Here is a 144179-nt window from a genome sequence, read left to right on the forward strand (position 1 = left end):
AGATAATTTTGGGACAACATTTTAGAGACTAGGCCCGAAGCAGCTGAAGAAACCCAACAGTGGAATATGGAAACTGGGGATGCTTGAAAGTATTTGAGAAGCACAGTAATTTCTGAGGGTTACTTGGATGCAGAGTTTACACAAATCAAGAGATATACATGGTCTGGAGGGGATTACAGTTCTAGAAAAGAGTGTAGGGCAAGTCGAGGTGACTGAGATTAAGGAGTGGGAGATATACAGTGTTTGCATAGATAGTGATGGGGTGGGGAGGTTTAAGGAGGTTACAGACATAGAGAGGGTAGAGAGGCTAGAGAAGGTTAAAGAGACAGAAACAGGTGTAGGCAATAGAGGAGGTTAGATATAGGGAGGGGTGGAGGGGCTTGAGGAGGTGTAAGACATAGGGGAGTAGTCTATCGGCTGGAGGAGTTTGCATAGAGGCCTTGAGGCACTGGTGGAGTTTAAAGAGTTGAGACTGGAGTATAGGCTAGAGAAGGTTAGGGAGGGACATGCCTTTGCAAGGGGCTACCAAGAGGGGTGGTTTGAGGGGCTGGAGGAGTTTGAGTGAGTTGGGTTTAGTGTAGAGGCTAGAGGTGATTAGGCAGATGCAGGGAATAGGGCTGGAGATGGTTTGAGAAATAGGGAGGGGCTTGAGGAGATTATAAATTCCCTCTCCTTGTAAAGGCTAGAAGGATTTCCAGAGATAGGGAGGTCTTGAGGAAATTAAGGAGTTGGGATTGGTGTAGAGGCTAGAGGAGGTTCGAGAGATTCAGGGTTGGACTTAGAACATAGAACATAGAAAAGTATAGCACAGAACAGGCCCTTTGGCTCACGATATTGTGCAGAGGCTTAATCCTAATGTAAAATATAGTAACTTAACCGACGCACCCCATGTGCATGTCCAGCAGTTGCTTAAATGTCCCAATGACTCTGCTTCCACCACCACAGCTAGCGATGCATTCCATGCATTCACAACACTCTGTGTAAATAACCTGCCTCTGATGTCTCCTTTATACTTTCCTCCTAATATCTGCAAACTATGACTCCTTGTACCAGTCAATCCTGCCCTGGGGAAAGGTCCCTGGCTATTAACTCTATCAATTCCACTCATTATTTTGTATACCTCGATCAGGTCTCCTCTCTTCCTCCTTCTCTTTAGAGAGAAAAGTCTGAGCTGATTCAACTTTTCTTCACAAGGCAAGACCTTCAGTCCAGGCAGCAACCTGGTAAACCTTCTTTGCACCATCTCCAAAGCCTCTGTATCTTTCCTATATTCGGGTGACCAGAACTGGACACAATATTCCAAGTGTCATCTCACCAGGGACTTGTAGAGCTGCAGCAAAACCTCACAGCTCTTAAACTCAATCCCCCTGTTAATGAAAGCCAAAACACCATATGCTTTCTTAACAACCCTATCCACTTGGGTGGTAACTTTGAGGGATCTATGTATTTGCACACTTAGATCCCTCTGTTCCTCCACACTATCAAGAATCCTGTCTTTAATCCTATGTTCAGCATTTGACATTGACCTTCCACAATGCATCACTTCACATTTATCCAGGTTGAATTCCATCTGCCATTTCTCAGCCCAGCTCTGCATCCTGTCCAAGTCGCGCTGCAGCCTGCAGTAGCTCTCTATACTATCAATGACATCTCCAACCTTTGTGTCATCTGCAAATTTACTTACCCACCCCTCAACCTCCTCATCCAAATCATTTATAAAAACTACAAAGAGCCCAGGCCCAAGAACAGAGCCCTGCAGGACCCCACTCAATATTGACCTCCAGGCAGAATACTTTCCATCTTCAACCACTCTCTGTCAGCCAGTCAATTCTGAATCCAGATAGCCAAACCTCCCCGTATCCCATACGTCCTTACTTTATGAATGAGCCTACCTTGGGGAACCTTATCAAATGCCTTGCTGAAGTCCATATACACCACATCCACTGCTCAACTGTCATTGACCTGTCTTGACACCTCCCCAAAGAACACAATAAGATTTGTGAGGCATGACCTGTCCCTCACAAAGCCATGCTGACTGCCTTTAATCACACTATGCTTTGCCAAATATTCATAAATCCTATCCCTCAGAATTCTTTCCAAAACTTTGCTGACCACAGACATAAGAATGACTGGTAAAGAGGAACAACATTCACCTCCTTCCAATCCTCTGGTACGACTCCTGTGAGAGTGAGGAGGCAAATATCCTCGCCAGCAGCTTAGCAACCTCCTTTCTCACTTCCCGGAGGAGCCTAGGATAAATCTGGTGTGGCCCTGTGGACTTATCAATCTTAATGTTTTCCAAAATTTCCAGCACATCATCTTCATCAATCTTGATCTGTTCATGACTGTATCCCTGCTCATGTAAGTTTTCATTTATAACAAGTTCCCTTTCCTTGGTGAAAACTGAAGCAAAAAACTCATTCAGGGCTTCCCCTATCTGATCAGAGTCCACGCATCAGTTCCCTCCGCTATCCCTGATCGGCCCTACCTTCTCCCTGATCATTCTCTTATTCCTCACGTATGAGTAAAATGCCTTTGGGTTCTCCCTAATCCTTCTTGCCAAGCATTTTTTGTGTCCCCTCCTGACTCTCCTCAGTCCAATTCTGAGCTCCTTTCTAACAAGCCTGTAATCCTCTAAAGCTGTGCTAGATCCTTGCTTCCTCCACCCTACGTAAGCTGCCTTCTTCCTTTTGACGAGAAGGTTCTCATCATCCAAGATTCCTTAATCTTACTCCTTCTTACCTGTCTCAGAGGAACAAATTCGTGCATCACTCGCAAAACTGCTCCTTTAATAGTCTCCACATATCTGCTGTGCTCTTTCGTGGAACAATTGCTCCCAGTCTGTACTTCTCAACTATTGTCTGATAGCATCATAATTTCCTTTTCCACAATTAAATATCTTCCCTCGGTAACTGCTCCTTTCACTCTCCAAGGCTATGCTACATGTGAGGCAGTTGTGATCACTTTTACCAAAGTGTTTTCCCACTGCGCGATCTGGCACCTGTCCTGGTTCATTGCCAAGCACCAGATCCAAAATGGCCTCTCCCCTTGTCGGTCTGTCTATATACTGAGTAAGGAAACCATCCTGAACACACCTGACAAAAACAGCTCCATCCAAATCATCTCCACTTAGGAGGTTCCAGTCGACATTGGGAAAGTTGAAATCACCCATAACAACAACCCTGCTACTTCTGCATTTTTCCAGAATGTGCCTGCCTATGAGATCTTCAATCTCTCTACTGCTATTAGGTGATGTGTAGAAACTCCCTAATGCAGTGGCTGTTCCCTTGCTGTTCCTAACTTCCATCCATACTGACTCAGTAGACAAACCTTCCTCAACAACCTTTGTTTCTGTACCTGTAATGCACTCTCTGATTAGCAATGCTGCACCCCCTCGTCTTTTTCCACCCTCCCTGTCTTTTTAAACATTCTAAACCCTGGAACATCAATCAACAATTCCTGCCCCAGTGAAACCCACGTCTCCGTTATGGCCACAACATTGTAGCCCCACGTACTGATCCATGCTTGTAGTTTGTCACTTATTTTGGACACTCCTTGAATTAAAGCAGACACACTTTAACTGACCCCTTTCTTTCATCACATGAGAGACTTTCCTGATAGATTCAATACTGCCCGATCTGCAACAGACCTCCTCTCAGACACATGGTTCCTGCCAAACTAGTTTAAACACTCCCGAATTACATGAGCTAATCTCCCACCTAGGACATTTGAGCCCCTTCAGTTCAGGTGCAACCCGTCCTTCATGTACAGATCCCACCTTCCCCAGAAGGTATCCCAATGGTCTAGGTATCTAAAGCCCTCCCTCCTGCACCAGCCTCGCAGCCACATGTTAAGCTGCATTCGCTGACTGTTCCTCATCTCACTATCTTGTGGCACTGGTAGCAAACCTGAGATCACTACTCTACTCATCCAGCTCTTCAGCTTCCAACCTAACTCTCTGTAGTCACTTTTCAGATCCTGAATCCCTTTCCTGGCTATATTCATTGGTGCCAATGTGTACCACTTATTTAGAGGAATAGGGAGGGTTTTAGGGGCGAGAGGAATTTACAAAGACACAGCAGCAGATTGGTGAAGAGGATTCTGAACTCTTGAACGAGCATTTCAAAATTAAGGTATTGCTGGACTGAGAGCCAAAGACAGAGTGTTGTGTGACTAGAATGTGCTTCTGCGTTTGGAGACTTCAAACCCTGTTATGTAAACCCACTAAGTACACGCAGACTTTCAAATCCAACAACCAAAGGGAAACAATTTCCCACAAACAATGATTCCAGTCCCAGTCAATGTGGGTTATTGCACTCGAAATGGAAAATCATTTGTTCTGAGCAGTAACCAAATGCTAAATCAGTCTAATAAATCTTTAAGGAATCTTTTAACCAAGTGTGGAAGGTTAAATTGTGATAAAGGTGCTTGGCGGAGAGTCTCAGAATCTGCTGAGTGATTTTACAAAATGTAATCATCCGAAGTATCAGATAAATGAGCTTTGATGGTAATTCTTTGAAACCAGAAAATATTTGACAGGAGTTCCAACAACAGGTAAGGAGGAGATGCTCTTGAGCAAGAAATAAATGATGATTAATGTCCCTGTCTAAGTCACAATCGACTGGAATATTTTCAGATCAATGTTTTTTTTCTATTTATTGCAGTAAAAGCTTTAAACTCTCAGTGGAAAATAAACTCAGCGCAACGCGACGGCGGATGGAGAAGTGGTTCACAAGCCATTAAATACTTAACAAGTGTAGGCGCTGTTATAATGTGGGAAACATTGCAGCCAGATTGAACAAACCAGGATCCCATGAATAGCAATGATTCATTAATGTTATTTGCCCCAGCACTCATACAAACTTCTGCTGTTCAGAAGTACGGAAAGCGAGATGGTCAACAAATTCTTCTCCGCCACGTGAAACTGTCGGAAAAACCTTTCATGGTCTCCTAGAATGTGCAAATTGGCCAGAAACCTCCCCCTTTTACCCCCATGGGAAAAGCCTCCAAGTACTGCAGAAGCCCTGTGCAGATTCTTCCCAAACACTGTCCTTCTCCTTGGGTTTCCAGGCAGGCATTGTCCACAGCAAGGGAAAGACAAGGTATTAGCGAGACAGGGAGAGGGAAGAGCAATAGGTGGAGCAAGGGGGGGAAAGAGATAGATAGAGAGAGGCAAGACTATTGAAGGCAATGAGTGCTGCATCACGTGATCTTTTGTTTTCAGACGAGACATTGAAGCCCTCTCGACTGGATATCAACTATTGTCACTCTGTCAACAATGAATTGGGGACTTCACCCCAGACATTCTGAGCAATATTTATGCTTCAAACAACAACAACACAAAGCAGGTTTTCTGGTCATTGTCACATTTTTGCTGCTTGTTCCAAAGGTCTTTCAATGTCGACAAATGCACTTTGCAAATGTCCTGAGGTGGCCAAATCTCAGTCCTTTTTCTTTGTCCCAAACTACAAACCTGGAATAATCGGCTGACAATAGAGAGGATGAATTATGAGGTGCTGCCCGAGTCCCGTGAGGAGACACAGAGTCCAATTTCCCCACTGACTGTCCATTCCTTTCTATGATCCAAATAAACCTGTTGGACTATCACCTGGTGTTGTATGATTTTTTAACTTTGTACACCCCAGTCCAAAACCGACACCTCAGTCGGCCTGGGTGACTGGGCGCGGGCTCAGACCTCAGCTGCAGTTTTCCTTCCCGGGAGATGGGGTGGGGTGGGGGGTTGGGGGATGGGATGGGGTGGGGTGGGGGGTTGGGGGATGGGGTGGGGTGGAGGGGAGGGGGGAGAGGGAGGGTTGGAGCGGCGCCGCAGTAAACGCTGCATCTGTCCTGCCGCTCTCCTCAGCTTTCCGGTGGCGCTGGAAGCGGCTCAGAGCAGCGGGCGGCCGTGGGCAGCGGTGAGCAGCGCGGTCAGCGAGAGCAGCGCCCGGTGCAAGGAGGGCTCCCGGGCCGATTGGGAGACGCAGCCTTCCGCTCCCTTCCTGCACTGGACTTTCTCACACAGGAGCCCGGTGTAGGGAGCGGGGCACCGGCACCTCCCGTTCTCCTCACACACACCTCCGTTCTCACACCGTGTTAGCAAGTTATCGCACACTCCCCCTGCGAGAGAGAGAAAACAAAACAAAATACACAATAAGGTCAGGCCGTTGAAAACTTGCCCACATTAAAGACTTACACTTTTACGGCAAGATTGTTATTAACGAGAACACACTGATGAATATAATAAAGAATAAGCAGTAAACTCCAGAAAATAAGAGAAAGGTCAGAAAGAAGTGGATTGACAAAGTTTTAAAGGTTTGGAAAAAGGTGGAATTCTTAAAATACGTCCAGGAGTGTTTTTCTTAAACGCCTACATGGTGAAAGGCCGATAAGAGATGCGTTAACACTGAACATAACAGTTTTAAGTTAGATTCCCTACGGTGTGGAAGCAGGCCCTTCGGCCCAACAAGTCCACACCGATCCTCCAAAGAGTAGCCCACCGCCTTCTGACAAATGCACCTAACAACTATGGACAATATAGCATGGCCAATTCACCTGGCCTGCATATCTTTGGAATGTGGCAAGAAAGGGCTGAAAATGTGTTGCTGGAAAAGCGCAGCAGGTCAGGCAGCATCCAAGGAACAGGAGAATCGATTTTTCGGGCATCAGCCCTTCTTCAGGAATGAGGAAAGTGTGTCCAGCAGGCTAAGATAAAGGTAGGGAGGAGGGACTTGGGGGAGGGGCGTTGGGAATGCGATAGGTGGAGGGAGGTCAAGGTGAGGGTGATAGGCCGGAGTGGGGTGGGGGCGGAGAGGTCAGGAAGAAAATTGCAGGTTAGGAAGGCGGTGCTGAGTTCGAGGGATTTGACTGAGACAAGGTGGGGGGAGGGGTAATGAGGAAACTGGAGAAATCTGAGTTCATCCTTTGTGGTTGGAGGGTTCCCAGGCGGAAGATGAGGCGCTCTTCCTCCAACCGTCGTGTTGCCATGGTCTGGCGATGGAGGAGTCCAAGGACCTGCATGTCTTTGGTGGAGTGGGAGGGGAAGTTGAAGTGTTGGGCTACGGGGTGGTTGAGTTGGTTGGTCCAGGTGTCCCAGAGGTGTTCTCCGAAACGTTCCGCAAGTAGGCGACCTGTCTCCCCAATATAGAGGAGGCCACATCGGGTGCAGCGGATGCAATAGACAATGTGTGTGGAGGTGCAGGTGAATTTGTGGTGGATATGGAAGTGTCCCTTGGGGCCTTGGAGGGAAGTAAGGGGGGAGGTGTGGCCGCAAATTTTGCATTTCTTGCGGTTGCAGGGGAAGGTGCCGGGAGTGGAGGTTGGGTTGGTGGGGGGTGTGGACCTGACGAGGGAGTCACGGAGGGAGTGGTCTTTTCGGAAACCAGAGTACCCAGAGTAAACCCACACAGACAAGGGGAGAATGTGCAAACTCCACACAGCCAGCCAGCAAGCCAGCCACCCTAGGGTGGGATTGAACCTATGATTCTGAGGTAGCCACTGGTAGAAGTGTCAGCAGGCGAGCATTTTGGAGATAGTGATCATAACTCGTTATGATGTAAGGTCGTGATGGAAGTGGTGAAACATGGACCAGAAGTAAATCTTTTGAATTGAGGGGAGGCTGATTTAATACAATAAAGGAGAATCTCGCCAAAGTGAAATGGGAGCAACAACTTGCAGGAAAATCTACACTGGACCAGTGGGAATCCTTCCAAAATGAAAATATTGAAAGTGCAGGGCCAATTGTGAAGATGAAAAGTGGGACCAAAAACTCCAGAGAATCCCTGTAGATGCTGAGGGCTCAGAAAATGGGGAGAGGTTACCCACAACGAAACATTGAAAGTGAAGAAGGAGTGTGAGAAAACATTGGTGGGTAATATTAAAAATGGCAAAACACCAGGTTTTAGTCCAACAGGTTTATTTTGAGGCACTAGCTTTCGGAGCACTGCTGCTCTGTTAGGTGGTTGTGGCAAACACGTTATGATGGAGCAGTACTCTGAAAACTAGTGCTTCCAAATAAAACTGTTGGACTATAACCTGGTGTTGTGTGATTTTTAAAATATGCCCACCCCAGTCCAACAGCAGCACCTCCAAGTCTTGGTGGGTAATATAAAGGAAAATATTTCATAAGTATATTGGGTAATAACCTGGGAAAGAATAGTGCCCATTAGGGGCCTAAGTGCCAGACAGTGGGTGGAGTAGGTGAGATTTTTAAATGGTTACATCTGTGTTCATCCGATAGAGAAGAATGATGTAGATATAGAAATCAGAGAAGAGGACTGTGATATGCTTGATCAACTGGATGCAAGTTTGCTCGCTGGGCTGGAAGGTACATTTTTAGATATTTCATCACCCTACGAGGTAACACCTTCAGTGGGCCTCCGGACAAAGCACTGCTGCTGATTCCTACTTTCTACTTATATGTTTGGGTTTCTTTAGGTTGGTGATGTCATTTCCTGTTCTTTGTCTCAGGGGGTGGTAGATGGGGTCTAAATCAATGTGCTTGTTGATAGAGTTCCGGTTGGAATGCCATGCTTTTAGGAATTTTCGTGTGTATCTCTGTATGGCTTGTCCTCGGATGGATGTGTTGTCCCAGTCGAAGTGGTGTCCTTCCTTATCTGTATGTAAGGATACTAGTGAGAGAGGATCATGTCATTTTGTGGCTAGTTGAAGCTTTTGTATCCTGCTAGATAGTTTTCTGCCTGTTTGTCCAATGTAGTGTTTGTTATAGTCCTTGCACGGTAATTTGTGTTTGTTCTTCTCAAAACTCGCTATGCTTGAACAAATTGCAATTGATAGGAAGGAGGTTATAGCTAGTTTAAGATTGTATAAATTGCCAGGCCCAGATGAAATGTATCCAGGCTGCTGTGGGAGGCAAGGGAAGAATCATATTAGTTTTCAGATCCTCTCGGGGCATAGGAGAGACACCACAGAACTGGAGGACACCTAATGTGATACCATTGTAGATAAGCAGAAGGCTGGAAGAACACAGCAAGCCAGACAGCATCAGGAGAAGTCAATGTTTCAGGTGTAACCCTTCTTCAGGACTCCTAAGGAAAGGCTTAGATGACAGTGTGTTAGTGATAGGCTGGTTATAAAAAAAAAATGACTTGTAGATTTAATCCTGAAAAAAAAGAGATGATGCACCTTGAGAGGACTAAAAGCGCAAACACACAATGAATGGCAGGACTCCGGGAAGTACAGAGAATTAGCTGTAATTCTCCATGAGCCAGTTTATTCAGGCAGTGAGACAACTGAAGGAAATGTTTATGACGCAAGTGAGATGAAACATTTGTGGTGGTGTCAGTGCAGGAGAGGGCCAATCAGTGGTTTTCAGTGAGTGAGTGGGAAGTGCAGGAATAATAAGTCATTCTGGAGGATGAGGTAAGGTGAGCTGTTGCATTAACATGGCGCATACAGTACAGTACTGAGAACTGCAGTTTGGGTGAGCCTTGATGACTTGGAAATGCAAAGGCAGAGGTAGTGCTGGCAAGTATGAGGCAGGTTGTGGATATAGGTGTGGATCTTTGTCGTGGTGGCCTGGGAAAAGGACAGGTTCCTTCTCCCTCCATGCCTTAGAGTCATAGAGTCACAAAGTCATGTAACAGACCCTTCATCTCAATTTATCCATTCCGACCACATTTCCTAAACTGGAACCATCCCATTTGCTGCATTTGGCTCACATCCCTCTAAACCCTTCCTAACCATGTGTCTATCCAATGTCTTTCAAATGTCATAATTGTACCTGCCACTACCACTTCTTCTAGCTGCTCATTCCATAAATGTACAACCATCTGTATGAAAAAGTTGCCACTCAAAGTCCCCCTTGAATCTTTTCCCTCTCACTTTAAAACCGTGCCCTGCGGAAAAGACCTTGTCTATTCCAGCTACCATCACCATTGTCCATGAAGCAGTCAGACAAACTTTCCCTTCCTCTGGGCCACTAGTCAAAGATTGAAATCGCAATACCCCAGTGCAAGGGGTATAGCTCCTGACTTGCAGTCTCTGAAGTGGTGTTGTTGTTGGGCTTGAAATATAGCACGGAGTAGGGGAAGCCAAAGGTTATGCGCAGTGGTGAGCATTTCCACCCTCTCTGGCTGTGCGATTCACAGTGAAAGGTGCCCAAAAGTACAATTGCATAATTAACGCTGTGATGGGCTGAGGATTGCAACAGAGATGCTGTTTTGAATCATGATGGACTGGGTGCCAGGAAGCTCACTGGGCAAACTGCTTTATCGGAAAATGAGAGAACTCTGCCAATATTTCTAGACTGAATTATGGCACTGCCCACCAGCTGAAAGAAATCTTTGTTTGATTTGTTGTCATGTATCATATGTGCACTACCTTTAAAGCAAATGTTTCAGAAGAAAATGTGCACTATATGTGGAAAATGTTGGCACTTAGAATGCGTTTGGACTTTCCAATTATGTTTGATGAATTACTACTTGGTGGACTCACGACTAAACAGAGTGAAGATTCTGAGGACAGGTCAGACAGAAAGCTACTGCAAGGAGACAATAAGATTGGTGACCAAAAAAACCTGGGTTTGAAGGAGCTGAGGTACAAACTGGATGTTTGAATGCATTCTCTTTCTTCTGAAAACTCCATCAAATTGTTTGAGAGATCTTACCTTGCTCTGAATTGGTGCCCTCAAGTGATGAAATACTTGGCCTTGTGTGAGTCAGCTTTGGGTCTGCTGCATGTATCAGGAGAGATCAGCAATATCAGTCACAGATGGAATACAATGCCTGACCTCAGTACAGCGTCTCTCACAGGGACACGCATACCCAAACATACAAGATAGACAGACATATTCATGGACAAACATATTCACTTACAGACACAAGGACAAAGATGTGCTCACACAGACAAACACAGGCACAGAAAAACAGGCAATGATCAATCAATCAATGAATCAAACTTGACACTGAGAAATCAGTGGCAATATTAGGGCAGATGATCAAAGCTCTGTGAGTGAAATTTGAAGGAATTTCTTTGAGCAGCTGAAACAGGTGAAGAGATTGTGAAGGTGACGGAGGGAATTTAAAGGTTTTGTGGCCAGGCCACACAGTCTCTAGATGTATTTCTGATCCCATGTCATACACTTTGTTGGTGTGATGAGTTAAGGTCATTTGCAGCTATAATTGTTCTCTGTCAGTATGTGAAGTCAGAGCCATCCTCAGTTATTGTGGCTCCTTCATGGTCAGTGTGTGGAGTTATGGTCACTTTGGGTATGAGTGGAGAGATATAGTCACTCCAATCAGTATTGGGGAATCAAGGCTAGTGCGGTGAGCTATGGTCACCCTGTCAGTATGTAGTGTTATGGGTCATTCTCAGAGTGGGTGTTGGTTTGAATGTTGAAGTGATGGATGGTTGCAAACAGGTGAAGCCTGGAAAACTCTTGGAAAAAATGTGAACAGAATTGATCAATTTTGCAGCCCTGAAGCTGGGATTGTAACAGGCTCCTTTTGGTCCTGGTGTCCAACTTTCTACAAAAGCTCCCCGACTTCATTTTCACTGTTATCACTACGATGGTTAAGAAGTCCTTTCTTCTGAGCAGAGACATACATCACATATCACAAATTCACTGCTCCATTACTCGAAGAAATTATATCAGATACAGGGTGGTCTCGTGGCTCAGTGGTTAGCAGTGCTGCCTCACAGTACCAGAGTCCTGGGTTTGATTCCAGCCTCAGGCAACTGTCTGTGTGGAGTTTGCACATTCTCCCCCTATATCTGCATGGGGGTTAGATGAATTCGCCATGCTAAAGTGTCCAAGTGCTCAGGGATGTGTGGATTAGGTGCATTGGTTAGGGTAAACATAGAATAATAGAGTAGGGGAATGGATCTGCGTGGGTTACTCTTTGGAGGGTTGGTGTGGATTTGTTGGGTCAAATAGCCTGTTTCCATACTATAGGGATTCTATGATTGAGATACATCAAATAAAGAGATTTCTGATCCCAGTGTCTATTAAGCTTCTTCTGTTCATCACAATCCCTGTCCACTCCTATACCTGTGACATAGTCACTCCCTGTTTATGCCTGTACCCAAAAGTGGAGGTGTAGTGGACAGTGAAGAAGGTTACCTCAGAGTACAACAGGATCTTGATCAAATGGGCCAATGGGCTGAGGAGTAGGAAATGGTGTTTTATTTGGATAAAAGTGAGGTGCTGTAGTTTGGAAAGGCAACCCAGGGCAGAACTAATGCACTTAATGGTAAAGTAATGATGTTGCCAGGGTTGAAGGGTTAGTAGGCTGGTGCTGTTTTCCCTGGAGCATCGGAGGCTGAGGGGTTACCTTGTAGAGGCATGGATCGGAAAAATAGACAATTTTCTCTGTGACAGGGGACTCCAGGAATAGAGGGCATAGGTTTAGAGTTAGAAGGGGAAAGATTTAAAAGGGTCCTAAGGGGCAACTTCTTCATGCAGAGAATGATGCATGTATGGAATGAGTTGCCAAAGGAAGTGGTAGAGCCTGGTACAATTACAACATTTAAAAGTCATCTGGATGGTTATATGAACAGGAAGAGGTTGGAGGCACATGGACCAAGTGCTGACAGATGGGATTAGATTAGGTCAGGATATATGGTCAGCATGGATGTGTTGGACCATAGGATCTGTTTCTGTGCTGTACATCTCTATGACTCTATGTCACACAGTCAATCTCTGTTCACCTGTACATTTGTCACAGTGTCACTCCCTGTTCACCTCTACACCTGTTACAGAGCCACTTTCTCTTCACTCTTACACCTAGAATCAGAGAATTTTGCAGGACAGGAGGCCATTAAACCCATTGTGTCTATACTGATTGCCAAAAGAGCTATCCACCTTGACCTACTCTCCAGTCCTATCTCTGTAATCCTCTAAATCCATTATATAACCAGCTGTCTTGTGGAATCCACCTCTGTCACTTTCCCAGGCAGTGCTCTCCAAAGGGAGAAAGTGAGGACTGCAAATGCTGAAGATGAGACAGTGTGGTGCTGAAAAAACACAGCCAGTCAGGCAGCATCCGAGGACCAGGAGAATCGATGTTTTGGGAACCTTCCTGATGAAGAGTTTATGCCAGAAATGTCGATTCTCCTGCTCCTTAGATGCTGCCTGACTGGCTGTGCTTTTCCAGCACCACACACTCGACAGTGCTCTCCAAATCTCACAACTCTGAGTAAAGAAGTTCCTCCATATCTCACTCCTAGCTCTCTTGCTGACAGTGTTGAAATTGTGACCCCTAGTCACTGACATACCAATTAGTGGAAACAGAATATCCTTCTTTACTCTGACAAAATTGTTCAAAATTCTGAACACCTCAATAAGGTCACCTCTTAGTCTTCTTTGCTCCAAGGCAAATAAGTTTGATTTCTCTAATCTTTTCTTGTATCAAAATCCCTCACTCATGCTGTCATTCTGGTAAATCTCCTTTGCAGTCACTCCTTTGCAGTGCCCACAACTGAACACAATACTGAAAATATGGTCTGACCAATGATTTGTGGGACTATAGTATCACTGTGCTTCTACTTACAAAGTATCACTATGACTCTATAAAACTTCTTAACTGTTTCAGCTTGACTGGTTACCTTCAGAGAATATGCACGTGAATCTTTCTACTCCTGTACTTCCCTCAAAGTTATACCAGTGAGCGTGTATTTTCTCTAAATGTTTCTTCTGTCAAAATGTATTATCTCGCATTGAATTTCATCTGCTGGGTGTCTGCACATTTGGACAACTTGTCAATGTTTCTTTGAAGTCGCCCAGTGTCATTCTCACTATGCTCCCTCACTTAGCTTCATCTGCAAATTTAAAGATTTTGCCCTCAACCCCCATTTATAAACTTATCATAAAATCAGATTAAGGATGGGTCTCAACCTGGGTCCCTGGAGAACATCACTTTCAATTTGTCTCCAATCTGAGAAATGCCCAGCTAAAGCAACATGGTTTCCCATCATTTAGCTAACTTCTAATCCATGTTGCCAATGACCCATCAATCCCAAACATTTCCAACTTGCTTATCAACCTGCCAAGTAGCACTGTATCAAATTCTTTCTGTAAATCCAAATGTACAACACCCACAGCATTAGCTTCATCCATGACCTGTGTCACCTTACCAAATAACTCATTTAAGTTTGTCTGACTTGACCTGCACTTGACAAAGCAATGTTGACTGTCTAGTATGAACTGATTTTTCTTGAACTGTATATTTATCTTATCCTGTATAATGACATCCATCAGATTTCCCATTACGGATGCCAAGTTGATTGATCTGTAGTGTCCTGGGTTAACCTTTGTCTCTTTCTTAAACAACAATCAGACCTTGGGTGCACAGTTCCCTGAATGTAGTGCCACAGGTAGACAGGGTGGTGAAGAAGGTGTTTGGCACACTTAACTTCACTGGTCAAACATTGAGTTGTAGGGGTTCAGATATCATGTTATAATTGTGCAGAACGTTGTTTAGGCCATATTTAGAATACTGTGTTCAATTCTGTTGCAAAGATGCTGTTAAACTTGAGAAGGTGCATGAAAAATTAACAAGGATGTTGTGGTTCTGTTCGCCGAGCTGGGATTTGTGTTGCAGATGTTTTGTCCCCTGTCTAGGTGCCATCCTAAGTGCTTGGGAGCCTCCTGTGAAGTGCTTCTGTGATGTTTCCTCCGGCATTTATAGTGGCTTGTCTCTGCCGCTTCCGGTTGTCAGTTCCAGCTGTCTGCTGCAGTGGCCAGTATATTGGGTACAGGTCGATGTGTTTGTTGATAGAATCTGTGGATGAGTGCCATGCCTCTAGGAATTCCCTGGCTGTTCTCTGTTTGGCTTGTCCTATAATAGTAGTGTTGTCCCAGTTGAACTCATGTTGCTTGTCACCTGTGTGTGTGGCTACTAAGGATAGCTGGTCGTGTCGTTTCGTGGCTAGTTGGTGTTCATGGATACGGATCATTAGCTGTCTGTTAGTTCGACTGGGACAACACTACTATTATAGGACAAGCCAAACAGAGAACAGCCAGGGAATTCCTAGAGGCATGGCACTCATCCACAGATTCTATCAACAAACACATTGACCTGGACCCAATATACCGGCCACTGCAGCAGACAGCTGGAACTGACAACCGGAAGCGGCAGAGACAAACCAGTATAAATGCCGGTGGAAACATCACAGAAGTGCTTCACAGGAGGCTCCCAAGCACTAAGGATGTCACCGAGACAGAGGATGAAACGTCTGCAACACAAGTTCCCAGCTCGGCGAACACAACCTCAACAACGAGCACCCAAGCTACAAACTTCTCACAAACTTTGATTAACAAGGATGTTGCCTTGACTGGAGGGTTTGAGTTACAGAAAGAGGCTGAATATAGACTGGGGAGTTTTTTCCCTGGAGTATCGGAGGCTGAGCGATGACCATAAAGAGGTTACAAAATCATGAGGGGCATGGATAGGGTGAATAGCCAAGGTTCTTTTCCTAGCATTGACACATGCAGAACTAGAGGGGATAGGTTTAAGGTAGAGGAGAAAGACTTATAAAAGGACTTGAGATGTAAGTTTTTAATGCAAAGGATGGTGCATGTCTGGAACAAGGTACCAGAGAAAGTGGTGGAGGTGGGTACAATTACAATCTGCATGGGGGTATGAATAGGAAGAGTTTAGAGGGATATGAGCCAAATGTTGGCAAATGGGACGAAGTCAGATTGGTACTCAGTCTTGTCAGTACGGATGACTTGAAGTGCAGAGTCTGTTTCCATGCTGTATGACTCTAGGACTCTATAGGGGTGTCACATTTGCAATTCTCAAGTCCTTAGGCACTATTCCTGTGTTACACCTGTCAGAGTCACTCCCTGTTCACTTCTATGCCTCTTACACAGTCACTTCCTATTCACTCCTACAACTGTGATACAGTCACTCCCTGCTCACTCCTATACTTCTTACACAATCACACCCTCTTCAATCCTCCACCTATTTCTCAGTCAGTAAGGGATGTGGGAAGTTTGAGGGCATCAGTTTGTTCCTGATATGGAAATGGGCTCGAGATCCAAGTCATATTTACAACTTACAGCCACTGATGTCATTGTCAGGGATACCTGGAGAGTGAAACAGAAACAAAAATAATTAGAAAGTTGAATGGTTAAGAATCTTTATTGATAAACCAAACAAATATAGCCAATATTGTAGAGTGTATATGAGGTTGAAGTTGACCTCTCAAATGCCCTGACAACCTCAGAGGGATCCATGAGGACAGCATGATCACTTTGGGCCTGTACTGGTTAGAGTATTGAAGAACGAGAGGTGACCTTTTCGAAACATAAACATTCTTAGAGGCCTTGACAGAAGAGATGTGGAGAGGTTGTTTCCCCTTGTGGGAGAGTCTGGAAGCAGAGGGCATTAACTCAGAGTGAGGGGTTGCATATTTAAGAAGTGTGGCAGATTTCATTCTCTGGCAGATGAGTGAATCTGTTGAATTCTTTACTGCAGAGGGGTGTTGAGGCCAGGGGTCATTGACTATATACAATGGTGAGATAGTTATTTTTGTGGGGAAATCAAGAGTAATGTGGAAAAGTGGGAAAGTAGTATCAAGGATGATCAGATCAGCCATGACCTCACTGAATGGTGGAACGTACTCAATGGGCTGAATGGCCTACCTTTGTCTGATGGCCACTGGTATTCACATGTGAAGCAGCATGCCCTCGGTGAGATGAGGTTGATTATAAGTGTGAGGTTAGTGGGTAAGCACATTATCATGAGATATGAATGATGCGTAAGTGCATTAGGTTAGCATTTCAGAGTGTCACAAAGAATGCTTGGCTGTTTAGTTGTGTCATTAGCTTTTTTTACAGATCTCTATGTATGTTATAAACAGCTGTCTCTCTGCTCTCTTTGTGTGTGTGTGTGTGTGTGTGTGTGTGTGTGTGTGTGTGTGTGTCTTCTCCGTAAGATTTCATCCCATTTAACCCATGCAACAATTTTGATCTCACCCTCATAATTTCACTTTGGTCACTATCTCTACATTACACTGACAGAGGGCTTTAAAATCAGGAAGATTCTGAATGAATAAATCAGGCTAAAATGTTTCCAGTGACAGGAATGGTCATTGGATAAACATATGGATGATAATGGAATAGTGTAAGTTAGATGGGCTTCAGATTGGTTTCACAGGTCGGCGCAATGTCGAGGGCCAAAGGGCCTGTACTTTTCTATGTTCTGTGAGAGTCGATAACCAGAGAAGCCAGATTAATTGTAGTTCATTACATAGACATCAGAATGAAGATTTATTTTGACACAGTGAGTTATGATTGATCTACAGTAAAAATGTTTGAAAGGGTGTGGAAGGAAATTGGATAATAGCTTTCAGAAGGGATTTAGAAAAATACTTGACAAAGGAAGCAATTGCAAGGCTGTCATGAAAGACCTTATTGAAGTTTATAACATAATAAGGAGTAGGGCTAGACCTAATGGCAGTTGTCTTTTCCCAAGGATGGGGGATCACAAGACTAGGGGGCATATTTTTAAGGTGAGAGGAGAGAGATTTTAAAAAAGACATGTGGGGCAACTTTTTCACACAGAGGATGGTTCTGGTGTGGAGTGCACTTCCTGAGGAAGTCATGGAGATGGGGACAATTACAACATTTAAAAGACATTTGGGTAAATACATAAATAGGAAAGATTTGGAGGGATATGGGCCAGGGGCAGGCAGGTGGGAATAGTTTAGTTTGGAATTATGTTCAGCATGGACTGGTTGGACCAAAGGGTCAGTTTCCATGCTGACACAATGAGGGGACGAGGACTTATTGCTGCCTCACAGCACCAGGGATCCAGATTCGATTCCAGCCTTGGGTCACTGTCTGTGTGGAGTTTGCAATTTATCCCTGTGTCTGCATGGGTTTCCTCCAGGTGCTCTGGTTTCCTCCCACAATCCAAAGATGTGCAGGTCAGGTGAATTGGTAATGCTAAATTGCCTGTAATGTTAGATGCATTAGAGTCAAAAATAGAGTGGTGCTGGAAAAGCACAGCAGGTCAGGCAGCATTCGAAGAGCAGGAAAATTGATGTTTCGAGCAAAAGCCCTTCATCAGGAATGAGGCTGGGAGCCTTGAGGCTGGAGACATAAATGGGGGGATAGGGCTGGGGAGAAGGTAGCTGAGAGTGCAATAAGTGTATGGAGGTGGGGTAAAGGTGATAGGTCAGAGGGAAGGGTTGAGTGGATGGGTGGGAAGGAAGATTGACAGGTGGGACAGGTCATGAAAATGGTGCTGAGCTGGAAAGTTGGAATTGAGGTAAGGGAAATGAGGAAACTGGTGAAGTCTACAGTGATGCCATGGGGTTGGAAGGTCCTAAGGCAGAAGATGAGGCGTTCTTCCTCTAGGCGTTGGATGGTGAGGGAGTGGCGATGGAGGAGGCCCAGGACCTGCTTGTCCTCAGCAGAGTGGGAGGGGGACTTGAAATGTTCGGCCATGGAGCGGTAGGGTTGATTGGTGTGGGTATCCTGGAAACGTTCTCTGAAGCGCTCTGCGAGAAAGTATCCAGTCTGCCCAATGTAGAGTAGATTGCATCGGGAGCAATGGATACAATAAATGACATGTATGGAAGTGCAGGTGAAACCTTGTTGGATGTGGAAGGCTCTTTTGGTGTTTTGGACAAAAGTGAGGGGGGAGGTGTGGGCGCAGGTTTTGCTATTCCTGCAGTGGCAGGAGAAGGTGCCAGGAGGGGAGGGTGGGTTGTTTGGGGGCGTGGACCTGACCAGGTAGTCACGGACGGAATGGTCTTTACGGAAAGTGGGTAAGGGTGATGACCGAAATACATGTCTGGTGGTGGGGTCTGTTTGGAGGTGGAGGAATTGTCGGCTAATGATGCGATTTATGCGAGGTTCGTGGGGTGGAAGGTGAGTAATAGGGGGTTTCTGTCCTTGTTGCAGTTGGAGGGGTGGGGTGCGATGGCGGAGGTGCGAGACACGGATGAGATGAGCTGGAGGGCATCTTCAACCACATGGAAGGGGAAATTGGGGTCTTTAAAGAAGGAGGCCATCTGGTGTGTTCTTGGTGGAACTGCTCCTCATAGGAGCAAATGCGGCGGAGCCGGTGGAATTGGGAATACGGGATGGCATTTTTGCAGGAGGTAGGATGGTTGGAGGTGTAATCCAGGGAGCTGTGGGAGTCAGTGGGTTTGTAAAAAATGTCAGTGTTAAGTTGGTCATCATTGATGGAGATGGAGAGGTTCAGGAAGGGGAGGTAGGTGTCAGAGATGATCCACGTGAATTTAAGGTCCGGGTGGAATGTGTTGGTGAAGTTGATGAACTGCTCAGCCTCCTCACAGGAGCATGAGGTGGCGCCAATGCAGTCATCAATGTAGCGGAGGAAGAGGTGAGGAGTGGTGCCGGTGTAACTACGGAAGATGGACTGTTCTACGTAGCCGACAAAGAGACAGGCATAGCTGGGGCCCATACGGGGGCCCATGGCTACCCCTTTGGTCTGGAGGAAGTCGGAGGATTCGAAGGAGATCTGGATTGTTAGGTGCACTCGTCAGGGGTAAATATAGGATGGGGGGAATGGGTCTGGGTGGGTTACTCTTCGGAGGGTTGGTTATGGACTTGTTGAGCGGAAGGTCCAGTTTCTGTACTGCAGGGAATCTAATCAACTATCAGAATCATGATGGGCTGAATGGTCTCTGACTGAGCTTTCTGATTCTGTAATTGTGAAAGTGCACACTCTAAGTCTCTGTTTACACATTAACATAATTACAAATGCCCACCGCATTGTGTTTGGAATTGATGCATTGCCGGAGGGAAAGGGCTGACAACGCGAAATATGAAGTGAAACTCTCCCTCCCCCACAGGTGCTAGACTGAGCCGGAGAGATGGTCATTACTCACAGACATTGGCCGTCCCTTTGGGGATGGGGAGGTACGAGCCCGCTCTCCACCGTCGGCCATGAAAACCTTTCTTGCATCGACCACAGTCCGGCCCCGTGGTGTTGTGCTCACACTCACAGCTCAGCTTCCCCTTCTTCATGACACAGTTGTTGGCGTGAAGGTTACACTTGCACCTGACAACACACAACAGCAAAGCTCCGGTCAGCTCTGTTTAAAAAAATAACCCAGAAGTCCGCTCCTCCTTCATCAACTTCACTCTGCAAACAGTCACATTTTTCATCCTGGGTAGTGTGTGTGTGAAATTCGCAGCTTTTGGTTGTCAAAGAGCAGCAGCAGCAAGGACAGGTTGGTTGAGAGCGAGAGATAGAGTTTACAATCAGCTCAGCCATCCTCAGACCTTTAAAGCAAGGACCTGTATTTATACAGGGCCTGCAACATCCGCACTTCATTGTTCGATGCCTGGCCAAAACTTTGGGATACCCTCAGGTTTCTGGAACTGCCAGGTTATTGTGTTTTTCCCTTAAAAATCATCATCACGCTTTGCATTTGTCTAGCACCTTTGATCAGTAATCCATAGCTTACTGTGAGAGTACAGAACAAGCTCTCATGGAATCCCTACAGTGTGGAAGAGACCATTCAGCCCATCACATCCACTGTCCAAGAGAGCATGGCACCCAGACCCATCCCACATTTCCCATCGCCTGCACACCTTTGGACTGTGGGGGGAAACCGAAGCACACGAAGGAAACCTACGTGGAGAACGTGCAAACTCCACACAGTCATCCCGAGGCTGGAATCAAATCCGGGTTCCTGGTGCCTGAAGCAGTGTTGCTAATCACTGAGCCACCACACCACCCATTAGTGGTCATGTCTTCAGCAATCTGGACCCTAAGATTTGGAATTACCTCTCTAATTCCAAGGCTCCCTCTTCTTTCCTTCGACTATCAAGACTTCCTTCTTTTGGCCAAGCTTTCAGACAATGCCCAATTCTGTGTCTAGGTATCACATTTTGCCTGGTTAAGATTCCCATGAAGCACTTCAGCCCATTTCACCACTGCAGGGGTGGTAAGGGCATTATCTAAATGCTGTTCAGTAAATTTGGAAAGGGTGAACCTTCTGCACAAACTCTCTGCAATGAAATAGGGTTACACAGGTGAAGCATGTATCCCCTGTTGGGGAGTTCACAAACCAGGGGTCATAGATTCAAGCCATATGGCAGAGGAATTAGAGGGGCATGAGGAAAAACATTACTACACAGAGATATTTGGAATTTGCAGCCTCACAGCACCAGGGACCCGAGTTCGATTCCCGCCTTGTGCGACTGTTTGTGTGGAGTTTGCACATTCTCCCCGTGTCTGCGTGGGTTTCCTTTCGGTATTCCAGTTTCCTCCCACAATCCAAAGATGTGCAGATCAGGTAGATTGGCCATGCTAAATTGCCCATAGTGTTAGGTGCATTAGTCAGAGGGAAATGGGTCTGTGTGAGTTACTCTTCAGAGGGTCAGCGTGGACTTGTTGGACCGAAGGGCCTGTTTCCACACTGTAGGGAATCTAATATAATCTAATCTCCTTTTGGTTGTAGAGGCAATGACCCTAAACTCTTTAAAACAAAACACCAGATCTGCACTTTACATCGCAATAAGCTGCAGGACTATGGGCTGTATGCAGATGATGGAATGAGAAAGGGCATCTGGATATCTTTGGGTTGGCATTGCTGAGATGAGCTGAATGGATCCATTCTGTGCTGTATCATTTCTTTTGTTCTGTGGCGCTAAATGTAGGAAAGCTGCCCATGAGTAACTCCAAGTTAGCAGAATCTAGCGAACAATCAAGTCAAGATATTAAAGAAAAAGCTGAAGGCTCTGTATCTGAACGTAAATAGCAACCATAACAAAGTAAATCAACTGATAGTGTACATTGAAGTAAATGAATATGATCTGATAGTTATGGAGGCAAGAGACCATAAGACATAGGAGTAAATGTATGGGCCATTTTACACATTGAGTCTTCTCAGCCATTGCTGATAAATTGCTCTATCCCATTCTCCCACCTTCTCCCCATAATCTTTGATCCCCTTAACAATCCCCTTATCTATCTCTGTTTTAAATATACTCAATGACCTGGCCTCCATGGCCTTCTGTGCCAATAAGTTCCAAAGATTCACCACTCTCTGGCTGATGGAGTTTCTCCTCATCTCCATTCTATAGGGTCTTCCCTTTACTCTAAGGCTGTGCCCTTGGGTCCTAGACTCTTATGCAAATAGAAATATTTTCCCAACATTCACTCTATCCAGACCATTCAGTATTCTGTAAGTTTCAATCAGATACCCCCCATCCTTCTAAATTCCATTGAGCATAGACCCAAAGTCCTCACATATTCCTGATGAAAGGCTCCTGCCGAAACGACAATTTTCCTGCTCCTCGGATGCCTCCTGACCTGCTGTGTATTTCCAGCACCACTCTAATCTCGACTCCTCACATGTTAAGCCTTGAATTCCTGGGATCACTCTCGTGAACCTTATCTGGACCCGCTCCTGGGCATGTACATCCTTCCTGACATATAGGACCCAAAATTGCTCATAACATCCTAAATGTGGTCTGACTGGAGCCTTAAAAAGCCTCAGAAGTACATCCCTGCTTTTACACTTTCATCCTCTCAAAATAAATGCCAACATTGTATTTGCTTTCCTAACTACTGACTCAACCTGCAAGTTAACCTTCAGAGAATCCTGCACGAGGTCAGCCAAGTCTTATTGCACTTCAGACATGGTTTTGGAAGATGGGAATTGGTTCTTGTTACATTACAGAGAAAGTAGAGCACTGTTTAATGAATCTCTGGTAAATGTTAAGTTTTGTTCTTACGTTTTTGCACACTGTACAAATTGGTGTTAAAGTTAATTAAATATGTAAAATGCAAGTAAGTAAATAATTGAATAATTAAAACCAATTAAAGATGGCAGGACAGCAGATGCAATAAGGCTGAAGCATTTGGGAGCTGCAGGTTGCCATTGTGATCCACGGCAAGAACATCTGCAGTAAATGCTTGAAATCCAAGCAGCTTGGCTCAGTGTTTATAATCTGGAGGCTGAACTATGGACATTACAGAGTATCAGGAAGAGGGAATGTCACCTGGATTTTTGCACTGGGAGGTAGTCACACCACTGGGGATAAGGTCTCCCGATTTGGTCAGGAATAGGAAGGTGTGACCGTGAGTGAGGCAAGTAACAAGAGAGAGGGCAGAGGTACAATCTCTGCAATTGCCCAATAGGTTTGAGATTCTCTCGCACCCCGCACTGCCCGGTTCTACCTCCTTCCCAAACACTGACCTCTACACCGCTGAAGCCAAATGCCAACTCGAGGACACCTCTTCCTACCGCCCCCTCGACCATGACCCCACCCTCCATCACCAAACCATCATCTCCCAGACCATACAGAACCTCATCACCTCAGGAGATCTCCTGCCCACAGCTTCAACCTCATAGTCCGGGAACCCCGCACTGCCTGGTTCTACCTCCTTCCCAAGATCCACAAGCCTGACCACCCTGGCCGACCCATTGTCTCAGCATGGTTGTGCCCCACTGAACTAATTTCTACCTACCTCGACACTGTCCTATCCCCCCTAGTCCAGGAACTCCCCACAGACGTTCGAGACACCACCCACGCCCTCCACCTCCTCCAAGACTTCCGTTTACCCGGCCCCCAACGCCTCATCTTCACCATGGATATCCAATCCCTCTACACCTCCATCCGCCATGACCAGGGCCTCCAAGCCCTCCATTTCTTCCTCTCCCGATGTCCTCAACAGTACCCTTCCACCAACACTCGTATTCATTTGGCCGAACTGGTCCTCAATCTTAACAATTTCTCCTTCGAATCCTCCCACTTCCTCCAGACCAAAGGAGTAGCCATGGGCACCCGTATGGGCCCCAGCTATGTCTGTCTCTTTGTTGGCTACGTAGAACAGTCGATCTTCCGTAATTACACCGGCACCACTGCCCACATCTTCCTCCGCTACATTGATGACCACATTGGCACCACCTCGTGCTCCTGCACGGAGGTTGAGCAATTCATCAACTTCACCAACACATTCCACCCTGACCTTAAGTTTACTAGACCATCTCTGACACCTCCCTCCCCTTACTGGACCTCTCCATTTCCATTAATGACGACCGACTTGACACCAACATTTTTTACAAACCCACCGATTCCCACAGATACCTGGATTACACCTCTTCCCACCTTACCTCCTGCAAAAATGCCATCCCATATTCCCAATTCCTCCACCTCCGCCGTATCTGCTCCCAGGAGGACCAGTTCCACCACAGAACACACCAGATGGCCTCCTTCTTTAGAGACCGCAATTTCCCTTCCTACGTGGTTAAAGATGCCCTCCAACGCATCTCGTCCACATCCCTCACCTCCACCCTCAGACCCTATCCCTCCAACCGTAACAAGGACAGAACTCCCCTGGTGCTCACCTTCCACCCCACCAATCTTCGCGTAAACCAAATCATCCGCCGACATTTCCGCCACCTCCAGGGACATATTTCCCTCCCCACCCCTTTCCACCTTCCGCAAAGACCGTTCCCTCCGTGACTACCTGGTCAGGTCCAGGCCCCCCTACAACCCACTCTCCCATCCTGGCACATTCCCCTGCCACCGCAGGAATTGCAAAACCTGCGCCCACACCTCCTCCCTCACCTCTATCCAAGGCCCTAAAGGAGCCTTCCACATCCATCAAAGTTTTACCTGCATATCCACCAATATCATTTATTGTATCCGTTGCTCCCAATGCGGTTTCCTCTACATTGGGGAGACTGGATGCCTCCTAGCAGATCACTTTAGGGAACATTCTGGGACACCCGCACCAACCAGCCACACCACCCTGTGGCCAAACATTTCAACTCCCCCTCCCACTCTGCTGAGGACATGGAGTCCTGGGCCTCCTTCACCGCTGCTCCCTCACCACCAGACGCCTGGAGGAAGAATGCCTCATCTTCCGCCTTGGAACACTACAACCCCAGGGCATCAATGTGGACTTCAACAGTTTCCTCATTTCCCCTTCCCCCACCTCACCCCAGTTCCAAACTTCCAGCTCAGCATGGCTTGTCCTACCTGCCTATCTTGTTTTCCACCTATCCACTCCACCCTCCCCCCGCCCGACCTATCACCTTCATCCCCTCCCCCACTCACCTATTGTACTCTATACTACTGTCTCCCCACCCTTCACCCTCCGCTCACTTATCTCTCCATGCTTCAGGCTCTCTGCCTGTCTTCCTGATGAAGGGTTTTTGCCCGAAATATCGATTTTACTGCTCCTCGGGTGCTGCCTGAACTGCTGTGCTCTTCCAGCACCACTCTCATCTAGACTCTGGTTTCCAGCATCTGCAGTCATTGTTTTTACCTTTGAGATTCTCTCAGCCTGTTGACTGAGAGTGGGGGTTGTCGTGAATGTGCAAACCGACTATCATGCTGTGGAACAGGATGACATTCAAGTGGAGGAATCAACCAGACCTGTAGTAGATGAGGTAATAACATAGTGAGGAACTTGACACCTTTCTATGCAGAGAGAGGGGGGTCATGATCCATGCAAATACCAGCAACACAGGTAGAATCAGGAAAGCGTTTCTGTATGGAAAGTATGAGGAGTGAGACACAAAGGAGACCATCAAAGGTTGTAATCCCTGAAGTATTGCCTGAGCTACTGCAAATTGGATTGGGGTCCCTAAAAGTAGGGAGATGAATATGTGGCTCAAAGACCTGTGCTGGAAAAATGGGTTCCAGTTTGTAGGCATCTGACACAGTACCAGGGAATCTGGGGGCTTAATCTTTAGATAGGCCAAACCTGCTGGGGCCAATATCACTGTGAACGACATAACTGGAGAAAGGGAGACAATTTCAGATTAAAAAGTATGGGCATGGCATAAAATGCAGAAAGATATTAAAGGTTAGAACCAAAACAGAAGTTGCTGGAAAAGCTCAGCAGGCCTGGCAGCATCTGTGGAGAGAAATCAGGGTCAACATTTCACATTGAGAGACCCTTCTTCAGAACTGGAGGGATGGAGTGAAGTTATGCAAGGAAAATAGTAATATGGGAAATCAGGATCGGAAAGTGGCAGGAATGGGCACAGAAGAAAAAGCTAAGGAATGCACCTCCAATAATCAAAAAAGATATTGCAAAGATGTTACAAGCTCTGCATCTGAATATAATTAGCAATCATAACAAAGTAAATATATTGTAAGTACATGCTGAAGTAAATGATTACTATCTGACAGGGGTGGAGACATGGCTTCTGGATGATGGGAATTGTGTCCTGAATATTGAGAGGTATGTAATATTCAAGGAATCAGGAAGCTAGGTGAAGCTGGACATGCAGCACTGCAGATGGAGATACCATTAATGGAGATGACCTTGGTTCAGGAGATCATGGTGGAGGATTGGTGTGAGTGGAGATGAGAAAGGGTTGGTGAAAGAATTTGGAGTGGGAGTGATCTACAGGCCACCTAACAGTAACCACAATGTGTGACACAATTCCCAAGAAGAAATAAATGTGAAGCCGCAGGTAGATAGGATAGTGAAGAAGTTGTTGGAATGCTTTCCTTTATTGGTCAGAGCACTGAGTATAGGAGTTGGGCGGTCATGTTGCAGCTTTACAGAACATTGGTTAGGACACTTTTGCAATAGTTTGTGCAATTACAGTCTCCTTCCCATCAGAAGGATGTTGTGAAACTTGAAAGGATTCAGAAAAGATTTAGAACATAGAACATAGAAAAGTACAGCACAGAACAGGCCCTTTGGCCCACAATGTTGTGCCGAGATTTAATCCTAATGTAAAATATAGCAACTTAACCTACGCACCCCTCAATTCACTGCTATCCATGTGCACGTGCAGCAGTCACTTAAATGTCCCCAAGGACATTTACAAGTACTTTGCGAGGGTTGAAGAATTCAAGATACAAGGAGAGGCTGAATAGGCTAGGGCTGTTTTCCCTGGAGCATTGGAGACTGGGGGGTGACTTTATAGAAGTTTATAAAATTATGAGGGCCATGGATATTACAAGATATTTTCCCTCGGGTGGGGGAGTCCAGAACTAGAGGGCATAGGTTTAGGGTGAGAGGGGAAAGATATAAAAGAGACCTCAGGGGCAACCTTTTTCACGCAGAGGGTGGTAAATGTATGGAATGAGCTGCCAGAGGAAGTGGTAGAGGCTCGTACAATTGCAACATTTAAAAGGCATCCGGATGGATATATGAATAGGAAGGGTTTGGAGGGATATGGGCCGGTTGCTGGCAGGTGGGACTAGATTGGGTTGGAATATCTGGTTGGCATGGACGAGTTGGACTGAATGGTCTGTTTCCGTGCTGTACATCTCTATAACTCTGACTATGTGGATAAGAAAGCTTAACATTTGGAAATGAACTGGCATTCTATGCTAGAGGGCAGATCAATAGAGGAAAGAGTGAGGACTGCAGATGCTGGAGATCAGAGCTGAAAAATGTGTTGCTGGAAAAGCGCAGCAGGTCAGGCAGCATCCAAGGAGCAGGAGAATCGATGTTTCGGGCATAAGCCCTTCTTCAGGATTCCTTCAGGCTTATGCCCGAAACGTCGATTCTCCTGCTCCTTGGATGCTGCCTGACCTGCTGTGCTTTTCCAGCAACACATTTTTCAGGCAGATCAATACAGACAGAGTTCAGAGTACTGTTTCAGAAAACTCAGTAAATTCCCACAGTGAAGTAAAGTTCTTCAGATAGGACCCAACATCCTTGGCTGACTAAACAAGTTAAGGAAAGCATCAATCATAGGAAAAAGCATACGAGAAGTCAGTTATGGTCAGCTGAATTGTCAGAAAATGAAGAGAAGCAGAGAATAGTTGAAGGGTTAATTGGATGGAAGAAATTCGTGTGTGAGAGTAAGTTAGCCAGGAGTGTCAAAATGGACACAAAAATGGAAAAAGATACATAAAGTCTCCTACAGTGTGAAAATAGGATTAATAGTAGATAATAAGGAAATTTGAGTAAAATTAATAAGTATGTGGTGAACAAGGCAGAATTAAATTACAAATGGATATGGATGAGTTAAGTGAATGGGCACGTATCTGACATATGGTATATAAAGTGGAAAAATATGAAGCTGTTGTCTTTGGCAGGTAGAATAAAATACCAGAGTATCACTTAAATGGAGAACGACTGCAGAATTCTGAGATGCAAAGGGATCTGGGTGTTCTGGTGCATGAATCAGAGAACATTAAGATGTCAGGACAACACATAACAAAGTATGGTAATGGGATGCAGTCCTATATTATGAGAGGAATTAACAAACAAGTCAGGACATATGCTCCATGGTACAGGAAATTGGTGTGACCACATCTGAAATGCTGTGTGCAGCTTTGGTCTTCGCGTTTAAGGAATGATATAAAATATTCAGCCCTGGAGCTTGGTGACCAGTCGTGTTCCACAGGGACCTGTTCTGGGACGAAAGTGTGTACTGCAGATGCTGGAGATCAGAGTCAAGATTAGAGTGGTGCTGGAAAAGCACAGAAGGTGAGGCAGCATCCGAGGAGCAGGAAAATCGACGTTTCGGGTAAAAGCCCTTCATCATTCCATGGCCTGATTCTTGATGAAGGGCTTTTGCCCAAAACATCAATTTTCCTGCTCGTCAGATACTGCCTGACCGACTATGCTTTTCCAGCACCACTCTAATCTTGAATATGTTCTGAGACCTCTGCTCTTTGTGGTTTTTATAAATGACTTGGATGAGGAAGTGGAAAGGTGGGTTTGTAAGTTTGCTAATGACATGAAGGTTGGTGGAGTTGTGGATAGTGTGGAGAGCTATTGTAGGTTGCAATGGGACATTGACAGGGTGCAGAGCTGGGCTGAGAAATGGCAGATGAAGTTCAGCTTTGAAAAGTGTGAGGTGTTTCATTTTGGAAGGTCAAATCTGAATGCAGATTACAGGGTTAATGGCAGGATTCATGGCAGTGTGGAGGAATAAAGGGATCTTGGGGTTAACGTCCATAGATCCCTCAAATTTGCCACCCAGGTTGATAGGATTGTTAAGAAGGCATATAGTGTGTTGGCTTTCATTATCGGGGGGACTGAGTTTAAGAGCAGCGAGGTTATGCTGCAGCTCTATAATACCCTGGTTAGACTATACTTGGTCAGTTCTGGTTGCCTCATTATAGGAAGGATATGGAAGTTTTAGACAGGGTGCAGAGGAAATTTACGAGGATGCTGCCTGGACTGGAGGGCATGTCTTATGAAGAGTGGTTGAGGGAGCTAGTGCTTTTCTCATTGGAGTGAAGGAAGCCAAGAGGTGACTTGATCGAGGTGTACAAGATGATGAGAGGCATGGATAGAGTGGACAGCCAAAAACTTTTTCCCAAAGCAAGAATGGCTATCATGAGGGGACATAATTTTAAGGTATTTGGAAGAAGGTATAGGGGAGATGGCAGAGGTAGATTCTTTACACAGAGAGTGCTGGATTCATTGAATGCACTGCCAGTGGTGGTAGTAGAGTCTGATACATTAGGGACATTTAAGTGACTCTTGGATATGCATAAGGACGATTGTAATATGTAGGGTATGTAGGTTAGTTTGATTTTAGAGTCGGATAAAGGGTTGGTACAACATCGAAGGCCGAAGGGTCTATACTGTGCTGTAATGTTCTATGTTCTAAATGGAGGTGGTTCAGAGGAGGTTACCAGATTATACCTGGAATGTTCAAATTGTTCTTGGTGGATAGGTTGGATAGGCTGGATTTGTTTCCACTGGAATTTAGAAGAAGGAAAGGTGACTTGATTGAATTGTACTAGATCATGAATGGGTCTTAAAATGGTGGATGTGGAAAGGTTGTTTTCTCTTGTGGGTCAATTCAGAACTGGGGGCAGGTGTCCATTTGAAAATCAGAGGTAGCTCTTTTAGGAAACAGAACAGAGAATTTTGTTTTTTTCCTCTCACCTAGTGCAACTTTAGCACTCTGCCTCAGAAGGCAGTGAAGGTGGGATTAGATTACTTACAGTGTGGAAACAGGCCCTTCGGTCCAACAAATCCACATCGACCCTCTGAAGAGCAACCCACTTATTTACCTAACACTACGGGCAATTTAGCATGGCCAATTCACCTAACCTGAACATTTTTTGGACTGTGGGAGGAAACCAGATCACCCGGAGGAAACCTATGCAGACACGGGGTGAATATGCAAACTCTACACAGACAGTTGCCGGAGGCGGGAATTGAACCCGGGTCTCTGGCGCTGGGAGGCAGCAGTGCTAACCCCTGTGCCACTGTGTTGCCCTTTAATTGTGTATTTTTAATGCAGAGTGGTAGATTTTTGTTGGGCAGGGAAATCATGGGTTATCGTGGATAGATGGGAACGTGGAATTCAAAACGGATAAACATAATCTTACTGAATGGTGAAGCAGTCTTGAGGGGCCCGAATGGCCTATTTCTACTCCTAATTTATTGTTTTGTATGTTCTTGTTAGAGATGGTCATTACCTGGCACTTATGTGCACAAACATTACTTGCTGCTTATCAGCCTCTGCCTGGATGTTGTGCAGGTATATCTTCATATGTAAGCAGACTACATCAGTATCTGAGCAGTCACAAACAGTGCTGAACATTGTGCAATCATCAGCGAACATCCCCACCTCTGACATTATCTTCGTGTATTCACTTTAAGTTATTGTCAAGGGAAAGCTTCAAATTCTGCAGATTTTACTATGCACATTTCACAATTCCCAGTTCTCCTAACGTTTTACTAAAGTAAGCAAAACCCAGACAGTTCCTTGGAGACACGTGAATGGCAGCGTAAACATTTTCCTGCTCCTGTTCTCTAATTAGTGTCTGAAGATTTGCTTGGACTGATAGCTCATGTGAGTCTCCCAAAAGCTGAGTGTAGAATAATCAGGCAACGCCTCCGAGTTATGGAGATTACGTGATGGGTGAATATGACCTCGCTGCATGACAGTGAATAGAGATTGAACAGAAAGGAAGTTTTCAGTCAGAACAGTGCACAACACCATGAATAGTTTTGACAGGGTAAAAAGGAGAAAAATGTTTCAAGTGGTACGAGGGTCAACCAATCAAGGACACGTGTTGAATTTGAATACAAAAGATCCGAGGGAAGATGAGGATTATTGTTTTCATTTGCTTTGAATATGCTGCCTGTCAGGGTGCTGGAAGTGAAGTCAATGGCACTTTTCAAATGGGTAAGTCAGATATTGGCTGGGCTGTGGTGAAAGAGAGCAGGGCAGTCGGATGAAATGGATAGATTTTTCAAGAGGTCAGCATTTGACATGATGAACTGAATGGTCCCATTTCTGTGCTGTCTGATTTTTCTTTAATCATGATGAGAACTGGGGGTGACTGTGTTGAGAGGAGAGGGACAGATCTGTTCACTCCATGTTGGTCAATTGACCGAACACAGGGGAAATTCACTTCGTCATGGTGAACCAGTCAACAGGAGTCTGATCACTCGCTGATTGTTTAGCATGCGAGTTGATGCCACATTGTGAATTTGGGTGTACGACAAACTGATTGTTGAGAATGCAAAGTTAAGAACTAAGTTCCGGCTTGGGTGTCAATGTAACACCATTTATTATTTGTTCATACTAAACACTGCTATGCATGGTTACCAGGCTCTGAACTTATAATTACATAATGTAAGAATAATTTACCTTTGTGTTGTCATGTCTATATGCTGTCAACACTCCTCATTCTATAGTCTTCTACCTTTGCATACATTGTAATATTTATATCCAGTGATGCATAGTTTGGCTTTTATTAGTCATGGGGTAGATTATAAGAGCAGAGATGTTGTGTTCTCTGCAGAGATTTAGATCAGATTCCGTGCAGTGTGGAAACAGGTTCTTCGGCCCAACAAGTCCACACCGACCCTCCGAAGAGTAAACCACCCAGTCCCATTTCCCTCTCACTAATGCACCTAACACTACGGGCAATTTAGTATGGCCAATTCACCTGACCTGCACATCTTTGGACTGTGGGAGGAAACCAGAGCACCCGGAGGCAACCCACGCAGACATGGGAAGAATGTGCAATCTCCACACAGACAGTTACCCGAGGCTGGAATCAAACCTGGGACCCTGGTGCTGTGAGGCAGCAGTGCTAACCACTGGGCCACTGTGCCATCATTAAGTTAGGCCACAGCTGTGTGTAGTCTGATCGCCAAATTATACAAAGGATGTGATTGCATTACAGGAGATGCAAAGGAAAATTCAGCAGGATATTAAAACAAAACAATGAACTGAGGTTGATGGAGATCTAAAACAAAAACAGAAATTGCTGGAGAAACTCAGCAGGTCTGGCAGCATATAGAGGATTAATGTTTGAGTCTAGTGGTTTTTCATCAGAACTGGGGGAGGTGATGGTCTACTGGTATTATCACTGGAGTGTTTATCCAGAGATGAAAAGTGTGGCACTGGAAAAGCACAACAGGACAGGCAGCATCCAAGGAGCCGTACAGATGATGTTTTGGACATAAGTCCTTCAATCAGCGACCCAGGTAATGTTCTGGAGACCTTGTGTTTGAATCCTGTTATGGCAGGTGGGGAAGTTTGAACTCAATAAAAATCAGGAATTAAGAGTTTAGTGATGACCATGAAACTATTATCGATTGTCTTTTAGGGAAGGAAACAGCCTTCCTTACCTGATCTGGCCTACATGTGGCTCCAGACCTACAGCAATTTGGTTGACTCTCAACTACCCTCTGGGCAATTAGGGACGTTCAATAAATGTTGACACAGGCAGTGACACCCTCAACCCGCGAATGAATAAAAAAGTGTTAGAAGGCTAGGAGCAATTGCCATTAGAATGGAAATGGAGCCCAGGGCAGAGAGTTATAAAAGGGAGATGAAAACAAGGATAATGAATAGCAGGCCAGGAAAGAAGAAAAGGGATAATCAGACCTAACAATGAGAGATTGGGTTAGCTGTGCTGAATGCAATCCATGCAATGTGATAATGGACCGAGGAGTACATGAGAATGGGTGACTCTGCTTAAAGCAACTCATGTCATAACAGGGCCAGGTATGGGGTGGGTAAAATACATGGAGGGATGGAATCTATCGCTATAGTTATTGAACTCGATGCTGAGTCCTAGAGGCTGCAGGGTTCCTGAGTGGAAAATGAGATATTGATCTTTGAACTCATGCTGAGGTTCGCTGGAACACTGCAGCAGAACTGAGACAGAGACGTTGGCCATGGCGGTGTGTTGAAGTGGCAGGCAACTGGTCATTTTTACAGACAGAGTGTAGGTGTTCCACAAAGCAGTATCCCAGCCTCTGTTTCATCTCCCCAATGTAGAGGAGAACCATGTTGTAAATTGGGTGAATAGAAAGCAGCTGTTCCCCTTCGGCGAAGGGTCAATAACAAGGGGACAGTAGGTGTAAGTGAAAGGCGGGAGATCAGAGGGGATTTGAGGAAAACCTTTTTCACCCAGAGGGTACAGGGGGTCTGGAAGGCACTGCCTAGGAGGCTAGCTGAGATCGGAAACCTCACTATCTTTAATATTCCTGGGTGAGAACTGGAAATGTCATAACATTCAAGGCAATGGATCTTGTTCAGGAAAGTGGATCTCGTGTTGGTCAAACGATATTGGTATGGGTGTAGATATGGTGGGCACTGTATTATATGGTTCTATTATTCTATGATTCTACGATAATTGCAAAGTTGCTTCAGTTTCCTGAATCTCTTGCACGCTAACACACAAACTCATCACCAAGGACAGGGGGAGCTCTCACAGGGCTGGTCTACACACATGGTTATGTAGCCTTTCAGGGAAGGTTTCTCAACTTGAGCAGGAGCAGCTGACAGTATTGAGCTGGTCAGGTGGAGGGATCCTCATCTATTGCTGTTGAACTGCTGCGTCACCGAGTGTTCACATCAATGTGTCAAGGAAGTACCGAGGGATGGGAGGCACAGTGGCTTAGTGCTTAGCACTGCTGCATCATAGCACCAGGGACGCAGGTTCGATTCCACCCTTGGGCAACTGTCTGTGTGGAGTTTGCACATTGTCTGCGTGTGATTCCTCCCACAGTCCAAAGATATGCAGGTTAGGTAGAATGGCCGTGTGAAGTTGGCCACAGTATCCAGGGGTATTCAGGCTAGGTGGATTAGCTTTGGGGATGCAGAGTTATAGGGATTGGTTAGGTGGGTGAGTCTGGGTGGGATGCTGTTCAGAGGGTCAATGGTGCAAGTAGCCTGCTTCTGCATGGTAGCATTTCCATAACCATCAGTGTCCAGCTATCTCCTGAGAGATGAGCAGGCAACTTGACCCCAGATGGCAAAATGTTTGTTTGCATGGAAAAAGTTAGCCCCAGTGCTTTACTTTACTATTTGTTAATGGGATGTGGGTATCACTGGCTGGGCCAGCATTTATTGCCCATCTCTAAATGCCCAAAGGGCAGTTAAGAGTCAACTACATTGCTGTGGGTCCGGAGTCACATGTGGGTCAGACCAAGTAAAGTCAGCAGATTTCCTTCCTTAAAGGGCCTCAGTAAACCCAGATGGATTTTTACAACAATTGAAGGGGGTTACATGTTCAACATGTGACATGCTATTAGTTAGAGATTCTTAATTTATAAATCATTTGCCTGGGTAGGATTTGGACCCATGTCCCAAGACCATGAGATCCGGGATTGGGATTACGAGGCCCGCAATATTGTTATTACATTACCGCCTCCTCCTAAAGGTGTTCCCCAGATGCCTTCCTTGCTAGTTCACCTCTAGATGTTGGCACCTTGGCAGCTCCCCAGATGTGGACCCTGACCCCGTGCTCCCTGGATGTGAACGTGGGCTGTGACCTTGCCCAGGAAGGACTGTGGAGCTCTCACCGGCCACGGATGTCCAGGTTGGAGATGGCATAGAAGTACTTGGAGAGATTGTGGGGGTCGACGCTGGTGGGTCCAGTGGCCGGCCGCAGCAGCCGGAGCCGCAGGTCAGTCAGGGTGAAGAAATCTCTCAGCTCCTTGGTGGTGTCCAGTTGGCCGTACAGTGAGGCCATGTCCCCAAAGCGGGGACCCCCGAACAGGGCCAGACGCTCCTGGATCTCGAAGCGAACCATCTTGTCCACCTTCCACACGTAGCCCCTGGAGTACTCCTCAGTGCAGATGATGTCCAGGACTGAGGCGGCCCTCAGATCCCGGGCCCTTCTCGGCTCCATCCCGAAGGAGTTGAGGCAGTCGGCTGCATAGAACTGATAGGGCTGCCAGCTCCGCCCATGGTCCAGGGACTTCTCCAGGACCATCTGCTCCGGCCGGCCAGACTCAAAGGTGATGATGATGTCTTCGGTCAGCTCGACGCTCTTCCCCCAGGACAGTGTGATGTTGACCAACAGGGGCTTGGGAAAGCTCCTCCAGGACACACTTTGCCAAAAGCTGGTGGGAATCCTGCCTTCGTCATCCAGCATCAGCTCGGGAGGGTGGGCCAGCTCAGGCGTGTGAGCATCACACTCATTGTTGCACATGTATGGGTTCTCCTGGAACAGAGAGGGGAACAGCATGGGTTAGACACAGAGTAAAGCTCCTCTACATTGTTCCTATTAAATACTCCCAGGACAGTTACAGTCCAGGATTAGGTACAGAGTAAAGCTCCCTCTACATTGTCCCTATCAAATGCACCCAGAGCAGTTACAGTCCAGGGTGACAGAAAGAGTAAAGTTCTCTTGACATTGTCCTATTAAATACACGTGGGCAGTTACAGTCCAGAAATGGAGTAAAGCTGTCTCTGCATTGTTCCTATCAAATACTCTGGGATAGACACAGCACGGGGTCAAATATAGAGTAATGCTTTATCTACATTGTTCCTATCCAATACTGCTGGGACAGGTATACACAGGGTTAGATGTAGAGCAAAGCTCCCTCTATACTCTCCCTATCAAATACTCCCAGAGCAGGTACAGCACAGGGCTAGATACAGAGTAGGCCTTCCTCCACATTGTCCCCATCAGGCACAGGGTTAGATAAACAGTAAAGGTCCCTTTACACTGTTCAGAACAGGTGCAGCATGGTTAGATACAGAGTAAAGCTTTCTCTATTCTTTAGAACTGAAAATAAAACTCCCTGAACACTGCCCCTATTTTGAAATAAGGAATATCCACAAACTTTAATAATCTCTGGGAGAAGTTTTTAATAAATCTGTCAGCGCTCAATCACACTGCACTCTGTGCAGGCCAGTCAGACAGCTGGATAATTATATCACTGTTGTGCTGAAGAATGATGTTCACTGTCTAACTAAAAATAGCTTCACATCACTAAAATATTTAAAGACATGAGTTATAAAACAGCACAAGATTTGGGAAACACATGATACTTGCTGAGAAGGCTGCAGGCAGCTGGAGAAATAGCAGGAATAATCGGACTAATGCGATAGGTCTTTTAAAAAGCGCATGAATTGTGGACTGAGTGATCTTGGGATCCCCACAGTGTGGACACAGGCTATTCAGTCCATTGCATCCAACTGACACTCCAAAGAGCATCACACCAGATCGACCCTATCCCTGGGACCCTACATTTCCTATGGCTAACCCACCTAGCCTGAGGGGCAGCATGGTGGCTCAGTGGGCGGCACTGCTGCCTCATAGCACCACGGGCCCGGGTTCGAGTCCTAACTTGGGTGACTGTCTGTGTGGAGTTTGCACGTTCTCACCGTGTCTGTGTGGGTTTCCTCCGGGTGCTCTGGTTTCCTCCCACAATCCAAAGATGTGCAGTTCAGGTGAATTGGCCATGTTAAATTGCCCATAGTCAGGGGTAAATATAGGGTAGGGGCATGGATCTGGGTGGGTTACTCTTCAGAGGGTCAGTGTGGACTTGTTGGGCTGAAGGGCTTGTTTCCATACTGTAGGGAATCTAATCTTACAATGGGGCAATTAAGCATGGCCAATCTACCTAACTCGCATATCTTTGGACTGTGGAGGGAAATTGAAGCACCTAACGGAAACACGTGCAGTTATGTGCAAACTCCACGCAAATAATCGCCCAAGGAATTGAACCCATGTCCCTGGCACGGGGAGGCAGCAGTGTTAACTATAGAGTCACCATGCCGTCCACTGTATTGTCTCATTCTTTGATTATGTGAGTATAATTTAGGATAGTTTATGACTCAGAAGGGAACTTGCACCTGCTCCTCTTGTAGTTTCAGGTTCAGAAGGGAGTACATTTGGGACGTCCTGTTGAAGGTTAGTTGTTGTTGTGAATCCCTGTAGATGGAACACACTGCAATCACAGTGCGCTGGCAATAGGAGTGGATTAGGAGGGAGTCTGTTGTACAGGGTACTTGTAGAATTGCTGCATGGATCCTGGTGACTGAAGACACAGCTGCTCTCCCGCACATCAGCAAAATTGAATAGGAATAACAACTCATTGCCACTTGTATTGATGAAAATACAGCGGGATGTGCACGAGTAGCCACAATTGGTTGGCATTTTAATTGCAAATATTGTAATAAGGCGTAATTTAGACCAAGTTAGGAGATAGTTCATCTTTTGTTCCCTCCATGGCTCCTGGGTTTCTGGCGTGGCTATGGGATGTCACCACTGAGGTTGCTCCTGAGGATGCCAGGGCAAGGATTTCTGGACTGGATCCACCGCACTGCTGCAGGCAGGCTCTTGCAACCACCTTCCTTCACCACAGTAAAGAAGAAAAGGTGAACTTTGATTAAAAAAAAGATAAATAAAGAAATAAACCAAAACATAAATAATGCGGCCGGTCAGGTGAGTGGATGTGTACCTGCACAGAGCCCGAATACCTCCTGCCCAGCCACCACCGCCATCTTAGAATTCCAAATCATCCCCACCTCCGTTGGCAAAGGATCACACAACTCGTGCTGTTCAGGTGGAATCATAGAATCCTTACAGTGTTGAAACACGCCATTTGGTCCAACAAGGAATGTGTATAAAGTGGATGTTTCTAGGCAATCACAGTTCCAGGTTTGCTGAGGTGCCTTAATGGCAAACCTGGTCAAATACTGCTTTGATATCAGGACAAGTCACTCTTACTGGTGTGTCACGAAAGGCGGGAATTGTCCGCAGTTTTGAGCCCCATATCTCAGGAAAGATGCACTGCCCCTGAAGCATGTTCAGTGGAGATTCACGAGAATGGTCCCAGGAATGAAAAGCTTAACATATGAGGAATGTTTGAGGGTTCTGGGTCTATAGTGTAATGGAAAATTAAGAAATTTTACATTTACTGTGAAATTTGAAAGAGAATGCCTTTCTAAAATTTAATGCTGTGCAGAGCTTTGTAAACAATACTTTGATGAGGTTTGCAGCCAGCTTGTCTCTGTTTGAACTTTGTAAACATTCAACTCGACCTCGCGACAGTCGAACTCAGCGAAAGCTGAAGAACTGTTATGTCCAAGACCAGGGGCTGAGAGAATAACGACTTGAGTTTTCCCAGTGTTTGCCCTTGAGAGCATGATAAGAAACAGTATATGACAAGTATCTGAACAATGCTCAGGTACCCCTTACACTGAGACATCTAGCTGAATGTAGTGGGTCAATTCTGCAGAATTTAAATAAAACTCCTTTATTTGCTCTTGCTAACAGTTGTGTCAAGTTGATTTAATTTCCATGACAATAGTCAATGGAGTTTAGAAGGTTGAGGGGTGTCTAATTGAAATCTACAGAATACTGAATGGCCTCGACAGAGTGGATGTCAGGAAGATGTTTCCATTGGTAGGATAGATGAGAACCTGAGGGCACAGCCTTAGAATAAAGATACATTAGAATAGTGATAAGGAGAAATTTCATCAGCCTGAGAGTGGTGAATCTATGGAATTTGTTGCCACAGAAAGCTGTAGAGGTCATGTCACTGATATAGACAGATTCTTGATTGTCAAGGGGATCAAGGGTTACAGGGAGAAAGTGGGAGAACGGGGTTGAGAAACTTATCAGCCAACATTGAATAGCAGAGCAGGACTCGATGGGCAGAATGGCCTATAACTGCACCTATATCTTATGGTCTTTTGGTATAAATATGGCAATGAACAGAGAGAGAAAATCAAGATGAATGAATCTACAATTGTCAGTGCATTGATTGAAGGCATTAACAAAAGCTGCTTAATGAGATCGGTTCCTGTTAATTCACTATGCTGATCGAATCGTGTGAATTGTAGTCACCTAATCCTTGAGCTGTGTAAGGTATGACAGAAGACTTGAACAGTACTGCTGTTATTTGCTCCAAAATTGCTGTCTTCTTGGTACATCATTAACAGCACTGTGCCCCAGCTCCAAGACTGCAGTTTCTAGATAATGATGCTTTTTAAGCAGTGCAGAATATTGAGGGCCAATCACTGGTGCGATGTCAGTGTGAAACTGCAGCGGGGGTGAAGTGAGACAGAGAGTGCTTCACTCTAACAACCCCTTGAGATTTTTCTTATTTCCAACCATATCGAGACACATTTCTCTGTGAGATTTCTTGTTTCTGGCTGCCTTATCACTGAACATCTGTCTTGGTACCTCCAGAATCAACCATTCCAGCACTCTGCTGGAGATATTCAGGGCCATTTATCACCTCAATGGTCTGTATTCTCTCTTTTCAAATCCTGTACCTCAACACCTCTTGTACTCACTGACCTACACTGGATCTCAGTCTGGCAACACTTCAACTTTGAATTTTTTTGTGCTTGTTTCTCAAATCCTTCCATAGCCTTACCTCACTCTCTCTTTCATCTCCTTCAGCCTACAACCCTCCGAGAATTTTATGGCCTCTACTTTAGGGTCTGCAGATTTCCCTGATTTAATTCGCTCCATCTCTAGTGGCTCTGCCCTCAGTTGTCTCAGGCCGAAGCTCTGAAAGTTCCACCTTAGATCTCTCACTCCCAATGTTGCATGGAAAAGTGTGGGGTCATGTCCTTTGGTAGGCAGCATAGAAGCATGGACTGTTTTCTAAATGGGGAGAAAATTCAGAAGTCTGAAGTGCAAAGAGACTTGGGAGTTCTAGTCCAGGATTCCCTCAACTTGCAGGTTGAGTCATTTGTTAGGAAGGCAAATATAATGTTGGCGTTTGTAATGACAGGACTTGAGTATAAAAGTTGGGATGTACTTCTGAGGCTCTATAAGGCTCTAGTCAAGCCACATTTGGAATAGGGCTCCATATCTCAGGAAGGATGTACTGTTCCTGGAGGTTCACAAGAATTGTCCCAGGAATCAAAAGCTTAACATATGAGGAACATTTGAGGACTCTGAATCTATACTTGTTGTCAATTAGAAGGATGAGGGGTGACCTAATTGAAACTTACAAAATACTGAATGGCCTGGACAGAGTAGACACTGGGAAGATGTTTCCATTGGTAGGTGAGATGAGGACCAGATGGCACAGTCTTCAAGTAAAAGGAAGACCTTTTAGAACGGAGATAAGGAGAAACTTCTTCGGCCAGAGAGTGGGGAATCTATGGAATTCAATGCCACAGAAGGCAGTGGAGGCCAAGTTATTGAGTGTATTTAAGATGGCGACAGATAAGTTCTTGATTATCAAGGAAATCAAAGGTTAAGGGGAGAAAGCGGGTGAATGAGGTTAAGAAAATTATCAGCCATGATTGAATGGCTGAGAATACTCAATGGGCTGAATGGCCTAATTTCTGCTCCTATGTCTTATGGTCTCTCCCTCCATCTCTTGCCTTCAGACACTTCCTAATGACCGTGCCTGAGACAGATTTTTGAGCACTGTCCTAAATTCGCCTTGTGCGATTCGGCATCAAAGGTTCATTGGATTTATTGACCAACGTAGCCCCTTGGGGTGCTTCATTAGGTTAAACGTGGAATAGAAATGTATGTTGTTGTTGCAACTTTAACCAAAGATTACAACACAGCATAGGGAGAGAGACACAATAGGTACCTGCTTTGTGTGAGACTTTATCAACTTGGGAATGGATGACACATAGTAATAGATCACACATTCCAGAGGCTGCTCCTGTCACTTTGAAGTCTTTAGCACAACATTTTGTCTCCCCCATCTTTGTTACCATCCACTCAGTCCTTGATGTTTATTTCAAAACTTTTAAGTGCTGTTATCTTGGATTTACAATATGTTGCCTCACTGAGATTCTGTCGAGGTTCTCAAGAAGTCAACATTGCTGTCAGCATGGTTCATTCCCCCGGCTAACAATATTCACCAACAGATTATTCGGGACAGATGAGAGAGCTTGCATAAAATTCAATCCCCCACGGAAACCTTTCACTTCCCAGCAGCAGGGAATCTAGCCCTTTGTCTGAGTTAGCTCACGTAAATGCCTCGGATAAGTCCCAAGCCACTTCACAGGAAACAGCCGGTAATGAGCCACTTGATATTAGGACGGCTGACCCAAAGGAGGGGATTACGAAGGAGGTTTTACGAGGGTCGGGTCAGGAGGGGGAAAGGCTAGAGTTGGTGGAGCTGGGGCTTGGTGGGGTGGATGGTGATGCAAAGCTGGAATCAGCTTTGCCTCATCCTGGGCTGGGAAGGCAACAATTTTCTTCCTGACCTTGCGTGAAATTTAAACTTTTAACTGAAAAACTTATTGCTTGAAGGTAAACAATAAACAGCCTCCTCATGAGACATTTGGACTCAGATTTCTGTCATGGCTAGACGCTTTCTGACCTGGCAAGAATAACAGAATCGAGTCAAAGTTTAAAGTCAAGCATAATGCTTCCCACCTTTGCAGAGGTGGGGGGATTCTATAGGTTCAGGCATGCTTGGGATGTCAAGCAGCTTTTAGAATAGAATTCCTACAGTTCAAGAACAGGCCTTTCGGCCCATCAAGTCTACACTGGCCCTTTGAAGAGCAGTCCACCCAGATCCATCCCATTCCAGTAACCTTGCCATTTTCCATGACCAATTCACCTAGCCTGCACAATCCTAGACATTTTAGAATGGCCAATCCACCTTAACCTGCACATCTTCAGATTGTGGGAGCAAACCAGAACAAGCCATCCAAGCAAACACAGGGAGAACCTGCAAACTCCACACAAACAGTTGCCCAAGTGTGGAATTGAACCCAGGTCCCTGGCGCTGTGCCACAGTCATGCTAACCACTGAGCCACTGTTCCACATTTCTCATGGAATTACTCAGCAGCTTTGACAGCAATAGTGGAGAGAAAGCAGAGTTAATATCTTGGGTATCAAGGACCCTTCTTTATGTTCTGAAGAAGAGTCACGGGATCTGAACCATTAACTCTGCTTTCTCTCCACAGGTGCTGCCAGACCTTCTGACTTTATTTTTCAGCAATTTCTGTTTTGGTTTCTGGTTTCCAGCATCCACAATTCTTTGTTTTTGTTTGGTTACCGTTTCTCATGAGCTGCTCAACAATCAAGTCTGTGCTTGTGAAAAGTTCAACATAGTGTCCAGTATGAGGACTGATTATGCAATTGGATAGCATTGGATAGATAATCCTGATTGTGACACTGGTAACTAGTTTTTGGATTCATTTCCCAGGGGACTGACCTGATCAACAAGACTCAACACTCTGATTTAAAATTTCAACAAACCACAGTGTTAAATGTCAGTGGTCATTAATTGGCAATTCCATACTAATCAAAGCTTTCTTTTCAATCCTCTCATGCAGTATAATTGCTGGTTTGCTTTTGGAATGTTTTTCTCACAAAATGTCCTGATGCATGCAATGCAAAATCAAAATAAAAAGCTTCTTTTTTCTCTCAACAATATTCAAAGTTTATTCTGCGATTTTATTTATTGAACAGACTGGTGAAGCCCTGAAGCATGCTTTCTTGTCAGCATTCCTCAGTAACTAGTAAACTTCCTCAGCCCTTCCCATGTGAACTCACTCGCTTCCCAATCTGGCCTGAGCACCGGACTGAAAATGGGGAGTTTGTGGTGTCATTTTTAAAGGAGCTATCTGGGCATTCCACTGTGAATGGAAATCAAGACCTTGTTACTTCTGAAATCTACGTTGAATGACATTGAGTTTACAACACAGAAATAGACCATTTGGCCCAACTGGTCCATGCTAGTATTCATGATCCACACAAGGGTGGCACGGTAGCTCAGTGGTTTAGTCAATGCTGCTTCACAACGCCAGGGACCCGAGCTAGATTCCAGCCGCGGGTGACTGCCCGTGTGGAGTTTGCATACTCTCCCCGTGTCTGGGTGGGCTTCCTCTGGGTGCTCCAGTTTCCTTCCACAGTCCAAAGATGTGCAGGTTTAGGTGGATTAGCCATGCTAAATTGCCCATAGTGTTCAAGGATGTGTCGGTTAGATGCATTAGTTAGGGGAATGTCGAGTAATATGGGAATGGGTCTGGGAGTGATACTTTTTGGGGGGTTGGTCTGGACTGGTTGGGCTAAATGGCCAGTTTCCACACTATCGGGATTCTCTTCCATGAAGTCTCCCCCAAACAGACCTCTGATCATATCAGTAAATCCTACTCTTTGTTTCTCCTCCATGTCTTTAGCTACATGCTTATTAATTGTATTTCTATTGCTGTCTCTATCACTTGCTCTGATAAAGAGTTTCATGTTATCATCACTCTCCGGGAAAATAATCTTGTTCTAATTTTCTGTTGCTTTAATGAGTGGCTATCTTATAATATCCTAGCTTTGGCCTTGCCCACAAATGGGAATTCTACATCTACCTAATCAAACTCTTTCATAACATTTTAACCTTCAATTTATTACACCACCTCAGCCTCTCCAGTCTGTATTTGTCAAACCTTCCCTGAGCTGATTTCAAGTCAGGGTAAGCCAGTCAGATACAGCAGCAGAGTATGCGTAAGATTGTTGCTGAATCAATCAGCCAGAAATCCATAGTTCAAATGCTGTTTGGGGAAGTTTTGCAATTCCATCTTGGATTTAAAAGTCTGTAAACGCCTATCGATTCCCAAATGGTTCACTCATGTCCTTTAGGAATGGAAACTTTTTGAAGGCTTTTGTTTTGTCAGGCGAAAGGCAAGCCTATCAGTCTGACATTTTCTCTGGTCTGACTCTCAGTGATAGAAATGTGATCTAATCCCTTTACATTTTGACAGGTCCCTTGCATAGGTCAGTGATGATTAACTACTGTCATCTTTCAATTGACACTGAGCTTGAAAGTTCACATTGGAATTTATCTCTCATTTTTTTATATGAGAGTATAAGTATATAGGAGGCACGGTTAGTGAGTTTGTCTCTGACACCAAAATTGGTAAAATGGACAGTGAAGAATGGTATCTATGATGATCAATTGGGTCAATGGGCTGAGAAGGGGCAGATGGAGTTTAATTTGGATAAATGTAAGGTTTTCGCATTTTGGTAAGATAAACAAGGACAAGACTGATGCAATTAATAGTCGGGATCTGAGTAATGTTGTAGAACAGAGACATCTCAGAGTTCAGGCACATAATTCTTTGAAATTTGCATCACAGGTAGACAGGATGGTTAAGAGGTTATTTAGCACACTTCCCTTCATTGCTCAGATCTTTGAGAAGAGAAGTTGGGACGTCATGTTGAGGTTGTACAGAATGTTGGTGAGGCCTCTTCTGGAATGCTGTGTGCATTTCTGGTCACCCTGTTAGAGGAAGGGTAATATTAAACTGGGGAGGGTTCAGACAAGATTTACCAGGATGTTGCTGGGATTGGAGGGTTTGAGATATGAAAATAAACTGGAAAGACTGACATTTTCTTTTCACTGGAGACTAAGGGGTAACCTTATTTATGAAATCATGAAGGGCAAAAAATAAGGTGAATGAAAAGGATCGTTTCCCTCTGATGGGGGAGTTCAAAACTGTGGGGCATATTTCTAAAGTGAGAGGGGAAAGATTTAAAAAGGACATGAGAGGCAACCTTTTTTCACAGAGCGTGGCTCATGTGTGGAATGAACTGCAAGAAATAATAGTGGATGCAGATACATTTAACAGCCATTTGGATAAGTACATGAACTTGAAAGGTTTAAAGGAGTACAGGCAGATAAGTACAGGGACTAGTTTAGTTTGGGATTGTGGATTAGTGGTGCTGGAAGAGCACAGCAGTTCAGGCAGCATCCAAGTAGCTTCGAAATCGACGTTTCGGGCAAAAGCCCTTCATAAGGAATAAAAGGGCTTTTGCCCGAAACGTCGATTTCGAAGCTACTTGAATGCTGCCTGAACTGCTGTGCTCTTCCAGCACCACTAATCCAGAATCTGGTTTCCAGCATCTGCAGTCATTGTTTTTACCTAGTTTGGGATTATGTTCAGTGTGGACTGGTTGGACCAAAGGATCTGTTTCTATGCTGTCTGACTCTATAACTCTATGTACATGTCTCCACCTTCCATCAATACCATTGATCCTTAATTCCCTTTTGAGGTGATCCACCAAGAGATTCCATTGTATGAAACCAGTGTTTCAAGGCAAAATTCTCGCAACACCTTCTCAGGATAACTGTGGACACAGGAATAAATGCCACTGAGAGCTCATGTCCTGAGAATGATTTTATTATTGGTAAGAGGCTTTATGTCAACATCTTGTAAGGGAGCTTGATGAGATTCTCTGTGCTGGAATTTAATTAGAAGGAAAATGAGCTGACAGATATGAATGCTTGTTTGAGTTAATGAAACCCAGAGCTCTGCACCTGATATTTATGTCTAAACATTTCAGGAATGAGAAGACCAGAGGGATATTTCAAATCCAAGAGCAGACTGGAGAAAGAATGAGAATATCCAGTACATCCCCACTCCCCCTGCAAGTCTTAAATCCTACGTTATTATCTGGACTCCATGTAAGATCAGTTCCAATAGGCCTTTCATTAAACACTGAACTCACCAATTTATTGCTTCCCCAATGGGTGACCTCTTGTAATTAAATGGCTCCAAGAAAGGGCATCCTTCCCAAACTAATCTCCCCCGTAGATCAGTCCCACTGATATTCACAGCTGTGAGCAGGGACTCAGATAGCCTGAAACTAGATTGAAACAAACACTAATCTCAATATCATTTCTGCTCCATCGCTAAGGTGTTTGGGAGCGTTTGGGATGTGTGGGTGGTAAATAAAAAGGAAGCTCATAATGAGAAATAAAATCCATCAATGATAGAACACAAGGAGTGTTTCTGAGGAATGAGAGTGAACGACACGTCTAGGAAAAAGAAAGAAGGAAAGAAAGAAAGAGAAACCAAAGAGGAAGATAAGAGAGAGACAGAGTGAGAAAGGAAATGGCAGATGGAAAGACGAATAGGAGTCATGAGGAGATAAAAGAATGGGAGGAATGGTTGACTTTTCTTGCATCTTTCAGTGCCTCACCATGTCTCAAAATGCTTCACAGCCTGTGCAGTATTTTTCAATACAGTCACGATGTCAAAAACACGCCAGCGAGTTTCCGCACAGCAAACCAACTTGATAATATTCAAATCATCCATTTTAGAAACTCAGAAAATAGGAGCAGAAGGAGGCCATTGGGCCCACTCTGCAATTCAACAAGGTCATGGCTGATCATCCATCTCAGTGCTGTCCTTTCTCTCCCTGTACTCTCGATGTCTTTTGCCTCTAGAAATCCACCTAATTTCTTTCCTAAATGTAGTAAGTGACTTGGCCTCCAATGTCATCTATAGTAGAGAATTCCATAAGGTTCATCAACCTCTGAGTGAAGAAATCTCTCTTTATCTCAGTCTGAAACGGCCCATCTCATATGCTGAGACTGTGATCACCTGGCCTCAGGAAACATCAGACTGCATCCAGTCTGTCCAACCTTAACACAACTTTATACAATCCAATGCGGTCCCTTCTGATTGTGCTGAACTCTATTGAATGCAGGGAGAATGTGAGGACTGCAGATGCTGGAGATCAGAGCTTAAAAATGTATTGCTGGAAAAGCGCAGCAAGTCAGGCAGCGTCAAAGGAGAAGGAGAATCGATGTTTCGGGCATAAGCCCTTCTTCAGGAATCCTTCTCCTTCTCCTTTGATTTTTAAGCTCTATTGAATGCAGGTTTAGTCAATCCAATCTCTCTTCATATGACATCCCTGCCATTCCAGCTATCAGTCTATTGAACCATCACTGAACTCCTTCAATGACAAAAATATATTTTCTTGGACCAAAATTGCACACAACATTTTGGTAACCAAGAACAGAAATTCCTGGAAAAGCTTAGCAAGTCTGGTGAGAAATCAGTTTGGATTTTGGCTGGAGTGCACCTTCCACAGAACTGGATGCAAAATGTTAACTCTGTCAGTGTGGCACTTCCCCAGTACTGATCCTCTGACAGTGCAGCACTTCCTAAGAACTGACCCTCTGACAGCGTTGCATTCTCTCTGTACTGATCGCCTGACAGTGCGGCACTCCCTCAGTACTGACCCTCTGACAGTGTGGCACTCCCTCTGTACTGACCCTCTGACAGTGCGGCACTCCCTCAGTACTGCCCCTCTGACAGTGCAGCACTCTCTCAGTACTGACCCTCTTACAGTGTGGCAATCCCTCAGTACTGACCCTCTGATAGCGCAGCATTCCCTCAGTGTTGACCCTCTGACAGTGCGGCACCCCTCAGTACTGACCCTATGAGAGTGCAGCACTCACTTAGAACTGACCCTCTGACAGTGCGGCACTCCTTCTGTACTGACCCTTTGACAGTACAGCACTCCTTTATTAGTGACAGTCTGATTGTATCGAACTCCTGTTGATTGTTACGAGGTCAGCCAAGTGAACCTCATAGAATATGAGGTCCATGATTGGGACTGTTAATCTGGTCTGATCAGGGAGCTCTGGCTGACAGGTAAGAATAGAGGTGTAACACATCATGTTCACTCTGAGAGGCTCTGATGGAGCTTGATCAGAGATATTCAGCTTCCAATTTAAATGAAGTGTGACTTGTTGACATGATACCGACGTCTGTGGAGTTATTTCAATAGCGGTGTGAGAAAAAACATGCTCCCAAAGAAATCACATGCAACATTGGTGGTTGAATTGAGGTAAGCATTTCTAGCATCCTGCCGTTATTTTGAAAGTTTGACTTGTTTAATCCTGCCATTAAGACTGCGTCTGGTATGTGGAAAGAGTGTATTATTTTCCCTGGGCAAATGACATTAGAGCAGATGAAAAATCAATGAGGAATCCCCCTGGCAGTTTGTATACCTGCAGCTTTTTTGGTTATTCGGAACCTAACTTTCTCTGAGGTATCAGGTAATAAAACCTTTCAAGAGTTGACCATTCAGTTAAGGAATACTATTATACCCATACCCCCAAGCGTCCTCTAATTCTGAGAAGTTGTCAGTTTTACTCGGCAATTTGAGAAACAGGGAAATCCCTCCTGGTATTTTTTATTAGGTTCAGATGATGGGTAGTGGGATGTGACTTTGGTTTAACCCTTAATGAGATGCCGAGAGACCATTTGGTCTGCGGGATTAAAGATGTACCATTATCTGAAGTCCAACTGTACGCCAAACTGTACTCCAAAGAGGCATTATCATGGAAAATGCAGCAAGTGGAGCGTATGAGTTGCAGGGTCTCCCTAAGGAAGTGGTCACCCTTGCCAGGCTGATGGAACTTGGGGAACACCACTGAGTGAAGGTAATTTGCGTAGCCTCACTCAGGACATACCTTGAATAGGAGGACTCTCAGTCTGCCCACAGCAAAACCTCAAAACAAAACCGAATCTCAGCCAAACAGTAAAAAATTTCTTCAGGATATGGGCTGGTAAGCCAGCGTAGTTGCTGCCGGTGTGCAGACTCAAGACAGCAACTGAGTCCCGTGAGATGAAATTGAATAAGAGCGTTCATAGACAGGTATCCGGGAAAGTGCACACTCTGGAAAGTCCACCAATGTCTTTACGGAAGTGAATTTGTAATAATAGTGGACAACAAGCCCCTGCTAGGTCAACTTAAAGAGGAGAAGGCAGTGCCAAAGCTTCAGACCAAATTCAGTGGTGCACTGTTATTCTAAGTACGTATAATTATAAGTTGGAACACCGCCTAGGAGCTGAAAAAGTGTTGCTAGAAAAGCGCAGCAGGAGGCCTAGGAGGCCAAGTGGCAAATGCGGATACATTGTGCCACCTCTTGCTGGAACAGTCCACAGTGGTTTTAAATTTTCTGGACATCCTTCCAGTCACAGCTGACAGATCCAGTCCTTGTAAAACTGAAACAGCTGCTGGTGATGGGAAAACCAAACAGCGTCACCACCAGAATTGAAACCTTTCTGGACCTGGCGAGGCCAGAGCACCATAGAGGACAGAATTTTATTATGGGGACAATGAGTGTTTGTCCCGAGCACAGGTCACTGCAGGCACTGGCTGAACTCCACCAGGGACATCCACGGGCTTTCAAAGTGAAAATGTTGAGGAGTTGCATCTGGTGGCCAGGACTGGATGGAGACATAGTGCAAAAGTACCCAGAGGACCAACAAGGAGAAAAATTACCACTGCCAGCTCCTCCATATTTGTGAGAACGATCGACTATGCAGGTGCTTTTATGGCTCAATGTTCTTAGTCATTGTGGAGCCCACTATAGCATTCATTCATCAAACACGGGGATGATGATGGAAAAACTGTACACATCTTTTGCAATACACAGACTCCTGGAAGTGTTGCTCACAGATAATGGGCCATCATTTACTAGCAGAGAATTTCCTGAAGCCAAATGGTATTTAATATATAAGGACAGCTCCATACCATGCATCATCCAATGGTCTGGCAGAAAGAGCCTTCCAAACTTTGAAGGTAGGCTCGAAGAAACAGGCTACACTTCACTCGATACCAAACTGTCCCAGTTCCTACTTGATTATAGGACTGTCCCTCACCCAACTACAGGCATAGTTCCAGCTGATTTACAAATGGGGAGAAGACTCTGCATCAGGTTAAAACTGATCTTCCCATACCTGGTGGGGGGTGGGGGGGGGTGGGTGGGGGGGGGGGGGGGGTGGTGGTGGGGGATGGTGGGGAGCGGCATGGGCACATGACAGTGAAATGGCTTCAGGACCATCAATGCTGGACACAAGACTCTGCGAAGCGAGAGAGACAGTCAACTTTGGGGGACAAAGTATATTGTAGGGCCCACAGGAATGGCCCTGTGGTTCCTACAATATACTTTGTAGGTAAAAGGTGTTTTCGATGCAGGGTCAGATCCAGTGATGTATAAAGTTCAGATCAGTGCGATGCTACTGATCAAGCACATGGACCATGTGAAAACTGCAAACTAGCAAAACATACCTGGCTCCTGGACAGCCTTTCTGACTATTCAGAAACCTGTGGAGTCTACCTCTCTGTCAAGCACTGAAGAAACTTCAGAATCTGAGGTGGACACAGCAGAATGCCGCTGCCTGAAGAAGAGAATAAGTTTCTTCGGAGACACATCCAAGAGGAGAGATACTTTGCCTTACACACCATTTGTATCAGAGGCAGAATTGGTGCTAAACACCCCACGAGGAGCTACAAAACAAAACACTGGTGTGTGTCCTCAGGCTCAGAGGGGGAGGGATGCAATGTTTGTTATGAGGTCAGCCTGATTTGATCTCATAGAATATGAGTTCCCTGATTGGGCCATTAATCTGGTCTAATCAGGGCAACGTGGCTAATAGATACGAAGAGAAATAAACAAGAGGTGTGTCTTTCACTGTGTTTCACACCTGCGCACACACACCATGGGTGCTGGGGAAAAATAAGCACTACCGCAGTTAGGCGGTAGTGTGGGGGAAATAAAAAGGAAAAAAAAAGGAGTGTTAAGGAAAAAAAAAAGAACAGATACGAAGAGGAGTGTTTGAGGTTCCGTTCACTCTGATGGAGCTGTGATCATTGTCAAAGACCCAGTAAACAAAGGGTGATTTGGTGAAAGGGTACCAGCCTCTGCAGAGTTATTTCGACTCCCTCAATATTAACCTTCTAACAGTGCGGCACTCCCTCAGTACTGACCCTGTGACAGCACAGCATTCCCTGTATACTGACCCTCAGACAGTGCGGCACTCTCTCAGTACTGACCCTCTGACAGTGCGGCACTCCCTCAGTACTGACTCTTTGACAGTGCGGCACTTCCTCAGTCCCGACCCTCAGACAGTGCGTCACTTCCTCAGTACCGATCCTCAGACAGTGTGGCACTCCCTCTGTACTGACCCTCTGACAGTACAGCACTCCCTCAATACTGACCCTCTGACAGTGCTGCACTTCCTCAGTACTGACCCTCAGACAGTGCGTCGCTCCCTCAGTACTGAACCTCTGACAGTGCGTCGCTCCCTCAGTACTGACCCTCAGACAGTGCGTCGCTCCCTCAGTACTGACCCTCTGACAGTGCGTCGCTCCCTCAGTACCGACCCTCAGACAGTGCGGCACTCCCTCAGCACTGATCCTCTGACAGTGTTACCCTCAATAATGTGCCGCAGCCTTTGCAGTGTAAAACTGAAAATTGAAAAATGAACCTTGTCTATATGTTTCTATCTGTGTTGACCATTTAAAATATATGTAAGTATTACAGTGAATGGAAAACAAAGAATGGTGGAAGAAGGAACCAAGACTCCTCATCATTCAAACTGGTCGATAAAAAAAAATCTATCCCTGATGACAGGGTCTGAGGTCAGTCAAGTCACTGTCACATCAGCCAATAAATAATTCTTGAAAAATTCTCTGACTAATTTGCTAAAGTGAACTGAACATTCCCATAGGAAACAGTGCAGTGAGGGAGGTCTGATCCAGGAATGAAGAGGTTTGTAGATTTGAAATGCAGCTCGGCTAACTGGGGTCTGTGGTCAGTGAGTGACATGTTGGTGAGAGTGCGTATCAATGGGGCGGGGGGAAATGTGTGGCCTCTGATTTACTCTACTTAAAGCTGCCCGTTCCAAACCTTCCACTTTCCATCTGAGTATCAAAATCTTAGTCACAGAAAAACAGACTGCGATATTACTGAGCAAATGTTTGGCTTGATCTGACTGACAATCCGTCTGCTCCTCAAACCTGCTTCAAACACATTCCTTCAAATGGGGGAAAATGATTGTACTGCACCGCATTAAAAGGAAAAACAACCAGTCCACTCGGCTGTTGGCTCTACAAAGTGATATTCGAATCCTTTTAAAATGATGTCCCTTGAAAGGGGAAAAGATGTCATTAAAAGGGAACTGAAATTGCTGTTATGGGGAGAGGTTTGGACAATTGGCAACTCCATTAAAAACATGTACGAAATCATCTCCTACATGCTGAGACTCTCTGAGTATCTGACAGAGGAATGTGTATTGATATGAATAATTCTGAGAGGACCTGGTTACTATCTCACGTGCTTGAGGATCTTGCTCTGCTTAAACTGACTGCCGCTTTTCCGACATTACAACTGAAACCAGATTTGAAAAGCGTTTAATTGGCTGTGAATAGCACTGGGACATGGTGAGGCTGTGAAAGGCTCGATAGAAATGCAAGTCTTTATTTTTAAAGTTGAGACCCAGAAACTCAACATTAACATTCACCAGCTGTCACGACTCACTTGGATTTTTATAATTGGTGCCGGGATTCAGAAATAATTGGCTGTCAGACCTTTAGCCGAGCAAGTCACAGACTGTGTTTCGACAGAAGTAGTGATGATCCTCCCTTTAAGTTGACAATGTGAGCAAACCTCACAACACATGTACTGAGTTCACTGAAACAAGGCTCAAACAATTCCAAACGGTTTCAAAGGAGATTTACTCAGTATTCTGAAGATTCAACACAAATCACAGAAGATTCAAAAATGAGAAATATGATTCCTTTGGGAAAGGAACGCTGAATTCAACTATAGACCCAGAGATTTTATTTCCACTGAGTACCCAGGTTTAATTTGCTGCAATGGGAAAACTGTCCAGCAATTTGAGATGATGGTAATGAGCGGGAATATGGCATCAGTTTCAAATAGGTTGATAGTCATAGAGTCATAGAGATGTACAGCACAGAAACTGACCCTTTGGTCCAACTTGTCCATGCTGACCAGACATCCTAACCTAACCTAGTCCCATTTGCCAGCACTTGCCCATATCCCTCTAAACCCTTCCTATTCATATATCCATCCAGATTCCGTTTAAATGTTGTAATTGTACCAGCCTTCACTACTTCCTCTGGCAGCTCATTCCATATGCTCAATATTCCCTGATTGAAAAAGTTGCTTTGGTCGATTTTATGTCTTTCCCCTCTCATCCTAAACTATGCCCTTTAGTTCTAGACTCCCCCAACCCCAGGGATAAGACCTTGTCTATTTACCCTATCCATGCCCCTCATGATTTTATAAACCTCCATAAGGTCACCCCTCAGCCTCCTACACTCCAGGGAAAACAGCCCCAGCCTATTCAGCCTCTCCTTATAGCTCAAATCCTCCAACCCTGGCAAGATCCTTGTAAATCTTTTCTGAACCCTTTCAAGTTTCACAGTATTCTTCCAATAGGAGGGACACGAGAATTGCACACGATATTCTCAAAGTGGCCAAGCCAATGTCCTGTACAACCGCAACATAATCTCCCAACTCCTATACTCAATGTCCAATAAAGGAAAGCATACCAAATGCCTTCTTCACTATCTTATTGAGCTGCGTCTTCACTTTCAGTGAACTATGAATCTGCACTCCAAGGTCTCTTTGTTCAGCAACACTCTTCAGGACCTTACCGTTAAATGTATAAATCCTGCTCTAATTTGTCTTTCCAAAATGCAGCACTGCACATCTATCTAAACTCCATCTGTCACTTTTTGGCCCATTGACCGATCTGATCAAGACCCCATTGTAATCTGAGGTAACCTTCTTCGCTGTCCACTACACCTCCAATTTTGATGTCACTTGCAAACTTATTAACTATATCTCCTATGTTCACATCCAAGTCACTTATATAAATGATAAAAAGTAGTGGATCCAGCAATGAAACTTGTGGCACACCTCTGCTCACAGGCCTCCAGTCTGAAAAGCAATCCTCCACCACTATCCTCTGTCTTCTACCTTCAAGCCAGTTCTGTATGCAATAGGCTTGTTCTCCATTGTTCCATGAGATCAAACCTTGCTAATCAGTCTATCATGAGGAACCTTGACGAACCACCTTACTGAAGTTAATTCAATAAGAAACATAGAAAATAGAAGCAGTAATAGGCCATTCAGCCCTTCTGGTCTGCTCTGCCATTCGATATGACCATGGCTGATCACCCTGTTCTGATTTTCTCCCTGTTACCTTTGTTCCCTTTCATACTAAGAACTATATATAACTCTGTGAACGCATTCAATGATTTGACCTCAGCCACTTTCATGTGGCACAGATTTCCACAGGCTCACCACGGTATAGTTGAAGAAATCTTCCCTGATCTCAGTTCTAAATAGCCTACCCCCATAGCCTTAGACTGTGACCCCTGGTTCTGGAACTCTGCAGTCATTTGTGTTTGCCCAACCTAGTCTTGTTAGAATTTTAGAGAGTTCTATGAAATCCCATCTCATTATTCTAAATTTCAGTGAAAAATAATCTCAACTGATCCAATCTCTATTCATGCATTAGTCTTTCCATGCCAGGAATCGATCAAAAATCACATGACAGTAGGTTATAATCTGATGGGTATATTTGAAGACATGAGCTTTCAGAACACTGCTTCTTCATCAGATCCGAGTGAAAGCAGAAGACCTTAAAAGGGTCATACAACTCATGTGAACGAATTGAACACACCTAAGATGGCTCTTAAAGTTTTAAACACACACACATACACACACACACACACACACACACAAACACACATACACACCTCCCCTGCCCCCTCTCACACACGCGCATGTACATATAAATCTGTGGGGTGAATTTGTATTTGCAGATATGTCATTCAAAAAGCGCACAATTTGTAGACAGGCAGGCAATGTGGTATTTTCTAAATTCCTACCTTAGAAATAAAACCAGTCTGACTCCACGTTAAGGCACAGACAGACTCCAGACAAGTCCTCATGCCTAAAATACATTGTCTGACTAGAGATGTCAAAGAACAAAGAAAATTTACAGCCCAGGAACAGGCCCTTCGGCCCTCCGAGCCTGAGCCGATCCAAATGTATGTCTAAACCTGTCGGTCAATTCCTAAGCATCTGTATCCCTCTGCTCCTCACCTACTCATGCATCTGTCCAGATGCATCTTAAATGAATCTACCATGCCTGCCTCTACCAGCTCTGCTGGCAACGCGTTCCAAATGCCCACCACCCTCTGTGTGAAGTACTTACTGTGTGTATTCCCCTTAAACTTTCCAACTCTCACCTTGAAAGCATGACCTGTCTTTATTGAATCCTTCACTGTGGGAAAAAGCTTGTCTCTATCCATCCTGTCTATACCCTTCATGATTTTGTAAATCTCAATCAGGTCCCCCTTCAATCTTCTTTTTTCTAGTGAAAATAAAGCTAACCTACTCAACCTCTCTTCATAGCTAGCACCTTCCATGCCAGACAACATCCTTGTAAACCTTCTCTGCACCCTCTCCAAAGCGTCCACATCTTTTTGGTAATGTGGCACTCAGAAATGTATTCTAAATGCAGTCGAACCAATGTCTTGTACAATTATAACAGCTCTTATACTCAATACCCCGTCCGATAAAGGCAAGCACACTATATGCCTTCTTTACCACTCTATCCACCTGTGCAGCAACCTTCAGGGTACAATGGACCTGCACTCCCAGATCTCTTTACCCCCCTTTTCCCAAGGCTCTTCCATTCATTGTATAATTCGCTCTAGAATTAGACTTGCCTAAATGCATCATCTCACATTTGTCTGGATTGAAAGCCATCTGCCACTTTTCCGCCCAACTCTCCAGTCTATGTATATCCTCCTGTATTCTCTGACAGTCCCTTATGCTTCCTGCCACTCCACCAATCTTTGTGTCATCTGCAAACTTGCTGATCATACCAACAGTGCCCTCTTCTAGATCATTTATGTATATTACAAACAATAGTGGCCCCAATACTGACCCCTGTGGAACACCACTGGTCACCTTTCTCCATTTCGAGAAACTCCCTTCAACTACTACTCTCTGTCTCCTGTTGCTCAACCAGTTCTTTATCCACCTAGCTAGAACACCCTGCAAACAATGTGACTTCACTTTCTCCATTATTTTACAATGGGGAACCTTATCAAACACCTGACTAAAGTCCATGTACATGACATCAACAGCCCTTCCTTCATCTAACAACTTGGTCACTTCCTCGAAGAACTCTATCAAGTTGGTAAGGCATGATCTCCCCTGCACAAAACCATGTTGCCCATCACCGATAAGCTCATTCCTTTCCAAATATAAATAGATCCTACCTCTCGTATCCTCTCCAGCAACTTCCCTTCCCCACTGACATCAGGCTCACTGGTCTGTAGTTACCCAGAATATACTTAATACCCTTCTTGTACAGGGGGACAACATGAGCAATCTTCCAATCCTCTGGCACCTCACCTGTATTTAAGGATGCCACAAAGATATCTGTCAGGGCCCCAGCTATTTCCTCTCTCGCCTCCTTCAGCAATCTGGGAGAGATCCCATCCGGTCCTGGGGATTTGTCCACCTTCATAACCTCTAGCATACCCAACACAGCTTCCCTACTTATGGCAATATGATCCAGACTCATCAAACTTCTATGTCTCATCTCAACATTCATCATGTTCCTCTCCTCAGTGAACACTGATGGAAGGTAATCATTCAGACTCTCACCCATTCTCTCAGGTTCAGCACACAGCCTTCCTTCATTATCTTTTAGTGGACCAATCCTTTCTCTAGTTACCCACTTGTTTCTTATTTAAGAATAAAATGCTTTGGAATTTTCCTTAATTCTGCTAGCTAAGGCTATTTCATGACCCCTTTTAGCCCACTTGATTCCTTGTTTAAGACTTGTCCTACTCTTTCGATATTCCTCCAGGATCCATTCTCTTCTTAGCTGCCTAGACCTTATGTACGCTTCCCTTTTCCTCTTGGCTAGTCGTACAATTTCTCCTGTCATCCACTGTTCACGAATCTTGCCCTTCCTATCCTTTGCCCTCAACAGGACAGCCTATCCTGCACTGCCATTAACCTATCTTTGAAAGCCTCCCGCATCTCAAATGTGGACTTCCCTTCAAATAGCTGTGTCCAATCCACATTTCCCAGCTCCTGCCCAATTTTGATATAATTGGCCTTGGCCCAGTTTACCATTCTTCCCTTAGAACCACTCTCTTCTTTCTCTACGAGTATTGTAAAATTTACAGAATTGTGGTCATTGTTCCCAAAGAAATCCCCCACCGCAACTTTGACCACTTTTCATGGCTCGTCCTCCAGTATCAGGTCCAATATGGCCCCTTCCCTCGTCGGACTATTGGCATACTGCTCTAGAAAACTCTCCTGGACGCTTTGTACAAATTCTACTCCATCCATACCTCTGACTCTAAATGTATACCAGTCAATGTTGGGAAAATTAAAATCTCCCATCACCACTAACCTATTGCCTCTACATCTATGCATAATCTGTTTACCTATTTGTTCTTCTACCTCACGCTAACTGTTGGGAGGTCTGTAATACAGCCCCAACAATGTAACTGTACCCTTTTATTTCTCAGCTCCACCCATAATGCCTCACTACCAAAGACCACCATAGTGTCCTCCTTTAGCACAGCCGTGATATCGTCCCTGACCAGCAATGCAACTCCACCCCCTCTTTTACTTCCCTCCCTGTCCTGTCTGAAGCGTCTGTATCCTAGAACATTCAGTTGCCAATCATCACGTCCTTCCTTCAACCAAGTCTCTGTGATGGCAATAATGTCATACTCCCAGGCACCAATCCAAGCCCTAAGTTCATCTGCCTTACACACTGTACACTTTGCATTAAAGTAGATGCATTTCAGGCCACCAGTTCTTCAGTGCTCATCTGCTCTCTGCCTATTCTTCTCTTTATTAGTGCTATCTTCATAATTCTTACAGTCTGCAGTCTCGACCTCGCTGCCTACTTGTTTTTTCTTCTGGTTCCCAGTCCCCTGCCACATTAGTTTAAAAGCTACCCACAGCAGGATCAAAAACTCCCCCAAGGACATTGGTTCTGGTCTGGTTCAGATGTAGACCATCCCTTTTGTAATAGTCCCACCTCCCCCAGAACCGGTCCCTATGTCCAACAAATCTGAACCCCTCCCTCCTACACCATCTCTCAAGCCACGTGTTCATCCTGCCTATTCTTTCATTTCTACCCTGGCTAGCACGTGGCACTGGTAGCAATCCTGAGATCACTACCTTTGAGGTCCTCCCCTTTAACTTCTCGCCTAGCTCCCTGAATTCTGCTTTCAGGACCTCATTTTACTTTCTATTTATATTGTTTGTGCCTTTACGCACCAGGACAACTGGCTGTTCACCCTCCCCTTTTAGAATGCTCTGCAGCCGATCAGTGACATCCCTGACCCGAGCACCTGGCAGGCAACAAACCATCCGGGAGCCCTGTTTTGTGCCACAGAACCGCTTATCTACTCCCCTCACAATAGAATCCCCTAGGACTATGGCCCTGCGAGTCTTTTGCCCGTCTTTCTGAACAGCAGAGCCCATCATGGTGCCATGATCCTGGCAACTGCTGCCCTCCCTTGGTCAGCGATCTCCCGGAACAGTATACAAAACGGTATACCTGTTTTGGAGGGAGATGACCACAGGGGACACCTGCACTGCCTTCCTCCTCTTTTTCTGTCTTTTGGTCACCCATTCACTGTCTCCCTCAGCAATCCTAACCTGCGGTGTGACCAGTTCACTAAGTGTGCTATCGACGACCTCCTCAGCATCGCGGATGCTCCACAGTGAGTCCATCCACAGCTCCAGAGCCGTCATGCGGGCAAACAACAGCTGCAGCTGGACATACGTCTTGCAAATGTAAGAGTCAGGAACGCCAGACAAGTTCCTAAGCTCCCACATCAAGTAAGAATCAAATGCTATGGGTCTGATGTTCCCTGCCATTGGAAGCTTAGCTTTATATGAACTAACTAAAACCAAACAATGCATTTAAATAAATGAAAAAGAAAGTGAAGAAATAAAGCCTTACCTTACAGAGTCTTTTTCTTCCGGTTAGGAGTGGGGGTGTGGGGGGGGGGGGGCAGGAGGGAAATACTACACGTGTAGTATCTCATGTTTAGCCACTGCCAAAGTATAAATTAATCCCTTACCTTCCTAGCAGCTTCACTCCTCCTTCTCTCCTCGCCGCTCTGGCAAAATGGAGACCCAACTCCTGAGTTAAGTCCCTTTTTATGCAGGAAACTTCACCCTTCCCGGCAGCCCTCGCTTCACTCCTCCTTCTCTCCTTGCTGCCTCCTTCATACTGATGGCACCTTAAATTATCTCAGGGCAGTGACTTGAAAGAAAGTCTGCAATTTGCACATTAATTAATCAAAGCCTGCACCTCCATGCTAGTTGACTGAAAATTTAAGAGCCATCTTAGGTATGTTCGATTTGTTTGCATGAGTTGTATGACCCTTTGATCTTTTCTTTATGAATTCCGTGTCTAATGTCTTCTGTCTAGCAACTGGTGAAGGACCAGTGCTCTGAAAGCTAGTGTTTTCAAATAAATCTGTTGGACTATAACCCGGTGTTGTGTGGGTTTTGACCTTATCCAACCCAAAACAATACCCGCACCTTCACATCATCCCAGGAATCAGTTCGGTAAACCTTCACTGCATTTCCTCCACAGTTTGACCATCCTTCCTCAGATAAGGAGACCAAAGCTGCGCATAATACTGAGGTGTGGTCTCACCAAAGCACTGGATTAGTGGTGCTGGAAGAGCACAGCAGTTCAGGCAGTATCCAAGGAGCTTTGAAATCGACGTTTCGGGCAAAAGCCCTTCATCAGGAATAAAGACAGTGAGCCTGAAGCGTGGAGAGATAAGCTAGAGGAGGGTGGGGGTGGGGAGAAAGTAGCATAGAGTACAATGGGTGAGTGGGGAAAGGGATGAAGGTGATAGGTCAGGGAGGAGAGGGTGGAGTGGATAGGTGGAAAAGGAGATAGGCAGGTAGGACAAGTCCGGTGAAGGAGGCCCAGGACCTCCATGTCCTCGGCAGAGTGGGAGGGGGAGTTGAAATGTTGGGCCACGGGGCGGTGTGGTCCCTGGGCTTGAAGTGTTCCGAGGCGGAAGGTGAGGCGTTCTTCCTCCAGGCGCCCCGTGGCCCAACATTTTAACTCCCCCTCCCACTCTGCCGAGGACATGGAGGTCCTGGGCCTCCTTGACCGCTGCTCCCTCACCACCAGACGCCTGGAGGAAGAACGCCTCATCTTCCGCCTCGGAACACTTCAACCCCAGGACATCAATATGGACTTCAACAGTTTCCTCATTTCTCCTTCCCCCACCTCACCCTAGTTCCAAATTTCCAGCTCAGCACTGTCCCCATGACTTATCTGGACCTGTCCTACCTGCCTATCTCCTTTTCCACCTATCCACTCCACCCTCTCCTCCCTGACCTATCACCTTCATCCCTTCCCCCACTCACCCATTGTACTCTATGCTACTTTCTCCCCACCCCCACCCTCCTCTAGCTGATCTCTCCACGCTTCAGGCTCACTGCCTTTATTCCTAATGAAGGGCTTTTGCCCGAATCGTCGATTTCGAAGCTCCTTGGATGCTGCCTGAACTGCTGTGCTCTTCCAGCACCACTAATCCAGAATCTGGTTTCCAGCATCTGCAGTCATTGTTTTTACCTCACCAAAGCCCTGTACAACTGCAGCAAGACATTCCTCCTGCTGTAATTTAATCCTCTCGCTATGAAGGCAAACATGCCATTTCCCTTCTTTCCCACTTGCTGTGCCCTCAGCTTACTTTCAGCTATCAGTGTATGAGGTCTTGTTACACCACCCCTTTCCAAATTCAAGTATTAATCTCCTTTCCTGTTGTTGCCACCAAAGTGGATAACCTCACATTTGTCTGCTTTATACTGAAACTGCTAGACATTTCCCCAATTACTCAACTTGTCCAAATCACACTGAAGGGTTTCTGCATCCTCCTCACAATGCAGCTTCAGTGTTGGCTGCAAAGTCGGAGATATAGTTCCTGCATCTAAATTATTAATGTATACTGTGAATAGCTGAGGTGCTTGGACCATTCCCTGCAGTACCCCACTAGTCGCTGCTTGTCACATAGGTCAAATTATTTGTAGCCCCACCAAAATGTACTGGGTCACAGGTAAAACTTGACCCATAACTGTCACAAAACCAGACAAACAAACACTTCCAGGGTACCGGGTACAGTGAGACACATTGTGGCCCCGAAATGAGTCACTATGACTTAAAGTATGATGCACCGAGATGGGACACATGAGTACAGTAATGCAGAATGTGACACTAAGTGACAGAGGGAGAGAGGGAGAGAGAGAATTGGAACACTGGTCAGTGAGACACAGGATGGAATATACTTTGTGCAGAGACTGTGGCTCGAATTGGTTGGAGAGCAGGAGGTAGAAATAGTGGCTGGGGGCATTTTGTTCTACAAGGTCCTTCCAAGGCAAGCCACATTGATAGGCATTCGGTACGCAATCAGCGTACTTGATATTGGATGCCTCCTGAAAGCCAGCGCTATACCCATCTTCTATCTAACCTAATTCCCCAAACTTAGTGGTAACCATTCTCCACCCCACTCACTGAAAATTCTCTTTTCCACCTATGGCTGGAATACACCTTCCCCATGAACACCATCCTGCTTACTTACCTAAGTCCAGGAGTCATTTGTGAGGGTTATGGAGAATTTCTGGCATTCGCCATTGCTCCCAATGACCCCCACTGCTGGCATTGGACAGCTGCTAGTTCCATCTATCTGGCAGCTCCTTTGGACTGGAATTTCCACCAGACCGGCTGTTGATCAGGTGGAAGGCCGGTCTACCCAGCTGACTGCATTTAAGTAGCAGGAGAGCGGCGTAACTTGGGTTTCCCACTCGTTCTCCAACTGGTTAGAGAAGATCCTTTGCACAAACTGTATTTGTGCAAATTTTCTTTGAACAATGACATTGTCCCAGCAGATCAGGACTTGGATGAGGAAAAATAGGGGAAATAAGTCACTGTGGCAAGTAGTCAACAGGAGGGCATAGCTTCCACCATGTTGGAATATTTATGCAAGAATAAATATTAGGTCCTTGTGATGATGGGAAGGAAATAATCAAGGGTGTACAAATCAAATGAAAAGAAATCAGACTGCCAGTAATAGTCTGCATATGGAGCTCATAGAATGCTTTCAAGTCAGTTTTTTTTAGAGTAGCATACTCTGAAAGAGAGAAGATTATACTATGTTGGTATTGTGTAATGAAACAGGATTAATTAATGGTCTCAGAGTAAAGGCACCCCTCAGTAACAGTGGCTACAATGTGATTGAGTTTTGCATTCAGTTTGAAAGGGACAATGTAGGGTTTAAGATTAGTATTTTAAGCTTAAATAAGGGCAACCATCTGGAAATGAAAGCTGTGCCAGCTGAAGTGAACTGTGATATGAGGCTTGGGGGGGCAGGTCAGTACATACACAGTGGCATATATTTAAGGAGATATTGCAGAGAAAGTATATTTCTATTGTGATGAACAGTTATAAAGGGAGAAGGGAGGAGTTAGGGAAAGCATCAATTTTGAGATAGCAACTGACACAGTGAGTAGTCAGGGTATGGACCACACTGCTTGGAAATGTGGTGGAGGCAGATTCAATTGAGGCATTCAGGAGGGCACTGGATAGTGTTTGGATAGCAATAGTGTGAAGGGAGATGGGGAAAAGGCAAGAGATGAGTTAGTAGATCCAGTGCAAACATGATAGGCTGGATGCATCCTAACAATTCTGTAATTCTTAGAATCCCTACAATGTGGAAGCAGGCCATTTGGCCCATTGAATCCACACTGCCCCTCTGAAGAGCATCCCACTCAGACCCACCTCCCCAACCAATCCCTGTAACCTTGCATTTCCTGTGGCTAATCCACACATCTTTGGACTATGGGAGGAAACACAGACAGTTGCCCGAGGTTGGAATCGAACCTGGCTCCCTGTCGTTATGAAATAGCAATGCTGACCACTGAGCCACCATGCTGCCCATTCTGAGATACAACCACACAATAATGAGTGGCAGGTCAGATAATTGCTCAGAACATAAAGGATGGTACAAAGTGCAAGTTAAATCAGGAAGAAGCAGATCTAAAGGAAATTAGCTAGGAGCTTAAAAATAATACAGATAGCAAAAAGTTCTGCTGGTATTTAAAAATAAGTGTAAATTGCTCCTCCAGAAAGCAAGACTGGGGAGTTAATAATAGATAATAAGGAAAGGTTGGATGAATTGAGCAAATATTTTGCACTTGTATTTCACTATAGTGGATCTAAAAACTCTCCAGTAATAGCTTTCAAGCAGGATTTGGAAGGAAGAAAAGAGGCTAAAATCAGGAATATATAGGCCATGATTAGCTTGATATCAGTCGTGGGAAGAAAGAGGTTATAGCTCTGCATTTAGAAAATCTCTAGATAATCAGGAAATATTGGCATAGTTTTGTGGAATGAAAATGATGTTTAAACAATTCATTAGCATTCTTTGAAGGAGTAGCATTGCTTTTTATAGAGACAAAGTGATAAGGTGCCACATCAAAAGGTTTTGTGGAAATTAAAAGCTCATGGTGCAGGGGGTAACATATTGAAAAGAAGGTTGCCTAGTTGGCAGAAAACAGTGAGAACGGATCTGGATCCTTGTCAGATCGGCAATCCCTCAGGGCCTAAGCTGTGGCTTTAACTTTTTCTACTTTCTGCCAACGAGGAGTCGACGACATGGTAGCTAAATTTACAGATGACGCCAAGATGAGAAAGAAAGAGGGTTGTGAACAAAATATAAGGAGTCTGCAGATAGGGTATGGATATGTCAAGTGAGCAAATATCAAACAAATACAGTGTAATGTTAGGAAATTTCTGAAGTTTTCACCTTGGCAAGAGGAATGGGGCAGCAAAGTATTACTTGAAGGGAGAACGGCTGCAGAATTTTGAGCTCCAGACAGGTCTTGTTGTTCTAGTGCATGTGCCAGAAAAAAATTAGTATGCAGGTACAGTACCTAATCAAGGAGGCTAATAGAATCCTAACCTTTATTACTGCAGCAGTTGTATGTAAAAGTAAACGTGTTATGCTCCAGTAATACAGGGCATCTGTGAGACCACATCTTGAATATTTCTCCTTATTTAAGAAATGAAGTAAATATGTTGGTGGTTCAGAGGAAGTTTATTAGATTGATAACTGGAATGAGTGGATTGTTTTCTGAAGATAGTTTGGACAGGCTAGTCTTTTTCCAACTGGAACTTAGAAGATTGAGGGATGACTCAATTGAAGTGTTTAAGAGGTCTTGACAAGTTGGACCTGGAAATAATGTTTCTCTTGTGGATGAGTCTTGAAGTAGGAGGTTAGAGCTTTAACATTAGGGATCAGTCTTTTTGGAACTGAAATGGGGAGATTTCATTCTTCAAAGAGATTTGTAGACTTCGGAACTTCCTACCTCAGAAGGCAGGGGAAGCTGGGTCATAGAATAATTTTAAGGCAGAGGTAAATAGACTCGGAGAAAGTGAGGACTGCAGATGCTGGAGAGTCAGAGTCAAAAGTAAACTCTTGTTAGATAAGAGAATCAAAGGCCACTGTGGTGTTGAGAATGTGGATTTCAAAATGTAACAGATCAGCCAAAATCCTATTCAATGACAGGGCAGGCTCAAGGAACTGAATGGTCTCACTGTGCTTCTATTTCTTTGATCATATGTTCCACACTGTGTTGTACTGTACCCAGTTTACCATCTGTCTCTAGGTCGCACCGTGTTGCACTTGCCGAGTGCTCCATCTCTCTCTCTCTCTGTCAAACAGATTTTGTGGCATTGGACCCAGTGTTCCATCTGTCTCTGGATCACACTGTGTTTCACTGTATTCAGTGTCCTCACTCTCTCTGTGTCACATTGTAACCAGTGTTCCATCTCTCTTTGCGTGACACCATGTTTTACTGTATCCAGTGCCCTATATCTCTCTCTGGGTCACACTGTGTCTCACTATATACAGTGCCCTATCTCTCTCTGGGTCATACTGTAAACAATGTTCCATCTCTTTCTGGGCCACACTATGTCTCACTGTATCCAAATGTTCTATCTCTCACTGGCTCAGACTTGATAATCTTTTAAATGACAAGTAAATGAAAATCAAACTCTTGAGTATCTTTATATCCAGTGTTCTATCTCTCTCTGGGTCACATTGCATATCTCCATGTGCAGTTTTTCATCTATCTCTTGGTCACATTACATCTGTGTCATTACATCCAGTGTCCCATTTCCTTTGTACAGTGAGGAATCCATTCTGTACACTGTATTCCAGATGTTGCCAATCTATCATTTTATGCAGAGTCACAGTGAGTTTAATTACTAGCCTGAGATGCACTCAGATCAATGAACAAATTGACACTAGGGTGGAATTGGATGTGAATAGTTTGAACTGGTGCCAGAGATTAATCAAATTGGGGATTACAGAATCAGCAGAATATTCCACTTACAATGTTGAGATCGATGGGAATTAAGTGACGCCTTTTAGTCTGGAAGAAAAAAAAGAAAATGATCATCTCCTCTCCATCAGCAAAACTGTCCACTTCCACCATCACAGCATTCGCAAGTGTCTCCCCCTGTGTTAGCTGATCTACTGCTGACATCGTCCCCTCTACTTTTCACTATTCCAATTCTTTCCTGGTTGATCTCTCTGAATATGGAACTTCTCAAGATTCAAATTTATATCTTTGTGTTCACATTTTATCATAGTTCTTTGTCTCTGTATTCTCAATTTCCAAAATCTCTGTAAGGCATTCCTGCTGATCTTGTATTGCTTTCTTGAACATCTCCAGAACTGTATGGTGAACAGATCTGTCCTAAAACATCCCCACATTTTCTCTGAGTTCTCCTCCTTCAAGACTCTGTACAACACTGACTTCTTTAACCAGGTTATTGCTCATACATCATAATACCTCACGGGGTTCAATGGAAAATCGCTATCTGGTTCACTCCTATATTATTAGATGTCTTGCTATGTTGAAAGTACTATATAAATATAAGTAGCTGTGGTGATTGGAAATGATTATTGAAGATGCCAGAGCGACAGTGTGAATTCATACAGTCCTGCATCACTTGTTCCCATTTATCTACTTACTCGATACTCCCAGCATCTTTTAACTATTCAGGTTAAACCACCTCTTTGATCATTGAGTATCTCATTTCAATCAGTTGAAAGGGCAGTTCAGAGTGAACTATATTCCTGTGCATCTGGGTTTACATATAGCCCAGAGTGAGTAAGGATTGTGAAATAGATTTTGCTTTATGACAATCTGGTAGTTCCATGATCACCGTCACTGATATTATGCTTTCATTCCAGGGTTATTTAAATAGCTGAAATTAAACTCCCCAGCTGCTCCATGGAATTTGAACTCATGTCTGTGGTCATTAGACAAGATGTCTGGATTATTAGTTCCAAAGCATAACCACTATGCTACCATTACTGATCTCTAATTTATATTTATATTTCATCTAATTTGCAGTTAGAAAAATCTATTGAAATGTAAAGTAGATTAAGTTCATTCCATTTCATTCTGACTCAAACATTCAATTGATAAATTAATCTGCGGTTTTGCTGTTTTCATGAAAAGCTGAGAGGGGCAGCTACACTTACATTGGATTTTGTTTATTAAACGGTAATAGTGACTGGCTACTTGTTTCCTTCCTTGTATTTGTGAGTGAGTGTACCGGAATTGTGTTGAAGGGAATGAGAGATAAGAGCAGTGTGACAGGTTGATAACTCGATCTGTGAACTTTTGCCAGTGCTATCGAGGGAACATGCAGAGTTTCTGTTGAAATGTGCTGCCTGTTGAGATAAGGTGGTAAAAAGGAGATCAATAATGGGACTGGTCAACAGCAAGACTCACAATATCTCCCTCAGTCCAGCTCAAAGGTCATTGTGAGACTGGAACATTCTCTCTGATTACTGCTCCAGTAACATAATTCTTACACCACTGTCCCTACCCCCAGCATATTATATCATCACAGCATCTCTACAGGAATTAGCATCTTTGTACTGACGTCACAGCCACAGTCTGAATGCATTCTCACCCTGGAGTCTTTCCGTCTCACTCACCCACTCACACTGAATACGGAATCAGAGACGCAAAATTCAGGAGATGGAACAGATTGGGAAAGAAGGAAAAAGGGTATGTGTCAAAAAACAGCTACAGAATTTTTAAAAAATATTATGGGATAAAGGTCTCAAAATTTGGATAAGTCTTTCAGTCACTAACTGGCCTATTAAACCCCAATGGGGCAGACAGAATGCCAGTATGTCACCCTCAAGAAATATCATTTTAAACAGATGATCTGAACATTACATTGTTGCTCTCTCTGAGATTGTGCTGTGTGTGCACTGGTTGATGGGTGTGTTTTGTGCATTACAAAGTGACCACAGCTCAAGGAGTATGTAATTGACTGTGAAGTACTTTGGGGTACCCTGAAACAGTAATAGAGAGTCTGGTCTCACTGGATCCAGCCAATGTTTTAGACCTATTTTTGACATGGCAATATATAGAACAGTTGTAAGTTTTACTTCAAAGACCTACATGATAGTTAAACCAGATTACTAATTAACCTGCATAAGAATTCCCTCTGACAAACTACACAACCTGTACTAAAAGATCCAGTTCAACTATTGCTGAAACATGTGGCTGATTATTAATTCAGGGCTTTTCCCCTCTAACAGTAATGACAAAACCAATTATCCGGAGGAAATGATTAAAGTAATGACAGGAAAATTATTACTTAGAAACAATTGTGAATTTACATCTCAATGACTTTATTGCAGGATAGTTTATAGGGCTGAAATCCCATCAAATCATTTGGTCAGACACTGTGAGATTGCAACATCTACAAGAATCCAGTACCATGTGTTTTGGCTGATGTCTGAACTTCATCAAATGAAATGTTTCACAGAAGCCCTGAAGAGAGTGCACATTATAAAGATCAGTGAGCAGAAACAGAATTGGTCTGATTCCCCACTCGAGACATCATTTTAGTCTCTTCAGACTCTCCATACAAACTGAATGTCCTCATCCTTGGAACTGTTACAGTAAGTGGCCTCAGTAACCTCTTCAAGACCATAAAACTATAAGCCACAGGAACAGATCTCGACCATTCGGCCCATCAAGTCTGCTCCTTTATTCAGTGAGATCATTACTGACCTGAAGATTCTTCCTGCTTTTTCCCCACAGCCTTTAATTCCCATACTGATTAACAGTCTGTCTGTCTCAACCTTGAATATACTTAATCACCCAACCCTAAGAGGTTGTGGTAAAACATTCCACACATTTGGCATGAAAAAATTCTCCTAATCTCAGTACTAATTAGGCAACCCCTTAATCTGAGATTATTCTCTCTGTCCCCAAATCTCCCAGAAGGTGTAGCAACTTCTCCACATCTGCTCTGAAAAACCTCCTAAAAATTCATAGATTTCAATAAGGTCTCCTCTCATTCGTCAAAACTCCAATGTGTACAGGCATAAGAAAATCCCTCAATACTGGGAATCAACTGAGTCAACCTTCTCTGAACTGCCTGCCATGTCATTATCTTACTTTAGCAAGTGACCAAAGGTGTTCACAGTGTTGTAGATGTGATTGGATTTGTGTCTTACACAGTTTCAGAAAGACCTCCCTCCTGTTGCACTCCATTCCCTATTAAATAAAGGCCAACCTTCTATTTGTTTTCCCTAATGCCTGCTTAACTTGGACATTGTCTTTTTGTAATTCACGGATGAGAACCCACATGTCCCTCTGTGCTGTGCTTTCTGCAGTTCCTACCTCCCTTTAACTAACGTTCAGTTTTTCTCTTACTCCTGACAAAATGTATAACCTCATAATAACTCACATTATACTTAATCTGCCAAGTGTGTTTTCACTCACTCAACCATGTCCCACCATAGAGTCTTTGTATCATCTAAACTGCTTACCCTCCCAACTAATTTTATGTCATCCGTAAAGTTGAAAATAGTACATTCACTTCTACCATCTAAGTAATTGTTATTTATTGCGGAAAATAAGAGCCTTAGTGCTGATCTTTGTGGCACTCCATTAGTTGTAGCTTGCTATTCTTAGATTAACTCTGTCTTCTGTTAGTTAGGCACTCTTCTCTTCACACTATTGTGCTACACCCAATACAGTGGATTATGTTATTAAGTACCCTCATGCGTGGTATGTTCCCAAGCACCTTGTGGAAATCCAACTCTTTTATAATACTGATTCCCTTTTATCTATCCTGTATATTACCTCCTCAAATAATTCAAACAAATGAGTTCCTCTTCAAACAGCCATGCTGACTCTGCCTGATTATATTATGTGGTTCTGAATATGGTACTATTGCATCCTTTATAATAGACTCCAATATTTTTCCAATGGCAGATGTTAAGCTAATTCCCTCCCTCCCTTTTCAAATAAGGACAGTCTGCGATGGCAGTTTTCCAGTCATCTGGGACTTTTTCAAAATATTAGGATTCTCACAATATTATTACCAACATACTCATTATCTCTGTAGCTGCTTCCTTTAAAATCCTATTATACCAACCCTCAGGTCCAGGGGGCTTATTGACATTTCAACCTTTAGTTCCTCTATATTCCCCTCATACTTCAATTATTCTATTTTTGTCATCTTTTGTTGGCTTTTAAAACTTTCCCAATTCTTCAGTTCATTGCTAATCTTTGCCAAGTTCACTTTTGTTCCTTAACTTTCTTTCCTTATGAATCTTCACTTTCTCAGTTAGCAACGGTTGGTTTATCGACTTTCTGAATCCCGCTTCCGTGCTCAGCTATTTCTATGCGATGAGCCATGAGCTACTTTAATAAATGTCTGCCACTGTCCCTCAACTGTCTTTTCAGCTACACAATTTTCCTCATCCACCCCAGCGAACTCTGCCTTCATCCTTTCGTAATTAACTTTTGTTAAGCTCAGCACCATGTTTCCAACCCAAATTTCTCACTCTCAGACTGAGTGCTAAATTCCACCATGTTATGCACACTGTTCCCAAGGGGGGAAATCCTTACCTCTGAGATAATTGATTAAACCTCCCTCATTACACACCACTACATCCAAATGTTTGGATACACAATGTATTGTTTGAGGAAATGGTGATGATTACACTTTATCAATTCTTTCTTGTAGTTCTCTCTGCAATTTGATTTTCCCAATCTACAATAAGATTAAAGTCAATCATGATTAATGTATTGCCTCTTTGCATCCCCTAGTAATACTGTACCAAACTTTTATCATATTGTACATATTTTGTCTTGGGTCTATCTACTGATTTAAAGGTTTTTAAATCACTGATTCCTTGATTTTGTATTCCATGCATCTGGTAATGAATCCAATGTCAGAGTGCAAACAAAATTCACTTTGACAGAAGCCATTCAGTGAGCCTCTATTCACAGTACCACACACAACAGAGGCTGCTTCAGAAAAGGTTGTACTCACCAGAGTGCAGTACATCTCGGGGGTCTCTCCACACGTGCTGTTGGGGGGATCCAGACTGATCTTCAGGAACCTGGTGAGCAGGGTGGTCTCAGGTTGGCAGGCCATGTAATCCCAACTCATCCCTTGGTCCCAGTGGACCCGGGTCTTACACAGGTCATAGTGTCCCCAGGATGGGAAGTGCTGTGCAGAGAGAGACAGGGTCACATAGAGGGCATGAAGGGGCAGCAGGCTGGATAGATGCATCACTCCGACTGGGCCCCACTTAGAGACAGGGGAATCTCAGTCGTTCTGGGGGTGATTTAGGATGTAACCACTCTCACTGAGTCCTCTATTAGAAAGGGGTGACCTCAATCCATTGGGGAGTAATTCAAGAGACCATTTAATAAGTTCACTCAGACAAGAGCTTATTTCAGTCTGTCCATATATTCCAAGAGTTCAAATTCCAGTTGTTTTTCCTTATGTTTGCATTAATGTCTGGGTTTTGGATTCTAACTGTTATTCCCCAATGTTGGTGTCAATATCCTGGATGTTAGAACATTGGTTGCTTTTCTCAGTGTTGATTTATGTATTCCAGTTGCTTGGTTTCCAGCTGTTTTTTTCTCCCCCAACATTGGTGTTAGTCATCCAGATGTTCGGATTCCAGTTATTTATTTCAGTTGCTGCAGCTGATATTCCAGGTGTTACAATTCCAGCCACACATACCAGTGTTAGTGCAGATGTTCTGGGACTTGGGATTTGGGCTGTCTTTCCCAGCTGTTTACTGTGTCAGGCAGATGATCAGTCAGTACTTGAAACCAAGGTCGTGACTGCTGCCTGACCAGACACTGTTTCCCATAGATCATCTCTTCCTCTGTTCCCTGTTAGGAAAGAAATCAAATCAATGGATTTCAGAACAGGTAGCGCAGACCGTCGACCTTTACTTAATCAACCTCAGACTTTGTCTCCCAGTAGCAGTGGTGTTGCACAGAAATAATATGATTCACAGCAGCCAGTGAGAGGAGACTGAAAGACATAGATCAAGATCCCAAATGAGACAAAAGGCCAATATGTCTGTTTTATTCAATGATGTTGATTTGGATAAATCCTGTTGCTCTTCAACATACTGGCTGGGGTATCATTTACATCAGCTTGAGAGAGAAAGAAGTTTTAGTCTCAGCTGAAAGATTTCACAGTTGACAATGCAATTCTCCCTCAATTCTACATCTAACAGTGCAGTGCCTGCTCAACACTGACCACTTGAATTTGCATAGTTTTTCCGTAGAAACACAGAGTATAGGAGAAGGAGAAGGTCATTCTGCCCTGTGGGCCGACTTGGTCATTCAATATGATCACGACTGACCATCCATGTCAGCACCCTGATGCCACTTTCTACCCAACACCTTTGCTCCATTTAGTCTTAAGAACTACATCTACATCCTTCCTCACAGTCTTTAATGTTTTGGCCTCAACAGATTCCTGAAGCAGTTTCCAGAGGCCTCCTGACAGTGCAGCACTCCCTCAGAACTGATTCACTGACTGTACCACACTCCCTCAGCACTGATAGTCTGACAGTGTGGCACTCCCTCAGTACTGACCATCTGAGAGTGCAGCACTCCCTCAGTACTGACCCCCTGACAGTGCACTCCCTCAGTACTGGCCTTCTGACAGTGTGGCACTGCCTCAGTACTGACCCTCTGATAGTGCAGCACTCCCTCAGTACTGACCCCCTGACAGTGCGGCATTCCCTCAGTACTGACACTCTGACAGTGCAGCACTCCCTCAGTACTGACATTCTGACAGTGCAGCACTCCCTCAGAACTGATTCACTGACTGTACCAAACTCCCTCAGCACTGATTAGTCTGACAGTGCAACATTCCCTCAGTACTGACCCTCTGACAGTGCGGTACTCCCTCAGTACTGACCCTCTGACAGTGCGGCTCTCCCTCAGAACTGATTCACTGACTGTACCGCACTTCCTCGGCACTAATAGTCTGACAGTGCAGCATTCCCTCAGTATTGACCCTCTGACAGTGCAGTACTCCCTCAGTACTGACCCTCTGACAGTGCAGCATTCCCTCAGTATTGACCCTCTGACAGTGCAGTACTCCCTCAGTACTGACCCTCTGACAGTGTACTCCCTCAGTACTGACCTTCTGACAGTGTGGCACTGCCTCAGTACTGACCTTTTGACAGTGCAGCACTCCCTGAGTACTGACACTCTGACAGTGCAGCACTCCCTCAGAACTGATTCACTGACTGTACCATACTCCCTCAGCACTGATAGTCTGACAGTGCAGCACTCCCTCAGTACTGACCCTCTGACAGTGTGGCACTCCCTCAGTACTGACCATCTGACAGTGCAACACTTCCTCAATACTGACCCTCTGACAGTGCAGCACTCCATCAGTACTGACCCTCTGACAGTGCAACACTCCCTCAATACTGACCCTCTCTCAGTGCATAGACTCATAGAGAAGGACAACATGGAAACAGACCCTTTGGTCTAACTCATCCATGCCGACTAGATATTCCCAACCCAATCTAGTCCCACTTGCCAGCACCTGGCCCATATCCCTCCAAACCTTTCCTATTCATGTATCCATGTAGATGACTTTTAAATGTTGCAACTGTTCCAGCCTCCACTACTTCCTCTGGCAGATCATTCCATACACGTACTACCCTCCACGTGAAAGAGTTCCCCTTAGGTCTCTTTTGTATCTTTTCACTCTCACGCTACACCCATGCCCTCTCATTCTCGACTCTCCCACCCCAGGGAAAAGACATTGTCTATTTACCCTATCCATGCCCCTCATGATTCTAGAAACCTCTAGAAGGTCACCCCTAAGCCTCTGACGTTCCAGTGAAAAAAGCCCCAGCCTATTCAACCTCTCTCTATAGCCCAAATCCTCCATCCCTGGCAACATCCTTGTAAATCTTTTCTGAACCCTTTCAAGATTCACAATATCAGAATTGCACATAATATTCCAAAGGTGGCCTAATTAATGTCCTGTACAGCTGCAAAATGACCTCCCAACTCCTGTACTCAATGCTCTGATCAATAAAAGAAAGCATACCAAATGCCTTCTTCACTATCCTATCGACATCTCTTTGTTCAGAAACGCTCCCTGCGACCTTACCATTAAGTGGTAAGATTAAATCATGCTAAGATTTCCTTTCCCAAAATGCAGCACCTCACATTTATCTAAATTAAACTCCATCTACCACTTTTCAGCCCACGTACTGACCCTCTGATAGTGATCCACTCCTTCAGTACTCACCCTCTGACAATGCAGCACTCCCTCTGTATTGACCCTCTGACAGTGCACTCCCTCAGTATCGACCCTCTGACAGTTCAGCACTTCTTGAGTTTGATCTCTTTGACACTGCAACAATCACTGTCTCTCTCTTTCCCTCTTAGTGCAGCACTTCCTCAGTACTGTCAGTTTGGATTTTGCCTTTGAATCTGTTTTGGGATTAAATCAAATCTTTCGGGACCTATCAGGAGAAACTGCAAAAAAAAATACTGTTCTCTTTCCTCAATCATTTCTCCTCAACGTCAGCAATAATCCACACTGGAATAGAAAAATTCTCAGTTTGATTTGAAAAACGTTTGGTGACCCAACCCACAGCCTATATTGCAACATAAGGTGTTACTCTGAGCTGTAAATAATATGCAGATTAGTAACTCAGATATTTATACCACATTCTTGAGAATAATACTACAAGATATGATAAATTTCTTCACCATAAGCAGAAATAGTCTCTGAATTTCTCATTTCCTCCAGCGCAATTCTACTCCCCTTCGCCATAATCGTCACAATCCACAGTCACTGTCTGTCTCACGACGTCACTGCTGCAGACCCCCACAACACACACGCTCACCTTCTCCAGTCAAACTGTTCTCACCCACTCACTATTTCCAAATGCCTCAACATGTACCCACCATCTCCAAAGTTTTGCATATATTCTTACCATCTCCACTCAAACTGCTGGCACTCACTCACCATCTCCAGTTAAACACCTCAACACGCTCTCACCAACTACACGCAAACCCCAACACACACTCAGTATCTCTCGCTTAAATATCCAATATCAGCTCGTGCTTAAATAGCATCTTTAACATAATGAAAAGGTCTCAAGGCTCCTCCCGTCAGTGCGATCTGACAATAATCGAGCCTTCGACGGAGATATCAGGATGTAGCCCAAATGTGCCTTTTCTGGAATGTTTGTTGGAGGTGTCAGAGCTTAAGAGACATCAGGCGTGGGGAGGACATTGCAGGGTTTCGTGCTGAGTCTGCTGCAAGCAGAACCTCAAATAGTGGAGAGATATGAATGAACATGGAAAGGCAGACAGCAGAACTTAGAGATTGGGAGGGTAGTAGGTCAAGAGGAGTTTACTGATATAGGACGGAGAGCAAGTACCGGTAGATGTGACTAAAATAAAGAGAGTCGTAGGTGCTGGAGGAGGTTGAAGAGATACAGCGAGGTGCAGGCACTGGTGGGGATAGAGGGCGGGTCAAGGTATTGGTCCTGGTTTACGCTGATGGGGAGTAGTGTACTGTCTAAAGGCAGGGAGAGTTGAAGGGCTGGAGGTGGTTGCAAGGATGGGGTGTAGGGTTGGAAGAGGTTACAGAGCAGGGGGAGGATGTAAATGCTGAAGCAGTCTGCAGAAATGGGAGAGCGTTGGGCCTAGATATTGTCGATTCCAGACATCATTGGTGTTTGATGTGGTTGTGATATTTTCTGCCTAGTTCAGTGGAGATTTCTTATTAGTTTCACCTTAACTTCACAGAGTGCCGATCAATATAAATAATTTCACCTTCAGAGCAGGCTAATTGGATTTGACGTTATAGACAGTTTCAAGCTGAGGGCCGTTTTAATCTTGCCCAGTTTGTGCTTCGGCAATGTCCGCTTATTTAATGCCCTCACACTGATTTCAACATTAAATGAAATGTTGGGGAGAGTTAATTTGATGCCAGACAGGAGCATTAAATACCCGACAGCAAAGTTGAACAATTCCAAAATCTGGCTGTTCATCAAAAACTCATTTCCAGTAACGCTGATTTATGGCTTGTGTAATTCGGCTGTTTGTGTTTTCAGGGATATTTCATTATTAACCGTCAAATGGAGAAAGTTTCCCCAGGGTCTGGAATTGGTTCTTCAAGTTGGACAATGAATGACTGAGTGAACGTCAGCACTGTCCAAGTCTGGGTGCGGTTCCAGAGTAAGACCGGCAGGAGGCACTGTTATGTTCCAGCTCCCACTGGGAGAGGCGAGTAGGAGGTACTTTTCAGTGTCCTCACCCAAGGGGGAATAGGAATTGAGGTGTTGAGTTTTGGAAAAAGTCAGTATCGGGGAAGCAGCATAAATCAGCCTGCATTGCACATGCACATGCGCTCATATACAACACATCTGTACAGACTGCATACACCTGGTATTGCATGAGCATAAATTTCCTTTGGGAAATTAGTATCGGTAAGATGAAAACTGTTACTTGTGACCCTGCCACAATCTCATTCCATCGCCTTGAACCCATCTCTCCAGAATAACTGTCTGAGCTTCAACCAAACTCCCAACAAACGTTGCCTCTTAGTTGACTCTATAGTAAGTTTCATACCCCCGTTCCTTGCAGTTGGTTAGCTTTGCTTAGTGCGATGCAGGGGTAACTGCATGGATTAATCACTCCACAACCCAAACTCTGGGACTGTGCTTTGCAAATCCCGCTGGGCCCGCTCGTAGACTTTACATCAATCAGTTAAAATCAGGGTTTTTTTTAAAAAGAAAAAAAAAAGCTGACCTCAGTAAAAATTGCTTTGGAGCCGTCAGCAATCGCTACAATAAGCAATCTGTTTCACTACTGTTTTGGAAATCTGCCATCCTTACCTGGCATGAGCCATTTGTGACTCCAGACCACATAGTAATGTGGTTGATCTGAAATGCTGAGCAAGCCATTTAATTCAGAAGAAATTAAGGACTGGCCTGGTCAATAGCGCTTGCGTCCCATGGAATGATATTTTAAAAAAAAGACTAGCAGGTTGTTGTATAACAACATTGTTCATCGATAAATTATTGCAGGATATTCCTTACCCTACCGTAAAATCTCCATATCCACACCAGTGCTTTCCGGTTGTTGGAGTGGTTAAGGGGGTTGGCTAGTGGTGGAAACGGGAGTTGAAAGCTGAGGAAGAGGTATGGAAAAGACAGGCTTTTCAGCTTCAGTTCCAACTGGGCCCCAGGAAGTGGCCCAGTCGGTCACACCCATCAATGGGTGGAGGGGAGGGGTAACCCTGAGATAGAAGGGGTCTTTTGAAACGTCACCATTATATCCAAACCTTACCACAACGTCATGGATAGCAGAACCCAGACGTTCGATGGGGGTTAGGACGTGCAGTTTGGAGGCTTTGACCTTCATAATTCCCATGTTTTCTTCAAGGTCAGTTATTGGATTTATCACACCTCTCAAATGTCATGAACCAGAGTGAAAGGTCGAAAAAAAAGACCTTCGATTGCGGGAAGACATCTCCTATAATTCTCAAATCTTCCATACAATTCCCAAATATCCTGTACAATTCTCAAATCTCCTATTCGATTCCCAGTCTCCCATAGATTTCGCAACTCTCCACTCAATTCCCAAATCTGCCATACAATTCTCAAACCTCCCCTCCAACACTCGACTCTCCCAACATTTCCGAAACCAGCCCCACAATTCCCAACCCTCCTGTACAACTCCCAAGTCTCCCATACAATTCCCCAAATCCCCATACAATTCTTAAGTATCCCGCACGACTTTCAACTCTCCACACCCCCCCCCCCCCCCACCAAAACAAAAATGCAAAGAACGGTGAATGCTGGAAGTCAGAAACAAAATCAGAAATGGCTGGAAAATTCAGCAGGTCCAGCACCATCTGTGGAAAGGGAGCAGAGTTCAAGTTTCAGTTCCAGTGACTTCTTCAGAACTGGACCCGAAACATTAACTCTGCTTTCTATCCACAGACACGACCAAACCTGCTGAGTTTGCCCTGCAATTTCTAATTTTGTTCTCAACTCTGCCCTACAGTTCTCAACTCTCCAATACAATTCCGAAATCTCCCATACGATTCGCAAATCACCCATTGAATTTTCAGATCTTCTGCACAATTTTAAAATCTCCCATACGATTCATGAATCTCCTGTGCAGTACCTGTTATCCTCAGACTCAATGGTTTAGACGCCTCTCCTTCAGTCGGCGCGTCGCTGCTAAACTACAATCTTACTCTCCCAATCTGCCAGCCTCCAGTCGAATCCACTCGGGAATTTGCCACTGCTCCCACTGGGACAAGTGTCTTAATGCCAGGGTAGTCTGGGGAGACCAGAGCTCCGGGGACAGGGGGAGAGAATGAATGGGGGGCGTGAAGAGCAGAGTTAGTAAAGAGTTTGGGCAGGATGATATCCTGGGACAGACTTTTATCCCGGCACCAGCTCCGGATGCTCAGATATCGAGTTGGGGGATCTCTTTAGCGGCATCCGAGGGGATTTAGCGGAGGAAGGGGCTTTTGCGGACAGTGAGGCGGGGCCGCCTCATCGTGGGGAGGGAGGGTGAGGGGGACTGGATCCCGGGTCCACAGAAGGGATCAAGGGAGAAGAATTCAAGTCCTAGGACATTACAACGTTATGGGAGAGTTTTGGGCAGAGACAGAGGGGGAGAGACGGGGGTGGGGAAGGGAAAGAGCGCGGGTTGGGAGGGGAGGGAATGAGAGAGATACAGAGAGATACAATGAAGTGGAGGCGGGACGAGGCAGTGGGGAGGGGAGCAGAAAAGGGAAAGAGGGAGGAATATTCGAGGAGACAGTAGGAGGGAGAGGTGGGAGAGAGGGATTGATAGAGTTGAGGGGGCGTGAAGGAAGAGTGAGAAGGAGGGGACGGAAGGAAGGAAAGGGAGAGGGACAGCTGAGGGAAGAAGGAATGAGAGAAACAGGGGATATGGGGAGAGAGTGAGGATGAAATAGAGAGAATAAGTAACGAAGGGAGAAAGGGGTCGTGGGAGTTGGAGAGAAACGCGGGGATAGAGAGTTGTCAAGAAGAGAAAGAAATCCAAAAAGAGAAAACAAAGTAATGTCGGACAGACAGTTGGGGATGGTGAGAGAAAAGAGCGTGAAATGGAATAAAGCGAGGGATAGCGAGAGACGGGATCAGGGGGATTCGGGAGAAAGAGGTTGAAATAGAGAACAAAGGGAGTTAAAGGGATTTGGAAAGGAATTAGGGAAATTAGGAACTGGTCCTGAAGCCGGAGATTTACGGATTGGGCAGTAAAATGTGAATCCCAGAGAGTTACAGGAGCAACCCCAACTGAGGAATCCGCATGGTCCTAAAGGCTGGCGCTAAACTAATAATCTCTCAGCACCTCTGCCCGAATCACTAATCTTTACCGCCCAGTGTGCGTTCCACAGTGATTTACACAAGAAAACAACATCCGAAATGAGAAGTAATTACAGTCTGAGCACTACGGAGAAGAGGAGCTCCACCTCCCACCATTTGATTGGAGTTATGAAGGCAAGACCGGAAATTTAAACAGAAGGGGCGGGGAGGAGGGGAATCTGAAGAAAGGTCACTGAACCCGAGTCAGTGACTCTGCTTTCTCTCTGCACAGATATTGCCAGACCTGTTGCGTTTCTGCAGCACTGTCTGAGCGCGTTTGCCTTTTTCTAGGTCACACCTCATTGTCTCGTTGAGTTACAGTTAAGGACAGTAGATTAACCATCTCCAGTCCGCGCAGAGTCAGACACAAGTCTGTGCACTGAGAACAAAGTAGACAGGCATGAGCCTGGAAGAACACAGCAAGCCAGGCAGCATCAGGAGGTGGAGAAGTGGGCGTTTCGGGCGTAACCCTTCTTCGGGGGACTGTTTAAGAACAAAATAGCGCGAATGTTGGAATGTCTGATCGAGAGCTGAAAATGTGTTGCTGGAAAAGATCAGGCAGGATCCATGGAGCAGGAGAATTGACGTTTCGGGCATGAGCCCTTCTTCAGGAGATACCTTTCTCCTAGAAGATACTGATCTCCAGCATCTGCAGTCCTCACTTTCTCCATGTCTGATCTAGATAAAGGAGAAAGAGCCGGAGAAACTCTGGAAACTGTGGAGAGAGAAACAGAGTGAACGTTTCGACAAACCATTGTCGATTGTCGTGGGGGAGGGAGGGGGCTCATCTGGTTCACAAATATCCTTGAGGGAAGGAAACTGCCATCCTTACCCGGTCTGGCCTACACGTGACTCCAGACCCACATCCATGCGGTTGACTCTTAACTGCCCTCTGGGCCATCAGAGACGGGCAATAAATGCTGGCGCAGCCAGCGATGCCCACATCCTGTGAATGAACGAATTAACAAGTCCCGAATGTCTCTTTTCAGAACAAGAGATGTTGGACTGGTTTAATTCCGTTTCTCTCCACCCCCTTCATCCCACAGAGAGTGTCTGGTACATGCTCAGCACGACTCTGTACAATCCAGTTTAATTCGTTGAGAGAGAGAGAAACAAAGACCAACCAAAGAGAGACAGACACAGAGACATGGAAGTAAATAAAGACAAAACAGAAGAGGTTAGAAAAGCCGAGAGTCAATATTTCATACCGAGGTCAGGCAGCGTCTGTTTTCTTGGAAAGCAGTTAAAAGAAATTTGTAATCGCGGGATGTAAAAGGTCCGAACGGAACTCTGCTCCCCTCTTTACAATGTACAGGAGACAGCCGTAAATCTGTCAGCTTTTACAAACCCCAGCACCACCAGCAGCAATGATTCGGGATTTGTTGGAATGGTAGAAAGAGCTCTGTGAACCTATTTTGGATTCAATGTTTAAAACAAAAAGATATCTGAAGACAAAGAAAGCGATTTCAGGTGGAACGAGCTTGGAAATGGTTCGCTGCGCTGTCACTGAAAGCAAACGGAAAAGGTTTCCGAGCTCCTCCAACGCCTCGGCGCAGATCTGCTCGTTAAAGGGCGCTATATCAATGCAATGTCTTGCTGTCCACACGGACTGTCTACATAATTTGGAGGTGCCGGTGTTGGAATGGGATGGACAAATTTAAAAATCACACAACACCAGGTTATAGTCCAAACCTGATATAAACCTGTTGTACTATAAACTGGTGTTGTGTGATTTTTAACTTTGTTCACCGATTGTGATGCTTCACTGATCTTGGGCTGCAGGAGTCTCTCGTCACCAGAAGCTATCCCCACCACCTCCCCCTCCCTCCCTCTCTCTCTGTCGCTGTGTGTGTCTCTCACTCACCGGCTGTTTCTGAAGGGGGTTTCCTACCCCGGGTTACTGCAATCTCCGATTGAACACAGCCAGCTCCATTTTGAAGCTCCCAATTGGAGGCCGCCTTGATGCGCTGAGAGCCCGTGTGTGTGTGTGTGTGTGTCACTGGAGACGGGCCGAAAGTTCCCTCCTCCCCAGAGCTCGGCGCATCCACACCTCCCAGACCCAGAGCAGCAGCAGCGTCGGCGCTGAGTGAATCACACGAAGGCAGCGCTCCCCGGCAGGCTGGGGAGAGGACATCACTTTCGCTCATAGGAAATGCTGAGGCTGGGGAAAACTCTGCCCACACACACACACACACACTTGGGGTTGTGGGGAATGCAGGAGACAGGGATCCGGGCAGTGTGGAGAAGTGAATAAATCAGCAAGTCAGACTCCCTACACAGTGGAAACAGGCCATTCGACCCACTGACTCTCCGGAGAGCATCCCACCCAGACTCACCCTATCCCAGTAACCCTGCGTTGCCCATGACTCATCCACCTGACCCCCCCAACGCATCCCTGAACACAGCAGGGCAATTTAGCATGGATCTATCTACCTAACCTTTGGACTGAGGAAGAAAACCGGAGCGCCGAGAGGAAACCTACGTAGACACAGGGGAGAATGTGCAAACTCCACATAGACAGTCGCCCGAGGCTGGAATCGAACCTGTGAGGCAGCAGCGCTAACCACTGAGCTACCGCGCAGCCCCAAACTCCCCCTCCCACTCACCGCCCCTTTTTTTTGTTGCAGTGTACCTTCTTTCAGTGATGGGTGAGAGACAGAGTGTGTGTGTTATGGGGAACAAAGGAGGCGGAGATGGCCTATCCACCCAGATACCCGTGTGGTGTGTGTACGTTTGATTATAGGGTCGCGTACATCAGTCCTCGGGCCCCCCACCCCCCGCTTCGTTTTAAACATCCCAGGATTCTGTGAGCACTTTTTAAAAAGTTTAATCGGTTGCTTGGACTGACGGAATTGGTTCCGTCTGTGATTCTGTCTTGGTGAAGGGTTATGCCCAAACCGGCGACTTCTCTTGTTCCTGAGATGATGTGATTTTTCCAGTCCCACACTTCAACGACTCTGACTTCTTCTGCACCTGCAGTCCTCACTGTCTCCGTCTGTGATTCCCCTCAAGGTCGAATATCCAGGTGCAGTCTGACGGGTGAATGATGTCCATCGACACAGCGGAATTTGAAGTCGGCTTCACTTAATTGCCCGCCTTCCAGGGCACCGAGAGTTTCGCTCTGAGCGGGAGGCAGATGTGAGACCAGCCCGTCTCTCTTACTGTCGTGAAAGACAGAAAGATCTTTCATTTCTCTAGCGCCTTTCGTACGCCCGCAGGACCGGTCCAAGCATTCACAAACAGTGAAGCATAATTGAAGCACAGTTGTTATTGCACGCGTGCCACCTCTCCTGTGCATTATACCATCCCTTACTCACTGTGGGGTACTATCCGTTCTTGCCCGCAGTTATGTAAGAGTCCAGTTTCATTTTCCTGATTGCCTTAACTCTACCAATCACTTCATCTCTGATTTTATTCCCCACAGTCCCACTGGACTCAAGTCTAAAATGGTGAATTTATATTCCAGAATATATCAAATCACATCATTATCCGGTCTGCTACATTTATCTCAACCATAATATTTTAATATTATACTAATTGCTCAGGGAACACCATACAGTCGATTGGTTGAGTAACATTTAAGTCTAAAGGTAACTGTTAGCGAGCTGCCAAATGGGAGATAAATATTGGTCTGAAGACACAGCAGAGATCTTTGCTGCTCTTCATCAAAATAGTGACAATGGAATATTTAAGACATTTGAAATGGTCGATGGGGTATTGATCTAACGCTCATCCAAATGATTGTATAGTGTAGCATACCCTCAGTACTCACTGTCCCACAGTGCAACATTCCCCCAATACTGACGCTCCGACAGAGCGGCACTTCCTCAGCACTGACCCTCTAATAGTGCAGCACTCCTTCAGTACAGACCTCTGACAGTACAACGATCCCCCAGTAGTGAGCCTTTGACCGTGTCAAAGGGTCAGTTAGACTCAAAACGTCAGCTCTTGTATCTCCTTACAGATGCTGCCAGACCTGTGAGATTTTCCAGCATTTTCTCTTTTGATTTTGACACTCCCTCAATACTGACTCTCTGAAAATACGGCAGTCCTTCAATACTGACTCTGACAGTACGGCACTTTCTCAGTAGTGACCATTTGATAGTGCAGTACTCCCTCAGTGCTGACCGTCTGACAATGCAGCACTTTCTCACTACTAACCATCTGACAGTGCAACACTTCTTCAGTACTTACTCTCTGACAGTGCAACGCTCCCCCAGTACTGAATCCTCTGATGGTGTGGCACTCCATCAGTAATGACTCTCTGTCAATGCTGCACTCCCTCAGTACTGAACATCTGACAGTGCAGCACTCCCTCAGTACTGACCCTCTGACAATGTGGCACTCTCCCAATAGTAACCCTCAGTTCAGACACTCTGACAGTGCAACACTCCTCCAGTACTGACCCTCTGATCATGCAACACTCCCTCAGCACTGATCCTTTGACAGTGCAGCAATCCCTCAGTACTGACCCTCTGACAGTGTGACTTTCTCCCAATACTGACAATCTGACAATGCAGCACTCCCTCATTACTTCACTTGGAATGATGGCTGAATCATAGCTGAGGCCTGTGAACTGGGACTTGAACCCACATTCTTTACATTCTGAGATAACACTGCTACATGTACTAAGGCAAAGCTAAGACCTTCAACAGATCATTTTTCACCCACCCATTAAACTGAATATTGGATTTGTGTGTAAGATATTTGTGATTAGATTCCCTACCATGTGGAAACAGGCCCTTCGGCCCAACCAGTCCACACCGACCCTCTGAAAAGTAACACACCCAGACCCATTTTTCTCTGACTAACGCCCATAACACTATGGCAATTTACCTGACCTGCACATCTTTGGACTGTGGGAAGAAACTGCAGCACTTGGAGGAAACCCACGCAGACATGGGAAGAATGTGCAAACTCCACAGACAGTCTCCCAAGGCTGGAATCAAACCTGGGACCCTGGTGCTATGAGGCAGCAGTACTAACCACTGAGCCACCATGCCACTCCTGTAGACTGATCAAAGATTCTCACACACTCCCTCCCTTGATGTTGGAATATAGTCAATTTATCTGGTGTTAGTAGAATCATTTCTATATTCATCGTCAATTGGGAATCAGAACCAATTATTTCATACCATTATCATAATGTGATAATTTTTTCAATGTTTTGAGCACTTTAAGCATTCATTCTTGGAACCCAAGCATCACTGGCCAGGACAGTGTCACTAGACTTCCTTTATTCATCTGTGGGATGGCGGCATTACTGGCAGGCTGGCATTTATTGCCCATCCCTAGTTGCCCCTTTGAGAAGGTGATGGTGAGCTGCCTTCTTGAACCACTGTAGTCCACCTGCTGTGGATTGGTCCACAATGCTCTTAGGGAGGGAATTCCAGGATTTTGACCCAGTGACAGTGAAGGAACAGCAATATATTTCCAAGTGAGGATGGTGAGTGTCTTGGAGGGGAACTTGCATTAGTGGTGTTCCCATGTATCTGCTGCCCTTGTCCTTCTAGATGGAAGTGGGTGTGGGTTTGGAAGGGGCTGCCTCAGGATCTTTGCTGATTTTCTGCAGTGCATCTTGTATGAGGGTCGATGGTGGAGGAAGTCAATGCTTGTCGATGCTTGTGGCTGTTTGCATCACCATTTTCTCTTGATAGATGCTGCTGGACATGGTGAGTTTTCCAGCAACTTGTGTTCGTATTCCTGACAGCGTTGACCGCTCTTTGGCATGACAAGATTGTTTATTCCTTCAACTGGACTAAGTTTGCTCACCATTATCCCCCGAGATGGTGGTGGTTGGGAGGGGAGGATGGGGGTGCTAATGACGGTAGAATTTCACAAAGTACCTCACAGGTGTATTAATGTCATAAGGTAGAAACCACTGACGGCCAGTGTGTGAACAGTAAGATACCATCAACATCAATGATTTAAAGATCATTAATCTGATTTTGGTGGCTTTTGAAATACCTTGGAATCAGTGGACACAGAATGGTATGGTTTTCGCTTTATCCTGTGACAGGAAATGGGGCTAGTCAGGCTTTCCTGCCTCTGGGTACATTGTAACATCACCAGCCAAGAGACTGGATGAGGAGAGGGGCAACTGAGGGAATGGACCCCTGATGACATTGTCTCCCAGTGAAGCAAGGGAGGTGCCACAGAATTAGGAATGTGGCTCTTCCACAGCAGTGGACAGGATTATCACTTGAGGCAGTGGTGAATGTTGGCAGCTGAATGCCACCATTCACAAACTGACAGAAGTTTGCAGAGTCCTCTCTGCATTGCTTGCCTTCTCAATCTACATTTATGCCCATCACTCAGTCTTCATCTTTTTTTTTCTGCTCTGCCTCTCTGTCCACTCTTCCCTTTCTTCTTCTATTTCCATCTATCTCTCACTCTCACCCTTCCCCTTGCCCCACTGCCTTACTCTGTCCCTCCCTTTGTTTCCTCAACTCTCCCCCTATTTTTGCTTAGTCACTGTCTGTCTCCCATTCTGATTTTTCCTCCATCCTTCTCTCTTCTCCCTTATTGTAAAAATAATCTTTTTATTCATGTATTTTGTGTAAACTAAACAAAGTGGTGGTTTGAAATTGCCTGCTGCCTCGTAATGGACAATTTCAGTTCCTCCGTTTTAAAAATGGATCCATTCGCCTGTTGTCATCTCTTCTCCAGCACAAAGTTCTGCTGTTCATTCAATTCAATGTTCAGCGGAACACTGCCCTCAGATCAGTAGGGGGCAGCGGTGCCACTCAGGGGACAGTACCACCACTGCAACAGACAGTATTTTGTGTCAAAAAAATCCCCAAACTGTGACAGATGCAATTACAAAAATCATTCTTCAACTGCTCACTGATGTGACGATTATGTGGAAACTGAAAATCACAGAACTATGCAGGACAGAAGCCATTCAGTCCATTATGTTAGAATGTTGAAGCAATCAGTACTGTGTCCCACCCTTCCCCATTTTCCCACATCCCTGCAAATCCTTTCCTCTCCGAGTATTTGTTTGATTCCCTTTTGGACGATAATGTTAAGTGAGCTTTCAAGGACATGTTCATCTGCGGGAAGGGTTCCCCTTTCATTACTCCATTAAAATATTTCAACAAGTTGATTACATCTTCTTCATATCTATTCTACTCTTGTTTGTCAGATTATCAGATAACTGTTTCTGGGAGCATTTATGTTGTATCTTATGCCTAGCTTAATCTGTCATTGTTGGCTCCTGATGATTTTTAATATTTGGATCAACCCTTCACAAAAACAGTAGACCTAACTCAGGAAGAGACAAAAAAACTGTAGATGCTGTAATCCAAGCTAGACAAGCAGCAGGCAGGAAGCCAGGCAGCATCAGGAGGTGGAAAAGTCAATGTTTTGGGTGTGACCCTTCTTCAGAACTGGTTGTGGGTGTAAGAGGAGCTGCAGATAAAGGTGATGGGGTGGCAGGGTGGTGAAGTGGGGATAGGTGAAAACAGGTAGAGGGTACAACCTATTGGATGATGGGAAGAATGAATCTGGTTGGTCACCGGTAGGAAGGGTCAATGAGAACAATAGAAGGGAGGGGAGGGGTTAGGAAGGGAGTTGGGAGATGGGAAGGGAGGTTACTTCAAATTGGAGAACTCAATATCGAGTCCTTCGTGCTGTCGGCTGCCCTGGTGGAGAATGAGCTATTGTTCATCCAATTTTTAGTTTGATTCATCGTGGCATTGAAGGAGGACTAATTCCTCCCATCGACCAACCAGGTCACACTGTTCTGAAGTTGAAGGCGTGTACTGTACCTTTAGGAGAGAGTGAATGCTGTTTTGCATGAGGGCTTACTAGCACCTGTCATATGCCTAGCTAACAGTCACAGAGTGTACTGGAAAATTGAAAATACATAGTATTTAGCTGTGAAATAGATACCTGAGTTCGTTCATGTTTTGACAACAATTTGAATTTAGCCAATCAGTTTAATTTATGCCCCAGGATACTAAAACCCAACTGTATTTGAATTTATTGTTTTACAATATAGGGTAAATTGCCCCTGCTAATTTAAACTCTTGACGTGAAAAATAGATTGGTTTTCATTTTCCACCAATTTGTCCTGAAATAAGGATAGAGGTATACAAAATTATGAGGGGCATGGATAGGATAAATCGACCAAGCCTTTTCCCTGGGGTTTGGGGAGTCCAGAACTAGAGGTCATAGGTTTAGGGTGAGAGGGGAAAGATATAAAAGAGACCAAAGGGGCAACTTTTTCCACACAGAGGATGGTACATGTATGGAATGAGCTGCCAGAGGATGAGATGGAGGCTGGTACAATTGCAACATTTAAGAGGCATTTGGATGGGTATATGAATAGGAAGGGTTTGGAGGGATATGGGCCAGGTGCTGGTAGGTGGGACTAGATTGGGTTGGGATATCTGGTTGGCATGGACAGGTTGGACCAAAGGGTCTGTTTCCATGCTGTACATCTCTATGACTCTATCTCTTTGTCCTGTGGATGATGCACCCTTGGTTCCTACATGCAGTGAATAAGACTGGATTGTGTTACAACTTAGGGAACCCCCTGCTAATTTAAACCAGAAACACTGAAAAGATTACAATCTGTTAAAATTTGAGAGGCAAAGAACTATTCCAAAAGTCACTATTTAAAGTAAAAATTAACAATTTTATTTTTTTAAAGTCTAACAGAGAACAATTAACTAGTAACTATTCACAACTCCTTTCTTGAACCTATCTTTTACTTACCCATCTATAATAATTGTTTGATAAAACCCTGATTAAGATTTACCAAAAAATTCAAACTTCAAAATCAGTCGAATCTTCTCTTTGTCTCTTTCTCTGTAAATTTGCTCTCCAACTCGGTGCCGATGTTTTTTTCTGTGCAAACCCCTCCTCCAGACAGGTACCTCTCAGAGAGTTCTTACGAGAAGCGTACAGCTGTTGGTCTTTTGGCAGTTTTCTCTCAAGTGTTCAATTTTTTTCCAGTTTTATACTTGGAAACATTGGATCGTTTCATTGGTTTTCAATATTGTCAAAATACCAAATTCAAACTTGATTAGAGGTCGGTCTCATGAGGCCAAATTTAAACTGATTGGCCGAATTTGAACTGTTTTTGTCTCATAGCAACCCAGCCAGTGCCAGCTGTTCTGACCAAGCATTACATTGTTACCTTGTTCCATATACTCTGTGCCTCCTTAAGGCCTTGCTAGCTTTCAATTCTCTTAAAGGTACAGTACCCCCTACACCTTCATAACAATTGTTTTTGCCAGCCTTGAACCAATTAGGTAATTTGATGTTTGGGGTATAAAAAACACAGGCATTTTGAAAGTCCGACAGAGAGAAAGTAAGACTGCCATTCAAAAACACTCTCTATCAAGCATATCTTTGTCATATGACACATCTTTGCAGTCAAAGGCAGAAGGTGACCCAGAGAGATCTTCAGCCGAAAGAAGAAGGATACCAGAGATGACAGCCATTGTGTGGCTTTGAAATTAAGTTGATTTAATTTCAATATGGGTTTTTATTGCAACAGTACATTTTTATACAGCTGGAGGCAGGTAACAAGCAGTTAAGAGAAAGTGGGGCTTAGAGTTGTGAATAGAGTTGTTTAATTTTAACTTTTCAAGTGAAAGAGTAAATTGATACTATTTTTCTTTAAATAGTGGAATTTGGGATTTCTCTTTCACTCATACTTTAACATACTATGGGGCGAGTTGAGCTTTTCTGGGCGTTTGATTTAATTAGCAGAAGGGCTCACCGGCGTGTCGTAACAGTGCCCTCTCCCTATCCCCACCTCACTACCCTGCTTCCCCCCATCCCTGTTATCTGCAGCTTCTCTTACACCCATCCCCAGTCCTGAAGAAAGGTCACACTTGAAACATTGACTTCTCCACCACCTGATGCTGCCTGACTTACTGTGTTCTTCCAACCTCCTACTCTGGGGGCAAGTTGAACCTGTGACATTTTGGTCCAGGAGAAAGTGAGGTCTGCAGGTGCTGAAGAATTGAAAAGTGTGGTGCTGGTAACGCACAGCAGATCAGGCAGCATCCGGGGAGCTGGAGAATTGATGCTTCAGACCTAAGCCCTTCATCAGGAATGTGGTGGGGTGGGGTGGGGGGGCAGTGGGGGTGGGGGGGTGAGGTGAGCAGTGGTGGGGGGAAGGGGGCTGAAAGATAACTATTTTGCACCAGGCATGTGAACAATCTGACTGCATGCCACGTTCCTAAAAATGTGCAGGGTCGCTATTACCAAGTCACCACACAACCAACTACTAATTAGGCCTGAACCTGCTTTGTTTCCATGCTCAAATATTTGCAGATTAGTAAAGTCACAGGCTTGATAGTTGGTGTTGACTTGATCTGTAATCTGTGTTTATTGAAACATTCCAGACAAAACAGGGAGAATTTCTCCTGAAGCATTGTGAGGATTAAATTAACTAATTCACAGGGTTGCATATACAGAGGACAGACAGCACAGTCTGAGGGGATGGATCTCACCCCGTGTATAGTGGGGACAGACAGTTCAAGCTGAGGGAATGAATCTCACTCAAAACAACACAGAAAACAGCAAAACATTCCCCAGGCACAATAACAGGAGAGGAGACAAACTTGACTCTGAGAGAGCTTTATTAGATTCGGGGGAGTGTTTAACAATATTATCACAAGTGTTCCAGTATCCATAGCGACAAACAATTCAGCACTGCTCCATTGAATTCAACTGATGATATTTTTCCCAGCATAGGGAGTAGAAGCTGCAACCTAATTCACACCCTTCAGGTATGCAAAGTGAGCTCTTCAGCCTAACTTGCATGTTGAAGATTTGCCCCTGATGCTAAAAGCATCCTGCCAGAACAAAAAGAAGCCAATAGGCACATTGAGTCTGCACCAATTCTCTGAAGTCCATCCTGCCCAGATTCACTCCACATTTACCATGGTTAACCCACCTGGCCTGCACACTATGGGCAATTTAGCATGGCCAATCCACCTAACTTGTTCATCTTTGGACTGTGGGAGGAAACCAGAGTGCCTGAAACAAACCCCCGCAGACATGGTGGGGGGGGGGGGGGGGGGGGGGGGGGGGGGGGGTGGTGGGGGGGAGGGGAATGTGCAAATTCCACACAAACAGTCACCCAATGCAAGGCTCAAACCCAGGTCCTTGGTGCTGTGAGGCAGCAGTGCTAACCACTGAGCCACCCAAATGCTTTGTTCAGTTTCAAGAACTCAATGTTAACAGGATTTTAAAATATCACACTGCCACAGCAACCAATTCAACAATTACTGCTCTTTCTCCACAGTCTGTTTAATAATTCAATTACATTACAAAAATATTATCATGGAATCATTGAATGACAGAGCTAGAAGGAGATCATTTGATGATCCTGCCTATGCCAGTCAGAAAGGCTGAAATTAGTCCCACATTCTGTAATTTTAACTATAACTTAAAAAAATATAGCTTTATAAATTGTCCCATTCCATTTTGAAAGTTACGACTGATCTCCTTACACTGCCTTTTCAGGCAGCCTGATACAAATTATGGCAATTAACTGCACAGAAACAATTCTTAGTCTCTCACTCTGGAGCAGAGAGTTTGAGTTGTAGGGATAAGCTGGGACTTTTGTCGCTGGAACACAGGAGGTTGAGAGATGACTTTATAAATCATGAGAAGTATGGCTAAGGTGAATAGCAGGTCTCGTGTCCCTAAACTGGTGGACCTCAAGATGAGCAGGCATATTTTTAAGGTGAGAGGAGAAAGACATGCGAAGCAATTTTGTTTTACACAGAGAGTAGCTCGTATGGGAATGAACATCCAGAGGCAATGGTGGATGCAGATACAGTTAAAGCATTTATTAGATATATACTTGAATAATAACTGTTTGGAGGGATAATTTATTTCTCTCAGTGGATGGTGAACTCAATGCCTGAAGGGATGCTTGAGTCAGAAACACTCATAACTTTTAAGCAGTGTTTACTAATTAACTTGCAATGCCATAGCCTCCAGGGCTATGGGCCAAACATAGCAGGTGGGGCTAGTTTAGTTTGGGATTATGGTCAGCATGGATTGGTTGGAGTCTGTTTCTGCACTGTATGGCTCTATGAATTTGTGACTCTAATTTTTATTTTGTCAATCATCTTTAATCTGTGCCCCCTGGCAACTGACCCTCTGCCACTGGAAACTGTTTCTACTTATTTTTGCTGTGTACTTTAAAACGAGATGAGATTATAATTACAAATCAACACTTAGATGTCAGGTGGATGATTCTGTCCAACCCTGGGAGCTGCACTTTATGAAGAGGCTACAAATGAGATTTATAAGATTGGAACCAGGAATATGGGACTTCAATTAGTATGGAAAGACTGAAAACACTGAGCTGATGTCTTAGAAACCCTACAATATGGGATCAGGCCATTCAGTCCAGAGCAACTCTCTAAAGACCATCCCTTAAACCCTGCATTTCCTATGTCTAATCCACCTTATTTACACATTCCCCGGACACCGTGGGCAATTTAGCATGGCCAGTCCACCTGAACTACACATTGTTGGACTGTGGGAGGAAACCGGAACACCTGGAGGGGATCCACAAGGAGAATATGCAAACTCCACAGCCCAGTGCAGTAGAGAGATTGCTCTCATGGGTGGGGTCCCTGGCTGTATGAAGCAGCAGTGCTAACCACTGAGCAGAGAAGGTAAAGAAGAGATTTAACAGAGGTGCTCAAAATCATGAGGAATTCTTTGTAAAAGTCAAGAAAAACAATGTGTAGCAGCACAAGAGTCAGTAAGCAAAGGACACCGCGATGAATACTCTCCTAATATGCTGTATCATTCTAAGGTTCTAAGTTTCCATTACAATTGTATCACCTTACAATTACATTATGTAACATTTCACCAACTTGCAAACCTAAAAGATTACAATGGAGATAAAAAACAATTTTGCTTATACGCAGAATTATAAATAAAAAGTTCTTTCCTGTGAGTGGCCGATTTCAGTCATTAGAAGTAATGCTGAGATCTTACTCAGAAAATAAACCCAGGCATGCAATTTCATATTTCTCAATGCAGTTAACATTACAGTAAATTCATGCACAGAGTAACTGTGGGCTTCATCTCTGGCTCACTTCAAACTTCTGCTCTTCTGTGGCAATTGTTTTATCCTTTACACAAAGCTTCTGATTGAGGTCCATTGGTTAAACATGAAGATTCTGGACAGAGCTGGAAATGGTCATCATCCTTCAAGCCTCTGGCCTAGACTTTGGGTGAAATAAGATCCGAAAAGTAAGGTTCTTATTGGGCCTGTCACTGTGACTCTGAGACCCTTACCTGAACAAGTCAATTTGGTTTTATAAGATTCAAAGGAAGTCATCATGGTCAAACTGATCAGATGACTCTGACATCGGTAAGAAAGAAAACAACACTCTATAAAGTCATCATGTTAAGAGAGAGAGGTCTTTGAGATTCCATTGGAAATTTGCTTTTGATAAACTATCATACACAGTAGTACGCAAAGGATTGTCACACAAGATTTAGAATTGGATGCCCTTACACAGTGAAATGGAGCAAGAACTCTCAGGACAATGAATACAGATACCCATAGCCCGAGTTACTCCAGACTAATATTTTATGGTGAAGGTAGCAGTATTAGTTGAAAGAGAAAGATAAAGCATAGCAGCAGCAAGAGATAAATTCTTGAAATTAAAGATGGCCACAATGGAGTAGGCAGCATCCAGGCTTTTGAGCCTGGGGCTTGTTCATTCATAGAATCCCTACAGTGTGGAAACAGGCTATTTGGCCCAACAAGTTCACACTGACCCTCTGAAGAGAAACCCATCCAGAAACATTCCCCTACCCTATTACTCCACATTTACCCCTGACTAACGTACCTGACCTATACATCCCTGAACACTATGGACAGTTTAGCATGGCCAATTCACCTAAGATGCACATCTTTGGACTGTAGGAGGATACAGGAACCCCCAGAGGAAAACCATGCAGAGAATGTGCAAACTCCACACAGAGAGTCACCCTAGACTGGAATCAAACCCAAATTGCTGGTGCTGTGAGGTAGCAGTGCTAACCACTGATCCACCGTGCCACGCTGTCTAATTTCCTTTTTTTTCACAATTCTTTCAGGCTATTTCCTCTTTTCAAAATTTTTTAGGACATTTTTCCAATCTCTTCTGGAGAGAGCTCAGTGGTAGAGGTAGTGGAGACGATGGCATTAGGATACAGGGTGTGGCAGTGACTGGGGTGAGCGGGACTTTGACACATGGCAGCAAAGCAGCTGGAGACTCTGGACAGATAGTCTGAAGGGTGGTTGGTGGAGAATGGCTGGTGAGCCAGGATAGCTTTGAGGGCCACAGCGGTGGAGAGGGTGGTCCCATGGAGATTGCAGGCCCAGTGTGGGGGAAAGGGTGCTTTCATGGGGAGTGCAGGACCAGTGTTAGGGAAGAGAGTGCTCTTGTGGGGAGTGCAGGCCCAGTGTGGGGGAGGGGAGAGTGCTCTCATGAGGAGCGTAAGCCCAGTGTGGGGGAAGAGGCTGCTCTCATGGGGTGTGCATGCCCAATATGGGGGAAAGAGTTTCCTCTAATGAGGGAGTACTGGCCCAGTGTTGGGGAAGACTGTGCTCTCATGGGGAGTGCAAGACCACTATGGGGGGAGATGGTGTTCTCGTGGAGAGTGCAGGCCCAGTGTGGGGGAAAGAGTGCTGTAATAGGGAATTGCAGGCCCAGTATGGGGGAGAGGTGCTCTAATGGGGGTTTGCAGGCCCAGTGTTGGGTGAGACTGCACTCATGGGGGAGTGCAGGTGCAGTATTGGGGGAGAGTGCTCTCATGAGGAGTGCAGGCCCAGTGTTAGGGGAGATTTGAGAAGGCAATAGTTTCAAATTGAGGCCAGAATTGGGAGTTCTCAAAACTCCAAATTGAGTGCTATGGAACAGTTCCAGGCTTATCAATGAAGGGGCAACACCATAAAGTCAATCTGTTTTGATGTGCTTTATGTCCAGTAACTGAAGTTGCTCATGTACGATAAATCATGAAAGGAATTACTAAGTAGAATGATGCACTCAATGCATACATTACCACCACAAGTAATTCTTGATAGAATAGGCGAGAATTGATCAATGATATCAGCACTCAGGAAAATAATGGAAGATATTGTAATGGTTTTGCATTGTCATGCAGGATGCTTTGGGTGCAGAGCTTTGAAGATAAATTATTTAGAATCTGTATAGTTTTTGATGTGAACGATGGGGATGCATTTGACATTTTTTAATGCAAATAAGATGCAATGACAGAACAGGGAATTGCTGAGCTGGCAGAAATGACGGCTCCAAATCAATCAGTTCTGTGTGGATATATCTGGGATTCTTCTGACACAGTTGGATGGGTAGATGTCAAAATGTGACCCACCCGAGAGATGGATCAAATGCCGACCAAATTGGAATCATTGCAATTGAACAAATTAGGTTATACCCGATGTATGATATACCCTAAACAGAATCATGAGGGAGGGAAGCTGAGTGGTCTAAGTGTGGCCAGGTAGGGCAATTTGGAAAATATATTACATCAACACTGCCTCAAAAACAATGACAAGGTCTTGCAAAAGGAAACTTTTCAGAGAAATGAGATTCATACAACTGAGGGAAAGCGCAACCATTTAAAAATCCATAACAAAATGTGAAGACTGCATTCATAATTGAGTTCACAACCAGTTTAAAATATTCTAGACTATCATCATGAAGGTACACAGCTTTAACATAGAACTTAAACTCGACATTGCAGTAGCTGTTTCCATGCTGTCAAATATTTTGCAATGGCTGAGGTCTGTGGAGTTAAACCAGCAAGTATAAAACTCCAAGATTTGGAGGAGGGTGCAAGTAATGTGGGTAAATTAACACAAAAGCTTCAGGATAGAGGGCAAAATACCATCGATACATGACATCTGTCAAGAAATCAGAAGACCTCACTATTGAGCAGAAGTACATGTATTTCTTTCAGTCTCATCGAGAGAGTGAATACAATACTTCAGAATGAAAATAGGAGAGAAAATTCAGCAAGAATTTCCAAAACTATTCAAAGGATTAGGCAACTTGAAGCAGGAGTATCATATTAACCTGAAAGAAGATCTAAACACATTTGCTAGACTGCTCCCAGGAAGATTCTAATCCTTTGATGGGAAAAATAAAAACCTTAGTTAGAAAGAAATGGGATGATAATGCCAGTGACAGGGCTGACACAATGGTGCTGAGGCCTCATAACTGTTCCCAAGATAAATAGAGAATTAATGTGGATTCCTCAGTTTAAGATTAGATTACCTACAGTGTGGAAACAGGCCCTTCAGCCCAACAAGTCCATACCAACCCTCCGAAGAGCAACCGACTCCACATTCACCCCTGACTAATGCACCTAACACAACAGGTAATTTAGCACAGCCAATTCACGTAACCTGCACATCTTTGGACTGAGGGAAGAAACCAGAGCACCCGCATGCAGACACAAGGAGAACATGCAAACTCCACGCAGATAGTTGCCCGAGGTGAGAATTGAACCCAGGTCTCTGGCGCTGTGAGGCAGCAGTGCTAACCACTGAGCCACCATGCCACCCCTTTAAGCTAAAGAATTAGCAGGGAAATCCAATCAATTTGATCAGTCAATGATAGCTTTGCAAAATTGGCAAGATGGATTTCTTTTCTCAAAACTAGATGAACTAAGGTGTTCTGGCATATACACCTACATCTAGGCTGAGATGGTTGAATAAATCTAATACATGATTTGTCTGTATCGTTTCAACCATCCACCATGGAAATCACCTCTCAACCAGGAGAGTTTCCAAAGGACAATGTCGTGATATCTGGAAGGGAAACTGTGAACCATTCATCATATGAACAACATCCTAATTTACGACAAAGTAAAGAAGGAATATCTCGGTTAAAAACAATGACTGCAGATGCTGGAAACCAGATTCTGGATTAGTGGTGCTGGAAGAGCACAGCAGTTCAGGCAGCATCCAAGTAGATTTGAAATCGACGTTTCGGGCAAAAGCCCTTATGAAGGGCTTTTGCCCGAAACATCAATTTCGAAGTGACTTGGATGCTGTCCTGAACTGCTGTGCTCTTCCAGCACCACTAATAAAGAAGGAATATGACCAGAGGATCAATGATCTAAAAGGCATGACAACACCTTACACGAAATGATAAATATCAATTCTCTAGAATGACCATTACATTTCTAAAATACATGATGCAAGAACGATGAATTGAAAAGAGTCTAAAAAACAGAAGACCATTAATGAATATCTGGTATCAAAGTGTGTAAATGATGTACAGCATTTCTTAGGAATGCGAGTCAAGTGGAAGTTTTTATCTCAACCTATCATGTAGTACATGACCTGTAGGAGATATTTTGAAGGAAGAATAACAACTCTACTGGAGTCAAGAACAGACTGCAGCTTTGAAAATGATCACAGAGAAGTTACTTTCTACAATGTTTAACACATGACAATCCAGTCTTATTCACTGCAGGTCGAAGCCAAAGATGTACCATCCACAGGACAAAGGGATGTCCTTATTTGAGGACAAGTTGGTGGAACATGAAAACCAATCTACTTTATATCAAGGGTTTTGATGGAGAATGAGCATAAATATGAAACCATGGAGAAAGAAAGCTTCACAGACAAACAGAAATACTGAGTCAGAATGGAACACGAGCCTTGTTCAATATTACTTACATTGATAAAAAAAGTCTAAAAAATCTTCAATCTTAAAATAATGAGACATGACTGTATAGCAGTTTATATTCTGTGGAAGGTACAAACATATACACTCTTGAGGCAGCAATGATTTGAGCAGAGTAAAAAGATTTCATTCTCAACAAGGAAGCAAAGTTCTATTCACAGTTACAATCAACACTTTCTCAGCAACTGTGAGCAAAATTTGTGCAACACAAAAATCTGACAAGGAGCTCACAAAGGACAGACATCTCTCTCCTGTTGGAATATAACCTAGCAGGCCAAGTCTTGATAAAGCACCATAGAATAAAACTAGGACAGCATAGCGGCTCAGTGGCTCACTGCTGCCTCATAGTGCCAGGGACTTGGGTTCAATTCCACCTTGGGTGACTGTCTGTGTAGAGTTTGCATATTCTCCATGTATCTGTGTGGATTTCCTCCCACAGTCTGAAGATGGGCAGGTTAGGTGGTTTGGCCATGTTAAGCTGCCCACAGTTCCCAGGGATGTGCAGGCAAGGTGGGTTAGCTATGGGAAATGTGGAGTTATTGGGAAATGGTAGGGGTAAGGGTGGGATGCTCCTCAGAGGGTTGGTGTGGATGTGATAGGCCAAATGGCCTTTTTCCACACTATATTGATTCTATAAAACTATACTTGACAGTCATGGAGGATGTAGTGGTTCACAATCTTAGGCTATTTATACTAAGATTGGCGAAAAGAAATGTTGTACAAACTTCATGGGGAGCATCTCGATATTAAGAAATGCATAACAAATGGTCAACAGTAGGTATGGTGGCCATGTATCTTGAAATGCATACATAATTATATTTTGTCATACCTAATGGCTACAAAATCCATAAGACCATAAGAACTAGAAACAGGAGGAGGCCACTCAGCCTCTTGAGCCTGCTCTACCATTCAATAAGATAATGGCTGGTCTGACATTCCTCAAACCACTTTCCTATGTTTTCCCCATTGCCCTTGATCCCCCTTCTTCAATTGTGTCATTGAGATTTCTGGAAAGGTCATGGGAAAAGCTACCAACAGATTTCTTTGATTTTAGAGAGAAGATTAATTTGTGCCCAAGTGACTATTATCCACGATGGATTGAACGGGGGACACTTCAACCAAGTACAGCAGATTCAGTGGCCTGAGTGATGAGAAGAATCTTTGCAAGGTACGATTTTCCTGAAGAATTAATATCAGACGAAGGACTTCAATTCATGAATGAAGATTTGATGAGGCTCAGTTTGGTGGCAAGCGAATCAAATAAATGTCAAGATCTCCAATTCATCCTCATTCGAATGGACAAACAGAAAAAGCCAAGACTGTGAAGTCACTCACGCACAATATTCCAGCCCGGGAGTGAGCTCTGCCTATTTCCAGGGCCATATCATTGACTAGTGGGTGCTTGCCAGTGGGGTGGAAGGGAAACAAGTTGAGAACACAGCCAGAAGCCAAAAATAACCTCTCAAGACCACAGAAAGATAAAACTCTGAAAGAAGCACCACAGCAAACATCTGCAGAGTCGGTCCAATTCTAGATAAAGGGAGAGAATTCTGCTGCCTTGAAGCCTGGATACAGTGTCTGGCTGAGGGACATGAAGTCAGAAACTGCAATCATCAGCCAAAACTAATCAGCTGAGATCTTATATTGCCAGAGTACCTGAAAGGATATTTCAGAGGAACAGGAAGGTTATGATCTTACTGAAGCCAAGAAATTATGGAGTGTGGGGCTACCATATTTCCACTACATGATACAGTTTACAGAGTCAGTCCAACTATTCCAGACATCATCGCTTTGTTGTTGAACTCAAGTGAACCAAAATTAGGGTGTCCAGTCAGAATTCTAGACCGCTTTCAGCTGTGTGATTCAGACTCGGGGGGAGTGGGGGTTGGGAGGGGAATGGGTTTCACTTGTAGTGGTGATAGTAATATTGATAAATGTGTTGATAAAGTTTGTGGTGATTTTAATGGCGACAAAGCTATGAAAGTAAGTAGAAGGAAAATAGATCAAGTGGAGAGAAACTTGGGGGGAAATGCAGGTTCATGAAGTTTGTGTTAAGCATGATGCTGCATTAGCCATATGATTTTCACATCTGTAAGATAAACTATCCGTCTTGAATAAATATGTGAAGGGAGAGTTATTAGATACTACACTAGAGAGCTATATTTGATAACCTACTGAGTATATACATAAGCAAAGGAATGTCACTGTACATAAGAAGTTGAAGAGTCTTACTTCATGATAAAGAACAAGTAGCATTAAAGACAGTGTATAAGCAGATATACACAGCCGAGATACGACAGACTGGTATCTCAAGATGCAGGTAGCAACATTGGCTTCAAGTACAAGATAAAGTATCTTGGAGTGCCGTTTAAAACACTATTTTATCCATTAAAATGAACCATGTAATAACACTGACAGGATAATGTTACATGGCTGAGCACTGATTAGAGGCTGCAGAGCGTGTCTGGAGTTTGGAATGAACATACTTTGCACAATCTTTCTTCCCCCAGTTGACGTATGATTCCATTTTCTCCTGTGAATATATTTCAATGTTCAGCCGCTTTTTGTGTGAGCTGATTACATTCTCCAGTATGGTTTATGAATAAATCCACTTCCAATCATCATTCCGTGGCTGATTGTAGACACCTTAGGGAATGAGTGGTGTGCTGGAATCATTCAAATATACAGAACAGAAATTACGGAAAAGAAGCAGGCCATTCAGCACAAGTGGCTTATGCTCCTCATGAATGCCCTCCCATCCCTCTTTATTTCACCCATCAGCATATCTTTTTAGTCCTTTGCCCCTCATGATTTTTTAATACAGCTTCCCCTTAAGTATTTCTATTTTACTCATGCAAGCTAGTCCCTGTGGTAATGAATTCTGCATTGTCTGCTCTCTAAGTAAGATGTGTCACCTGAAATCTAGTTTGGCTTATTAGCAATTGCTATATTCTTAATAGGTTTGGCTTCTTCCCGTTCCTATTGTTCCCATAAATGGTGGAACAGGCTTGAGGGGCTGAATGGCCTCTACAAGACCATAAGACATAGGAGCAGAAAATAGGCCACTCAGCCCATCGAGCCAGCTCTGCCAATCAATCACGCCTCCTGATATTCCTGTGTTGGAAGGAGCTGGTACCTGGAGGTTTGATGTTGTTGAAAGAGTCAGTAAGTGCCTTGTGCTGTCTCAATAAAGCAACAATTAATGGGGCTGAGCGCATTGTTGATGAAATATGTCATGAGCAGCTTCAGTCTGAGACAGACTCACAGATGTGTAGAAATACTAAGATGAAGGTTACTGGAGCTTTCTCTCCTTTTGTGTGTGCGTGTGTGGGTGCCCATGTGTGATTATATAATGGTTCGCAGACACCGAATCGATCAGTAAAAGACAATGTTGTTTCTGACAATGCCTGATCCACGGCTCATTAGTGAATATTGATTTACAACCAGTGCGTTGGGTGATTGCACTGCTCCAGTTAGAATTAATAATGATGGTTAATGTCTACTTCCGTTTTTGTTACATGCTATGAATTCATTGTTAGGGTTAATATTCAGTACCTTTCTCTTACATGCCATTAATCATTAGTTCAGACCAGCTGGAAGATTATGTCCAATGCCACAGACCAGTGTACAAAGGATAGCAGATTTTTTGAGAGGGTGAAGAGGTAACTGGGTGCAGGCAGTTCAGTTAATGTGGAGAGACTGGAGAAGCTGGGATAGCTTTCTTGACAGCAGAGATATTTAATGGAAGATTTAATTGAGATGTTCAAAATTATTAAGGAGTAAATATGGAGAAATTGTTTCCGGATGGTAACAAGCTCAGTAACCAGAGGATAGAGATTGAATCTAATTAGCAAAAGGAGCAGAAGAGACACAAAGCACACAGTGAGCTATTGTGATCAGCTGAAAAGGATGCCAAACACAGTCTGATGATGACATTTTGAAAGCGAATGCGAGGGGCTGTTGTGGCGCACTGGTAGCGTCCCTACCTCTGATCCAGAAGAAACTGGGTTCAAGTCCCATCTACTCGAGCGGTGTGTAATGCTGTTTCTAAACATGATTACTGAAAGAGAATTAGAGGGGTTTTTGTGGGGCAGTGGTCACGTCCCTACCTCTGAGCCAGGCAGCGCAGGTTAAAATCTTACCTGCTCCAGGGTTGTGTTGTAACATCTTTAACAAGTTGATTGCAAAATATCTGAAAGAGAACAGGGGTTGAGGAGTGGGCTCCTGTGGTTCAGTGGTGGTATCCCTACTTCTGAACTGGGAGGCCTCAGCTCAGTTTCAGAGGTGTGTCATAACATCTCTGAGCTGGATTAACATAGAAAATACCTGAAAGACAAGTCAGATAACTTTTGGAAAAGACCAGGACTTGAGAAGAAGGATCTGAAGGGCAAGTGGTTGGGATCAAAAGGATAGCTGTTTCATACAGGAACAATGGGCCGAACTGCCTGTACCTCTGCTGTCTGAGTCCATGTTTCTATTAAACTACCCAGGCGCTGACAGCAGTAAGGCGATGTTTGTGAATCAAATCACTGATAATTCAATTTCTCCTGCGATCGACCTTTTATTTTCCTCAGTGAGTGAGTGCAAGATCTTTAATATTTTTGTCACAACTTTCCCTTTAATAATTGGGAGAAATTATTGCTGGTTTCTGCCTTCTTTCACAGTTTCTAATGACCCTTTCCATTATTTAACAGCCAGCATGAGTTTTGCGGTTTATTTACGGGAGACTGTTATCTCAGGCTGGTATTATGGTCTGGGCGACGATTACCTGCTCAGAGACTGTGTCAGCCCAGGATTAATAGCTTCACAGATTCCATTCGGTCTCTTAGGTTTCCCAACACAAGAGTCACCGCGCAGAAAAAGTGCAATAAATATGACAAAGAGCTATCTGACATTTTAACCACAGATACATTTCTATTCACTTGAGTGTCAGAAAGTGAAGGGTTTCAGCTGAAAACGACAGACTGGGGAATTTTGTGAAGTTTGTGAATTTAAGGCAATCCTCTCTCATTTAAAAAAAATGAAAGGCTTGCATTTTCTTTATACAGAGCCATGTAGCGATGACGAGGAAACAAAGTGCTATTGGTGTGGTGATATGGGAAGCATGGCAGTCAATTTGTGCACAGCAAGATCCCACTAACAACATCAGAGCATGGGAATAGGGGGAGGCCATTCATCTCTGATGAAATTCGCTTTACTCATGCACAGGATGAAGCTGTCACAGCCTAAACCAGTATTTATTGCCCATTCCTAATTGACCAGAGGGCAGTTGAGAGTCCACCACACATTGCTGTGGGTCTGGAGTTACATCCAGGTCAGAGCAGGTAAGGCTGGCAGTTTCATTCCCTCAGGGATATCAGCAAACCAGATGGGGCTTTCTGACAATTGGCAATGGATTCATGGTCATCATTAGACTCTTAATTCCAGATTTTTATTGAATTCAATTTTCACCATCTGCTATGGTAGGATGTGAAACTAGGTCCCCAGAACATTACTTGGGACTCTTGATTAACTGTCCAGTGATAAAGCCATTACCTCCCCTCAGCAATTTGTTCATTGCTGACCTGCCGTCTAATTCCATTTAATAACCTTTGTCCTGTAATGCATAAAATACACAGAAAATAAGATGATATCAGTCTGGGTTTTGAATTGTCCAGTTGACTCAAAATATTTAGCTTTCTCTGTTCCTAAGACTGGCCTTAAAACCTATATATGAATATATGAAATAGAATCAGAAGTAGACCAAATTTAAAAAAAAAATTAGTGACTTCAGATGCTGGAAATCAGAAACAATTAACTAAAGTTGCTAAAAAAGCTCGGTAGCATCCGTGGAGAGAAACCCAAGTTAACGTTAACCTGGTGCAGAGTCTTCTCCCCATCAGCACCTCTGCTGGAGCTATCCCTGTCGTTGCATGAGGGGCAGTCCTATACTCAACAGGGCAGTGTGGTATTGAGAGAAAGTAAGGACAGCAAATGCTGGAGTTCAGAGTCGAGAGCGTAGTGTTGGAAAAGCACAGCAAGTCAGGCAGCATCCGAACAACAGGAGTATTGACGTTTCAGGCATAAGCCCTTCATCAGGCTTATGCCTGAAAAGTTGACTTTCCTGCTCCTTGGATGCTGCCTGACTTGCTGTGCTTTTCCAGAACTACCCTCTCAAGCTCGGTATTGAGTGAAACTTGTAAACTGCTTCTTTTTGGCTCTTTCCCACTAGACCATTGGACAATGGATGGTATGGGGCTGTCCTTATATGCCAAATGCCATTTAACTTTAGGAAATATTCAAATTCATTGCAGGTAGGTAATTCCGATTATCTGTGACCAATTCTTCTGGGAATCTGCTTATTGCAAGTGAACATTGAAGCTTTTCAATCAACATCCCTGCGCCTGACAAATGAACTCTGTGTTCGTCCATCCACAATGTCTGGGAACACAGAGCCCATGAACGGACTGGCATACTCGACATTTAACTGAGTCTAGGGTTTACTCGGCCATTCCCATGAATGTGGGGAGCTGCTGGTGGTAAGCCTTGCCCTTGTTGGTACTTTGGGTACTGTCCCACTAATACAACGATGTTGGTATCCAATCCTGGCCACCAGACAGACCTGCTCACCAACATCTTCATGTTTGAAATCCCTGAATGAGCCTGATGGAATTAAGTCAGTACCTGACAGTGACCTTTACTTGGGACCGTCACATTTGCTCCCCATCCTCTACGGTGATCTGGTCTCACCAGGTATATAAAGGCTTCATTTCTGGTTGTGAATACCCTTTTACTTTCCCCATCACCACCTGCTGTTTTAGTTTTGTCAGGATGGTATCCTTTTGTTCCCACAGTTGGATATTGTCAGCGGTGACTGGAAGGGTGTCTAGAAAGTTTAAATGATTCTTCCAGCGGTTGTATGACGGATGGTTCAGTGGTTAGCACTGAATGCGAGAGACATGAGTTTGCTTCCAGCCTCAGACGACTGTCTGTGTGGAGTTTGCACATTCTCTCTGTGTCTGCATGGGTTTCCTCCAGGCACTCTGGATTCCTTCTCCAGTCCAAAAATGTGCAGGTCAGGGTGAATTGGCCATGCTAAATTACCTGTAGCGTTCAGGGATGTGTAAGGTTAGATGCATTAACCAGGGTAAATGTGGAGTAAGAGTGTAGGGGAATGGGCCTGGCTGAGATACTCTTCAAAGGGTCAGTGTTAACTTGTTGGGCCAAAGGGCCTGTTTCCACATTGTAGGGATTCTATTTTTGGCAGTGGGGGAAGGGGTTGCGGTTCAAGGCCACATGTCTTCATCAACAGTGTTCCAACTTGTAATTGTATGAATTGAAAATAAGGGCCCACTGTCAAATTCAACCTGAAACTACAGGCAGTATGGCCTTGTCTTCTTTAAGTAACTCTAAAAGGGGTTTGTCGTCCACTACTGTTGGCATTGGTGAAAATTTCTCACACCAAAAATGACCACCAAATCTTCGTTGAGACACCAGGTGTATTTGTATTCAGCATTAGCTAAAATCTGGGAAGCATACGGTGTCGGGAATTCGTTTCCTTTGGGCCACTGGTTAGCCAACACTAACCGGATATCGGGAGGAATCACATGTCAGCACTACATCTCACATGGTGTTGTAGTGGGCAAACACCTTAGATGATGATAGCTGCTTTTTCACTTTCCTAAAGGCTACTTCTTGGTGACACGACTATTTCCACGTCTGACCCTTTTTCAACATGAGTGTAAGGATTGCAAAATGGAGGCCAGGTTACATATGAATTTTCCATAATAATTCACCAATCCGAAGAAAGACCTAAACTCCAGCATGGACATGGGAACTGGGGCACCTTTGATCATCCTCAGTTTATCTTCCAACAGGCGTAAGCCCAATCTCCTCTACACTGGGGAGACTGTACACCTCCTCGCAGAGTGCTTCAGGGAACATCTCCGGGACACCCACAACAATCACCCCACCCTCTGTGGCCCAACATTTCAACTCCTCCTCCCACTCTGACGAGGACATGCAGGTCTTAGACCTCCTCTACCATCGCTCCCTGACCACCCGACGCCTCGAGGAAGAACGCCTCATCTTCCGCCTTGGAAAACTTCAACCCCCAGGGCATCAATGTGGACTTCACCAGTTTCCTCATTTCCCCTCCCACCACCTTACCCCAGTTCCACCCTTCCAGCTCAGCATTGTCCTCATGACCTGTCCTACCTGCCAATCTTCCTTCCCACCTATATGCTCCACCTTCCTCTCTGACCTATCACCTGCATCCCCACCCCCATTCACCTATTGTACTCTTTGCTACGTTCTCCCCAGTCCTACACACCGCCCCCCCCCCCCTCACCCCCATTTATCTCTCCACCCTGGAGGCTTCCTACCTCTATTCCTGATGAAGGGATTTTGCCCGAAACGTCAATTTTCCTGCTCCTCAGATGCTGCCTGACCTGCTGTGCTTTTCCAGCACCACTCTGATGTAAGCCCAATCTTGTTGACTCTGTTGACCAAGTAGGTCAGTTGGGGTGGCTGTATGATACATTGTCCCTTCTAAGGTGACTGCCCAAGTGGGAGAAACATTTAAGCACTATGTCCAAGTCTTCCAAGTGTTTATTGGTCTTCCCTGTTATTAGCACGTCATCCGGATAAATGGCAAACCAGGGTAGGCCTTATAAAATATTTTTGCCTGCTGGTAAAAGGCACAGTCCGAAGGTGCCCCGAATGGCTGTCTTGTATATTGGTATAAACTCTTATGGGTATTAAATGTCGCATACGTCAGGTAGGTGTGGCTCATATCCAGCTTCGTGAAGGACAGGCTGCCTGTCAGCATTGCATGCAAGTCCTCTATGCAAGGCATTGGGTATTCATCCAGCTGTGAGAAGCAAATTACAGTTGCTTCAAATCCCTAAAAAGGAGAACTAAACCGTCAGGCTTCACAATCAGTATGACCGGTGCTGCTCATTCTGCGAACTATGCTGGTTTGAAGGTTCTTTCGTTTTCCAAGCCTCCTGATTTCTGCCTCTACTTTTGTCTGTAAGGCATATGGCATTGGGCAGGCCTTGCAGAATTGCAGCATTGCTTCCTGGTCAACATATAAGTTTGCCTTGGCTCCTTTGCTTGTCCGGAGCCCTTCCTAAAAAGCTTCCAGGACATCACTCAGGCAGCCATTTTGTAATTGATCAATGTTGAGCCAATGAAGGTGAATCATTCTCAACCAATTCAGGCCCAATAGGCTTCGGCTACAATAAGTGGTAACTGCATTAAACTTCTTTTAGAATCACAGAGTCATAGGGCTCATGAGATATCCTAAATTAATGTAGTGCCATTTGCCAGCATTTGACCCAGATCCCTTTAAGCCCTTCTTATTCATATACCCATCCCGGTGTTGTTTTAATGTTGTAATTGTACCAGGCTGCATCACGTCTTCTATCAGCTCATTCCATACACACACACCACCCTCTGGGTGAAAACGTTGCCCACTTTTAATCTTTCTGCTCTCACCTAAAACCTCTGCCCTTTAGTTTTTGACTTCCCCACCCGGGGAAAAGACCTTGTCTATTCAACCAATCCATGTTCCTCATGATTTTATTAATCTCAATAAGTTCATCCCTCAACCTCCGACGCTGCATAGAAAACAGCTCCAGACTACTCAGCTTCTCCTTATAGCTCAAACCCTCCAGCCCTGGCAACATCCTTGTAAATCTTTCTGGACCCTTTCAAATTTGACAACATTCTTCCCATAGCAAGGAGACCAGAATTGCACACAGTATTCCAAAAGTGGCCTAACCGATGATCTTTGCATAGGAGACCGGAACAGAAGTCATACATACCCTTAATCTGTAACGGTTCCCCTGTATATGTTTTCAGTCTAGCTGAGGTCTTGCACAAACTTAAGGGTTAGAATCAAGAGCATCTCTTGATAAAGAAACGTTCTGAAATCACTGATACAGCTGCACAGGTAATGACCTCCATGGGAAAAGGGTGACCATTTAAGCAGACATTTATTTTGACTAGTTCTGGTTTGGATGTTGCTAAGCAATGTAACTGTTCCAAATCATCTGTAGGTGGGACTTTCCAGGATGTGTATTCTAAATGTCAGCCTGTGAGTTCTCTCACTCAAGTCAGACGTCACAGGACTTCATTCTTGTCTCGAGTCCACATTCTGGCAGCAACTGCAGTGGCTTGCTGGCCCAGAACTTGAAGAAGATTATGACCATTTGACTAAGGCTTGACTTTGCTTTGGGGTTTTGCTGTGGCCTGACCTAGAGGCCCCCTGCTCAGGTTATGTCATGTATGAGGCTATATGGTTGCCTACATTCAAGGTGCTCCCCTGACTCAGTTGGACAAGTGAGGCTGCCCACTTCCATTGATATACCCTGTAACTCATAAGCTCCACTTGCCGCACTTTCTGATGATAAAGCTAGTTGTAGTGCCTGTTTGAAGGCCAATTAGGCTTCAGCTAATCAGTGCTTTTGCATGGTTATGTCATTAATCTCATATGCCAAATGGTCGCTCGGAATCTCATTCAGGATAATCCAAAATCACAAGCCTCTGCCAGTTATCTTAACCTCATCAAAAGTTTCAATATGGATTCCCTCATTTCTCAAACAGCTGAATCAAATTGATAGCATCTAAGAATTAGAGGAGGCCTGGTGTTGTAATATTCCTTCAATAAATCCATCAACTCTTGAACAGTTTTAGTATCTGATGCCTCAGAGAAAGTTAGGCTCCAAATAACCAGCATGATGGCTCACAGTGCCATGGACCCAGTTCAATTCCAGCCTTGGGTGACTGATATGTGGAGTTTGCATATTCTCCCCGTGTCTGCATGGGTTTCCACCAGGCACTTGGGTTTCCTCCCACAGTTCAAAAAACCTTCAGTTTAGGTGACTTGGCTATGCTAAATTGCCCATAGTGTTCAGGAATATGTAGGTTAGGTGCATAAGTCGGGGGTAATAGGTCTGGGTGGGTTACTCTGTGGAGGGTTGGATGTGGACTTGTTGGGCTGAAGGGCCTGTTCCCACTATGTAGGAATTCTAATTCTAAGAACCAAAACCACTGTGAGTCTGGACACAGGCAGAAAAATCAATCATTGCTTTTCACCTGTTCCAGTGTCATTTGCCCAGGAAAAAGTAATACATTCTTTCCACATGCTGGGCCCAGCTATTGATGGCAGGGTCAAATGATTCAATCTTCCCAAATAAAGGCATTATGCCAGAAATGCTTGCCCCAACTCAAAGATGATTGTTGTGAACAAAGTTTCTTCAGGAGTGGACTGTTCACTCTTGCCACTACTGAAATAACTCAGTGGAGGCTGGAATCCCATCACTAAGTCACCCTTTATTTACACATGGTGAGTGCATGGACTCTGACCAGTTAGCTCAGAGCCAATCTCCTTGAGTGAGGAGAATGCTTTTTGTGTATCTGTCAGCCAGGGCTCCCAGATAGGTCCAAATTAACAGTCCCCATCAGGGAACTGGTACCCAATGACATCCACCTGGTTAACCTTGCTCTAATCACAACAGGAATGAAAAGAGTTATAAGAAAAACATAGAATAATGGTAATTGAGGAAAAAGAAAAGCAGATGAAAATGGAAAATGAGGAGACAGAAAAAAAAAACAATTGGAGAGGGAGAGAAAAAGGAAGTTTACTAGAAGAAACTTGAAATTCAAAGAGATAGGAAGCTTAGGGAACATCAGAGAATATAAAAAGAACTGAATTAGGAAGGAAAGCAGAGATGATATCTCGGTCAATTACTCTGATTCCAATGAGGATTTGATTTAACCAAGAAACTAAGCTTGCTGCCTGATTTAATGAGGATGAGGTTGATATATATTTTACCTCATTTGAGGAGGTAGCTGGACAGATGAAGTGGCCAATAGATGTTTGGACTTTATTGTAACAGAATATTTTGACAGGTATAGCTCTGACTGCGTACTCCATTTTGTCAGAAGAATGATCAACAGAAAGCAAAGCTTTCAAAAAGGTCATACACAGTTGGGGAATTGTGGAATGGAGAAGCTGTAGCAAGAGCGTTAGAATCAGAGAGGAAGATAAAGAGACTAAGAAACAGACAGATGGTTTGTAGATACAGTTATTCAGTACAGTATTCTAAACAGTAACTGAAAAGGTCCCATCTTATTATTGGAACAAACTTTTACAATTGTCCCACAAAAATTGTCAGATTACTTAGGAATTAACAAAATCCAGGTTAGAATATTTAAATATGTGTATTGTCCAGGATTGTGTAAAGTTGTGGTTAGGTTTTGCCAGGCATGTGACACATTTCAACGCCCTCGAGTAAACTTGTATCTTTAATATCAATACCATTTTTTGAAGAACCATTGAGCAGGGCCATCATTGATGGCACAGCGTCCCTATCTAAAACAATTCCAGATGTTTCGACAAGATTTCATTGAAGTTATGCCTGCAGAGAAGCAGTATTGTAAATGTGGCAACGAAAAACGTCATTGAATTGTTTACAACATATGGATTACCCAAAAAAATACAACAGACCAAGCGTTCAATATTATGCCACATTTATTCAAAGAAATTATGTCCTGTTTGTGAATAAAACAATTTACAACTTCGGCTTATCACTCTCAATCTCAAGGTATATTGGAACACTGGCAACAAACTTTGAGGAACGTAATGAGAACTCATTATCAAGACTGTCTCAATAATTGGGATAAAGAATTTCTTTTGTTATTATTTGCAATTCAGAGTGTTTCAAATGAGTCCACAAAGTTTTGTCCTTTTGAACTAAATTATGGACAAAAGGCGAGAGGGCTACTTACATCAATTAAAGGGAAATTGATGAATCAAAGTTCCAGAACTTCAACGAGAAGCATGTAAGGTCAATAAAAAACATTTGAAGGGTGGATATCAAATAATTAAAAACCAGACCAGAAAAGATGGCCTAGGAATTTGTAGCTAGCAAAAAAGTATTAATGTTGTTAGCTGTTTCCATGGAACTATTGAAAACAAGGTACACTGATTGTATCAACCCAGAAAGAAACTCACTTCTATGAATTATGAAATCAGTACATCTGACACAAAAATGTTTTGGTCAATCACAATGGTTTTAACCATGAGTGTGTCAAGTTAATATGATAAAGAGATATTATGACAGGGATAGTCAGGACAGACAGAAGTGTACTTCTGGTAGTGAAAACAATCAGGAATGAAATTGAAATATCAGAACAATTGGAGAATGAATTTGAAATGATAAATACAAAAGGCTACACTCCAGCAATTAAACTGGATGATACAGGTGTGCAAAAAATTTACACAGCATCTATTTTATATTCCAGAAAACTTTTGAAATGAATTACAAAGGTTATTAGAGAATCATAAATCAATTTGTCTGAAGTGGTCAGGAAAACTGTTTTGGCTACTCAAGATGTAGATGTAGGGGCTGCATTACTTATAAAACAATCTCATTACAGACTCAATCCAGAAAGAGTAGCTCAAAGGAAGAAAGAGATTAAGTTCATGATGGACAATGACAGTATTGAACCGAGTCATTGTAACTGGAGCTAACGATCGTGAAAGTGCCAAAATGGGATGGTTGGCAAAATTCTGGATTGATTATTGCAAAATCAACATGGTAACAAAAGTGGACACATATCTGATTCCAAGATTGGAGTTTTATATTGAACAAATTGGACACGCATGACTTGTCAAAAAAAATTGACTTGCTAAAAGGATATTGGCAAACTCTGTTGACTGAGAGAGCTAAAGAAATATCGGCTTTTGTAATAATGTATGGTCTTTAGTAATGCTAAGGCACACTGCATGCAATGAAAAATGCATCAGCAATTTTCCAATGATTAACCAAGAAAGTTATTGAATGGCTATCTGACTCTTGTTTAGATCTACAGTTTGATTTCTATTTTTAGCCAAACTTGGGAAGAACAATTACACCACAGAATAATTTTATCAGCTGCACAAAGCCAATTGAATAATAAATCTAGTTAAGAGTGAATTTACCAAAGCCAAACTGATATATTTGGGCTATACTCCGAGACAAGAACAAGTAGCAATGACAGAAGGGTAAGTAAGGTCTATTTTGGACTCGCCCATGCCCGACACATTTTGTGTTAAGTTGGCATGAGTGGATTTTACTGCAAAATTACTTTAGATTTCAGTGATGTTTGCAGATGATACCAACATTTGTAGTGTAGTGGACAGCGAAGAAGGCTATCTCAAAGTACAACAGGACCTTGATCAGATGGGCCAATGGCCGATGGGTTGAAGAGTGGCAGATGGAGTTGATTTAGATAAATGTGAGGTGTTGCATTTTGGTGAGGCAAATCAGGGCAAGACTTATACACTTAATGGAAGGTCCTGGGGAGTGTTGTTGAACAAAAAGACCTAAGGGTGCAGGTTCACCGTTCCTTGAATGTAGAGTCACAGGTGAACAGGTTAGTGAAAAGGTGTTTGGTACACTTGCCTTTACTGGTTTGTGCATTGAAGAGAGGAGTTGGGAAGTCATATTGCAGCTGTACAGGACATTGGTGAGACCACTTTTGGAATCCTGCATTTAGTTCTGGTCTCCCTGTTATAGGAAGGATGCTGATAAACTTGAGAAGGGCAGAAAATATTTACAAGAATATTATCAGGGTTGGAGGGTTTGAGCTATAGGGAGAGGCTGAATAGGCTGAGGCTATTTTCCCTGGAGTGTCAGAGACTGAGGGATGATCTTATTGAGGTCAATTAAAAAATCGTGAGGGGTATGGATAGGGTAAGCAGCCAAGGTCTTTTTCTCAGAATAGGGGATCCAAAACTAGATGGCAGAGGTTTAAGGTGAGAGGGAAAAGATTTAAAAGGGACCTAAGGGGCAACTTTTTCACACAGCGTGTGGTGTGTGAATGGAATAACTGCCAGACGAAATGGTGGAGGCTGGTACAATTACAACATTGAAATACCATCTGGATGGGTACATGATTAGGAAAGTTGAAAGGAAAACGGGCCAAATGCTGGCAAATGCGACTGGATTAATTTGGTTGGCATGGACAAGTTGAACCAATGGCTCTGCTTCCATGCTGTAAAACACTATGACTCTAATACTATCACTTAAACTAACTTGTCGAAATACAGTGGAACATTTGAATGAATGCAGGAGTGCAAGAATGCCTGTGAAAACCTGGAAGCTGTGCTGAAAACTGCACCAGTTTTAGCTGATCTGAATTACGAGAAGCCATTCGAATAAGCTGTCAGTGCCATCGACATTGGTGTGGGGACTGGTTTACCGATGAGATTCAGACTAAACAGCATGTCAGTTCTTTATCATTCTTCAGAGAAGCTGACCACAAGTCAGCAAGAATATTCGATGGTTGAAAAGGCATCACTGGGCTGAACATTATGTTTTTCTGCCTTAACGTGAGCTGCTTCAAGTCTTTGTGAGCAAATCTTGATACACTGAAAATACAGAGAAAAGTAGCCATTTGGCCCTTTGAGCCTGCTCCATCATTCAATGCTTCAAGAAATCCTTTTTTTGTATCACATCCTTAATAGTTATTGATCTCCACCTTTTCTTTACAACATAGAAAAATAGGAGCCAGAATAGGCCATTTTGCCCTGCTTTTGCAATTTAATATGATAGTGGCTGACTATTCAATTGTTCCCATTTCCCCCTTATACCCATTGATCCCATTTGCATGAAGAAACACATCTTTCTCTTTCTTGAAAACATTCAATGTTTTGGTCTCAGTCACTTTCTGTGGCAGAGAATTCCAAAGGGTCACCAATCTCTGGGTGAAGACATTTCTCCTCATTACAATCCTAAATAGTTGACCTCACATCCTTCGACTGTGACCCCTGGTTTTGAACATCCGGAATGTCCTTCCTGCATTTACCTTGTCTAATGCTGCTAGAAATTTAGGAGTTTCTTTGAGGTCCTCCCTCATTCTTCTTAAGCTCCGTGTCCATAGTCTGAACCAATCCAGTCTCTTTTCCAATCTCAGTCTTGCCCTCCCAGGGGTCAGTCTGGTAAACCTCCACTGCGCTTCTTCCATAGCCATAACATCCTGCACACAATATTCCAGGTGTGGTCTCACCAAGATTTCTCATTGCTTCTTACCAAACCCACCTCATTTATTAACAACTCTCATCTCTATGGCATTCCCCTTGTCTACCTTCATCTTACCATGTGCTATTCCTGGAATAACCCATTATTATGCGGTATCCATGGAAAGACCCTCATCCCTTGACATACACACCATATCTAAAGACTGCAGACAAGCATCGGTTGCTCAGAAGCGTCCCTCACTGGCAGCATAATGGCACGGCAGTCACAAAGTCATTCTGCTCATAGCACATAGCCAGCATGGTTGATTCTCCCTCACACATGCAACACCTTTTTGTCACCATAGAAGGTCTTGAATCACCAGGCCACATAATTTACTTGTCCTCAGCTTCCACAAGACTCTCCATCTTACAAGGATTATGAGTTATAAGGAGAGGCTGGATGGGTTGAAATTTATTTTCCCTAGAGTGTAGGAGGCTGAAGGGATGACTTTAGAGAAGTTTATAAAACCATGAGGGGCAAGGTCTTTTCCCCAGAATGGGGCTGTGCAAAACTAGCGGGTATAGGTTTAGGGTGAGAGGGGAGAGATTTAAAAGAAACCTGAAGGGCACTTTTTTCACGCAGAGGATGCTGTGTATATGGAACGAGCTGCCAAAGGAAGTGTTAGCAGTGTGTACAATTCCAACTTTAAAAGACATTTGGACAGTTATATGGAGAAGAAAGGTTTAGAAGGATAAAGGCCAAATGCAGGCAAGTGGGACTAGTTCAGTTTAGGAAATTTGGTTGGCATGGACCAGTGAGCTGAAGGGCCTGTTTCTGTGCATATAACTCTACGGTATCTTCTTATTTTCCAGGGGAGGACCATCACAAATAGGTAAGCCATTGAATTAGTCTCTCATGTCACCCTCATCTTTAAAAGCCTGATGAATGACCAGACAGATGCTGACAGTCTGGTGCTGCTGTTCACTGTTCCTGATTTTTGCCCAGGACATTTAGAACAGGAAGACATCAATGCACCACTGTATGGGCACAGACCTGGAAGTCTTGCTGAGGGGGGTGGTGCAAATATGAGACTCTCTCTTCCCCCAGGACCAGCAGTGGAGAGCACCACACCAGACCTTGCCAGCTTGGTCCGAGTTTGCCACCCTGATTAAAGTCATTCAGTCAGCATTAGTGACATGATCTTATCTCTGTTATCTCTCATTCACTCTGTCTCTGCTTCCCTACCCACTTCCCAATAAGTGGTAGAAGTGAGTAAAATTACAGCATTTAAAAGACATTTGGACAGGTACATAGATGAGGAAAGGTTTTTAAGGATATGAGCCAAACACAGGCAAATAGGAACTATTCAATTTATGAAATCTATTTGGCAAGGACGAGTTGAGCTGAAGGGTCTGTTTCCGTGCTGTATGTCTCAAAGCCTCTATGTTCCCCTTGACTGAGACCTGATGTCAATGACAACATGCTTCCATCGTTTGTATCTGTTTTAAATGGCCAGGCAGCACATACTCGAAATGAGCCTCCATTTCTGCCTGAGAGCGAAACATGAAAACAGCAAGGCCATGCAAGGGAGGGATTCAGTTAGATTCCAGGTAGGGTCAAAGGAAGTGAGTTGTATCATTTTGAGAGAAGAATCTGTAGATGTAGTCCAGTGCTGCGTATGTGCCCTCGAATGTAAAGCATCTTTGTTGCAGAATTACAATGCTAGTTGGCAGTGCTGCCAATTGCACAGTGTGGAAAATTGTCCTGAAAGTGGACAGGAGATGTGCCAGGAGGGTTCTTCCAGGCTCGCATACATTAGATTCCAGTGCCTTGTCAATGTGAGAGGTATGAGGCCAGTGCCTGTAGAACATGCCCTGGGAAATGGGTGCCAGGTGTCCAACACAGAGGTCATTCAGCGTAGGCAGTGAGTCCAGTTTGCCAAGTTGCCAGGTTGTGCTTTCTCCCTACCTAACTTGCTTGGCGTGGTTGAGAAGCTAGAAAGCTGAATATTAGTCAGACAAATTAGGCCACTAACCAGGCTTAACAAACAATAAAGCACCTTAATCGGCAACTAGCTACTGGTCAATGCTTGTTACTCTATCGCTTATGGAAAGCATGAAACTTGGTGTGAGATGCTCCTGTACCTTGCTGAACTTCTTGTCTGATTCTGTCACACTTCTTGCCATCAACCATGTCTCTCAGAACACCTGCAAAATGATATTTTATGAAGCTTACCATCACCTCCTGTCCGATGTTGAACATTCAAGGTGGAACTTATCTGAATCTCATTTACAAGATAATGACAGAACAACGAGCTTCTTCTCCCATGGCAGAGTAAGAAATAACTCCTAATGCAGAAAGTATTTAGGAAAGGCAGACATTTACCTCAGTGATCACGCTTCCACTCCCTGCTCTCATATCTCTGTGGCTCAGTTTGCATCTGACGCTCCCCCCATGAAGTACCTTGGGTCGATTTCCCAGGATAAAGGCACAAATCATTTTTGCTTCACCTTATCTTTCAATTGAATTCTGCTCAGAAACAATATAATCTGCGAGAGATGGCAATAAACAGACCAAAAACTACCTGAGTCGAAAATTCCTGGGCCAAGGTTATATGTGATTCATCCTCTTTTTCCGTTCAATCTTTCGGCAGAGATATTCATTTCATTCCTTCTTTATTTCAATCTGCTCGAGGATTGAGGCTCAGATTATGTTCGCATAACCCTGTATTCCATTTCATTTCCTTTAATCCTTATTATACGTTATCCCAGACTCACTGAAGAAATATCAAATGACAATAAACCTGGCAGACTGTCAGTGTCCATCGTTGCAGTGTCAAGAGGAGACTGCGAACTCTCCCGAAAATGCTCAACATTCATCGGAAAAGGGAGTTATTCAGCCTCTCAAAACTGTTCCATATTTAAATGAGCATATGTGCAGGACAGCATCAGTAATCTCCTTTAAACTTTTCCAACATTCAGCCTTTCCATCATGGCTGACCTGTGTTCTAACTCCACTATTTTGGCTGGCCGGCCCTTAAGTCAGTTTGGATACAGAAACTGCATCACCTTAAGATTTAGCATTATGAATTGAGCTGACATACTGTTCCTGGTGGGAAAGATGTCCATTTTTCTACCATTCTTCGTGAGAAGAAGCATTTCTGTACTCCTCCCTCACCTTGAGTGGCCTGGCTCTGATTTTTTTGGTTCTGTCCCCTATGTCCCAGACCCTGTCACACAGCGACTGCTGTTTCTCTCTAGCAGAATGATCATTGTAAAGTGCTGCTGGAGACTGATGTTAGCTCCCAGTCTCCCTGCTGACTCTGTTTACGAAGGTCTCCTCGTTAATGAGTTCTCAAATCACTGGCATGCAATCCTTTAGTTTCATCAATTCCACGAATAGACTCAGCAGAGGATGGATTTTCTCTGAGAGATTGGATAGGCTGAATGAGCACACATTTGTGTCCCAGTCACTGAAACTGGTTTCATTTATTAGCCTCATTTACACTACGCTGACCCTCGATCCTGACTCTTGGCTAATTAAGCTGTGAGGACAAAATAGCAGCTTCCAGATAACAGAAACATTAAACTCTGTGTCCGGAACATTTACAGGAATAAATAGCCGAGTTTCCTCCGTGACCGAAGTATTAAATTGTCATCACTTCTGAATATGCGTTCTGTAATCTGAGCAGACACTGGAGAGAGAAGAGAGCTTTGTTTCTGTGTGTACAAAGAACGTTATCATCCTCAGTGTACAAACCTTGACAATGGGAGCCTTTGTACTGAGATTGATGCAGCATCGATTGTTGGGGAGGGAGAGGTTTTTGATCTCAGGCAGTTTGTTGAAAGGGGTCCCTGCAGAATCAAAATCTGAAGCAAAAAAGAAACAAAACATTTGCATTTCCATAACACCTTTCACCACCTCAAGATATTTTGCAGCCGATGATGGGCTTTTGAAGTATAGTTACTCCAATCAATTGAGAAACAGTAGACCATATCAAGTTCAAATTTGAGACGCATTCAGGATGGGTCTGAACTTGCCCCAAGCACAACCCCACTGTCAGTGCTGACTAACCAACTTTGGTCCCATGTTAAATTCAGTCTTGATTTTCAAATTCTCATCCTTCTGTTCAAATTGCTGGAATGGCCTCATGACCGCGCTATTTCAATCTCCCCCAACCCATTACCCTCTGAGACCTCTATTGTGGAGAAGCCAAAGGAAGACCAGGGAACTGAGGAGTTAAAAGAAAAATATCCTGGATTCTTTTTAATGGTTCCATCATTAGTGAATTTGTCTTTAGCTGCCTGAAACTGAAGATCCAGAGTTTCCTAAGAAATGGTGCTTCCTTCATCTCCTTCAAGCTATTCATTCAAGCCTCCTACTTTAGTTAAACTCCTGCCTTTAGTTAAGGTGAAGGTCATTGCTTCAGTACTGGAGGTCAACGTGCCAAGTGGGGAGGACCCCAGTCTTCATCATCCACAATTACATCAATGGAACCAGAAAGGGAGATTCTTTTGAAAGATTTTGAGCATTTAGGAGCTGGACCGAAAGCAAAACTCTCAGGTGATACACTCTGAATCAATGTCTAAGCCACGGGTAAGCTGGATCAGGGTAAATTATAGAAGTGTAGTGTTGGAAAAGCACAGCCGGTTAGGCAGTATCTGAGGAGCAGGAGAGTCGACATTTCAAACATAAGCTCTTCATCAGGAATGCCTATTGAAGAGTTGATGCTCAAAACGTCACCTGACCGGCTGTGCTTGTCCAGCACCACACTTTTTGACTCTGATCTCCAGCATCTGTAGCCCTCATTTTCTCCTCAGGATACATTATGTCAAGGAGTTAAATGTGTGACTTAAAGATCAGAGTGGGGAGATATGAATATCAGTTCATGGGGCACTGATGCTAATACTGGGTTGGAAGGGAGCTGATCCAATTAGGCAGGCTTCACTTGATCCATGCTTGGAGCCAGTGGTCTTGGCAAATTGAATAATTCAGCCTGTGGAGAGGACTTTAAATAAGTTGGGTGAAGGGAGGTGCTCAGGAATGGTGTACATATAGACTTACAAAGTAAAAGGATTGGAGTCAACTGCTTTGATTGTGATATGCAAGGAAGGACATAGTATCCAAGTCTAAGAAAGCAGCAACAAATAGGGTAAACAGGAATAAAGAATGGTGGAAAGACAAGCCGAATAGCCCTTTGCTTGTCTGTGTGCAATATTTTCCATAAAATAAAGGAATTAATGGCACAAATAAAGGTTAATGGATGCAGTCTTATCGTCATGATGGAGATATGGTCATAAGGAGATCAAAACTGAACATTCATGTATTTGAAAGGGCAGGTGATGGGTTGGATGTGTCAGTGCAGGTTGGAATCATACAATAGCAAAAAATGATTGAGGATCAGGCAATGTAGTGTCTATACGGGTGTAAGTAAGCAATAACAAGAAGAAGAAGACACAGTTGGGTGTAGTTTAAAGGCCCCTTAACAGTAGGTGCACAGTGGAACCGAGAATTAATCACACATAATAAGAGTATGTAAAAAAAAGCAGCACATTAATCTTCATGTAAAGGGGGGAAATTAAATTGACAAAGGCAGTATGAGAAAAAAAATTATAGAGCCAATTTGGGGCAGTTTTCTGGAATTATAGATCCAACAAGGAATCAGGCTATTGTGGATCTGGTAATGTGTAAAGAGGCAGGTTTGATAAATGATCTCAAAGTACGATATCCCCCGAGAGAAGAGTGACCATAGCATAGTAGAAATTAGCATTCAAGTTGAGAGTCAGAACTTTGAGTTGAAAAATAAAACTGAACAAAATATAAAGAAATATATTTACACAACGGGACAATGGTTGAGTTGGCTGGAGTGGACTGGGAAAAATGTTGAATTGGAAAGATGGTTGAGGAACAAGGGCAGATTTAAAAAAAACGTTTATGACTCGCAGCAAAGCTACACCCCAGTGAGGAAGAAGGACTCAAAGAAGGGGATAAACAGAACAGGGTGAACTAAGTAAGTTAAATATAATGTGGTGCTGGAAAAGCATAGCAGGTCAGGCAGCATCCGAGGAGCAGAAGAATTGACAATTCAAGCAAGAGCCCTTCATCAGGAATGGGTGACATGTTGGGTCAGTGGTCAGTGGTTAGCACTGCTGCCTCACAGTGCCAGGGACCCAGGTTCGATACCAGCATCGGGTGACTGTCTGTGTGGAGTTTGCACATTTTCCTTGTGTTTGCGTGGGTTTCCTCAGGGTGCTCCGGTTTCTTCCCATAGTCCAAAGATGTGCCGGTTGGGGTGGATTGGCTAGACTAAATTGCCCATAGTGTTAGTTTGTATGCTAGCATAGTGTTAAGTGCATTAGTCAGAGGAAAATAGGTCTGGGTGGATTACTCTTTGGAGGGTCAATGTGGTCAAGCTGGGCCAAAGGGACTGTTTCCACACTGTAGGGAATCTAATCTAATCAATTTAAAAGAAACAGAAAAGATGAATGGAACAGCATTTGGAGGGCTGAACAGCCTGCTCCCAATTCCACACATTCCTCCCTGTTTGCTGCCCCGGTTATATTGTGATTGGATATAGGGATGAAAGCGAAAAAAAATTACAGGGGTATGGGTAACTACATAAGCGTTGTATTGATTCTTTAAAACACAGGGAAAATGGGCTGAATGGCCTGATTCAGTGCTGCAGAATTCCATGACGTTTTGTCCTGACCTTTAAACATTTGTACCTGCTCATCCCTCAGAATGTATCGTTCGAGTGAAAATAAGTTCATTCTCATTTATATCTTCCCTCAGTATTTTCCATACATGAATCAGTTTTGTGTTAAGTGAGAGAGTACGATGTGGGCAAATCTCACCGGGAGCCACCTTTAAAGAGCAGGAACGGAGATAAACGATACCAGAGGTGAGGAGCTGCTCATTATTTGTCTCTGTCTCTGTGACAGAGCTGAATTATTCATCGGGTACCTGGTTCACGCTGAGAGTCACATTGAAACTGGTTCAGATCTTTCACAAAGCATTGATAATCCTCCAGCAGTGGAAGGCTTCATTCAATATCATTTAAATAATGAATAATCGACTGGATTTTGTGCCCTAAACAAAGAGGAAAGAATTAATCAGGGCAGAAATGTAACTCGACATCCAGGTTAGAATCATAGAAAGTTGTTTCACAGTAGGAGGCCATATGACCCATCCTGTCAGTACTGATTGGCTGAAAGAGCTCTTCAATTAGCCATATTTGCCCATACTTATCCCACATTTAATATTTATCCAATTACTGGTTGAAAATTATTATCAAACATGTATTCATCATTCTTTCAAGCAACATATTTGAGATCATATTACTCACTGGGTAAAGAAAAATGTTTTGCTTGTATTGCCTTTGGGTCCAATTACCTAAACCTGTGTTCTCTAATTCCTTCAGATAGCGGAAATAGTTGATGCTTATTTACTTTATTGAACCTCTTCTGATTATGAAAATCCCCACCAGACTTCCACTTCAACTGCTCTGTTCTAAGGTGGAATATTGCAGATTCTTGCCACATTAACTGAAGTTCCTCATTCCTGGCACCATTCTTGTAAATCTCCTTTGCACCTTCTTCAAGAACTGATATTTTGTCTAAAATGCAGTGACTAGACTCCTCCAGCTGGGATCCAAACAGGTTCATGTGCCTCGGTCCTGCAACTGGAGGGTTTAAACACTTGTCATAGAGTTCTTGTATTATTAAAACACAATTATCTAACACCGCTGAAGTACCTGGATTCTATTTAGTTGAAGCAAACTGCTGTATTTATTTACAGTTAGGCAAACATATACAGATATAGTAATGTCCAGACACAGCCTGTGCCTAGACCCCAACAGTGCAGAATGCTCACTTCCATTTTGATCTCCTTGAGTTACATCACTCAAGGTGGTAAAGGTGGTAAATCAAAAGGTGTGGTTCCACCACTGTTACTTTACAAAGTCACCTTAAAAGACTGCATCCTCTTTGAATTTAAAATGATAACTCCAGGAATGAGAGAGACCTTGCTTTTAAACAGGAGATACTGCACAGCCCCAGGATAGCATGGGTCAAAGGGGAATTTAGAAGTAATGGTGTTTTCTCATAAAACTACAGTCCCTGCCCTTCCAGGACGGTGGGAGGGGTGGGTTTGGGAGGTGTTATCAAATAAATTGTATCCACTGCCAAGTGGGTACAGCGAATGCTGTAAAAGGGATGTACTTCAGACACGTAATGCTACTAATGGAAGCATGCCTGTTTAAAATGGTAGATGGGCTATCAATCACAGCGATTGCACAGAGGATGTCATCACCTCACAAACACATGTAAACATTCTCCTTTCGAATTGGGCTTTGACTAGTGACTGAGTCAATCCAGCCTCACCTAGCCTCACTTCGTATTCCCCAATGAGATTCACTTGACTTCTTAGAGAAACAAATTCTGAAGCTCATGCGTTTTTATCTTCCAGCTCGGTTTTGACAAAGAGAATCTATTTCCGGAGACAAACTATGGAGGCTGAAAGTTAAGCCTGCAATGTGCAGTGATTTAGTGAAGGTGATTGTGAGCTGATCTCTCTCTGAGACAGGCCAGTGCTGCTTAATTTAAGATACTTACAGATTATGTTCACAACACAATTGATCAGACCAGAGCTCGGTCAAGGCATTGATGGGAAATGTTTTCAGTGGAAGGGGAAATGACCACCGTCTTTGTTTGAGACTCTGACAATATAGAAGGCAAGCTGATGAGAAATCTCTCAGATGTTTTGTCCAAATTGTATTACCCAGATGGGAAGTTCATTGCTGCAACTCTGGGTCAAACAAAATTGCATTGGGTGAATGATCGGTCCCTCATTTCATTCCTTCAGTCCACCTGCATCACGAGCGATTTTACAAAAATACAAATGCAACGACAACCACATGCCTTCTGGAGACCTAAGGTCATAATCCAGAACAACAGAGCTGGGTTGCAGCATTAGGTTTAGAAGTTTAGATTTTGATTTAAATTATATTGTCACAGGAAGAGGAAAAGGGGACAGAGTCAACATGCTCTGATGGCATCTGAATACACAAGGGACAGGATTGAAAACAGAAGCAGAAATAAAAAAAACAACCAAAAGGACACCTAGATCCCTTCACTATAATGTCATTGCTTTCACTTTCAGGTACATCCTCGAACCTCGCGGCCATCACTGAAACCATGTCAACGTTATTCAACAAAATCTTGCCTGAACCGACATCGTCACTGCCATGAGGCTGCTCTGGGCCAATTTCGGGAATGCAGTTGGCACTAAGGATGTGGGGTCCCAACGTGGGATTTGACTGGACGTTGGGCCCTCCATACCGAGGCAGCCGATGCCTCGTTCTGGTTTACACTGCTATCGCTGCCACCTCCTGTGACTGCCGTTTTAGCGCAGGAATGCGCCACTGCTGGCACTCAGGAAGCGGGCCCTTCCTGCTGCTGCCGGCACTCTGGCAAGGGGCTGCTGCTGCCATGGCCTACACTGCAGAATGGGTACCCTTCCTCATGCTGCCGAGACTCAGGACGGGGTCAGCTACAGTTAACAAAATGTCAAGGATGTACAGTCCTGACAGGGGCACTGTAACTACTGGAGTGCCAACATTGAGGGAGTGCTGCCCTGTCAGAGGGTCAATGCTGAGGATGTGCTGCAATGTCAGAGGATCAGTATTGAGGGCATGCAGCACTTTCAGAGGGTCAGTACTGAGGGAGTGCTACACTGTTAGAGGATTAGTAATGAGGGAGTGCCGCACTGTCAGAGGGTCAGTAATGAGGGAGGTCCACAATGTTAGATCGTCAGTGCTGAGGGAATGCCACACTGTCAGACGGTAAGTGCTGAAGGAGTGCCACACTGTCAGAGGATCAGGACAGAGTTTTGCACAGTCAGATAGTCAGTACTGAGGGGGTTTCGCAAGAAAGGAGGGTCAGTATTGAAGGAGTGCTGCACTGTCAGATAGTCAATACAGAGAGAGTGCAGCACTGTCATTGTGTCAGTACTGAGGGAATGCTGGACAATCAGAGGGTCAGTACTGAGGGAGTACTGCACTGTCAGGGGGCCAGTACTGAGGGAAAGGTGCACTGTTAGAGGGTCAGCACTGAGGGAGGACTGCACTGTGAGAGGGTCAGTATTGAGGGGAAGCCACACTGTCAGAGTGTCAGTACTGAGGGAATACCGCACTGTCAAAGAGTTCAATACAGACATTGAGCCACACTGTCAGAGGATCAGTATTGAGGGAGTGCTGCTCTGTCAGAGAGTCAGTACTGAGGGAGTGTTGCAGTATCAGAGGTTCAGCACTGATGAAGTGCCGCACTGTCAGAGGGTCAGTACTGAGGGAGTGCCGCACTGTCGAAGGACCAGTACTGAGCGAGTGTTGCACCGTCAGAGGGTCAGTACTGAGGGAATGCTGTACTGTCAGAGGATCAGTGCTGAGGGAGTGCCACACTGTTAGACAGTCAATACTGAGGGTATGCGGCACTCTCGTTGTGTCAGTACTGAGGGAGTGCTGCACGATCAGAGGGTCACTACTGAGAGAGGGCTGCATCACCAGAGGGTCAGTGCTGAGGGAGCATTGCACTGTCAGGGGGTCAGTACTGAGGGAATCCCATGCACTTAGAGGGTCAGGACTGAAGGAGGACTGCACTGTGAGAGGGTCAGAATTGAGGGTGAGCCACACTGTCAAGGGGTCAGTACTAAGCGAGTGTTGCACTGTCAGAGGGTCAGTACAGATAGAGAGCCACTCTGTCAGAGGGTCAGTACTGAGGGAGCGTTGCACTGTCAGAGGGTCAGTACTGAGGGAGTGTTGCACTGTCAGAGGGTCAGTACTGAGGGAGTGTTCCACTGTGAAAGGGTCATTACTGAGGGAATGATGCACTGATGGAGGGTCAGTACTGAGGGAGTGCAGCATTGTCAGAGGGTCAGTACTGAGGAAGTGCCATGCTGTGGAAGGATCAGTACTGTGGGATGCAGCTACGATGGAGGGTCAGTACTGAGGAAATGTTGCACTGTCAGAAGGTCAGTGCTGAGGGAATGCAACCCTGTCCGACGGTCAGAACTGAGGCAACGTCACTGTCAGATGGTCAGTATTGAAGAGAGTGCCGCACTGTCAGATGTTCAGTTCTGAGGGAGTGCCACACTGTGAGAGGTTCAGTATTGAGGGAGTGCTACACTCTCAGAGTGTCAGTATTGATGGACTGCTGCGCTGTTAGAGGGTCAGTACTAAGGGAGTGCTGCACTGTCAGTCATCAATACTGAGGGAGTGCAGCTCTGTATTTGTGTTAGTACTGGAGGGTTTGCTGCACTGTCAGAGGGTCAGTTCTGAGTAAGTATTGCACTACCAGAGTATCAGTACCAAGGAAGTGCTGCACTGTCAGAGGGTCAGTACTGAGAGAGTGCTGTACTGTCAGATGGTCAGTACTGAGGGAGTGTTGCAGTTTCAAAGTGTCAGTATTGAGGGAGTGCAGCACCGCTGGAGGGTCAGGACTGAGGGAATGTTGCACTGAGTATCAGTACTAAGGGAGTGCCATACTGTCAGAGGGTCAGTCTTGAGGGATTTCAGCACTGTCAGAAGGTCAGTACTGAGAGACTGCTGCAGTCAGATGTTCAGTACTGAGAGAGTGCTGCACTGTCAGAGGGTCCGTACTGAGGGAATGTTGCAGTATCAAAGTGTCAGTATTGAGGGAGTGCAGCACTGATGGAGGGTCAGGACTGAGGGAATGTTTCACTGAGTATCAGTACTAAGGGAGTGCCATACTGTCAGAGGGTCAGTCTTGAGGGATTTCAGCACTGTCAGAGGGTCAGTACTGAGAGACTGCTGCAGTCAGATGTTCAGTACTGAGAGAGTGCTGCACTGTCAGAGGGTCAGTAATGAGGGAGGTCCACAATGTTAGATCGTCAGTGCTGAGGGAATGCCACACTGTCAGACGGTAAGTGCTGAAGGAGTGCCACACTGTCAGAGGATCAGGACAGAGTTTTGCACAGTCAGATAGTCAGTACTGAGGGGGTTTCGCAAGAAAGGAGGGTCAGTATTGAAGGAGTGCTGCACTGTCAGATAGTCAATACAGAGAGAGTGCAGCACTGTCATTGTGTCAGTACTGAGGGAATGCTGGACAATCAGAGGGTCAGTACTGAGGGAGTACTGCACTGTCAGGGGGCCAGTACTGAGGGAAAGGTGCACTGTTAGAGGGTCAGCACTGAGGGAGGACTGCACTGTGAGAGGGTCAGTATTGAGGGGAAGCCACACTGTCAGAGTGTCAGTACTGAGGGAATACCGCACTGTCAAAGAGTTCAATACAGACATTGAGCCACACTGTCAGAGGATCAGTATTGAGGGAGTGCTGCTCTGTCAGAGAGTCAGTACTGAGGGAGTGTTGCAGTATCAGAGGTTCAGCACTGATGAAGTGCCGCACTGTCAGAGGGTCAGTACTGAGGGAGTGCCGCACTGTCGAAGGACCAGTACTGAGCGAGTGTTGCACCGTCAGAGGGTCAGTACTGAGGGAATGCTGTACTGTCAGAGGATCAGTGCTGAGGGAGTGCCACACTGTTAGACAGTCAATACTGAGGGTATGCGGCACTCTCGTTGTGTCAGTACTGAGGGAGTGCTGCACGATCAGAGGGTCACTACTGAGAGAGGGCTGCATCACCAGAGGGTCAGTGCTGAGGGAGCATTGCACTGTCAGGGGGTCAGTACTGAGGGAATCCCATGCACTTAGAGGGTCAGGACTGAAGGAGGACTGCACTGTGAGAGGGTCAGAATTGAGGGTGAGCCACACTGTCAAGGGGTCAGTACTAAGCGAGTGTTGCACTGTCAGAGGGTCAGTACAGATAGAGAGCCACTCTGTCAGAGGGTCAGTACTGAGGGAGCGTTGCACTGTCAGAGGGTCAGTACTGAGGGAGTGTTGCACTGTCAGAGGGTCAGTACTGAGGGAGTGTTCCACTGTGAAAGGGTCATTACTGAGGGAATGATGCACTGATGGAGGGTCAATACTGAGGGAGTGCAGCATTGTCAGAGGGTCAGTACTGAGGAAGTGCCATGCTGTGGAAGGATCAGTACTGTGGGATGCAGCTACGATGGAGGGTCAGTACTGAGGAAATGTTGCACTGTCAGAAGGTCAGTGCTGAGGGAATGCAACCCTGTCCGACGGTCAGAACTGAGGCAACGTCACTGTCAGATGGTCAGTATTGAAGAGAGTGCCGCACTGTCAGATGTTCAGTTCTGAGGGAGTGCCACACTGTGAGAGGTTCAGTATTGAGGGAGTGCTACACTCTCAGAGTGTCAGTATTGATGGACTGCTGCGCTGTTAGAGGGTCAGTACTAAGGGAGTGCTGCACTGTCAGTCATCAATACTGAGGGAGTGCAGCTCTGTATTTGTGTTAGTACTGGAGGGTTTGCTGCACTGTCAGAGGGTCAGTTCTGAGTAAGTATTGCACTACCAGAGTATCAGTACCAAGGAAGTGCTGCACTGTCAGAGGGTCAGTACTGAGAGAGTGCTGTACTGTCAGATGGTCAGTACTGAGGGAGTGTTGCAGTTTCAAAGTGTCAGTATTGAGGGAGTGCAGCACCGCTGGAGGGTCAGGACTGAGGGAATGTTGCACTGAGTATCAGTACTAAGGGAGTGCCATACTGTCAGAGGGTCAGTCTTGAGGGATTTCAGCACTGTCAGAAGGTCAGTACTGAGAGACTGCTGCAGTCAGATGTTCAGTACTGAGAGAGTGCTGCACTGTCAGAGGGTCCGTACTGAGGGAATGTTGCAGTATCAAAGTGTCAGTATTGAGGGAGTGCAGCACTGATGGAGGGTCAGGACTGAGGGAATGTTTCACTGAGTATCAGTACTAAGGGAGTGCCATACTGTCAGAGGGTCAGTCTTGAGGGATTTCAGCACTGTCAGAGGGTCAGTACTGAGAGACTGCTGCAGTCAGATGTTCAGTACTGAGAGAGTGCTGCACTGTCAGAGGGTCAGTACTGAGGGAATGTTGAAGTTTCAAAGTGTCAGTATTGAGGGAGTGCAGCACCGATGGAGGGTCAGGACTGAGGGAGTGCCGCACTGTCAGAGGGTCAGTACTAAGAGAGTGCCATACTGTCAGAGGGTCAATATTGAGGGATTTCAGCACTGTCAGTGGGTCAATACTGAGGGTGTGTCTCACTGTTAGAGGGTCAGTGCTGAGGGAGTTTTGCGCTGTCGGAGGGTCATTGCTGAGGTAGTATCTCACTTTCAGAATTACATTGCTGAGGAAGTGCTGCAATGTCAGACAGTCAGTACTGAGTCTGTTCAGCACGATCAGAGGGTCAGCACTGAGGGAGTGCAGCATTGTCAGATGGTCAGTAATGATGGTGTGTCTCACTCTCAGATGGTCAGTGCTGAGGAAGTGCTGCACTGTCAGACAGCCAATATTGAGGGAATGTGGCTCTGTCGTTGTGTCAGTACTGTGGGAGTACTGCATCGTCAGAGGGTCAGTGCTGCGTGAGTGTTTCACTGTCAGAAAGTCAGTACTGAGGAAGTGCCGCACTATCAGAGGGTCTGAACTGAGGGAGTACCACACTGTTGGAGGGTCTGAATTGAGGGAGTTCTGCATTGTCAGAGGATCAGTATTGAGGGAGTGTTGCACTGTGAGAGGTTCAGTATTGAGAGAGTGCCTCTCTGTCAGTCGGTCAGTACTGAGGGAGTGCCACATTATGTGAGGGTCAGTAAGTGTCAGTGCCGCACTGTTAGAGAGTCAGTACTGAGGGAGTGCTGCACTGTCAGAGAGTCAGTACTGAGCGAGTGCAGCACTGTCAGAGGGTCAGCACTGAGGGAGTGGCAAACTGTCAGATGGTCAGTGCTGAGGGAGTACCGCACTGTCAGAGGGTCAGTCCTGAGGAAGTATCACACTGTCAATATCAGGGGAGCGTCGCACTGTCAGAGGGTCAGTACTGAGAGTCTGTTGCACTGTCACAGGTTCAGAACTGAGGGAAAGTAGCTGTGTCAGAGTGTCAGTACTGAGGGAGTGCCGATCTGTCAGAGGGTCAGTCCTGATGGAATGCCGCACAGTCAGAGGGTCAGTACTGAAGGACTGCCTCATTGTCAGAGTGTCAGTACTGAGGGAGTGCCGCACTTTCAGAGAATCAGTAGAGAGAGTGCCGCATTGTCAGAGGCTCTATACTGATGGACTGCAGCACTATCAGATGGTCAGCAATGAGGCAGTGCCACACAGTGAAAGGATCAGTAATGAGGGAGTGTAGCACTTCAGAGGGTCAGTATTAAGGGAGTGCTGCACTGTCAGAAAGTCAGTACTGAGGGAGTGCCGCACTGTTAGAGGGTCAGTACTGAGGGAGTGCCGCACTGTCAGAGGGTCAGTACTGAGGGAGTGCTGCACTGTCAGAAAGTCAGTACTGAGGGAGTGCCGCACTGTCAGAGGGTCAGTACTGAGGGAGTGCCGTACTGTCAGAGGGTCAGTACTGAGGGAGTGCCTCACTGTCAAAGGGTTATACTGAGGGAGTGTTGCACTGACAGAGTATCAGTCCCTAGAGAGTGTCGCACTGTCAGACTGTCAGTACTGAGTGAGTGCTGCACTGTCAGAGGGTCATAGAGTCATAGAGTCAGAGAGATGTATAGCACTGAAACGGACCCTTCGGTCCAACCTATCCATGCCGACCAGATATCCCAACCCAATCTAGTCCCACCTGCCAGCACCCGGCCCATATCCCTCTAAACCCTTTCTATTCATATACCCATCCAAATGTCTTCTAAATGTTGCAATTTTACCAGCCCCAGCCCATTCCACACATGCATCACCCTCTGTGCAAAAAACTTGCCCCTTAGATCTCTTTTATATCTTTCCCCTCTCACCCTAAATCTATGCCTTCTAGTTCTGGACTCCCCGACCCCAGGGAAAAGTCCTTGTCTATTTAACCTATCCATGCTCCTCATGATTTTAGATAACTCTGTAAGGTCACCTCTCACTGTCTGATGCTCCAGGGTGAAAGCCCCAACCTATTCAACCTCTCCCTATAGCTCAAATCCTCCAACCCTGGCAACATCCTTGTGAATCTTTTCTGAACACTTTCAAGTTTCACAACATCCTTCAGATAGGAGAGAGACCAGAAATGCATGCAGTATTCCAAAAGTGGCCTAACCAATGCCCTGTGCAGCCACAACATGACGTCCCAACCCCTGTACTCAATACATTGACCAGTAAAGGAAAGCATACCAAATGCCTTATTCACTATCCTATCTACCTGTGACTCTACTTTCAAGGAGCTATGAACTTGCACTCCAAGGTCTCTTACAGGACCATGCCATTAGGTGTATAGGTCCTGCAAAGATTTGCTTTCCCAATATGCACCACCTTACATTTATCTAAATTAAACTCCATCTGCCAATCCTGACCTATTGGCTCATCTGATCAAGATTCCATTGTAATCCGAAGTAATCTTCTTTGCTGTCCACTACACCTCCAATTTTAAATGCAACACTATCTGAGAGTCAGTACTGAGGGATTACCTCACTGTTAGAGGGTCAGTACTGAGTGAGTGCAGCACTTTCAGACGGTTGGATCAGAGAGAGTGGCACACTGTCAGGTGGTCAGTGCTGAGGGAATGCTGCACTGTCAGAGGCTCAGGACTGAGGGAGTGCTACACTGCCAGAAGGTCAGTATTGAGGGAGTGTTGTACTCTCAGAGGGTCCGCTCTGAGAGCATATTGCACTGCCAGTGTCCATAATGAGGGAGTGCTGCACTGTCGGAGGGTCAGTGCTGAGGGAGTGTTGCGCGTCAGAGTGTCAGGACTGAGGGTGTGCCACTCTGTCAGATTGTCAGTACTGAGGGAGTGCTGCACTGTCAGAGGGTCAGTACTGAGGGAGTGCTGCACTGTCAGAGGGTCAGTACTGAGGGAGTGCCTCACTCTCAGCAGGTTAGTTCTGAGTGAGTATCACACTGTCACATGTTTAGCACTGAGAGAGAGTCAAACTGTTAGAGGAACAGTGCCGAATGCATGTCGCACTGTCAGGGGGCCAGTGCTGAAGGACTGCTGCATTGTAAGAGGGCCTGTACTGAGGGAGTGTCACAATGTCAGAGGGTCAGTACTGAGGGAGTATCGCATCTTCGAGGGCCACTGCTGAATGGCGGAATGTGACACTGTTAGAGGGTCAGTAATAAAGGACTGTAGCACCATCAGAGGGTCAGTACTGAGGGAGAGCAGCACTGTTTGAGAGTCAGCACTGAGGGAGTGGAACACTGTCAGATGGTCACTGTTGAGGGAGTACCGCATTGTCAGACAGACAGCACTGAGGGACTGTTGCACTGTCAAAGGTTCAGTGTTGAAGGAGTGCCACATTGTCAGAGGGTCAGTACTGAGGGGATGCCTCACTGTCAGAGGTTTAGAACTGAGAGAGTGCTGTACTGTCAGAGAGTCAGTACTGAAGAAATGTTGCACTGTTGGAGGGTCAGTGCTGAGGGAGTATTGCACTTCAGAGGGTCAGTATTGAAAGAATGTAACACTGTCAATGGGTCAGTACTGAGGGAGTGCCACTCTGTCAGTGTCAGGACTGAGGGAGTGCAGCAATGTCAGAGGGTCAGTACTGTGGGAGTGCCTCATTCTGAGAGGGTTAGTTCTGAGAGAGTATTGCACTGACAAGGTTTAATACTGAAGGAGTGTTGAACTGTCAAAGTGTCAGTACCGAGGAAGTGTTGCACTGTCAGAGGGCCTGTGCTGAAGGACAGCCGCACTGGTAGAGGGCCAGTTCCGATGGAGTGCTTCACTGTCAGAGCATCAGGACTGAGGGAATGGCGCACTGTCAGACGGTCAGAACTGAGTAAATGCAACACTGTCAGAGGGTCAGTACTGAGGGGGTTGGGCGCTGTCAGAGTGTAAGTACTGAGGGAGTGCAGCACTATCAGAGGTTCAGTGCTGAGGAAGTACCACACTGTAAGACTATCAGTAGAGAGGGATTTCAGCACTGTCAGAGGGTTAATGCTGAGGTAGTGTTGCACTGTCAGAGGGTCAGTACTGAGGGAGTGCCACACTGTTGGACGGTCAGCACTGAGGGAATGCAATACTGTCACAGGGTCAGTACCAAGGGAGTGCTGCGCTGTCAGAGGTCAGTGCTGAGGGAGTTCAGCCCTGTCAGAGGGTCAGTACTGAGGGAGTGTTGCACTGTCAGAGGGTCAGTACTGAGGGAGTGTTCCACTGTGAAAGGGTCATCACTGAGGGAATGATGCACTGATGGAGGGTCAGTACTGAGGGAGTGCAGCATTGTCAGAGGGTCAGTACTGAGGAAGTGCCATGCTGTGGATGGATCAGTACTGTGGGATGCAGCTACGATGGAGGGTCAGTACTGAGGAAATGTTGCACTGTCAGAAGGTCAGTGCTGAGGGAATGCAACCCTGTCCGACGGTCAGAACTGAGGCAACGTCACTGTCAGATGGTCAGTATTGAAGAGAGTGCCGCACTGTCAGATGTTCAGTTCTGAGGGAGTGCCGCACTGTGAGAGGTTCAATATTGAGGGAGTGCTACACTCTCAGAGTGTCAGTATTGATGGACTGCTGCGCTGTTAGAGGGTCAGTACTAAGGGAGTGCTGCACTGTCAGTCATCAATACTGAGGGAGTGCAGCTCTGTATTTGTGTTCGTACTGGAGGGTTTGCTGCACTGTCAGAGGGTCAGTTCTGAGTAAGTATTGCACTACCAGAGTATCAGTACCAAGGAAGTGCTGCACTGTCAGAGGGTCAGTACTGAGAGAGTGCTGTACTGTCAGATGGTCAGTACTGAGGGAGTGTTGCAGTTTCAAAGTGTCAGTATTGAGGGAGTGCTTCACTGTCAGAGGATCAGCAGACAATAGACAGTAGACAATAGGTGCAGGAGTAGGCCATTCTGCCCTTCGAGCCTGCACCGCCATTCATTATGATCATGGATGATCATCTCAATCACTATCCTGTTCCTGCCTTATCTCCATAACCCTTGATTCCACTATCCTTGAGAGCTCTATCCAACTCTTTCTTAAATGAATCCAGAGACTGGGCCTCCACTGCCCCCTGGGGCAGAGCATTACACACACCCAACACTCTCTGGGTGAAGAAGTTTCTTCTCATCTCTGTCCTAAATGGCCAACCCATTATTTTTAAGCTGTGTCCTCTGGTTCGGGACTCACCCATCAGCAGAAACCTGTTTCCTGCCTCCACAGTGTCCAATCCTTTTAATATCTTATGCGTCTCAATCAGATCCCCTCTCAGTCTTCTAAACTCAAGGGTATCCAAGCCCAGTTGCTCCAATCTTTCAACATAAGATAGTCTCGCCATTCCAGGAATTGACCTCATGAACCTACACTGCACTCCCTCAATAGCCAGAATGTCTTTCCTCAAATTTGGACACCAGAACTGCACACAATATTCCAGATGCGGTCTCACCAGGGCCACGTACTGCTGCAGAAGAACTTCTTTGCTTCTATACTCAATCCTTCTTGTTATGAAGGCCAGCATGCTATTAGCTTTCTTCACTACCTGCTGTACCTGCATGCTTGCCTTCATTGACTGGTGTACAAGAACACCAAGATCTCTTTGTACTGCCCATTTATCTAACTTGACTCCATTGAGGTAGTAATCTGCCTCCCTGTTCTTGCCACCAAAGTGGATAACCATATATTTATCCACACTAAACTGCATCTGCCATGCATCTGTCCACTCACCTAAGCTGTCCAGGTCACCCTATAATATCCTAACACCCTCCTCACATTTCACCCTGCCACTCAAATTTGCTAATGTTACTATTAATACCATCTTCTATATCATTAATGTATATTGTAAAAAGCTGCGGTCCTAGCACTGATCCCTGCGGTACCCCACTGGTCACCGCCTGCCATTCCGAAAGGGAGCCGTTTATCAGTTCTCTTTGTTTCCTGTCAGCCAACCAATTTTCAATCCAAGTCAGTACTTTGCCCCCAATACCATGCACCCTAATTTTGCTCGCTAACCTCCTATGTGGGACTTTATCAAAGGCTTTCTGAAAGTCCAGGTACACTACATCCACTGGATCTCCCTTGTCCATCTTCAGAGTTACATTCTCAAAAAATTCCAGAAGATTAGTCAAGTATGATTTCCCCTTCATAAATCCATGCTGACTCTGACCTATCCTGTTACTGCTATCCAGATGTGTTGTAATTTCATCCTTTATAATTGACTCCATCATCTTTCCTACCACTGAGTTCAGACTAACTGGTCTATAATTTCCTGCTTTCTCTCTCGCTCCTTTCTTAAAATGTGGTACAACATTAGCCACCCTCCAATCCGCAGGAACTGATCCTGAATCTATCGAACTCTGGAAAATAATCACCAACGCATCCACGATTTCTCGAGCCACCTCCTTCAGTACTCTGGGATGTAGACCATCAGGCCCTGGGGACTTATCAGCCTTCAGACCTAACAGTCTCTCCAACACCAATTCGTGGCAAATATAACTTCCCTTCAGTTCAGGTCCTCCAGCTACTGTTACCTCTGGGAGATTGCTTGTGTCTTCGCCAGTGAACACAGATCTGAAGTACTAATTCAACTCTTCTGCCATTTCTTTGTTCCCCGTAATATATTCCCCTGTTTCTGTCTTCAAGGACTGATGGAGTGCCACACTGTCGGACGGGCAGTACTGAGGGAATGCAACACTGTCACAGGGTCAGTACTGAGGGATTCCCGAGCTGTTAGAGTATAAGTGTAGAGGGAGTGCAGCACTGTCAGAGGTTCAGTGCTGATGGAGAACTGCACGGTCAGAACAGTGAGTACTGAGGGATTTCTGCACTGTCAGAGGGTTAGTACTGTGGAGGTGTTGCACTGTCAGAGGGTCATGCTGAGGTATCACACTGTCAGAGTGTCTTTGTTGAGGGAGTGCCATCATGACAGAGGGTCAGGTCTGTGGGAGTGCCTCAGTGGCATACTTTTAGCACTGAGCAAATGTTGCACTGTCGGAGTATCAGTACTGTGGGAGGGTCGTACTGCCAAAGGGTCAGTGCTGAGGGCATATGGCACTGTCAGAGGGCCAGTGCTGAAGGAGTACTGCACTATAAGATACTCAGTACTGAGGGAGTGTCGCAATGTCTGTTGGTCAGTACTGAGTAACTGCCACAGTTATAGAGGCCCAGTGCTGAGGGGATGCCTCAATGTTGGAGATTCAATACTGAGGGACTGCTGCTGTGTTAGAGGGTCAGTACTGAGGGAGTGCTGCACTGTCGGAGGGTCAGTGCTGAGGGAGATTTGCACTGTCAGATGGTCAGTACTGACCGAGTGCTGCACTGTCAGAGGGCCAGAATTGAGGGAGTGCTGCACCGTCAAAGATTCAGTGTTTCAGGAGTGCCACACAGCCAGTGTGCCAGTGCTGATGGACTGTTGCACTGTCAGAGGGTCAGTACTAAGGAGCGTTGCACTGCCAGACGGTCAGTACTGAGGGAGTGCAGCAATATCTGAGTGACAGTACTGTGGGGGTGCCTCACTCCAGAGAGTTACTTCTGAGGAGTATCGCACTGTCAGAGGTTTAACACGTAGGGAGTGTCAAAATGTCCAAATGTCAGTACTGAGGGACCGTCGCACTGTCAGAGGTCCAGTGCTGAGGAACTGCTGCACTGATTGAGGGCCAGTACTGAGGGAGTGCTTCACTGTCAGCGGATCAGGACTGATGAGTGCCGCACTGTCGGTTGGTCAGTAATGAGGGAATGCAACACAGTAACAGGGTCAATACTGAGAGAGTGCCGTGCTGTCACTGTGTAAGTGTTGAGGGAGTGCAACACTGTCAGCGGTTCAGTGCTGACGGAGAACTACACTGTCAGAGAGTCAGTACTGAGGGATTTCTGCACTGTCAGAGGGTTAGTACTGTGGAGGTGTCGCACTGTCGGAGGTTCAGTAATGAGGGAGTGCTGCACTGTCAGATGGTCAGTTCTGAGGTATTATTGCACTGTCAGATTGTCATTGCTGAGGGAGTGCTGTCATGTCAAAGGTTCAGTGCTGAGGGAGTGCCTCAATGGCAGAGGTTTAGCACTGAGGAAGTGTCGCACTGTCAGAGTGTCAGTACTGGGTGACTGCCGCACTTTCAGAGGCTCAGTGTTGAGGGTTTGCTGCACTGTCAGAGAGCCAGTGCTAAAGGAGTACTGCACTGTAAGCGGGTCAGTGTTGAGAGAGTGTTGCAATGTCAGTGGGTTAGTACTGAGGGAGTGCTGCACTGCCAGAGGGTCAGTACTCAGGGAGTGCCACACTGTCAGAGGTTCAGTACTGAGGGAGTGCCGCAATGTCAGAGGATCAATACTGAGTGAGTGCTGAGCAATTGGAGGGCAGAACTGAGGGAGTGCTGCACTGTCTGAGGTTCAGTACTGATGGAGCACCGCACTGTCAGAGGGTCAGTACTGAGGGAGTGTCGCAATGCCAGTGAGTCAGAACTCAGTGAGTGATGAGGGCTAGTACTGAGGGGGTGCGGCAAGATTGCAGGTTCGATACTGAGGGAGTGCCTCACTGTCATTGTGTCAGTACTGAGGGAGTGTTGCACTGTCAAAGAGTCAGTGCTGAGGGAGTGTTGCTCTGTCAGAGGGTCAGTACTGAGATAGTGTCTCACTGTCAGAGATTCAGCACTGAGAGAGTGCCGCACTGTCAGTTGGTTAGTACTGAGGGAGTGCCGCACTACTGGAGGGTCATAACTGAGAGAGTGCTGCACTGTCAAAGGTTCAGTGTTTCAGGAGTGCCACAGAGTCAACGGGTCAGTGCTGATGGAGTGTTACACTGTCAGAAGTTCTATACTGAAGGAGCATTGCTATGTCAGAGGATCAGTACTGAGAGAGTGCAGCAATGTCAGAGGGTTGGTACTGTGGGAGTGTCTCACTCTCAGAGGGTTAGTTCGGAGGGAGTGCTGATCGGTCAGAGGTTTAACACTGAGGGAGTGTCGAACTGTCAGAGCGTCAATAGTGAGGGTGTGCTGCACTGTCGGAGTGTCTGTATTGAGAGAGTGTTGCGCTGTCAGAGGGTTAGTACTGAGGGAATGGAACACTGTCAGAAGGTCAGTATTGAGGGACTGCAGCAATGTTAGAGAGTCAATACTCTGGGAGTGCCTCACCCTCAGAGGGAGTATCGCACTGTCAGAGGTTTAACACTGAGGGAGTGTCACACTGTCAGAGGGCCAGTGCTGAATGACTGTCACACTGATAGAGGGCCAGTACTGAAGGAGTGCCGCAATGTCAGAATGTAAGTATTGAGGGAGTGCAGCACTGTCAAAGGTTCAGTGCTGACAGAGAACCACACTGTCAGAGGGTCAGTGCTGAGGGAGTGTCGCACTGTCAGAAGGTTAGTACTGAGGAGGTGTCGCACTATCAGAGGATCAGCACTGAGGGAGTGTTGCACTGTCAGAGTGTCATTGCTGAAGGAGTGCCGTCATGTCAGAGGGTCAGTACTGTGAGATTGCCTCACTGGCAGAGGTTTGACACTGAGGAAGTGTCGGAGTGTCAGTACTGTAGGAGTGTTGCACTGTCAGAGGGTCGGTGTTGAGGGTGTGCTTCACTGTCAGAGGGCCAGTGCTGAAGCAGTACTGTACTGTAAGAGGGTCAGTACTGAGGGAGTGTCACAATGCCAGTGGGTCAGTACTGACTGACTGCTGCACTTATAGAGGGCCAGTACTGAGTAGGTGCCGCAAGGTTCAATACTGAGCGAGTTTTGCACTCTCAGAGGGTCAGTACAGAGGGAGTGCGGCAATGTCAGAGGGTCAGTACTGAGGGAGTGCCGCACTGTCAGAGGGCCAGTACTGAGGTAGTGCTGTACTGTCAGATGTTCGGTTTTGAGGAAGTGCCACACTGTTACAGGGTCAGTACTGAGGGAGTGTTGCACTGCCTGAGTGTTCGTGCAAAGGGAGTGTTGCACTGTCAGTGGTTCAGTATAGAGGGAGTGCTGCACTGTCAGTTGGTCAGTACTGAGGGAATGCAACACTGCCACAAGGTCAGCACTGAGGGATTCCCGTGCTGTCAGAGTGTAAGTGTCGAGGAATGCAGCACTGTCAGAGATTCAGTGCTGATAGAGATCCGCACTGCCAGTCAGTACTGAGGGATTTCAACACTGTCAGAGGGTTTGTACTGAGGTGTCGCACTGTCAGATGGTCAGTTCTGAGGTATTATTGCACTGTCAGAGTGTCATTGCTGAGGGAGTGCTGTCATGTCAGAGGTTCAGTACTGAGGAAGTGCCTGAAAGGCAGAGGTTTAGCACTGAGGATGTGTCGCACAGTCAGAGTGTCAGTACTGGGGGAGTCGCACTTTCAGAGGCTCAGTGCTGAGGGTTTATTGCACTGTCAGAGAGCCAGTGCTAAAGGACTACTGCACTGTAAGAGGGACAGTGTTGAGGGAGTGTTGCAATGTCAGTGGGTTATTACTGAGTGATTGCCGCAGTTATAGAGGGCCAGTAGTGAGGGGGTGCCACAATGTTGAAGGTTCAATACTGAGGGAGTACTGGACTGTCATTCTGTCAGTACTGCTGCACTGTTGTGTCAGTATTGAGTGCTGCACTGTCAGAGCATCAGTGCTGAGGGAGCGTTGTACTGTCAGAGGGTCAGTATTGAGGGAGTGCCGCACTGTCAGAGGGTCAGTACTGAGGGAAAGTTGCACTGTCAGAGGTTCAGTCTTGACGGAGTGCCGCACTGTCACTTGGTCAGTACTGAATGAGTGCCACATTATTGGAGAGTCAGAACTGAGAGAGTGCTGCACTGTCAGAGATTCAGTACTGAGGGAGCACCACACTGTCAGAGGGTCAGTACTGAGGGAGCACCACACTGTCAGAGGGTCAGTACTGTGGGAGTGCCTCACTGGTAGAGGTTTAGCACTGAGGAAGTGTCGCAATGTCAGGGTGTCAGTGCTGAAGGATTATTGTGCTGTAAGAGGGTCAGTACTGAAGGAGTGTTGCAATGTCAGTGTGTCAGTACTGGGTGACTGCCGCACTTGTAGAGGGCCAGTACTTGAGGGGGTGTCACAAAGTTGAAGGTTCAATACTGAAAGAGTGTTGCACTGTTGTTGTGTCAGTGCTGAGGGAGTGCTGCACTGCCAGAGGGTCAATACTCAGGGAGTGCCACACTGTCAGAGGTTCAGTACTGAGGGAGTGCCGCAATGTCAGAGGATCAATACTGAGTGAGTGCTGAACAATTGGAGGGCAGAACTGAGGGTGTGCTGCACTGTCAGAGGTTCAGTACTGATGGAGCACCGCACTGTCAGAGGGTCAGTACTGAGGGAGTGTCGCAATGCCAGTGAGTCAGAACTCAGTGAGTGACGCACTTATAGAGGGCCAGTACTGAAGGGGTGCGGCAAGATTGGAGGTTCGATACTGAGGGAGTGCCTCACTGACGTTGTATCAGTACTGAGGGAGTGTTGCACTGTCAAAGAGTCAGTGCTGAGGGAGTGTTGCTCTGTCAGAGGGTCAGTACTGAGGGAGTGTTGCACTGTCAGAGATTCAGCATTGAGAGAGTGCTGCACTGTCAGTTGGTTAGTACTGAGGGAGTGCCACACTACTGGAGGGTCATAACTGAGAGAGTGCTGCACTGTCAAAGGTTCAGTGTTTCAGGAGTGCCTCACTGACGTTGTGTCAGTACTTGAGGGAGTGTTGCACTGTCAAAGAATCAGTGCTGATGGACTGCTGCACTGTCAGAGGTTCTATACTTAAGGAGCGCTGCTATGCCATAGCATCAGTACTGAGAGGGTGCAGCAATGTCAGAGGGTCGGTACTGTGGGAGTGTCTCACTCTCAGAGGGTTAGTTCAGAGGGAGTGTTGAACTGTCAGAGCGTCGATACTGAGGGTGTGCTGCACTGTCGGAGGGTCAGTGTGAGGGAGTGCCGCACTGTCAGAGAGTCAGTACTGAGGAAGTGCTGCACTGTCGGAATGTCAGTATTGAGGTAGTGTTGAGCTGTCAGAGGATTAGTACTGAGGAAATGGAACACTGTCCGAGGGTCAGTATTGAGGGAGTGCAGCAACGTTAGAGAGTCAATACTCTGGGAGTGCCTGACCCTCAGAGGGAGTATCGCACTGTCAGAGGTTTAAACTGAACGAGTGTCAAACTGTCAGAGTGTCAGTGCTGAGGGAGTATCACACTGTCAGAGGGCCAGTGCTGAATGACTGTCACACTGATAGAGGGCCAGTACTGAAGGAGTGCCGCAATGTCAGAATGTAAGTATTGAGGGAGTGCAGCACTGTCAAAGGTTCAGTGCTGACAGAGAACCGCACTGTCTGAGGGTCAGTACTGAGGGAGTGCCGCACTTTCAGAGGTTTCGTACTGAGGAAGTGTCGCACTGTCAGAGGATCAGCACTGAGGGAATGTTGCACTGTCAGAGTGTCATTGCTGAGGGAGTGCCGTCATGTCAGAGTCAATACTGTGAGTGCTCACTGGCAGAGGTTTGACACTGAGGAAGTGTCAGAGTGTCAGTACTGTTGGAGTGTCGCACTGTCAAAGGGTCAGTGTTGAGGGTGTGCCTCACTGTCAGAGGACCAGTGCTGAAGGAGTACTGTACTGTAAGACGGTCAGTACTGAGGGAGTGTCGCAATGCCAGTGGGTCAGTACTGACTGACTGCTGCACTAATAGAGGGCCAGTACTGAGTGGGTGCTGCACTGTCAGAGGGTCAGTATTAAGTGAGTGCTGCACTGTCAGAGGTTCGGTATTGAGGGAGTGCCGCACTGTCAGAGGGTCAGTACTGAGGGAGTGTTGCACTGCCAGAGTGTTAGTACGAAGGGAGTGCTGCACTGTCAGAGGTTCGGTATTGAGGGAGTGCCGCACTGTCAGAGGGTCAGTACTGAGGGAGTGTTGCACTGCCAGAGTGTTAGTACTAAGGGAGTGTTGCACTGTCAGAGGTTCAGTATTGAGAGACTGCCGCACTGTCACTTGGCCAGTTCTGAGGGAATTCATCACTACCACAGGGTAAGCATTGAGGGATTGGCGTGCTGTCAGAGTGTAAGTATTGAGGAATGCAGCACTGTCAGAGATTCAGTGCTGATGGAGAACCGCACTGTCAGACAGTCAGTACTGAGGGATCTCAGCACTGTCAGAGGGTTTGTACTGAAGAGGTGTCGCACTGTCAGTGCTGAGGGAGTGCTGCACTGTCAGAGTGTCATTGCTGAGGGAGTGCCGTCATGTCAGAGGGTCGGTACTATGGGAGTGCCTCAGTGGTAGAGTTTTAGCACTGAGGAAGTGTTGCACTGTCAGAGTATCAGTACTATGGGAGTGTCGTACTGTCAGAGGGCTAGTGCTGAAGGAGTACTGCACTACAAGAAGGTCAGTACTGAAAGAGTGTCGCAATGTCAGTGGGTCAGTACTGAGGCATCACAGTACTGTAAAAGGTTCAGGAATGAGGGAATGCAGGACTGTAATATGGTTAGTAGTGAGGGACTGTAGCATGTCAGAGTTAGTCCTGAGGGAGTGTTGGACTGTCAGAGGGTCAGGATTGAGTGAGCGCCGCACTGTGAGAGGGTCAGTACTGAGGGAGTGCCACACTGTCAGAGGGTTAATACTGAGGGAGTACTGCACTGTTAGAGGATCAGTATTGAGGGAGTGTCGCACTGTTAGACAGTCAGTACTGAGAGAGTGCTGCATCATCAGAGGGTCAGTGCTGAGAGAGCATTGCACTGTCGGGGGTCAGTACTGAGGGAATGCTGTACTCTTAGAGGGTCAGCACTGAGGGAGGACTGCGCCGTGAGAGGGTCAGTATTGAGGGAGTGCCCAATAATTAGAGGGTCAGTACTGAGGGAGTGCCTTACTGTCAGAGGGTCAGTCCTGAGGGAGTACAGCACTTTGAGAGGATCAGTACCGAGGAAGTGCTGCACTGTCAGGGGGTCATACTGAGGGAATATTGCATTGTCAGAGGGTCAATTCTGAAAGCGTGCAGCACTGTGAGAAGGTTAATACTGAAGGAGTGCCGTACTGTCAGATGGTGAGTTCTGAGGGAGTGCTGTACTGTTTGAGGGTCGGTACTGTGGACTGTTGTACTGTCAAAGGGTCAGTACTGATGGAGTGCTGCACTCCCAGAGGGTCACTACTGATAGAGTTTCGCACTGACGGTGTCCTGCATTGTCAGAATGTCAGTACTGAGGGAGTGCTGCACTGTCATAGGGTCAGTACTGAGGGAGCGCCGCATTATGAGCGGGTCAGTACTGAGGGAGTTTAGCACTGTCAAACATTCAGTATTGAGGGTGTGCCACACTGTCAACCGTTAGTACTGAGCGAGTAGCACACTGTCAGAGGAGCAGCACTGAGGGATTGTCATACTGTCAGATGATCAGTGCTGAGGGAATGCCATACTGTTAGAGGGTGAGCACAGAGGGACTCCTGCATTGTCAAAGCACCTTTACTGAGGGTGTGCTGCATTGTCATAAGGTTCGTACTGAGGGAGTGCCGCACTGTTAAATGGTCAGTACTGAGGGATTGCTGCACTGTCAGAAAGTCAGTACTGAGGGACTGCCATGCTGTTGGAGGGTCAGTGCTGAGGGAATGTTGCACTGCTCGAGGGTCAGTACTGAGGGACTCTCGCACTTTCTGAGAATCAGTACTGAGAGAGTGTCGGTCTGTCAGAAAGTCAGTACTGAGGGAGTGCCGTACTGTCAGAGGCTCAGTACTGAGGGACTACAGGATTTTCAGGTGGAAATTTCTGATCGGAGGATGTACTGTTGGATTTCCAACTAAGAGATGTTGCCGTACTGACAGAGAGACTTCAATACCGAGTTGCTGCACTGAGGCTATTTTATATTGTTGGAGGGACTGTGCTGGGGGTCTGTTGCATTGACAGAGGTCTGCATTGATGAAGGGCAGCACTGAGGGATTGCTGCTTTACCAGCTGAATAACACTGAGTGAGTGCTGCACTGAGGAAGTGTAATGTTGTCAGAGGGGCAAGTGCTGAGTGAATGCTGTACTGAAGGAGTGCTGCATTTTTGAGAGATCAGTAATGAGGACATGCTGTGCTCTTGATGCGTCAGCTCTCAAGAGGAGCTGCACTCAATGAAGAGCAGAAATATTTATCCCTCAACTAAATAACAATGACATCGGCATTGCTGAAGCTTATTCTCCACCCCAAGAAGCTGGTCCTGGGTTGTCTGCTTGAACCAATGGTCGATAGTTCAACAGAACTGAGTGTCTCACTTGACCATGTCACGGGATAGTTAAGGGTCAACTGCATTGGGGTTGTTTTGGAGTGATATTGACTGGGCAAGAACTGCTGGTTTCCTTTACTGAAGGATATTAATGAAGCAATTGAGCTTTTACGACAATCCCAGAGGTCCACCGTCACTTGTGCTGAAACCTAATTTTTATTTCCAGCGTTTTTAATCTGAATTCTAAATTCTCAAATGGCCCAAGGGAGATTTGAAGTCTTATTCTCTGTATTTATTAAATCCTGCCGTAGATTACTCGCCCGTTATACGTGACTGTCCTTGATAGTAAAATACAATTGCAAAGCCTTATGAAATCTTGGTCTTTATTGGAGGGGTTGATCTGTAAAATGGGGGAATTTAGGATTCACTTCTACTGATTGGCTTTCTCTGTAATTTCTCTTGTTGCTGTGCAGACCCCTGTGGTCAGTGTGTGGCAGAAGCTTTTGGAAGCAACATCTAGAGACGCTGATTGATTTCTGTGGAAGTTCGCAGCATCTGTGTTGGAGGGCTGCATATCTCAGAGAGGACATTGGTACAGAGTCAATATCAAACTCAACTTGGACTAGTTGCATTCAGTCCTGGACAATACACCTTAGGAAGGTGAGACTGGCCTTGATATCTCACACTGCATATTCACTAGAAAGGCTTAAATTATTAGGACAGACCATCTAGGCATTGTTTGCGCTCAAATAGGCAGCAGACTCAGAACTTTTCCTGTGGGATATAGATCAGTTGCAGATATGTGTGGAGAAATGACAAGTGGAGTTTAATCCAGGTAAGTGTGAGGTGCTCCACTTTGGGAGATCAAATGTTAAGAAATAATGTACAGTTAATGGCAGAACCCAGAATAGTATTGATGTACAGAGAGATCTTGGGGTTCAAGGCCATAGTTCCCTGAAAGTGGCCACTAAAGTAGACAGTGTGATAAAGAAGGCGTATGGCATGCTTGCTTTTATTAGTTGGGGAACTGAGTGCAAGAGTCAGGATGTCACGTTGCAGCTTTATAAGATTTTGGTTAGGCCACACTTCGAATATTGTGTTCAATTCTGGTCACCACTGAACAGGAAGGATATGGAGACTTTGGAGAGGGTGCAGAAGAGATTCACCAGGATGCTGCTTAGATTAGAGGGTAAGAGTTATAAGGTGAGACTAGAAAAACTCAGGTTGTTTTCTCTAGAGCAGCAGAGGGCAGACTTGATAGAAGTTATGAGATGCATAGATAGTGTTGACGGTCAGAATATTTTGCCCAAAGTTGAAATGTATACTACGAGGGGGCATACATTTAAGGTGAGAGGGGGTAAAGCTCAAAGGAGATATGAGAGGCAAGTTTTTTTACACAGAGAGTGGTAGGAGCCTGGAACTGGATGCCAGGGGTGGTGGTGGAGGCAAATACAATAAGGGCATTTAAGGGACTTTTAGATAAACATATGCATATGCAAGGAATAGAGCGATATGGACCAAGGACAGGTAGAAGGGATTAGCTTAATTTGGGGTCATGTTTGGCGCAACATCGTGGGCTGAAGGACCTATTCCTGTGTTGTAATGTTCTATATTCTATGCTCTATATTCTGTGTTCTATCAAACTTTTTAAGACAGAGGTAGATAGATTCTTGATCACTAAGGGGATAAAGCATTATCGAGAGTTATGCAGGAATTGAGATTAAAATCAGACCAGCCATGATCATATTGAATATCCAAGGAGACTCGAAGAGCTGAATGGCCCACTCCTTTGCATTTGCAAGATAACAGAGAGAGATATACTGCTTTCCCTGGTGGACGGAGTCTGGAACAAGGGAAGGTAACTTGAAATGAAAGCTTGGCTTATTCAGGGGGTGATTTCCGGAAGCAGTTCTGCACACAAAAGGGCAATGGAAATCTAGAACTCTCGCTACAAGTCTCAAGCAACGGAGCTTTAGTTTTCGAGACTGAGATCGATCAGGTTTTATTGATGAAGTGTTTTGAGGAGTCTGGCTCAAGCTGGGCAAATGGAAATGAGATTCCTCAGTCAGATTTATTGGTGTGGGAGCTATTAGCAGGGAGTGGGAGGCTATGGCTCTGTGGTAACATCTCTTGGTTACTAACTCAGGGCGGTCAGACTAATATTCCGAGGGTCTGGTCTCAACTCCTTCTACGATAGATGATGGGTTTTGAATTCGGTTAAATACGTTGAAAAAAAAAAGTCAATATTTGGAAGTATAAAGGTCGTCTAACGATGGCTGTCAATTTCTGGAGCTGCCAAATCTGCCATCCTTACCTGATCTGACTCCAGCCACACAGCTATATGTTTGACTTGAGCTTCTCACTGAAATAGTCCAGCAAGTCACTCAGTTCAAGGGCAGTAGATGCTGTCCCCGCCTGTGACAGCAACGTCGCATGAATTAATTAAATAACAAGATTGGTGATGCAGACTAAATGGCCTTCGCCTGTCCCTTTGGTTTCTGTCTCCGTTGCCATCTCTCTGCATCTGAAGTAGGGTCAAGCTTTCTATTTATTTTCAAAAAAAAAATTCACAAACAGTTTGCGTTCGGTGGCTGTCTGCTGCTGTGTGAGCCTTGAAGGGTCACGCTGAGTGTAATTAATTCTTCCTAACAGTGAGGTGAATTTTTAATTAACAGACTCATTAAAACAATTCTGACCTCTCCGGAGTTACGTCAAGTCAGCACAATGGGTCCAGCAGACAATCCCCCCACCACCCCACCAACTTTAAACCGTTTTGTATGAAACCAAGAAACTCGGCAAATAAAAAAGCAATCACAAATCCAATACAGTCTTCACTTCAGGACAATGGCTTGAAATCAGACACCTCACTGGAGAAATGGCTCTAATTATACACTGGAGTGGATAATGAGAGTGTTGGCAGATTGTGAGCTCCA

At 45.1% G+C, this 144179-nt stretch overlaps 1 protein-coding gene across 5 annotated transcripts; it reads right to left on the bottom strand.

The window, feature by feature from the left end:
• Window positions 1–5798: 5798 nt before the first annotated feature.
• LOC140455410 (netrin-G1-like) lies at window positions 5799–114881 on the bottom strand. 5 transcript variants are annotated; one of them, XM_072550245.1, is made up of 7 exons: window positions 114788–114881; window positions 70133–70989; window positions 34677–35320; window positions 19828–20000; window positions 16022–16048; window positions 10625–10690; window positions 5799–6117 (listed from the first exon to the last, which is right to left on the bottom strand). In XM_072550245.1, the coding sequence occupies exons 2-7, from the start codon at window positions 70373–70375 to the stop codon at window positions 5888–5890; spliced, it is 1383 nt and encodes a 460-aa protein (XP_072406346.1). In that variant the 5' UTR covers window positions 70376–70989; window positions 114788–114881; the 3' UTR covers window positions 5799–5887. The 5 variants fall into 5 exon arrangements, with proteins under 5 accessions (XP_072406346.1, XP_072406344.1, XP_072406345.1 ...); XM_072550243.1 differs by lacking the exon at window positions 114788–114881 and adding an exon at window positions 80371–80627; XM_072550244.1 differs by lacking the exon at window positions 114788–114881 and adding an exon at window positions 79339–79449.
• Window positions 114882–144179: the final 29298 nt, after the last annotated feature.

This window comes from Chiloscyllium punctatum, chromosome 30 (assembly GCF_047496795.1).
Source record: "Chiloscyllium punctatum isolate Juve2018m chromosome 30, sChiPun1.3, whole genome shotgun sequence".
NCBI lineage: Eukaryota > Metazoa > Chordata > Chondrichthyes > Orectolobiformes > Hemiscylliidae > Chiloscyllium > Chiloscyllium punctatum.

Coding starts and splice junctions, on each gene's coding strand:
- LOC140455410 (XM_072550245.1), bottom strand. CDS start 70,375: ATGCATCTATCCAGCCTGCTGCCCCTTCATGCCCTCTATGTGACCCTG. Junction 20,001..34,676: donor AACCTGGACATCCGTGGCCG/GTGAGAGCTCCA, acceptor GTGTGTTGTCAG/GTGCAAGTGTAACCTTCACG. Junction 6,118..10,624: donor GGGCACCAATTCAGAGCAAG/GTAAGATCTCTC, acceptor TCTCTCTCGCAG/GGGGAGTGTGCGATAACTTG.